General features: G+C 44.6%; 3 protein-coding genes and 1 further gene across 4 annotated transcripts; 3 read left to right on the plus strand and 1 right to left on the minus strand.

Annotated features, from left to right (window-relative positions):
- The first annotated feature begins 14,382 nt into the window (after positions 1-14,382).
- Positions 14,383-75,074, plus strand: LOC106612132 (ankyrin repeat and KH domain-containing protein 1). The gene is made up of 39 exons (XM_045724992.1): positions 14,383-14,853; positions 27,298-27,451; positions 40,034-40,190; positions 42,254-42,401; positions 42,593-42,740; positions 44,168-44,401; positions 44,630-44,724; positions 44,877-45,032; positions 45,629-45,710; positions 45,904-46,095; positions 46,646-46,755; positions 47,691-47,778; positions 48,224-48,351; positions 48,499-48,642; positions 48,762-48,867; positions 50,725-51,002; positions 51,510-51,788; positions 54,207-54,359; positions 54,392-54,641; positions 54,858-54,994; positions 55,136-55,247; positions 55,445-55,590; positions 55,756-55,898; positions 56,117-56,330; positions 56,512-56,687; positions 56,845-57,007; positions 57,185-57,280; positions 57,442-57,757; positions 57,968-58,167; positions 61,081-61,379; positions 62,031-62,183; positions 62,527-62,676; positions 65,152-66,676; positions 68,202-68,379; positions 71,919-72,044; positions 72,212-72,457; positions 73,201-73,376; positions 74,110-74,274; positions 74,374-75,074. The coding sequence occupies exons 1-39, from the start codon at positions 14,578-14,580 to the stop codon at positions 74,422-74,424; spliced, it is 7,950 nt and encodes a 2,649-aa protein (XP_045580948.1). The 5' UTR covers positions 14,383-14,577; the 3' UTR covers positions 74,425-75,074.
- A 6,274-nt stretch (positions 75,075-81,348) lies between these two features.
- LOC100194634 (eukaryotic translation initiation factor 4E binding protein 3-1) lies at positions 81,349-88,862 on the plus strand. Its single transcript, NM_001139719.1, is given in 3 exon segments — positions 81,349-81,761; positions 84,665-84,838; positions 88,249-88,862. Coding segments are annotated over 3 exon segments (336 nt in total). The 5' UTR covers positions 81,349-81,628; the 3' UTR covers positions 88,278-88,862.
- On the minus strand, positions 88,460-88,860 carry sax (Saxiphilin; the record flags this gene model as incomplete). Its single annotated transcript, NM_001146552.1, is given in 1 exon segment — positions 88,460-88,860. The product of NM_001146552.1 is annotated as a Saxiphilin (mRNA).
- Positions 88,863-101,115: 12,253 nt separating the features above from the next.
- Positions 101,116-124,519, plus strand: LOC106612131 (cysteine-rich and transmembrane domain-containing protein 1). The gene is made up of 3 exons (XM_014213020.2): positions 101,116-101,377; positions 114,990-115,319; positions 123,344-124,519. Exons 2-3 carry the CDS (start codon positions 115,010-115,012, stop codon positions 123,445-123,447), a joined length of 414 nt encoding a protein of 137 aa, XP_014068495.1. The 5' UTR covers positions 101,116-101,377; positions 114,990-115,009; the 3' UTR covers positions 123,448-124,519.
- The last annotated feature ends 19,660 nt before the right edge of the window (positions 124,520-144,179 follow it).

Raw genomic sequence — 144,179 nt, forward strand, 5'->3', positions numbered from 1 at the left:
AGGTACTTAATTGTTATACAGAAAATATTTTATATTGTTTTTGTTTTTTTACGGCTGCATTGGGCCTTCAACTAAATTACTTGAGTTAGATTTGTGTTCCTCTGTGAATCTGTGAACTCGGAAGGTGGAGATTTAAGGCATGTTCTAGTATAGGTTGTTTTCATGGCCAGGCACACTTCACAGATGATCAGATTGAATGTGCCCTTGAGCAAGGCACTTAACCCCATTGCTCCAGGGTCGCTGTTGATAATGGCTGACCCTGGCCGTGACCCCACTCTCCATGGGTGTCTCAAGGGGAGTAAAAAACACATTTCCAATTCACACATGTGATATAGGACAAATATAAGCACTTACCAAATTATTATTCAATTATACACTTCTACACATTATCTCTTACCTCCTCCATTACCAGATGGGTAATCTCGGCAACCCAGAAAAAAATATTGCGTAAATACCAGCTACATCTGTCTTAGACAGATTATCAAATGGGGAAGGGTTAGGCCGGGTTAAGGCAAATCTCTCCTGATCTAGGATCAGTTTACTCTATCTCAATCCTTACCATGCCCAGTGTTAAGGAGGGAACCTACCCCACATGGTTGCCATGTCCGCGGTTCTCCTGAAATTGGGCTACTTTGAAAACTATGTCGCGGGTGAAAATGTATTGGTCGCGGGTTGCAGGTTTTTGGGCTACTTTCCACTGCAGCCAACATGGAATTTCTATAAATAAATATTAAAACAATATTTCACTGTAACCTGCTGCTGCTAACCATTGGTGTAAAGTACTTAAGTAAAAATACTTTAAAGTACTACTTAAGTAGTTTTTTTGGGGTATCTGTACTTTACTGTACTATTTATATTTTTGACAACTTTTAGTTTTACTTCACTACATTCCTATAGAAAATAATGTACTTTTTACATTTTCCCTGACACCCAAAAGTACTCGTTACATTTAGCCGGACAGCTTAGCAGGACAGAAAATTGTCCAATTCACACACTTATCAATAGAACATCCCTGGTCATCCCTTCTACCTCTGATCTGGCGGACTCACAAAACACAAATGCTTAGTTTGTAAATGATGTCTGAGTGTTGGAGTGTAAATTATAAAAACAAGAAAATTGTGCAGTCTAGTTTGCTAATATAAGGAATTTTAAATGATTTATACTTTTACTTTTGATACTTAAGTATATTTAAAACCAAATACTTTTACACTTTACTCAAGTAGTACTTTATTGGGTGACTTTCACTTTATTTGTCATTTTCTATAAAGGTATCTTTCCTTTTACTCAAGTATGACAATTGGGTACTTTTTCCACCACTGCTACTAACTATCACCCGTGACTTCGTCCTCAGAGCATGCACAGACCAGCTGGCTGGAGTCTTTACGGACATATTCAATCTCTCCCTATCCCAATCTGCTGTCCCCACTTGCTTCAAGATGTCCACCATTGTTCTTGTGCCCAAGAATGCAAAGGTAACTGAACTAAATGACTATTGCCCCGTAGCACTCACTTCTGTCATCATGAAGTGCTTTGAGAGACTAGTTAAGGATCATATCACCTCTACCCTCCAAACTCATCATCAAGCTCAAGGCCCTGAACCCCGTCCTGTGCAACTGTGTCCTGGACTTCCTGACGGGCCGCCCCCAGGTGGTGAAGGTAGGAAACAACAACTTCACTTCGCTGATCCTCAACACAGGGGCCCCACAAGGGTGTGTGCTCAGCCCCATGACTGCGTAGCCACGCACACCTCCAACTCAATCATCAAGTTTGCAGATGACACAAGTGTAGTAGGCCTGATTACCAACAATGATGAGACAGCCTACAGGGAGGAGGTGAGGGCCCTGGCGGAGTGGTACCAGGAAAATAACCTCTCCCTCAACGTTAACAAAACGAAGGAGCTGATCGTGGACTTCAGGAAACAGCAGAGGGAGTATGCCCCTATCCACATCGATGGGACCGCAGTGGAGAAGGTGAAAAGCTTCAAGTTATTTGGTGTACACATCACTGACAGTATGAAATGGTCCACCCACACAGACAGTGTGATGAAGAAGGCTCATCAGTGCCTCTTCAACCTCAGGAGGCTGAAGAAATTCAACTTGGCCCCCAAGACCCTCACAAACCTTTACAGATGCACAATTGAGAGCATCCTGTCGGGCTGTATCACAACCTGGTACGGCAACTGCACCGCCTGAAACAGCAAGGCTCTCCAGAGGGTGGTGCGGTCTGCCCAACGCATCACCGGGGGCACACTGCCTGCCCTGTAGGATACCTACAGCACGCGATGTCACAGGAAGGCCAAAACGATCATCAAGGACATCAACCACACGAGCCACGGCCTGTTCACCCTGCTATCATCCAGATGGCGAGGTTAGTACAAGTGCATCAAAGCTGGAACCGAGAGACTGAAAAATAGCTTCTATCTCAAGGCCATCAGACTGTTAAATAGCCATCACTAGCCAGCTACCACCCGGCTACTCAACCCTGCACCTTAGAGGCTGCTGCCCTATATGCATAGACATGAAATCACTAGCCACTTTAATAATGGAACACTAGTCACTTTAATAATGTTTACATACTGCTTTACTCATTTCATATGTATATACTGTATTCTATTGTACTGTATTTTAGTCAATGCCACTCTGACATTGCTCATATATATTTCTTAATTCCATTCTTTTACTTTTAGATTTCAAATCAAATCAACAACAAAAAAATCACATGCCCAGAATACAACAGGTGTACACCTTACAGTGAAATGCTTACTTAAGCCCTTAACCAACAATGCAGTTTTAAGAAAAATAAGTGTTAAATAAAAAATAGATAAGTAAAAAAGAAAAAAGAAAAGTAACAAATAATTAAACAGCAGCAGTAAAATAACAATAGCGAGGCTATATGCAGGGGTACCAGTACAGAGTCAATGTGTGGGGGCACCGGTTTGTGTGTATTGTTGTGAATTGTTAGATACTACTGCACTGTTGGAGCTAGGAACACAAGCATTTCACTACACCCGCAATAACATCTGCCAAATATGTGTATGTGACCAATAAAATGTTATTTGATTTGATTTATCAGGCAAGCTGTTGCTGAGTGAGTGAGTGGTGGGGAGGGCCAGAGGTGTGTGTTTTTGTGTTGAGAGAGCACTGCAGCATGCAGCTTAGTCCTCTATTGGCTGAGTCATGTGAGTGAGAGGAGACAGCAGCACACACTCACATCATTACTTTTTACCAGTTGTAGGTAGGCTATTTAACTTGTCATTATGTGCGAGTGGAAATTTGAAATGGAAGTTATGGAACTCCCTTGGGTGCTTCTGTTTTGGGAAAAAAGTCCTCAGTGAAACTGACATTAAATGTGGAGAATGATACATTTGCATCTGTTGGCCATCAAGTAGCCTATTCATTTATATACCATTGTAGGGCACGAGGGTTCCCCCCACATTTTTTTTTTTTTTTCAAGGAACTCAGTCCGGCTAGTAGAAGTTGTAATAGTAGAATGCACAAGGTCCCATTTCTAAATTGGGTAGTGCATCATCAGTTCCTCTCGTCATGTTAGTCATTGCATACATTAGAGAGCTATTTATAACTTGTCAGAAATGTCCAGATCAACTAGCCCATGTCAGCTAAGGTTTTTTTTATTCAGCTTTATTAGCCCATAGATATTGTTGTAATTTTTTACTCACTCAAATATCAAATGAATACACATTAGACATGGCAAAATATATATAAGAAAACTAGCTTTAAAACGGCAACATTTTCTTTGCACCCATGGCAAAATGTGTAGAACTGCAGGAAATAAGCTTTAACCCTGCAAAACTCTCCACCAACAAGAGGGGTGTGAACATTTTGTGTCATGAACAGTGCTTGTACCCATAGAAATAGACGTGGCACGTGTGGGGGATGTTCCCCGATGCTGAGAGGGGGGCCCTAAGTGAAAACCTTTTGGAACCCCTGTTGTAGGCTACCATTTGATACAATACATATGTTGAAATTACAATATCACTGGAGTCATTGCAAATCAATTTGTGCCACTTGTGCGTCCTACCTGGATATGGCAAACAGATTTAATAAGTAGTCTATAACTTCAGTGTATTGTTGTTGTACACACAAAGCTCATCACTAAGCTAAGGACCCTGGGACTAAAGACCTCCCTCTGCAACTTGATCCTGGACTTCCTGAGGGGCCGCCCCCAGGTGGTAAGTAGGCAACAACACATCTGCTATGCTGATCCTCAACACTGGGGACCCTCAGGGATGCGTACTTAGTCCCCTCCTTTATTCCCTGTTCACCCACGACTGCGTGGCCAAGCACAACTCCAACACAATAATTAAGTTTGCTGACGACCGAACAGTGGTAGGCCGGATCACCGACAACGATGAGACAGCCAATAGGGAGGATGTCAGAGACCTGGAAGTGTGGTGCCAGGACAACCACCTCTCCCTCAATGTGAGCAAGACAAAGGAGATGATCGTGGACTATGGGAAAAGGAGGGCCGAATAGGCCCCCATTAACATAGACGGGGCTGAAGTGGAGTGGATCGAGAGTTTCAAGTTCCTTGGTGTCCACATTACAAACAAACTATCATGGTCCAAACACATCAAGACAGTTGTGAAGAGGGCACGACAACACCTTTTCCCACCCAGGGACTGAAAAGATTTGGCATGGGTCCCCAGATCCTCAAAAGGTTTTACAGCTGCACCATCGAGAGCATCCTGACTGGTTGCATCACCGCCTGGTATGGCAACTGCTGGGCATCTGACCGTAAGGCGCTACGGAGGGTAGGGCTTACAGCCCAGTACATCACTGGGGCCAAGCTTCCTGACATCCAGGACCTACAGTTGAAGTCGGAAGTTTACATACGCTTAGGTTGGAGTCATTAAAACTCTTTTTTTTTACCATGCCACAAATTGTTTTGTTAACAAACTATAGTTTTGGGAAGTTGGTTAGGACATCTACTTTGTGCATGACACAAGTCATTTTTCCAACAATTGTTTACAGACAGATTATTTCACTTATAATTCACTGTATCACAGTTCCAGTGGGTCAGAAGTTTACATATACTAAGCTGGCTGTGCCTTTTAAACAGCTTGGAAACTTCCAGAAAATGATGTCATGGCTTTAGAAGCTTCTGATAGGCTAATTGACATTATTTGAATCAATTGGAGGTGTACCTTTGCTTGACATCATGGGAAAATCAAAAGAAATCAGCTAAGACCTCAGAAAAAAATGTAGACCTCCTCAAGTCTGGTTCATCCTTGTGAGCAATTTCCAAACGCCTGAAGGTACCACGTTCATCTGTACAAACAATAGTATGCAAGTATAAACACCATGGGACCACGCAGCCGTCATACCGCTCAGGAAGGAAATGTGTTCTGTCTCCTAGGGATGAACGTACTTTGGTGCGAAAAGTGCAAACCAATCCCAGAACAACAGCAAAGGACCTTGTGAAGATGCTGGAGGAAACGGGTACAAAAGTATCTATATCCACAGTAAAACGAGTCCTATATCGACATAACCTGAAAGGCTGCTCAGCAAGGAAGAAGCCACTGCTCCAAAACCGCCATAAAAAAGCCAGACTACGGTTTGCATCTGCACGTGGGGACAAAGATCGTACTTTTTGGAAAGATCCTCTGGTCTGATGAAACAAAAATAGAACTGTTTGGCCATAATGACCATCGTTATGTTTGGCTTAAGGACAACAAAGTCAAGGTATTGGAGTGGCCATCACAAAGCCCTGACCTCAATCCTATAGAAAATTTGTGGGCAGAACTGAAAGTGGGTGCGAGTAAGGAGGCCTACAAACCTGACTCAGTTACACCAGCTCTGTCAGGAGGAATGGGCCACAATTCACCCAACTTATTCTGGGAAGCTTGTGGAAGGCTACCCGAAACGTTTGACCCAAGTTAAACAATTTTAAGGCAATGCTACTAAATAGTAATTGAGTGTATGTAAACTTGTGACCCATTGGGAACGTGATGAAAGAAATAAAAGCTGAAATAAATCATTCTCTCTGCTATTATTCTGACATTTCACATTCTTCAAATAAAGTGTTGATCCTAACTGACCTAAGACAGGGCATTTTTACTATAATTAAATGTCAGGAATTGTGAAAAACTGATGTGACGGTTTTCGTAAGGTGAAGGAGACCAAGGTGCAGCGTGGTAAGTGCTCATGTTCAGTATTTATTAAAACTCAGAACACTAAATCAAAATAACAAACAACAGAAAAACAAACGTCACGTTCTGCAGGCTATACTGAGCTGTACAAAAACAAGATCCCACACTGAAGGAGGGAAAAAGGGCTGCCTAAGTATGATTCCCAATCAGAGACAGCGATAGACAGCTGCCTCTGATTGGAAACCATACTCAGCCAAAACAAAGAAATACAACACATAGAATGCCCACCCCACACCGTGACCTAACAAAATAGAGAAATAAAACGTCTCTCTCAGGTCAGGGCGTGACAGTACCCCCCCCAAAGGTGCGGACTCACGGCCGCAAACCTGAACCTATAGGAGAGGGTCCGGGTGGGCATCTACCCATGGTGGCGGCTCCGGTTCGGGGTGTAGCCCCCGCTCCGCCCACTGATCCCTCCGCGTTTGTGCCACCGGACCGTGGATCATCGTGGGTGGAACCGGACCGTAGATCCTCGCCGGAGGCTCTGGGCTGCAGGCCGCTGCCGGAGGCTCCGGGCTGCAGGCCGCCGCCAGAGGCTCCGGGCTGCAGGCCGCCGCCAGAGGCTCCGGGCTGCAGGCCGCCGCCGGAGGCTCCGGGCTACATGCCGTCGCCGGAGACTCTGGACTGCAGACCGTCGCCGGAGGTTCCGGACTGGGGAACGTCGTTGGAGGTTCCAGACTGGGGAACGTTGTTGGAGGTTCCGGACTGTGGGCCGTCTCAGGAGGTTCCGGACGGTGGGCCGTCTCAGGAGGTTCCGGACTGTGGGCCGTCTCAGGAGGTTCCGGACTGTGGGCCGTCTCAGGAGGTTCCAGACTGGGGACCGTCGCTGCAGGCTCCATGCCATGGATCATCACTGCAGGCTCCGCGCCATGGATCATCACTGGAGGCTCCGGGCCTTGGATTATCACTGGAGGCATCGTGCCATGGGTCATCCCTACAAGCTCCGGACCATGGATCATCCCTACAGGCTTCTTGCCATGGATTATCACTGGAGGCTCCGGGCCATGGATTATCACTGGAGGCTTCGTGCCATGGATCATCACTACATGCTCCGGGCCATGGATCATCACTGGAGGCTTCGTGCCATGGATCATCACTCGAGGCTTCGGACCATGGATCATCACTGGAGGTTTCTTACATGGAGCCGGAACAGGTCTCACCGGACTGGGGAACGTCGCTGGAGGCTCCGGACTGGGGGACATCGCCGGAAGCTCTGGACTGGGAACTGTCGCCGGAAGCTCTGGACTGGGAAGGCGCACTGGAGGCCTGATGCGTGGGGCTGGCACAGGTGGTGCCAGACTGGTAACACGCACCTCAGGACGAGTGCGAGGAGCAGGAACAGGACACACCGGACTGGGCAGGCACACTAGAGACCTGATGCATGGGGCTGGCACAGGTGGCGCCAGACTGGTGACACGCACCTCAGGGCAAGTGCGAGGAGCAGGCACAGGGCGTACCAGACTGGAGAGACTCACTGGAGTCCGGGTGCGTGGAGCAGGCACAGGATATACTGGGCCGCGGAGGCGCACTGGAGGTCTTGAGCGTAGAGCTGGCACAACCCGTCCTGGCTGGATGCTTACTTTCACCCGGCAAATGCGGGGGGCTGGCACAGGACGCACTGGGCTGTGCGTCCTCTCCTCCCATGTTCAGGATCCCTTTCCGTCCAGGATGTCTTCCCAGGTCCATTGCTCTGGACCACGCCGCTTGGTCTTTTTGTGGTGGGATCTTCTGTAACGGTTTTCGTAAGGTGAAGGAGACCAAGGTGCAGCGTGGTAAGTGCTCATGTTCAGTATTTATTATAACTCAGAACAATAAATCAAAATAACAAACAGCGGAAAAACGAACGTCACGTTCTGCAGGCTATACTGAGCTGTACAAAAACAAGATCCCACACTGAAGGAGGGAAAAAGGGCTGCCTAAGTATGATTCCCAATCAGAGACAACGATAGACAGCTGCCTCTGATTGGAAACCATACTCAGCCAAAACAAAGAAATACAACACATAGAATGCCCACCCCACACCCTGACCTAACAAAATAGAGAAATAAAACGTCTCTCTCAGGTCAGGGCGTGACAACTGAGTTTAAATGTATTTGGCTAAGGTGTATGTAAACTTCCGACTTCAACTGTTTATACTAGGCAGTGTCAGAGGAAGGCCCAAAACATTGTCCTAGACTGTTACCGCACAGCACGCGGTACCGGAGCGCCAAGTCTAGGACCAAAAGTTCCTTAACAGCTTCTACCTCCAAGCCATAAGACTGCTGAACAATTAATCAGTCCCCCCCTTTGTTTTTACACTGCTGCTACTCGTTGTTTATTATCTATGCATAGTCACTTTACAAATTACCTCGACTAACCTGTACCCCCGCTGACTGACTCAGTACCAGTACCCCCTGTATTTAGCCTTGTTATTGTTATGTAATTTCTTGTGTTACTTTTTTGATTTTTTACTTTTGTTTTTTTAGTAAACATTTTCTTTACTCTATTTCTTGAACTGCATTGTTGGTTAAGGGCTTGTAAGTAAGCATTTCAAGGTAAGGTCTACACCTGTTGTCTTTGGCGCATGTGACAAATAAAATTGTATTTTATTTGTAGCCTTGTGTTATTATGCAATTATTAATGGCCATGTTTAATTAATTAAATTGGAAATGATCAAAGCTCTATCGCAGTTGCCGATCATTTGTTAAAACGCATTAGGTTGACGGTAACAGTCAGATTAGGCTACAGATAAAAACAATTACAGAAAATAAACACTGGCTGTTGTTGACAAACATATTCAGTTCATATACATATTATGAATATTTAATTTGGTGATTTAAAATTTGACCCCATCCTCAGTAGCTTATTCAGCATGCTATTGGGAAACACAAGCACTTCTTACCTCAAAATTGGCAAGATATTCATGTTGAATAAATTAGTCTGTTAATTTGAAGCAATCTGCTAAATCTTTCAGTTTACATCTTGCCTAGGCTACTGTAGACAAATCACAAATCAAATCAAATTTTATTGGTCACATACACATGGTTAGCAGTTATTGCGAGTGTTGCGAAATGCTTGTGCTTGTAGTTCCGACAGTGCAGCAGTATCTAACATGTAATCTAACAATTCCACAACAACTGCCTAATACACACAAATCTAAGTAAAGGAATAAGAATATATACACATATAAATATATGGAAAAGCAATGACAGAGCGGCATAGGCAAGATGCAATAGAAGGTAGATCTACATCTGAAACAAGATGTAGGCATATCAGGGGCTATTGGCTACCTGCATCTATCTAAGCAAACCATGGCAAAGCTGAATTACAATCATAAACCCAGATTTGAGTCTGTAGCCTATACCTATTGAAATGACAAGTCAATCTACTAAATTGGCCATTTATAACTGTTTGTAGTCTTAACATAATAATGTTATTTTAATCATCTTTTATTTTGTTCGTCCAAGTGTTTCTTGCTCAAAGATTTCCAGATCTTCTGTCGAACTTTCATCACTCAAACTCTCCTGTTGGATTTATTTATAGTTATGCACATGCACAAAAGGGATTTATTTACAATTATTAACCGGGTTCGAGCCCTGAATGCTGATTGGCTGAAAGCTGTGGTATATCAGACCTTATACCATGGGTATAACATAAAAATACTTTAACGTCTCCTAACGTTGTGCACTTGATCAAGGCACTTAATCCCTAAACCAGGGCACCGTTTTGTGGCGGACCCTGTTGTACTCCTTTCCAAACAGGTGTAATATGTTGGAGTATTGTGCATTGGAGAGGAACAGAAGGATTCTATTCTATTCAGAAGAATCATGTTTAGCAGCTAAGTTGCTCTTCTGGTTAACATACTGTATAGGTCTATATCCACTGAGTGTACAAAACATTAAGAACACCTTCCTAATATCGAGTTGTACCTTTGGCCCTCAGAACAGCCTCAATTTGTCGGGGCATGAACTCTACAATTCGTTGAAAGCGTTCCACAGGGATGCTGGCCCATGTTGACTCCAATGCTTCCCACAGTTGTGTCATGTTGGCTGGACCATTCTTGATACACACGGGAAACTTTTGAGCGTGAAAACCCCAGCAGCGTTGCAGTTCTTTACCCAAACCGGTGCGCCTGGCACCTACTACCATACCCTGTTCAAAGGCACTTAAATCTTTTGTCTCGCCCATTCACCCTCTGAATGGCACACATACACAATCCATGTCTCATTTGTCTCAAGGCTTAAAAATTATGCTTTAACCTGTCTTCTCCCCTTCATCTACACTGGTTGAAGTGGATTTAACAGGTGACATCAATAAGGGATCAGGATCATAGCTTTCACCTGGTCAGTCTATGTCATGGAAAGAGCAGGGGCTCTTAATGATTTGTACACTCAGTGTATATTGGCTAGTAGGCATAGCTTGACTTGGGCAGGAGCTCACCGGAACTGAGTACCGGCACCTCAAATGTTCTAATGCTTGAGTTCCTGCACCTCTTATATAATATTAGCTCAAAAGTATGGCAGAGTTCCTGCTCCTAAATATAAACAGTACCAGCATCCAAAATGAGTACCGGCACCTATTTCAGTCCAAATCACGAGTTGGCCTACTATACACTAAAAACTTTGCCTTCTCAGCATCAAATAAATAAGCTATGCAGAGCCGTGGTCTGGTCCGGTTGGGTCCATCCAGATCTATACAGTGAGGGGGGAAAGTATTTGATCCCCTGCTGATTTTGTACGTTTGCCCACTGACAAAGAAATGATCAGTCTATAATTTTAATGGTAGGTTTGGTAGGTTTATTTGAACAGTGAGAGACAGAATAACAACAAAAAAATCCAGAAAAACGCATGTCAAAAATGTTATAAATTGATTTGCATTTTAATGAGGTAAATAAGTATTTGACCCCCTCTCAATCAGAAAGATTTCTGGCTCCCAGGTGTCTTTTATGCAGGTAACGAGCTGAGATTAGGAGCACACTCTTAAAGGGAGTGCTCCTAATCTCAGTTTGTTACCTGTATAAAAGACACCTGTCCACAGAAGCAATCAATCAATCAGATTCCAAACTCTCTACCATGGCCAAGACGAAAGAGCTCTCCAAGGATGTCAGGGACAAGATTGTAGACCTACACAAGGCTGGAATGGGCTACAAGACCATCGCCAAGCAGCTTGGTGAGAAGGTGACAACAGCGATTATTCGCAAATGGAAGAAACACAAAATAACTGTCAATCTCCCTCGGCCTGGGGCTCCATGCAAGATCTCACCTCGTGGAGTTGCAATGATCATGAGAACGGTGAGGAATCAGCCCAGAACTACACGGGAGGATCTTGTCAATGATCTCAAGGCAGCTGGGACCATAGTCACCAAGAAAACAATTGGTAACACACTACGTTGTGAAGGACTGAAATCCTGCAGCGCCCGCAAGGTCCCCCTGCTCAAGAAAGCACATATACATGCCAGTCTGAAGTTTCACAATGAACATCTGAATGATTCAGAGGACAACTGGGTGAAAGTGTTGTGGTCAGATGAGACCAAAATGGAGCTCTTTCGCAACAACTCAACTCGCCATGTTTGGAGGAGGAGGAATGCACCCTATGACCCCAAGAACACTGTCAAACATGGAGGTGGAAACATTATGCTTTGGGGGTGTTTTTCTGCTAAGGGGACAGGACAACTTCACCGCATCAAAGGGACGATGGACAGGGCCATGTACCATCAAATCTTGGGTGAGAACCTCCTTCCCTCAGCCAGGGCATTGAAAATGGGTCGTGGATGGGTATTCCAGCATGACAATGACCCAAAACACACGGCCAAGGCAACAAAGGAGTGGCTCAAAAAGAAGCACATTAAGGTCCTGGAGTGGCCTAGCCAGTCTCCAGACCTTAATCCCATAGAAAATCTGTGGAGGGAGCTGAAGGTTCGAGTTGCCAAACGTCAGCCTCAAAACCTTAATGACTTGGAGAAGATCTGCAAAGAGGAGTGGGACAAAATCCCTCCTGAGATGTGTGCAAACCTGGTGGCCAACTACAAGAAACGCCTGACCTCTGTGATTGCCAACAAGGGTTTTGCCACCAAGTACTAAGTCATGTTTTGCAGAGGGGTCAAATACTTATTTCCCTCATTAAAATGCAAATCATTTTATAACATTTTTGACATGCGTTTTTCTGGATTTTTGTTGTTGTTATTCTGTCTCTCACTGTTCAAATAAACCTACCATTAAAATTATAGACTGATAATTTCTTTGTCAGTGGGCAAACGTACAAAATCAGCAGCAGATCAAATACTTTTTTCCCTCACTGTAAACTGTAGTAGTTACATAGATCCAAGACCTGTGACAATCAAACAGGACCAGACAAGTTTACATTTTGGACCTGAATACGAAAGGGACCTGTGAAGACCTCTGCTTTGAAGTACTCCATCCATCACCTCTCATTAATAGTCACATGGGATTACAGTCAGTACCACAGCCTAACAAGTAACCTAATTGCAGAATGGGTTTATGCTAATCACATAGAATACTGTACTCTACCGTACACTTTAGTTAGGGTCAATCTTTCTATTTTGTTGGTGTTATTAGATTATTAAACTTTAGATGATTATATGAGTTTATTAGTCACATGCACAGGGACACACATGTACTTGCAGGGTACAGTGAAATGATTAAGCTCCATCAGTGCAGGTCAAAAAGAGAAGTGAATGAAACAATCATAAATAAACATAATAATAATATATACATATTTACAACAGTAACAATGGTAAATGTCCATTGGGGAGTGGGGGCAGGGTAAATGTCCATTGGGGAGTGGGGGCAGGGTAAATGTCCATGGAGGGTGGGGGGGTAGGTGCCTTGTGGTGGCTATTGAGCAGCCTGATGGTCTGGGGTAGAAGCTATTGGCCACTGACAGTTTTTTTCCACGATGCTCCTATACTGCCTGAGTCTGAGTGATGGAAGCAGGGAGAACAGGCCATGGTTCGGGTGGGTGAGGTCATTTAGGAACTTCTTGGCCTTCCTGCGACACTGGTGCTGTAGGTGTCCTGGAGGGCAGGCAGTGTTCACCCAATGGTGCGTTCCACCCTCTGTAGAGCCTTGCGGTCAGTGGCGGTGGAGCTGCCGTACCAGGCTGTGATGCAGCTCGACAGTATGTTCTCAATGGTGTTCCTGTAGGAAACTGCGAGGGCCCTCGGGGAAAGGGCACATTTCGAGTCGCTGTCGTGCCTTCTTCACAACGGTGTCCGTGTAGTTTGACCATTTCAGCTTCTTGGAGATTTGTACGCGGAGGAACTTGAAGATTTTGACCATATCGAAGTCGGCCCCGTTGATGAGAATGGGGCGTGCTCAACCTGGTTCCTCCTGAAGTCCACAATCAGCTCCTTTGTTTTGCTGACGTTGAGAAAGACATTGTTTACCTGACACCACACTGTCAAAGGGTCTACCTCCTCTCTGTAGGCTGTCTCGTCGCTGTTGGTGATCAGGCCTACTACTATCGTGTCGTCAGAGAACTTGATGGTGGAGTTGTAACTGTGTGAGGCCACGCAGTTGTGGGTATACATTGAGTGCAGAAGGGTTGACGCACCCTTGTCGGGCTCCCGTGTCGGGCTCCCGTGTTGAGGATCAGTGTGGAGGAGGTAATGTTGCTGACCTTCACCATGGGGATAGCCTGTCAGGAAGTCCAGGACCCAGTTGCATAGGGAAGAGTTCAGTCCCAGGGTCGTGAGTTTTGTAGTGAGCTTAGAGGGCACTGTGGTATTGAAGGCCGAGCTGTAGTCAATGAACAGCATCCATTCTTGTCCAGGTGGGTGAGGGCAGTGCAATGGCGATTGCGTCGTCCATGGCACTGTCAGTGTGGTAGTCGAATTGGGGAGGAAGGGATGTGGTCTTTGACTAGCATCTCAAAGCACTTAATGATGATGGAAGTGAGTGCTACTGTTCGGTAGTCATTCAGTTCAGTTACTTTCCTTCTGATGACCCTGTTTATGACGTTCCAAATATCATGTTGACATGACAGTAAATGCCTGAAATATTCCAGTTTTAACCAATTTACTTTCAATACCAATACCAGTGAAGCCACTGCACGTTGTGACGTTCGTTTTCAGAGACTCGTGATATTGGTAAACCTAACTGACGTCGCGTGCTTCTGCTTGAGAAGCACCAAGGTAAACCAATCATTGTCAGTAATTTTTCGACGTCAACCAATGGCGAATTCAGTATTTTGTTTAGAGGCGGGGTTTCTGAGAAACATTGAGCAATGGGTTAGGTTGTTAGCTAGAAAGTTAGCTAATGGCTGGGGGAAAGAGATCCTCCTCAACCCTCGCTTCGGGAGAGTTTCAGGATTCCCTGAAGTAAAAACCCCCGAATATTCCACAAGCGATACCCCTGAAGGAAGTGAAGGTCAACAATAACAACGCTAATATACGTATTGTCAAGATAAGTATGCAGGATGCAGTAGCCGGGACGAGAATGCTGACGGACGCCTTCGAGGACGAGATCGACTCGGTGACTCCTCGCACCCCAGCGGTAGGGATGGGGGTAGGAGCAACACCAGGAGTTGGACTCCGGGGCATAGGGATTGGTGTGGGCGGAAAGAAAGTACGATTGTTTGGCGAGCCCGGTGGGCCTCCTACAGATAGACTGGATTTCAAACTGGCTGCGGCTGCAGTTCTTTCCTCTGGTCCCGGATCCAACAGCGACGAAGACGAGGTCTCAGAGGTAACGTTAGCTAGATATGCTAGTTAGCCAGCTAGCTAGCGCGAACGTTCATCTCACTGCCGAGCCAGCTAGTTAGCTGTGGGCAGCCACCCCCTCCTAGGCTGACGAAATAACATTATAAACAACTACGAATTTGCTCCAAACATGTCTCCAGATAAGTCAATTGCTCATGGGTTGTCAGACATAAGGAGAATAGTGCAAGACACCAACATAATTACACGATAACCGATGTAATGTTTTATTTATGCGGCGTAGGCTGTGACCACGGCCTAGTTCGGGTGGAAGCGATCATGCCATCGTCAATGCTAGCTATTAAGTTAGCAATCGTCTCGCAGCAGATACACATTCTCAACTTAGGACACTGTACACACTGGTGGGAGAGCACGTATTCACAGTGTCAAAACAAGCACGGGCTGTCAATCTTGCCAATATTAAAACTAGCTAAAATCCTAAAGTAATGGTGCAATTACGTCACCTTTTATAAATTATATCACATTTAAATCCGACGGTCTTTCAATTCCTCAACACACGTTTTAGACAGCTAACGTTAGTTGGCTACCTGTCCTAGCTAGTTGAGTGGTCGATCATCGGGCTGTCATAAATAAAGAATAGAGGGATCAGATGACAATGGTCTCAGCCTCACGAGGCAGTGCCAACTCTATATAACTGTCCTGCGTTGTAACAATTTGTAGCAGTCCCCTTTTTGACTTGTGCCCAACTTTACATGTGTTGGTAGGCTTACAGGGCACCACCGTTGAGGTTGATACCTGACAGTTGAGCAGACATCGCGAGCTACAACATAGTCACACACAAACCACGAGTTCCTGTTCTGTCATCTGTAATGATGATGACAACAAAACAGGTTCAACTCTAAAATCTTTCTTATGTGGATTAGTTCCCTGACACGTTTGCCCTCTGCTTGTTCACCACCAACCAATCAACATCCGCTTCCATGTCCAGTGAAGGTGTGACTTTTAAAGCCACACCTGTGGTTGCCCTGCCATACCATGCCCCACCATACCCAGCCCTAACCTAACCTGTCTGTGGACTTGTGGTGGCCATGAAACGATGAAGTTGTTGTCTGACTGACACATTGCTACCTGTCTGGCTATTCTGTCCACTTCCTACCCAGGCTACAAAGGCACCATGCCTGCCTTGTCATTATAACTGTTGAAATGTAATTAGGCTTGCATGGCATGGCATCATGTGACAGTCTATGGACTTCCATTATAGGAACACAGTCTAGGATCATGTTTGCCTGGGAACCCAATGTTGAAATGCATTGAATTCTATGTCAGGCAAAAATGAGTGTTTGGATCAGGAAATGATCTTCTCACGACCTGTACAAGCCAGCAAATCTATATTTAAACATTCTAGACCGGTTGTTACCGCTGTTGGTCCTTTTTATGGTAGGAATGTCAGACAATATATCTACAGAAAAGGATAGTTAAATCACTTTATCAAAGTGCCGGAAGTGCGTTGATTTCTGTCACCTGAACCATGCGCAGAACCATGTAAACACGAGCTCGGCAAGTATGCATGCTTCCGGTGACAGAGATCTGAACACACTAGCAGCGCTTTGGACAGTTGTCCTTTTACTTTCCTGTGGATACAATGTCTCATTCCTACCTGCAAAAGGACCAACCACACAGATGACTGGTAAAGTAAGTTAAAATATCATTTTATTCAACATTCTGACAGATTTGAGTTTGTGGAAATGTTCCTGATTCAAACATTAATTTCTGCCAACATATAATTCAATCCAATCGGGTTTCCAGGCAAGGGTCACATCTGTGTGTGACGCATGTTGGAACTGCCAGACCAGACTATAACCTGACAGTGGCTCAGGGCTAGGTAGCCAAATCATGATAATACTGGAAAATCAATCCACTAATAAGTTTCCCATACATTTCAACAAAGGGTTTTATTTATTCATGAGGCAGTGCCATTTTTTTCTGTCTTGTTTTAAGTCTGTCTGTCGTAACATGTGCACCTGCAGAGAGCACTTTTCCATGTCATGGTGTTGGATAGATGAAGGCTGTGGAGCCTGGCATGTTAACAGGGTGTAGACACTACCTGTTGAGCTACAACCTTCTGACCAAACCATAAGCCACAAGTAAATAGTGAACATTAAGTCTGGAATGGATTTTAAGTTCTCGTGTTTCATTTGGGAAATGAGATGGGAGACGAGAGCTGGCAGCTATCTTTCTTGCTCTACCATCTGTCTGTTGGGAATTAGTTGAGGCTGAATGTACAGTATATGTATGATACCTGTGTTAAGTTTTGTGGCCTTTCTAAAAGGCCTTGAGGATGTGGCTGAAAGGGAAGTATTGTTGTGAAATGTTAGCCTAGTGGAGAGCTCACTCCTGTGGGCTGCAGCTGAACTCTGAGCTCCAGGATTAAGCAGATGCCTTTCCAGGCCTTTCCAGCTCTCCGGATGCAACACAGTGCTGGGAACTGTAGTTCATTGATGGGCAGGAGTGATGTCCATTGTTGTTTTTTGAGAGCCCTCTTGGAACTACATCCCCCAAAAGTAATTGTTTTCTGCATTCCAAGTGTATAGCTACATTCCTCCACACAGACTGCTGCGAGTCTGTCTGTGGACTCCCAGTAGCTTTTCCTTACTGGTCCTCATCTCAGTAAAGGAATACAGCTAAAGGCAGACTATTGACTAAGTTAGCTCAGTCCTCTGTTTTTATTTTGAATGCTGTTTGACAGTTGCAGGTGACACATTGTTTTCATTACATATCTTTGCATACTGTAGTGCAAGGAATGTGACCAGTTTGTCTTATTTCATAGCTTTTTGTGAATTTGAAACAGTTTATTACCTGTTGTCTGAAGTTTAAACACTTCATTAATGTTGAATTCACAGGATCTATTCCCTCATTTTATCTGCACTCCCGTCACGTTCCTCAAATCTTTGCTAAGCAATTCTAGTAAACAGCACACTAGTTTTGGACTGGGACAGGTTAGTCTGCATGTTGTTGTGTACACAGACGGACACAAGCCCCTCTCTCCGGCGCTGACCTTGGGCAGCTGCAGTCCCAGCACGGAGCTGTGCCAGGGGCCTGTGCTGTATGTACTGAATTTGCTGCATGCTGTTTCCTCCATGCTGCTGTTCTGTGTTAAAGGTTCAGCTATGGGTTAACTGATCCAGGCACCAATACCGCACCCTCCTGGAGTACCTCTTTACAGCTACATACAGCCCCATAGCATACGGTGAAGACGGCCTTTCTAGCAGAGCTAGGAACTGATAGATATGGTTTTCAAATCAAGACCATGGCTCTCTCTGTTTACACTACACTAACTTCTCAGAGCCTGCTTGGCTTGATTGGCCCCACTCGAGAGAACCTTATGCCGGCTGGTGGTGTTGATATGGAACGGATGTCACTCCATGCATGTTTTTGAGATGTTTATTATGGAACACTTGTTTTGCTCCTTGACCCATATCAAAGTCTTGAGTCTTTTCAGTTATTACACACACAAAGCAACAAACTAATGTTTCTAGTCAAAAGACAGTTTTCGGTTGCAAATCCCCTTGAAGGGATCAGCATAATATGAACCACCATTCTGGAAAACATTGATTTGGGAAACATTTAAGGAGTTTGTACACCAAAAATGCTTGTTAGTTTGCGGACGAAGTTGTGAGGTAGAAAGCTGAGATGGGAATCTGTATCAGTCACAAGGCTCCTACATAAAGGCCCTGGATCTTAGATATTCTATAGCTAGGCTGGCCTTTTGCGCTCAGCTCAGGGTAACTCACTGTACTGTACAGAGCTAAGCCATTCATCAAACAATGGTTCCAGACTGGAGAAACAGCCTCTTCTCTCCCATCCACATCAAAAATAAAAACAGCCTCTACACATTATCTCCATTCATTTAAAAAAAAATCATAATTTAACCATCACCTAATCTATTTGATGACAACGTGTGTGTATACCATTTGGTTTTGAAGTATTGAAACCAAACCATTTGATTTGAATGATAAGTATTTTTATAATCAATATGAAAAGGTAAGAAGCGCTCATCGTTTCAAATAGGCTTGGCATTGAACAGCATATAACACTAAATAGCCGGACGAGTAGCCTATAAAAGGAACAAATTAATTATTTAGGCTATATTATAAGGCTAATTCAATTATTTGGCTGGCAGGAACATTCAGCGCTCAGCTTTTAAACTATTTTGTTGTATTAAATCATGATAGTCTATAAATTGCGCATATAGGCTATGTATGACTGACTTAGAATTAAATAAAAATGAAACCGTGCTTTTCAATTCACTTTTAGAAACAAGTTTGGCCAGACTCTCTTGTGGCTTCAGCCTCATGCGGGAGTTCCTGGAGAGCAGGCCAGCAGCGGAGAATACCCTCTCTGTGCTTGCAAAGCCACTGGTGATGCTAAACACCCTTTGGGCCACTCTTGCCAGACCGGGCAGGGATGCGAAGTTGTCTTTCCAAAAGGTGATAACATCTTCGTCTGCTTTTCTTCTCATGGCCTTTAGATGGGTCCGCCGCCTCCGTGTCTGACGCCGCCGCCGCCTCCGTGTCTGACGCCGCCGCCGCCTCCGTGTCTGACGCCGCCGCCGCCTCCGTGTCTGACGCCGCCTCCGTGTCTCGACGCCGCCGCCTGCGTGTTCGACGCCGCCGTGTCTGGCCCGACGCCGCCTCCGTGTCTCGACGCCGCCGCCTCCGTGTCTGCGACGCCGCCTCCGTGTCTCGACGCCGCCGCCCCGTGTCTGACGCCGCCGCCGCCTCCGTGTCTGACGCCGCCGCCGCCTCCGTGTCTGACGCCGCCGCCGCCTCCGTGTCTGACGCCGCCGCCGCCTCCGTGTCTGACGCCGCCTCCGTGTCTGCCGCCGCCTCCGTGTCTGCCGCCGCCTCCGTGTCTGACGCCGCCGCCGCCGCCTCCGTGTCTGACGCCGCCGCCGTGTCTGACGCCGCCGCCGCCTCCGTGTCTGACGCCGCCGCCGCCTCCGTGTCTGACGCCACCGCCGCCTCTTAGTCCGTCATTTGTCTCCCCAATACCAGTTGTGTTGAAGGCCTTGACCGTGTTGCTTGCGCTGTCAGTCACTACTTGTATCAGCTGTCGCTGCACGTTCTAGTTCTTCAGGACACTTTGACATTTCTGCTAAATGGCCTCTGCTGTGTGGTGTCCTTGTATGTGCTTGTAGCTCAGTAACACCATGTGGCCTTTATATTGACGGAAAATAATTAATTGACGGAAAATATAAAGGCCACATGGTGTTACTGAGCTACAAGCACATACAAGGACACCACACAGCAGAGGCCATTTAGCAGAAATGTCAGTGTCCTGAAGAACTAGAACGTGCAGCGACAGCTGATACAAGTAGTTGACGGAAAATATAAAGGCCTTATATATATATATATAATATTTTTACACCTGTCTCATTCACGCCCATCTCATTAACTAGTCCATTGCGGAGGACGAGGGATGGCACAGTCCATGAAGGGGAGTGTGGCTAATATGCACAATGCACGTCTCTCTCAGAATGTGTGCTCTCCCGTCAATGTGTTCACATCAATTAAGTTATGAAACAATTATATGAATTGTTTGCATTTGATTGTTTGTGTCTATCAATTTCTCATTTACATATATCACCAGTAGTACATTTACCATAAATACTTATTTCTCATCTACAATGTTTGTTTATGGTAATTTCTGTTAATGCATTCTTATTATTATTATTATTAGTCTTTTACCGTTCCTGGAACAAAATGTTTTTGTATAAGGTTTCTTTAGGTAGGCCTAAAGGTTTTTAGGTAAGGTAACTCTATCAAAACGGAAAGCTCCTTGGAAGAACTAATATGTCAGGCCTTTTGGTCCAAAATCAATGATAGTCTATTGTATAGATAATAGGACGAAAATGACCAGAACGTTTAAGAGATCTGATTTTTGGTCTATAAATACTTGGCTACAATGACATTTAGCTAGCTACCCACCTCGTTCCTTTCTGTTAGCATCTGCATGTAGTACACCACCATGCTTTTGGGATACGTGTCTTTTCAGATTCCACAATGATTCTTTATTTGTAGACACTCCCTCTCTTGGTCCTCCTCTTTGTAAGTCACCTTGATTTTGCACCTCTGTGTTTTATCAGCTTCTTGATGAAGTGTTTAGCAAACTCCATGACAGTAGCTAAAGCAAGGGGCTAAAGCAGCACGCAAGTAGCCTGCAAATGCATGCTGGGCCGGGTATGCCCTCAGCTTGTGAAGTGAGCGCTACTGGAGCGAAATTTGAACGGGCTAGAAGGCCGACCCTCCAGCCTTGGGGGAACATGCCCCGAGCTCCAGTCAAATTGGGCACTCCTCTACATTCTGCTCACATACTCTGGAGTGGTGTCACTTTTCCTCCAACTCTAGCAAACACTGCTGATTAAACTAACTGCATTCTAAACTGAAGATCATGGTTATTGGAGTCAGGTATGTTTGGTATTTTATTAGGATCCCCATTAGCTGTTGCAAAAGCAGCAGCTACTCTTCCTGAGGTCCACACAAAACATGAAACATAATACAGAATGACATAATACAGAACATCAATAGAGAAGAACAGCTCAAGGACAGAACTACATACATTTAGCTGGGGCTGGGGGGAAAGTGTGACACCAATCAGGCCCCTGAGGACTGGAGTTGTCCATCTTTGATCTAAAGCAACTCCCAGCACAGTGAATGCATACATTTTCAGTAGTGATGCACCGAAATGACATTTTTGACCGATATCTGATGTTTTCCTTGCCAAAAAAAACAATACCGGTAATCGATATAAAACATTTTTTAGTGGCCTTTTAGGCATTCTAGTACAGTTAAATAGTTTACACACATGCATGGACTCCAAGAGGCGTCACTACAGTCCCTGGTTCGAAACCAGGCTGTATCACTTCCAGCCCTGATTGGCAGTCCCATAGGGCAGCACACAATTGGCCCAGTATCGTCCGGGTTTGGCCGGGGTAGGTCGTCATTGTAAATAAGAATTTGTTCTTAACTGACTTGCCTAGTTAAAGGTTAAACACACCACTCTGACCAAAAAGTTATTTTGTTGGCATTTACGTATATTCCCATAATTTAATATTTTTTATTTAACTTTTATTTAACTAGGCAAGTCAATTAAGAACACATTCGTCCTTGTTTAGGGGCAGAATGACAGATTTTTACCTTGTCAGCTCGGGAATTCGATCTAGCAACCTTTCGGTTACTGGCCCGACGCTCTAACCACTAGGCTACCAGCCACCCCATTACCAGTAAAACGTCATCAAAACCTATTTCTTTCATTTACTTGCTGTGCGGTTTCGGTGTTCATTTGTTCAGTTTCATTCTCAACCAGGATTTCTCATACTATGGAATGCCGTTTGGGTCTTTGCGTGTCAAATAACACTATTTGACGTGTCAAATAAGCTTGTTGACCAATCAGAACCTGAATATGACTGTTCTTCCCCAAAAACATCTGTTTAGCTGTGATTTAATTAACCCTAATTTATAAGACAGTTATTTGATTAATGATGGCCGGACCTATCTATGTGAAGCTAGCAGCAATATTGATTAGCCACAATAATGGACTTTGCGGTTAGCCTTCAAAATAAAACTATAGCATAATTCTTCTATTTGTATTAATTTGCAATGTCAACTATTTTCAGGTCTCTCCAGAGATGTTTGATCGGGTTTTAAAGTCCGGCCTCTGGCTGGGCCACTCAAGGACATTCAGTCTGGTCCCGAAGCCACTCCTGCATTGTTTTGGCTGTGTGCTTAGGATCGTTGTCCTGTTGGAAGGTGAACCTTCGCCCCAGTCTGAGGTCCTGTGTGCTGGTGGAGTGTTACAGAGATGGTTGCCCTTTTGGAAAGTTCTCCCATTTCCACAGAGGAACTCTGGAGCTCTGTCAGAGTGACCATGGGGTTCTTTGTCACCACCCTGACCAAGGCCCTTCTCCTCCGATTGCTCAATTTGCTCTAGGAAGAGTCTTGGTGGTTCCAAATTTCTTCTATTTAAGAATGGAGGCCACTGTGTTCTTGGGGACCTTCAATGCTGCAGACATTTGTTGCTACCCATCCCCAGATATGTGCCTTGACACAATTCTGTCTCGGAGCTCTACGGACAATTCCTACGACCTCATGGCTTGGTTTTTGATCGGACATGCTCTGTCAACTGTGGGACCTTTATATAGACAGATGTGTGCCTTATCAAATCATGTCCAATCAATTGAATTTACCACAGGTGGACTCCAATCAAGTTGTAGAAACATCTCAAGGATGATCAATGGAAACAGGATGCACCTGAGCTCAATTTTGAGGCTCATAGCAAAGGGTCTGAATGCTAAATAAGTTACCTGTTTTTTAAAAATGTTAATAAATTTGCAAAAAATGTTTTCGCATTGTTGTTATGGGGTGTTGTGTGTAGATTGAGGATTTTTTAAAATGTAATCCACTTTAGAATACGGCTGTAACAAAATGTGGAAAGGTCAAAGGGTCTGAATACTTTCCGAATGCAGTGTATCTGAAGCCTTGGCTTGACGGAGTCTTCCTCAATGCCCAGACCGTGTCTGTAATAAGGCCTCTGTGCCAATTTGAACGTGTCAGGCAGTTGGAGGGATGGATTTCACATCAGACCTGAAGAGACACCTCAGTGTGTACAGAATATCTAGGTCAACAAGTAGAAAAACTAACACAGGCCAGAGGCCTACATATAGGACAGGAACTCCTTGAGAAATGACAGAGGGAGGTTTTTTCCCTGTCCCTGCCTGCCTTACAGCGGTCCCGCGGTTCATGCTAACCCTTACAGCGGTCCCGCGGTTCATGCTAACCCTTACAGCGGTCCCGCGGTTCATGCTAACCCTTACAGCGGTCCCGTAGTTGGTTGACCTGTAAAAAGTCAGAGCCTATTTAATAGGTCTCGAGCAGGGTACCGATTTTATTGGAGGACCAACAAAAAGCCGATACCGATTAATCGGACAATAAAAATATATATAAAAAAAATATATGTGTATGTATATATGTATATGTGTATATATATGTGTGTGTGTGTGTGTATATATATGCTCTCACCACTGGTGTCCCCCAGGGCTCTGTTCTAGGCCCTCTCCTATTCTCGCTATACACCAAGTCACTTGGCTCTGTCATATCCTCACATGGTCTCTCCTATCATTGCTATGCAGACGACACACAATTAATCTTCTCCTTTTCCCCTTCTGATAACCAGGCGGCGAATCGCATCTCTGCATGTCTGTCAGACATATCAATGTGGATGACGGATCACCACCTCAAGCTGAACCTCGGCAAGACGGAGCTGCTCTTCCTCCCGGGGAAGGACTGCCCGTTCCATGATCTCGCCATCACGGTTGACAACTCCCTTGTGTCCTCCTCCCAGAGTGCTAAGAACCTTGGTGTGATCCTGGACAACACCCTGTCGTTCTCCACTAACATCAAGGCGGTGACCCGATCCTGTAGGTTCATGCTCTACAACATTCGCAGAGTACGACCCTGCCTCACACAGGAAGCGGCGCAGGTCCTAATCCAGGCACTTGTCATCTCCCGTCTGGATTACTGCAACTCGCTGTTGGCTGGGCTCCCTGCCTGTGCCATTAAACCCCTACAACTCATCCAGAACGCCGCAGCCCGTCTGGTGTTCAACCTTCCCAAGTTCTCTCACGTCACCCCGCTCCTCCGCTCTCTCCACTGGCTTCCAGTTGAAGCTCGCATCCGCTACAAGACCATGGTGATTGCCTACGGAGCTGTGAAGGGAACGGCACCTCCATACCTTCAGGCTCTGATCAGGCCCTACACCCAAACAAGGGCGCTGCGTTCATCCACCTCTGGCCTGCTGGCCCCCCTACCTCTGAGGAAGCACAGTTCCCGCTCAGCCCAGTCAAAACTGTTGCTGCTCTGGCACCCCTATGGTGGAACAAGCTCCCTCACAACGCCAGGACAGCGGAGTCAATCACCACCTTCCGGAGACACCTGAAACCCCACCTCTTTAAGGAATACCTAGGATAGGATAAAGTAATCCTTCTAACCCCCCCCTTAAAAGATTTAGATGCACTATTGTAAAGTGGTTGTTCCACTGGATATCATAAGGTGAATGCACCAATTTGTAAGTCGCTCTGGATAAGAGCGTCTGCTAAATGACTTAAATGTAATGTAAATGTAATGTGTGTATATATATATATATATATATATATTATATGTATGTGTGTGTGTGTGTGTATATATATGTATGTGTGTGTAATAATGACAATTGCAACAATACTGAATGAACAATGAACACTTTTTTAATACAAAAATAAAATCAATTTAGTCTCAAATAAATAATGAAACCTGTTCAATTTGGTTTAAATAATGCAAAAACGGAGTGTTGGAGAAGAAAGTAAATGTGCATTATGTGCCATGTAAGAAAGCTAACATTTAAGTTCCTTGCTCAGAACATGAGAACATATGAAAGCTGGTGGTTCCTTTTAACATGAGTCTTCAATATTCCCAGTTAAGAAGTTTTATGTTGTAGCTTTTATAGGAATTATGGCGCGTTGACTATTTCTCTCTCTACCATTTGTATTATATATACCTTTGACTATTGGATGTTCTTGTAGGCACTATAGTATTGCCAGCCTAATCTCAGGAGTTGATAGGCTTGAAGTCATAAACAACGCTGCGCTTCAAGTATTGCGGAAAGCTGCTGGCAAATGGAGGAAAGTGCTGTTTAAATGAATGCTTACGAGCCTGCTGCTGCCTACCACCACTCAGTCAGACTGCTCTATCAAATCATAGACTTAATTATAATAAACACACAAATACAAGCCTTAGTTTCTGGATTTGACCATATTAATGACCTATCATTTCAAAAACAAAACGTTTATTTCAGTGAAATAAGTTCCATATTTTATCGAACAGGTGGCAACCCAAAGTCTAAATATTGCTGTTACATTGCACATCATTCAATGTTATGTCATAATTATGTACAATTCTGGCAAATTAATTACGGTCTTTTTTTAGAAAGAAATGGTCTTCACACAGTTCGCAACGAGCCAGGCGGCCCAAACTGCTGCATATACCCTGACTGCTTGCACTGAACGCAAGAGAAGTGACACAATTTCCCTACTTGATATTGCCTGCTAACATCAATTTCTTTTAACTAAATATGCAGGTTTAAAAAAATATTTACTTGTGTTTTGATTTTAAGAAAGGCATTGATGTTTATGGTTAGGTACATTTGTGCAACGATTGTGCTTTTTTGTGAATGCGCTTTTGTTAAATCATCACCCGTTTGGCGAAGTTGAAGTAGGCTGTGATTCAATGATAAATTAACAGGCACTGCATGAATTATATGCAACGCAGGACAAGCCAGTTAGTTAACCTATTAATATCATCAACCATGTGTAGTTAACTAGTGATTTTGTTAGGATTAATAGTTTTTTATAAGATAAGTTTAATGCTAGCTAGCAACTTACCTTGGCGCCTTGCAGCCACAAGGTTCTTTTGATGCTGCACTCGCATAACAGGTGGTCAGCCTGCCACGCAGTCTCCTCGTGGATTGCAATGTAATCGGCCATGCCAATATTAATCAGTCGTCCTCTAGCTTGGTGGGCCAAAATATAGTCTGTGGTGGGCCCCAAACCTCTGGGCTTGGTGGGCCAAAATATAGTCTGGTTGGTCGCGTAATAAACATGACCTTTTCCTGGTCAGGTCACGCATTCAGGAAAAACTTGAAGCTTGGCTAAAAGTCTTCTGCATGCTTGGTTTCGGTTGGCAGCTAACCGAATGAGTGTGCTCGCATACTCCCTTTAAAAGACCTTCGCTTGAAAAACCAGAAAAGGCTGCAATAGTCCTGTTTGTCCATCTCGAGATGTCGTAGCCAGTATACACTTCCTCAAAATAGTCAGAATTAATGTAAGAACTCAGGAAATCGTTTATGCCAAGGCAGTCTTACTTGCTCAATTTTACATCTAACAAGTGAAAAAATGTGCATGAAAATGATTAGTCTCTCGTTGAATGACAACAAACGCTTAATTGAAGAATCCCTACTGTTGACCAATTTCCGACGAAGGGGCGTATACTTCGGCTACCGACGTCAGCTTGCCTTGAGAAGATGTTTTGTGTACATGAACAGCCGAAAATAATAACATATAAAAAACCTTGCCGAAGACCAAAATGTCACAATGTGGTCATAAATATATCCAGTCATGCAAATAAGTCTGGGTTTGCGGAGGACACCAGTCAACCTGAAGAGCTGTGCTAGTTTACATTAGACTCCAGTCTTAGGTCTTATTTAACTCTGTTCATCAACAACTATGGATACAGATTTTTAAGCAATATAATATTAGACATTTTTGGGGTCGGTTGCAGATCAAGATGCAACATCAAGAGTGAGTTGTCCCTGTCTGCTGTTATGTGCTTTATATGTTGTGCTTTGCTTACACTTGTCTCTCTCCCCCTTCTCCTTACCCCAGGTGGAGTCATTTATCTTGGACCAGGAGGACTTGGAGAACCCAATCATGAAGACGGCCTCGGAGTTGCTTTTGTCCAGCGCCACAGACGGGGTGGACCTCCGCACCGTCGACCCAGAGACACAGGCCCGCCTCGAGGCCCTGCTAGAAGCTGCAGGTACGACCTCTAAACCCTGACCTAGACGCAGAGACCTAGGCCCCGCCTCAAGGCCCTGCTAGAGGCTGGAAGTACGACTCTGGGCCCTAACCCTGACCCATGTTGTTCAGAACCCAACTGGGCCCAATCCCACTATTCAGCCCTGTCCCAAAGTCAATTCAAACTCACTTCACCTTAAGATTTAGGCCTAGTACCCCATCCAAACCAATTCTATCTAACCCTACTTGACATGAAAGGACCCCTCCAGCAACCCCATTCCACCCTACCAGATCCCAGCTCGCCCCCTCTAGTACTTCCCACAAACCTGACACCTTGCCTTGCAGACTGTCACAGTTCTGTTTGATCCATTGAAGTGAATGTGTGGTTATCTGCATCTAACACAGCATAGCTGTCACCCACCATCCGACCACGTTAGATCACTGATTACTTCAGGGGAAGGACGAAGGCAGGAGGCGTTTCAAACAGGAGAAAAGCCAGAAAGAGAGAGGTCCATGTTTCTAATGTCAACATGTGGATGTCTGTGTTAGTGTGTGCTCGCATGTGCGTAGCCTACATGTGTCTGGCTCTTGACTGTTGTAGTGTAGTGGTAGAGCAGGTGCTTATGGGTAAACGTGTGTGTTATATGGACCAGGGTGTGTCTAGGTTTTACAGTAGGTAACAGTATTCAATTATCTTAAAAAGCTTTTTGTTAAATATCAACACGACACAAAATGCAAATTACCGTAATTTCCGGACTATTAAGCGCACCTGAATATAAGCCGCACCCACTGAATTAAAAAAAAATATTACTTTGAACATAAATAAGCCGCACATGTCTATAAGCCGCAGGTGCCTCCCGGTACATTGAAACAAATGAACTTTACACAGGCTTTAACGAAACACGGCTTGTAACCAAAAAAAATAGGCTTTAACCAAACAGGCTTGTAACAAAAAATAAAAAAATAGCAGTAAGCTTTAGTTGTCTTTTTGTCAATTCCTCACGCTGCGGTTTCCAACGTCTTATCATCGACTCATTAAGACCAAGCTCCCGTGCAGCAGCTCTATTTCCTTTTCCAACAGCCAGATCAATCGCCTTCAACTTGAAAGCTGCATCATATGCATTTCTCCGTGTCTTTGCCATGATGAGGGTGACAAAATGACTACTGTAATCAGAATGATGGGAAGTTTGAGAGCGCTCGATTTAATCTAAACAGTAAACAAAAAAGTTGTTTGACCTTAACCCGTTCGGCAATTTCATTGGTCTAATGAAAGCTTCATGCCGCCAAAAAACTTAGCACGTCACAGAATGTGTTTTTTTTAGAGAAAAAAAATTTAAAGCGGGAAAAATCCATATATTAGCCGCGTCATTGTTTAAGCCGCGAGGTTAAAAGCCTGGGAAAAAAGTTGCGGCTTATAGTCCGGAATTTACGGTACAGGAAAATGTCAATGTAGTTTTCTCTTCTCTCTCTCTGAGACACAGGCCATGTCCAAAATGGCACCCTATTCCCTATCCCACAGGTCTATGGTTCCTGATTTAAAAAGTAGTTCACTATATAGGGAATAGGCTGCAGTTTCTGTGCTGCATTAATGATTTATTCCATCAAGTCAATTGAGAACCAATTCTCATTTAGAATGACAACCTGGCCGAAATGCATAACATTACAGCAAAGAACAGGACAACACACAATACCACAAAGTGAACACACTATATACAGAGAGAAGGTACAAATGCATAAAATATACAACGTTTACAGTCTCAGGTCAGTTAGGATCACCACTTTATTTTAAGAATGTGAAATGTCAGAATAATACTAGTGATTTATTTCAGCTTTTATTTATTTCAAAATCAAATCAAATGTATTTTTATATAGCCCTTCGTACATCAGCTGATATTCTCAAAGTGCTGTACAGAAACCCAGCCTAAAACCCCAAACAGCAAGCAAAGCATGTGAAAGAAGCACGGTGGCTAGGAAAAACTCCCTAGGAAAAACTCCCTAGAAAGGCCAAAAACCTAGGAAGAAACCTAGAGAGGAACCAGGCTATGAGGGGTGGCCAGTCCTCTTCTGGCTGTGCAGGGTGGATATTATAACAGAACATGGTCAAAATGTTAAAATGTTCATAAATGACCAGCATGGTCAAATAATAATAATCATAGTAGTTGTCGAGGGTGCAACAAGCACGTCCGGTGAACAGGTCAGGGTTCCATAGCCGCAGGCAGAACAGTTGAAACTGGAGCAGCAGCACGGCCAGGTGGACTGGGGACAGCAAGGAGCCATCATACCAGGTAGTCCTGAGGCATGGTCCTAGGGCTCAGGTCCTCCGAGAGAAAGACAGAAAGAGAGAAAGAGAGAATTAGAGAGAGCATATTTAAATTCACACAGGACACTGGAAAAGACAAGAGAAATACTCCAGATGTAACAGACTGACCCTAGCCCCCCGACACATAAACTACTGCAGCATAAATACTGGAGGCTGAGACAGGAGGGATCAGAAGACACTGTGGCCCCATCCGATGATACCCCGGACAGGGCCAAACAGGCAGGATATAACCCCACCCACTTTGCCAAAGCACAGCCCCCACACCACTAGAGGGATGTCTCCAACCACCAACTTACCGTCCTAAGACAAGGCCGAGTATAGCCCACAACGATCTCCGCCATGGCACAACCCAAGGGGGGGGCGCCAACCCAGACAGGAAGACCACGTCAGTGACTCAACCCACTCAAGTGACGCACCCCTCCCATGGACGGCATGGAAGAACACCAGTAGGCCAGTGACTCAGCCCCTGTAAAAGGGTTAGAGGCAGAGAATCCCAGTGGAAAGAGGGGAACCGGCAAGGCAGAGACAGCAAGGGCGGTTCGTTGCTCCAGCCTTTCCGTTCACCTTCACACTCCTGGGCCAGACTATACTTAATCATAGGACCTACTGAAGAGATAAGTCTTCAGTAAAGACTTAAAGGTTGAGACTGAGTCTGCGTCTCTCACATTGGTAGGCAGACCATTCCATAAAAATTGAGCTCTATAGGAGAAAGCCCTACCTCCAGCCGTTTGCTTAGAAATTCTAGGGACAATTAGGAGGCCTGCGTCTTGTGACCGTAGCGTACGTGTAGGTATGTACGGCAGGACCAAATCGGAAAGATAGGTAGGAGCAAGCCCATGTAATGCTTTGTAGGTTAGCAGTAAAACCTTGAAATCAGCCCTTGCCTTAACAGGAAGCCAGTGTAGGGAGGCTAGCACTGGAGTAATATGATCAAATTTTTGGGTTCTAGTCAGGATTCTAGCAGCCGTATTTAGCACTAACTGAAGTTTATTTAGTGCTTTATCCGGGTAGCCGGAAAGTAGAGCATTGCAGTAGTCCAGCCTAGAAGTAACAAAAGCATGGATTAATTTTTCTGTGTTTTTTTGGACAGAAAATTTCTGATTTTTGCAATGTTACGTAGATGGAAAAAAGCTGTCCTTGAAACAGTCTTGATATGTTCTTCAAAAGAGAGATCAGGGTCCAGAGTAACGCTGAGGTCCTTCACAGTTTTATTTGAGACGACTGTACAACCATCCAGATTAATTGTCAGATTCAACAGAAGATCTCTTTGTTTCTTGGGACCTAGAACAAGCATCTCTGTTTTGTCCGAGTTTAAAAGTAGAAAGTTTGCAGCCATCCACTTCTTTATGTCTGAAACACAGGCTTCTAGCGAGGGCAATTTTGGGGCTTCACCATGTTTCATTGAAATGTACAGCTGTGTGTCGTCCGCATAGCAGTGAAATTTAACATTATGTTTTCGAATGACATCCCCAAGAGGTAAAATATATAGTGAAAACAATAGTGGTCCTAAAACGGAACCTTGAGGAACACCGAAATTTACAATTGATTTGTCAGAGGACAAACCATTCACAGAGACAAACTGATATCTTTCCGACAGATAAGATCTAAACCAGGCGAGAACTTGTCCATGTAGACCAATTTGGGTTTCCAATCTCTCCAAAAGAATGTGGTGATCGATGGTATCAAAAGCGGCACTAAGATCTAGGAGCACGAGGACAGATGCAGAGCCTCGGTCTGACGTCATTAAAAGGTCATTTACCACCTTCACAAGTGCAGTCTCAGTGCTATGATGGGGTCTAAAACCAGACTGAAGCGTTTCGTATACATTGTTTGTCTTCAGGAAGGCAGTGAGTTGCTGTGCAACAGCTTTTTCAAAAATTTTTGAGAGGAATGGAAGATTCGATATAGGCCGATAGTTTTTTATAATTTCTGGATCAAGATTCGGCTTTTTCAAGAGAGGCTTTATTACTGCCACTTTTAGTGAGCTTGGTACACATCCGGTGGATAGAGAGCCGTTTATTATGTTCAACATAGGAGGGCCAAGCACAGGAAGCAGCTCTTTCAGTAGTTTAGTTGGAATAGGGTCCAGTATGCAGCTTGAGGGTTTGGAGGCCATGATTATTTTCATCATTGCGTCAAGAGATATAGTACTAAAACACTTTAGTATCTCCCTTGATCCTAGGTCCTGGCAGAGTTGTGCAGACTCAGGACAATGGAGCTTTGGAGGAATACCCAGATTTAAAGAGGAGTCTGTAATTTGCTTTCTAATGATCATGATCTTTTCCTCAAAGAAGTTCATAAATGTATTACTGCTGAAGTGAAAGCCATCCTCCATTTGCGAATGCTGCTTTTTAGTTAGCTTTGCGACAGTATCAAAAAGAAATTTCGGATTGTTCTTATTTTCCTCAATTAAGTTGGAAAAATAGGATGATCGAGCAGCAGTAAGGGCTCTTCGATACTGCACGGTACTGTCTTTCCAAGCTAGTCGGAAGACTTCCAGTTTGGTGTGGCGCCATTTCCGTTCCAATTTTCTGGAAGCTTGCTTCAGAGCTCGTGTATTTTCTGTATACCAGGGAGCTAGTTTCTTATGACAGATGTTTTTAGTTTTTAGGGGTGCAACTGCATCTAGGGTATTGCGCAAGGTTAAATTGAGTTCCTCGGTTAGGTGGTTAACTGATTTTTGTCCTCTGACGTCCTTGGGTAGGCAGAGGCAGTCTGGAAGGGCATCAAGGAATCTTTGGGTTGTCTGAGAATTTATAGCACGACTTTTAATGCTCCTTGGTTGGGGTCTGAGCAGATTATTTGTTGCGATTGCAAACGTAATAAAATGGTGGTCCGATAGTCCAGGATTATGAGGAAAAACATTTAGATCCACAACATTTATTCCATGGGACAAAACTAGGTCCAGAGTATGACTGTGGCAGTGAGTAGGTCCAGAGACATGTTGGACAAAACCCACTGAGTCGATGATGGCTCCGAAAGCCTTTTGGAGTGGGTCTGTGGACTTTTCCATGTGAATGTTAAAGTCACCAAAAATTAGAATATTATCTGCTATGACTACAAGATCCGATAGGAATTCAGGGAACTCAGTGAGGAACACTGCATATGGCCCAGGAGGCCTATAAACAGTAGCTATAAAAAGTGAGTGAGTAGGCTGCATAGATTTCATGACTAGAAGCTCAAAAGACGAAAACGTCATTATTTTTTTTTTTTTTTGTAAATTGAAATTTGCTATCGTAAATGTTAGCAACACCTCCGCCTTCACCACATTCCCAGTGGCTCAGAAGTTTATACACTCAATTAGAATTTGGTAGCATTGCCTTTTAAATTGTTTAACTTGGGTCAAACGTTTCGTGTAGCCTTCCACAAGCTTCCCACAATAAGTTGGGTGAATTTTGGCCCATTCCTCCTGACAGAGCTGGTGTAACTGAGTCAGGTTTGTAGGCCTCCTTGCTCGCACACGCTTTTTCTGTTCTGCCCACAAATTTTCTATGGGATTGCGGTCAGGGCTTTGTGATGGCCATTCCAATACCTTGACTTTGTTGTCCTTAAGCGATTTTCTCACAACTTTGGAAGTATGCTTAGGGTCATTGTCCATTTGGAAGACCCATTTGCGACTAAGCTTTAACTTCCTGACTGATGTCTTGAGATATTGCTTCAATATATCCACATCATTTTCCATTCTCATGATGCCATCTATTTTGTGAAGTGCACCAGTCCCTCCTGCAGCAAAGCACCCCCACAACATGCTGTTATATATATATATATATATATATATATATATATATATTACACAGACAGACAGACGTGGACATGCCTTCAAATTAGAGGATTCGGGTATCAACCATACCCGTTGCTGACAGGTGTATAAAATAGATCACACAGCTACGCAATCTCCATAGACGAACATTGGCAGTAGAATAGCCTTAAGAGCTCAGTGACTTTCAATGTGGCACCGTCATAGGATGCCAACTTTCCAACAAGTCAGTTTGTCAAAATTCTGCCCTGCTAGAGCTGCCCCGGTCGACTAAGTGCTGTTATTGTGAAGTGAAAACTTCTAGGAGCAAGAACGTGAAGTGGTAGGCCACACAAGCTCACAGAATGGGACCGCCAAGTGCTGAAGCGCGTAAAAATTGTCTGTCCTCGGTTGCAACACTCACTACCGAGTTCCAAACTGCCTCTGGAAGCAACGTCAGCACAAGAACTGTTCGTCTGGAGCTTCATGAAATGGGTTTCTTTGGCCGAGCAGCCGCACACAAGCCTAAGATCAATACAACAGGTGTAGACTTTACAGTGAAATGCTTACTTACGAGCCCTTGACCAACAATGCAGTTTCAAAAAATAAGGACAAGAATAAGAGAAAGTAACAAGTAATTAAAGAGTAGCAGTAAAATAACAATAGCGAGACGATATACAGGGGGGTACCGGTACAGAGTCAATGTGCGGGGGCACCGGTTAGTTGAGGTAGTATGTACATGTAGGTAGAGTTATTAAAGTGACAATACATAGATGATAACAACAGAGAGTAGCAGCAGTGTAAAAGAGGGAGGGGGGGGGCAATGCAATTAGTCTGGGTAGCCATTTGATTAGATGTTCAGGAGTCTTATGGCTTGGGGTTAGAAGCTGTTTAGAAGCCTCTTGGACCTAGACTTGGAGCTCCGGTACCGCTTGCCGTGCGGTAGCAGAAAGAACAGTCTATGACTAGGGTGGCTGGAGTTTTTGACCATTTTTAGGGCCTTCCTCCACACCCCCTGGTATAGAGGTCCTGGATGGCAGGAAGCTTTGCCCCAGTGACGTACTGGGCTGTTCGCACTACCCTCTGTAGTGCCTTGTGGTTGGAGGCCGAGCAGTTGCCATACCAGGCAGTGATGCAACCAATCAGGATGTTCTTGATGGTGCAGCTGTAGAACCTTTTGAGGATCTGAGGACCCGTGCCAAATCTTTTCAGTCTCCTGAGGGAAAATAGATTTTGTCGTGCCCTCTTCACGACTGTCCTGGTGTGCTTGGACCATGTTAGTTTGTTGGTGATGTGGACTCCAAGGAACTTGAAGCTCTCAACCTGCTCTGCTGACTTTGGAGTAGTGGAAGCATTTTCTTGGAGTGGATAATCACACTTCACCATCTGGCTGTCTGACGAACGAATCTGGATTTGGCGGATGCCAGGAGAACGCTACCTGCCCTGATGCATAGCGCCAACTGTAAAGTTTGGAGGAGGAGGAATAATGGTCTGGGGCTGTTTTTTATGGTTTGGGCCCCTTGTTCCAGTGAAAGGAAATCTTAATGCTACAGCATACAAGAAATGGTTTGAGATCGGTGTGGAAGAATTTGACTGGCCTGCACAGAGCCCTGACCTCAACCCCATTGAATACCCTTGGGATGAATTGGAATGCTGACTGCGAGCCAGGCCTAATCACCCAACATCAGTGGCTGACCTCACTAATGCTTTTCTGGCTGAATGGAAGTAAGTCCCCGCAGCAATGTTCCAACATCTAGTGGAAAGCCTTCCCAGTCAAGGTTGTTATAGCAGCAAAGGGAGGACCAACTCTATATTGATGCCCATGATTTTGGAATGAGATGTTCGACGAGCAGGTGTCCACATACTTAAAAAAACTCTTCCTGGTGTTTATTACGGATCCCCATTAGCTGCCAAAGCAGCAGCTACTCTTCCTGGGGTCCAGCAAAGTTAAGGCAATTTATAACATTTTAAAAACATTACAATACTTTCACAGATTTCACAACACACTGTGTGCCCCCAGGCCCCTACTCCACCACTTCCACATATCTACAGTACTAAATCCATGTGTATGTATAGTGCGTATGTTATCGTGTGTGTGCATGCGTGTGTCTGTGCCAATATTTGTGTTTCTTCACAGTCCCCGCTGTTCCATAATGTGTTTTTTTTATCTGTTGTTTAAATCTAATTTTACTGCTTGCTTGTGGTCATCTATGTTGTTGTTCTTTAGGTGGAGTTATGGGTCAATTTGCATATTATTCCTCTACATGTGGAACGCATAAAAATCATTTTTTTTATTTTGGTTTAACACCATTTTGACACATTCACCCCATTTATTTCTAGAATACTATGTTTTGTCATACACCAGATAGGTACAGTGACGTGGTGGTTTACAGGGTCAGCCATAGTCGTTCGTGGTGGTTTACAGGGTCAGCCATAGTCGTACGTGGTGGTTTACAGGGTCAGCCATAGTCGTACGTGGTGGTTTACAGGGTCAGCCATAGTAGTACGTGGTGGTTTACAGGGTCAGCCATAGTCGTACGTGGTGGTTTACAGGGTCAGCCATAGTAGTACGTGGTGGTTTACAGGGTCAGCCATAGTCGTTCGTGGTGGTTTACAGGGTCAGCCATAGTCGTACGTGGTGGTTTACAGGGTCAGCCATAGTCGTACGTGGTGGTTTACAGGGTCAGCCATAGTAGTACGTGGTGGTTTACAGGGTCAGCCATAGTCGATCGTGGTGGTTTACAGGGTCAGCCATAGTAGTACGTGGTGGTTTACAGGGTCAGCCATAGTCGTACGTGGTGGTTTACAGGGTCAGCCGTAGTCGTACGTGGTGGTTTACAGGGTCAGCCGTAGTAGTACGTGGTGGTTTACAGGGTCAGCCGTGAGTCGATGCGTGGTGGTTTACAGGGTCAGCCGTGAGTCGATGCGTGGTGGTTTACAGGGTCAGCCGTGAGTCGTGCGTGGTGGTTTACAGGGTCAGCCGTAGTCGTACGTGGTGGTTTACAGGGTCAGCCGTAGTCGTACGTGGTGGTTTACAGGGTCAGCCGTAGTAGTACGTGGTGGTTTACAGGGTCAGCCGTAGTAGTACGTGGTGGTTTACAGGGTCAGCCGTAGTCGTACGTGGTGGTTTACAGGGTCAGCCGTAGTAGTACGTGGTGGTTTACAGGGTCAGCCGTAGTCGTACGTGGTGGTTTACAGGGTCAGCCATAGTAGTACGGCGCCCTTGGAGCAAATTGGGGTTAATAATTACTAAAGGACATATCGACAGATTTTTCACCTTGAATGCTGGGGTATTCGAACCAGCGACCTTTTTGTTACTAGCCCAATGATTTAACCGCAAGGGAAGCTGCCGCCCTAATGAGAAACATTCACACTGGGTTAGTGCAGAAATACCACAATAACACGAGGCAAAATTGGCAACACGGTAGACTGAATGATCAGCAGGCATATTGATCAGTCAGCAGATCAGGTAATGTTTTTAAAGGAGTGTGGTGGCTTGAAGGTCTTATGCAGCTCGTTCCAGTCGTTGGCGGCGGAAAACTGGAATGATTGATGGCCACAGGAAGTGCTGGGCTTGGAATGAGCAGGTTGCTATTGGTAGTGGAGATGTTGAGGTAGAGGGGGGACTTGCCAATGAGGGACTTGTAAATAAATTGGTACCAGTGGATCTGGTGTTGTGAATGTAACGAGGGCCAGTTGACCAGGGTGTAAAGGTCACAGTGACAAGTGTTTAAGAGGGCACTGGTAACAAAGCGGATGGCAGTGTGGTAAATTACAAGTTGTTTGAGGGAGGTTTTGGAGGCAAGCCTGTAAACTACATTGTCATAGTCCAGGATTGACAGTATGATCATTTTTACAAGGGTGTGCTTGGCAGAGTGGGTGAAGGATGTTCTGTTGCGGATTAGGAAACCAATTCTGGATGTAAATTTAGACTATAGGTGGGTGATGTGTGTATGGAATGAGGTTGAGAATGTTAGGAGAGTAGGCAGGTTGAGGTAAGTTCTGGTTGAAGAGCATGCATTTAATTTTTTGGGTTTTGGTAAGGTCAGAGAAGGTGTGTTGGATGTTAAAGGTATGTTGTAGGGTGGTTGCACGGTGTTCAGGGCGGGGCCAGTTGTGTACAGGATAGTGTCATAAAGGTGGATGAGGGTCACCAGAAGCATGCGCAACATTCTTAATATACACCGAGAATAGGATCGGCCCAAGAATCTATCCTTGTGGAACTCCCGTAGATACAGCCAGTGGGTTAGAAAGCAGGCCCCTCGGATTGTACACGGCCAGAGAAATAGTTTCCAAACTAAGCTAGACAATCCTCAGAACCCTAGGTCGTTGACTGTGTTGATCAGGATGTAGTGGTTAACAGAATCAAAGGCTTTGGCCAGATCAGTAAAAACAGCCGCACAATGCTGCTTGTTGTCAAAATCCGTGGTCATGTTGTTTAGACAGGACAATACAACGATCAACCACCCAGACCTCAGCCCTCCACTACTTGCCCTGCCTGCCCGCCTGGGGCAACATTGTAAAATCCTTCTGACAGCCAGGTGTCGGCTAAGTTTAGACTGACTCACACAGGCAGGGTAGTGGTGATATAAACACTGACTGGCAGGACCCACCCACCTCTAAACTTTTCTAGTGCAAAGATGGTGCCGTACTGTATGGCTGCTGTCTTGAGCTCTTTCTCTTGCTAGCTTACTCTCACTTTCTCCCTTGTCTCATGTCAATGGACACGCACACAGTATTTTGGCTTGGCTGGCCTCCCTGGATGGAAAGTGTGTCTTGCTCCTTGTGAAAGAGGTCCTTCAGTATGTTAACGGAACAAACAGTCTGATTTTTTCCTCCTGCCTGCTTCTCTCTTTCGCTCTCCTCCCTCCCCTGCATCTCGGTCCTCTCCCTCTCTTCTGCTGGCTTTCTCTTCCCTCCCTCTCTCCCACTCACACACACTCGTGTATGACATTCCTGCTTTTCACCCTGCTGTGCCTGTCTGTCCAACACTTTCTACACACAGTGCTAGTCCACCAGTCTAGGTCTCATCTATAATTCACAAGACAGAGCCCTGCTAGCCTAGGCCCCCAAGCCCCTCGCCCCTACCCTTCTGGCCCCTAGCTAGCCCCTACCCTTCTGGCCCCTAGCTAGCCCCTACCCTTCTGGCCCCTAGCTAGCCCCTACCCTTCTGGCCCCTAGCTAGCCCCTACCCTTCTGGCCCCTAGCTAGCCCCTACCCTTCTGGCCCCTAGCTAGCCCCTACCCTTCTGGCCCCTAGCTAGCCCCTACCCTTCTGGCCCCTAGCTAGCCCCTACCCTTCTGGCCCCTCGTTAGCCCCTGCCCCCTAGTCACTAGCTAGCCCCCTAGACACTAGACGCTCCCTACCCCCCCTAGCCACCCCCTACCCCCCTAGACACTAGCCACCCCACTAAACACTAGCCATCCTCCTAGACACTAGCCACCCCTAGACACTAGCCAGCCCCCTAGCCACCCCTAGACACTAGCCAGCCCCCTAGCCACCCCTAGACACTAGCCAGCCCCCTAGCCACCCCTAGACACTAGCCAGCCCCCTAGCCACCCCTAGACACTAGGCACCCCTAGACACTAGCCACCCCCCTAGACACTAGCCACCCCCCTAGACACTAGCCACCCCCCTAGACACTAGCCACCCCCCTAGACACGAGCCCCTAGACACGAGCCACCCCCCCAAGACACGAGCCACCCCTCAGCCCTTTAGGTAGCACCCTAACCCATAGCAACTCTAGTGTAGCCCCCAGGCACTTGGGGTTAGATCTGTGAGGACTGGGTCAGTCGGTGGAGGACGTATGTCTACATTTTCACCTAGCTTCTCAGGGGGAAAGGTGGAAATACTTTCACATTACTTCATGTGAAAATGCCTCTAGACCAAGACGTTTTAACATATAGACATACACAGAGTGTACAAAATATTAGGAACACCTTTTGCCCTCAGAACAGCCTCAATTCGTCGGGGCATGGACTCCACAAGGTGTCAAAAGCGTTCCACAGGGATGCTGACCCATGTCGACTCCAGTGCTTCCCAAAGTTGTCAAGTTGGCTGGATGTCCTTTGGGTGGTGGACCATTCTTGAGCGTGAACATCCAGCAGCGTTGCAGTTCTTGGCACACACACACACACACACACACACACACACAAATCGATGTCTCAAATGTGTCAAGGCTTAAACAAACCTTCTTTAACGTGTCTACTCCCGTTCATCTACACTGATTTTGAAGGGGATTTAACAAGTGACATCAATAAGGGATCATAGCTTTCACCTGTTCAGTCTATTTCATGGACAGAGCACTATGTGTCATGGTTTGTACACTCAGTGTATATACCCAAGACTGTTAAGCTTGTCAAATCTGTTTTCCTGATTTGGATCTAACCCATGCTTGTGTTTTTTTGTATTTTTTGTTATGAATGCCGCTACTAACATTGGATTGGATTGGCTGTGGCTGGACTTGCCTCTACGATCGCCTGCCTGGCTTCTTTGGTGTGGTTTTGCCCCCATGCCTGTGTTTCCTGTGATGACCTTTAATCCGGAAGGCATTGGTAAACTGTCAACTGCGGATGGTAAAGCGTTTGCAGATCCCGAGGTGCTGCGGAGACTGACGTCGTCAGTGAGCTGTGCCCTGGACGAGGCGGCTGCCGCCCTGACGCGCATGAGAGCAGAGAACACACTCAACGCTGGCCAGGCCGACAAGTATGTATCTACCCCAGTCCATCTATCATCAATACATCTATCAATACATGAGAAGAGAACACACTCAACGCTGGCCAGGCCGACAAGTACAGTTGAAGTCAGAAGTTTACATACATCTTAGCCAAATACTTTTAAACTGTTTTTCACAATTCCTGATATTTAATCCTAGTGAAAATTCCATGTCTTAGGTCAGTTAGGATCACCACTTTATTTTAAGAATGTGAAATGTCAGAATAATAGTAGAGTGATTTATTTCAGCTTTTATTTCTTTCATCACATTCCCAGTGGGTCAGAAGTTTACATACACTCCAATAGTATTTGGTAGCATTGCCTTTAAATTGTTTAACTTGGGTCAAACGTTTCGGGTAGCCTTCCACAAGTTTCCCATAATAAATTGGGTGAATTTTGGCCCATTCCTCCTGACAGAGGTGGTGTAACTGAGTCAGATTTGTAGGCCTCCTTGCTCGCACATGCTTTTTCAGTTCTGCCCACAAATGTTCTATAGGGTTGAGGTCAGGGCTTTGTCATGGCCACTCCAATACCTTGACTTTGTTGTCCTTAAGCCATTTTGCCATAACTTTGGAAGTATGCTTGGGGTCATTGTCCATTTGGAAGACCCATTTGCTTTAACTTCCTGACTGATGTCTTGAGATGTTGCTTCAATATATCCACATAATTTTCCTCCCTCACGATGTCATCTATTTTGTGAAGTGCACCAGTCCCTCCTGCAGCAAAGCACCCCCACAACATGATGCTGCCACCCCCGTGGTTCACAGTTGGGATGGTGTTCTTCGGCTTGCACGCCTCCCCTTTTTTCCTCCAAACATAACGATGGTTATTATGGTCAAACAGTTCTATTTTTGTTTCATCGGACCAGAGGACATTTCTCCAAAAAGTACTATCTTTGTCCCCATGTGCAGTTGCAAACCGTAGTCTGGCTTTTTCTATGTCGGTTTTGGAGCAGTGGCTTCTTCCTTGCTGAGTGGCCATTAAGGTTATGCCAATATAGGACTAGTATTACTGTGGATACAGATACTTTTGTACCTGTTTCCTCCAGCATCTTCACGAGGTCCTTTGCTGTTGTTCTGGGACTGATTTGCACTTTTCGCACCAAAGTACGTTAATCTCTAGGACACAGAACGCGTCTCCTTCCTGAGCGGTATGACGGCTGCGTGGTCCCATGGTGTTTATACTTGCCTACTATTGTTTGTACAGATGAACGTGGTACTTTTAGGCGTTTGGAAATTTCTCCCAAGGATGAGCCAGACTTGTGGAGGTCTACAGTTTCTTTTCTGAGGTCTTGACTGATTTCTTTTGACTTTCCCATGGTGTCAAGCAAAGAGGCACTGAGTTTGAAGGTAGGCCTTGAAATACATCCACAGGTACACCTCCAATTGACTCAAATGATGTCAATTAGCCTATCAGAAGCTTCTAAAGCCATCACATCATTTTCTGGAATTTTCCAAGCTGTTTAAAGGCACAGTCATTTTAGTTTATGTAAACTTCTGACCCACTGGAACTGTGATACTGTGAATTATAAGTGAAATAATCTGTCTGTAAACAATTGTTGGAAAAATTACTTGTGTCCTGCACAAAGTAGATGTCCTAACCAACTTGCCAAAAGTATAGTTTGTTAATAAGAAATTTGTGGAGTGGTTGAAAAACGAGTTTTAATGACTCCAACCTAAGTGTATGTAAACTTCTAACTTCAACTGTGTGTATCTACCCCAGTCCATCTATCAATACATCTATCAATACATCTATCAATACATCTATCAATACATGAGAAGAGAACACAGTGCCGACAAGTATGTCAGACCTACTGAATATAGCAGTCAATATCTGAATGTCAGTCAATGTATTACCTCCGTGATCAATATGTTACTCGATCAAACAGTTTAGTCAAGCATCATGTCTGGAAGTTTCAGTAATAGCAGAAGTGTGATTATGAGCTGTGTGTGTGTGTGTGTGCGGCATTAGTTGTGTAAGTGTGTGCGTTTATGTAAGGGGGGTGTGTTCTCCTGTCACAGGGGCAGTAATTGTAGCAGTCTGGTTATTTTCAGCCGCAGTCTAGCGGAGGCGTGTTCGGACGGAGACGTGAACGCCGTGAGGAAGCTGCTAGACGAGGGGCGGAGCGTCAACGAACACACTGAGGAAGGAGAGAGTCTTCTCTGCCTCGCCTGCTCTGCTGGATACTATGAACTCGCACAGGTGTGTGTCTGTGTGTCTGTGTGTCTGTCGCAAGTGTGTAATCGTCCTTTTTCAATCAGTCATTTTAGTAACTTCTGTGAAAGGTGTCCTCTTTTTGTGGGTTATGTCAGAATGCGGTTCAGTCCCCCACAATCTCTACAGCATACAATGTAAATGTATGAGCTCTGACCCCTGCTGTGATTGGTTGTTAGGTGCTGCTGGCCATGCATGCCAACGTGGAGGACCGGGGGATTAAAGGTGACATCACTCCCCTGATGGCGGCGGCGAGCGGTGGTTACGTCGACATCGTCAAGCTGCTCCTGGTCCACGGGGCCGACGCCAACGCACAGTCCTCCACCGGTACAAATACACGCATTTCTCTCTCGTTTTCCATCTGCCTTGCTCAATGTGCGTCTGGTTATTCCTTGTCATAATTTTTGGTCCAAACCGAAATGTTTAGATTTCTGCTTGGACAATATGTCCCTATGCACCATCTCGGCCCATTGAGTTGCATTAAATCTAAACATCACTAACACACGTAACACGGCCCTGACGCATGGTCTCTCTCCCTGTAGGTAACACGGCCCTGACGTATGGTCTCTCTCCCTCTGTAGGTAACACGGCCCTGACGTATGGTCTCTCTCCCTCTGTAGGTAACACGGCCCTGACGTATGGTCTCTCTCCCTGTAGGTAACACGGCCCTGACGCATGGTCTCTCTCCCTGTAGGTAACACGGCCCTGACGTATGGTCTCTCTCCCTCTGTAGGTAACACGGCCCTGACGTATGGTCTCTCTCCCTCTGTAGGTAACACGGCCCTGACGTATGGTCTCTCTCCCTCTGTAGGTAACACGGCCCTGACGTATGGTCTCTCTCCCTCTGTAGGTAACACGGCCCTGACGTATGGTCTCTCTCCCTCTGTAGGTAACACGGCCCTGACGTATGGTCTCTCTCCCTCTGTAGGTAACACGGCCCTGACGTATGGTCTCTCTCCCTCTGTAGGTAACACGGCCCTGACGTATGGTCTCTCTCTCCCCCTGTAGGTAACACGGCCCTGACGTATGGTCTCTCTCCCTGTAGGTAACACGGCCCTGACGTATGGTCTCTCTCCCTGTAGGTAACACGGCCCTGACGTATGGTCTCTCCCCCTGTAGGTAACACGGCCCTGACGTATGGTCTCTCTCCCTGTAGGTAACACGGCCCTGACGTATGGTCTCTCTCCCTGTAGGTAACACGGCCCTGACGTATGGTCTCTCTCCCTGTAGGTAACACGGCCCTGACGTATGGTCTCTCCCCTCTGTAGGTAACACGGCCCTGACGTATGGTCTCTCTCCCTGTAGGTAACACGGCCCTGACGTATGGTCTCTCTCCCTCTGTAGGTAACACGGCCCTGACGTATGGTCTCTCTCCCTCTGTAGGTAACACGGCCCTGACGTATGGTCTCTCTCCCTCTGTAGGTAACACGGCCCTGACGTATGGTCTCTCCCCCTGTAGGTAACACGGCCCTGACGTATGGTCTCTCTCCCTGTAGGTAACACGGCCCTGACGTATGGTCTCTCTCCCTGTAGGTAACACGGCCCTGACGTATGGTCTCTCTCCTGTAGGTAACACGGCCCTGACGTATGGTCTCTCTCCCTGTAGGTAACACGGCCCTGACGTATGGTCTCTCTCCCTGTAGGTAACACGGCCCTGACGTATGGTCTCTCTCCCTGTAGGTAACACGGCCCTGACGTATGGTCTCTCTCCCTGTAGGTAACACGGCCCTGACGTATGGTCTCTCTCCCTGTAGGTAACACGGCCCTGACGTATGCGTGTGCTGGGGGGTTTGTAGATGTGGTGAAGGTTCTCCTAAAGGAAGGGGCCAACATCGAGGACCACAACGAGAACGGTCACACCCCTTTAATGGAGGGGGCGAGCGCGGGCCACGTGGACGTGGCCAGGGTTCTGCTGGAGTACGGCGCCGGGATCAACACACACTCCAACGAGTTCAAGGAGAGCGCCCTCACACTCGCCTGCTACAAAGGTCTTCTTCACTTCTCGTCTGAGTATTCAAGTGTTCCCTTTGATTGTTTTAGATGTTTTCTTGTGGCGCTCGCTCACATCGCCCCCCTAATGCAACCTTCATAGTCTCAGACAACAAAATAACAGTCTCTGCTTCTCTCTCCTTCCCCCCCGCCGCCCGCCCTCTCTCTCTCTTATATATATATATATATATATATATATATATATATATATATATATATATATATAGGTCATCTGGACATGGTGAGGTTTCTGCTGGAAGCCGGGGCAGATCAGGAGCATAAGACAGATGAGATGCACACAGCGCTGATGGAAGCCTGCATGGTGAGCATATGACCCAATACACAGCCCCTCTCTTCTCTCTCCCTGCTTGTGTGTGTGTGTCTCCAGTGCTAGAATGTGTGTGTAACTCTGTGTCATAACCAACTCAGGTGCTTATGTTGTCCCTATGTGTGTGTGTGCTCTTCCTGTCCCAGGATGGGCATGTGGAGGTGGCACGGCTGCTGTTGGACAGCGGGGCGCAGGTCAACATGCCCGCTGACTCCTTCGAGTCACCCCTCACCCTGGCAGCCTGCGGCGGGCATGTAGATCTAGCAGCTCTGCTCATAGAGAGAGGAGCCAACCTAGAGGAGGTGAGTAGGAACACACAGTCCTTAAACACTGGATGTGTGTGTGGGTGAATGAGGGTTAGGGTCCAACCCGCTCTGAGGAACCTCCATTGTCACACTGAGGGTGACTTCCAGAGAGTGGCGAGGGGCTCAGGAAATCCTTCAGCTTCAGGACACACATCATGTAATTCATGTTCCACTTTTAAATAATAAAACAAGCATGAAGTTCAAATGAACAAACCCCCGCTGTCATTTTACAAGATTTAACCATCAGTAACAGTTAAATGTTTAATTTGGGGATATTTTTGAGCTTTTACGTGTGTCAAGTCTCGACATCAGACAAACTAATGCACATGTCATAATTAGGCACGCCTCTCCATTCTTTTGTGAAATTGCACAAATCAACGCAGTGCCTTGTGGGATTCCACATGACTATGGGAGCGGCAGCGTTGCAGGCTCAGTCTAAGTGGCTACTGGGGGGGTTAGTTCGCCCCTACGCCCTGGATCATTTTCACTCCTTCAGCTTTGGGACACTTGTTCAAATGGAGGGGCCAGGGGAAGTGGGGGTTTTGGGATTCAGCCACTGAGACCTGTAACAGTGCATGTTTTAATGTGTCCAGGTGAATGATGAAGGTTACACCCCTCTGATGGAGGCAGCCAGAGAAGGTCATGAAGAGATGGTGGCCCTGCTACTGGCTCAGGGTAATCAACTGGCAGATACATGGATATCTGCACACTGTTCAATGCTGTTGCATGTATACTATGTTATTGTGTGCAATAAAGTGCTTTGTCATGCCTGTTGGTGAGGGTCTCACTCCTAATATAGACACTTAGCTCTCTCTCTCCATCTCTCTCATTCTCTCTCCATCTCTCGCTCTCCTCCCTCCCCCTCCAGGTGCGAACATCAATGCCCAGACGGAGGAGACCCAGGAGACAGCCCTGACCCTGTCCTGCTGTGGAGGGTTCCTGGAGGTGGCTGACTTTCTCATCAAGGCTGGGGCCGACATCGAGCTGGGCTGCTCCACGCCTCTCATGGAGGCTGCACAGGAGGGTCACCTGGAGCTGGTCAAATACCTCCTGGCTGCAGGTACACACACACACACACACACACCTGGAGCTGGTCAAATACCTCCTGGCTGCAGGTACACACACACCTGGAGCTGGTCAAATACCTCCTGGCTGCAGGTACACACACACACACGCACACCTGGAGCTGGTCAAATACCTCCTGGCTGCAGGTACAAAACAAAAAAAAAAAAAAACACACACACACACACACACACACACACACACACACACACCTGGAGCTGGTCAAAAACCTCCTGGCTGCAGGTACACACACACCTGGAGCTGGTCAAATACCTCCTGGCTGCAGGTACACACACACACACACCTGGAGCTGGTCAAATACCTCCTGGCTGCAGGTACACACACACACACACACACACACCTGGAGCTGGTCAAATACTGAGGATTCTTAGTTTGATCTTTAGTATTTTGGTAGGGTACTTTTGTGAGAGTCCTGGCCTTTGGCCTAGAAACTAATAGCTGTTGTAAGTAAAGTTGACAAATTCTACCTTTTTAACAGGGCTTGTTAGTTTTTTTGGTCTGCATTGAACTCTGACCTCTCTCTATAGGGGCAAACGTGCACGCTACCACGGCGACAGGAGACACAGCGCTGACGTACGCGTGTGAGAACGGACACACAGACGTGGCCGACGTTCTACTGCAGACTGGAGCCGATCTGGTACACCAACACCTGTTATCTCTCACTCTGTCACCATCTCCCTCTCTGTTTTATCTTCCCTGTTATCTCTCACTCTGTCACCATCTCCCTCTCTGTTTTATCTTCCCTGTTATCTCTCACTCTGTCACCATCTCCCTCTCTGTTTTATCTTCCCTGTTATCTCTCACTCTGTCACCATCTCCCTCTCTGTTTTATCTTCCCTGTTATCTCTCACTCTGTCACCATCTCCCTCTCTGTTTTATCTTCCCTGTTATCTCTCACTCTGTCACCATCTCCCTCTCTGTTTTACCTTCCCTGTTATCTCTCACTCTGTCACCATCTCCCTCTCTGTTTTATCTTCCCTGTTATCTCTCACTCTGTCACCATCTCCCTCTCTGTTTTATCTTCCCTGTGTTTTATCTTCCCTGTGTTTACTGTCCTTGTTGGCACCAGAAGTCCTCAAGGATAGTAAAACTATAAGATTTGGACATTACTATTTTAGGCTTAGAGGTTACGTTTAGGGTTCGAATTAACTTAGGGTTAGAATTAAGGTTAGGGTTAGGTATAGTTATAGGGTTTAGGGTTAGAATTAAGGTTGGGGTTAGGTATAGTTATAGGGTTTAGGGTTAGAATTAAGGTTGGGGTTAGATATAGTTATAGGGTTTAGGGTTAGAATTAAGGTTAGGGTTAGGTATAGTTATAGGGTTTAGGGTTAGAATTAAGGTTAGGGTTAGATATAGTTATAGGGTTTAGGGTTAGAATTAAGGTTGGGGTTAGGTATAGTTATAGGGTTTAGGGTTAGAATTAAGGTTGGGGTTAGATTTAGGGGTTAGGAAAATAGAATTATGGATGGGAATCAATTCTTTGGTCCCCACAAGGCTAGCAATACATAACTGTGTGTGTGTGTGGACCCATGTCCTGTCCTAAAATCCACGTCCTGTTTGTCTGTTCTCCAGGAGCATGAGTCTGAGGGGGGGAGGACGCCCCTGATGAAGGCAGCCAGAGCAGGACACCTCTGTACCGTGCAGTTCCTCATCAGCAAGGGTGGGTTAGGTTAGACTGCATCTTTTTTTTTAAACCCTCTACAATGCCCTCGTTAAAACAATGTCCTACTATGGCAGCCACTGGCAGGAGTAGGCGAAGTCACAGAGTGAGTGCTCTGCATAGGTGCTTTGGTGGTGTTTTCTGTGGGACTGAAAAAAACAAAGCTTGGGAACATAAAATAACGTGTTTTACCAGGCCCCTGCTTTTAAAATAACAGTTCTGTTCCAGAATCTCCTTCTTTCCTCAATGTTGTTATTTTCCGGTTTTTGGTTCGGTTTCCTGAACTGGTTCCAACCCCTGGTTCTAATATTCTTTGGCTTAGACTGCATTAAAAAACACGTACAGGTCCCTTATTTAGGATCTACATTCATTTTGAACTATTGTTGTTATGAAACAATTCTTAGAAGTGAATTTAAAGTTGAAGTTTCTTGTGTTTTGTGTCCAGGTGCTAATGTGAACAGAGCGACGGCTAACAAGGACCACACGGTGGTGTCTCTGGCCTGCGCTGGAGGACACCTGGCTGTGGTAGAGCTGCTACTGACGCACGGAGCTGACCCCACACACAGACTGAAGGTAGAAAACGCACACCGTCATCAAACACCATCAAACTCATAAGGAAGCTGTTCAACTCAGCCATAGTAACAACAGTATCAGAATAGATAAAGTGAACTTTGAAGCCTCATGCAGACTTACACTCACTTCCTGTTTCTCCTCCAATAGGACGGCTCGACAATGCTGATTGAAGCTGCTAAGGGCGGCCACACCAACGTGGTGTCCTACCTGCTAGACTTCCCTAACAACATCCTGTCTGTCCCCGCGCCCGACCTCTGCCAACTCACACCTCCCTCACAAGACCCCTCTCAGGTTAAATGTTTTTCATGAAATAGTTTTGTGCTATTAAAACAGGAAATGGCCAGCATGGAAATTGTGTTAAACTAGTTGTCAAAGTAGTTGATGTTTTACGACCACTCATCTATCCCCAGGTTCCACGTGTCCCATTCCAGGCCCTGGCCATGGTGGTGCCCCCCCAGGAGCCAGACAGAGCCCCCTCCAACATCACCACGCCCCCGCCACCCGTCACCAGCAAAGGTAAAACGGGGAGCCTTGGCCTGGCCTGTTATGAACGGGGAGCCTTGGCCTGGCCTGTTATGAACGGGGAGCCTTGGCCTGGCCTGTTATGAACGGGGAGCCTTGGCCTGGCCTGTTATGAACGGGGAGCCTTGGCCTGGCCTGTTATGACGGGAGCCTTGGCCTGGCCTGTTATGAACGGGGAGCCTTGGCCTGGCCTGTTATGAACGGGGAGCCTTGGCCTGGCCTGTTATGAACGGAGCCTTGGCCTGGCCTGTTATGAACGGGGAGCCTTGGCCTGGCCTGTTATGAACGGGGAGCCTTGGCCTGGCCTGTTATGAACGGGGAGCCTTGGCCTGGCCTGTTACGAACGGGGAGCCTTGGCCTGGCCTGTTACGAACGGGGAGCCTTGGCCTGGCCTGTTACGAACGGGGAGCCTTGGCCTGGCCTGTTACGAACGGGGAGCCTTGGCCTGGCCTGTTACGAACGGGGAGCCTTGGCCTGGCCTGTTACGAACGGGGAGCCTTGGCCTGGCCTGTTACGAACGGGGAGCCTTGGCCTGGCCTGTTACGAACGGGGAGCCTTGGCCTGGCCTGTTACGAACGGGGGAGCCTTGGCCTGGCCTGTTACGAACGGGGAGCCTTGGCCTGGCCTGTTACGAACGGGGAGCCTTGGCCTGGCCTGTTACGAACGGGGAGCCTTGGCCTGGCCTGTTACGAACGGGGAGCCTTGGCCTGGCCTGTTATATAATGAACAAAAATATAAATGCAACATGCAACAATTTCACTGAGTTACAGTTCATATAAGGAAATCAGTCGCTTGAAACAAATTAATTAGGTCCTAATCTATGGATTTCACATGACTGGGAATACAGATATGCATCTGTTTAAAAAAGAAAAAGGTAGGATCAGAAAACCAGTCAGTATCTGGTGTGACCACCATTTGTCTCATGCAGCACAACACATCTTCACATAGAGTTGATCAGGCTGTTGATTGTGGAATGTTGTCCCACTCCTCTTAAATCAATGGCTCTGCGAAGTTTCTGGATATTGGCGGGAACTGGAACACACTGTCATACACGTCGATCCAGAGCATCCCAAACATGCTCAATGGGTGACATGTCTGTGAGTATGGTCATGGAAGAACTGGGACATTTTCAGCTTCCTGGAATTGTGTACAGATCCTTGTGACATGGGGCCGTACATTATCATGCTGAAACATTAGGTGATGGAGGCAGATGAATGGCACGACAATGGGCCTCAGGATCTCAAGGTGTCTCTGTGCATTCAAATTGCCATATACGTGGTCTGCGGTTGTGAGGCCGGTTGGATGTACTTCCAAGTCCTCTAAAATGACGCTGGAGTCGGCTTATGGTAGAGAAATGTACATTCAGTTCTCTGGCAACAGCTCTGGTGGGCATTCCTGCAGTCAGCATGCCAATTGCACGCTCCATCAAAACCTGAGACATCTGTGGCGTTGTGCTGTGACAAAACTGCACATTTTAGTGGCCTTTTATTGTCCCCAGCACAAGGTGCACCTGTGTAATGATCATGCTCTTTCTTCATATGCCACACCTGTCAGGTGGATGGATGATCTTGGCAAAGGAGAAATGCTCATTAACAGGGATGTAAACAAATTTGTGCACAGCATTTGAGAGAAATGAGCTTTTTGCGTGTTTGGAACATTTCTGGGATCATTTATTTCAGCTCATGAAACATGTTGCGTTTATATTTTGGTTCAGTATACATATCAAAAGTGTCTAACGATGACGTGACTTCAACTGATGAGTTATTTACTTTATTGTAGTGTGACCTAATCTTCCTCTCATCCCTTTCTCCCTCAATCCTTCTCATCCCTCTTCCTCCATCCCTCCTCTAGGTTTGTCCAAGCAGAGACACGCTGCCATCCCTCCCAGCCCCTCCAGTCCAGGGGGGGTACGTCCCGGCCCGGGTCCTGGAGATGCAGAGGCCTTGCCCCCCTTCCACTTGTGCCAGCCCCTGGAGTGTATTGTGGAGGAGACAGAGGGAAAGCTGAATGAGCTGGGCCAGAGGATCTCAGCCATAGAGAAAGCCCAGCTGCAGTCTCTGGAACTCATTCAGGGAGAGCCGCTCACCAAAGACAAGATTGAAGAGCTGAAGAAGAGCCGGGAGGAGCAGGTGAGAGCAGACGGATGATCATTCGTAGGTATAGGACCACAGAGATCCTATTGAATTATTGATGAGGTCATAGACCAGCGTTTCCCAAACTTGGTCCTGGGGACCCCAAGGGGTGCACGTTTTGGTTTTTGCCTGAGCAAAATGATTCAAATAATACATATTTTTTTTGAATCAGCTGTGTGGTGCTCGGGCAAAACCCAAAATGTGGACGCCTTGGGGTCCCGAGGACCGAGTTTGGGAAACGCTGTCATAGACCCTCAATACAGGTAGGTATAGGGCACACAATGGAAATTGTTGTAAAAGAAAATGTACAACCAAAAGCGAAAATGTGCATTTCTTATTCCAGGTAGTTTCGTCCCCGTTTTTTATTTATTTTATTTAGTGCCTAATGAACACCACCTAGGTCTGATAGGATCTCATGGGTCTATAAAATCTCTCAACCAATGGATGAGCGAGGTCTGAACACAAAACTATAGGTCTGATCCCCTGCCGTGGCGTGTCCTCTAGGTCCAGAAGAAGAAGAAGATTCTGAAGGAGCTGCAGAAGGTGGAGCGCCAGCTGCAGCTGAAGACCCAGCAGCAGTTCACCAAAGAGTACATGGAGGCCAAGGGCCTGAAGGAAGAGCAGGAGGCAGGCCAGGGCCCGGGACCAGGGCCGGGGGAAGGGGCCAACACTACCATGCCTGGGGCCCTCACAGCACCACCAGGGGTTAACACGCACACACAGCCCGGGTCGGACACAGGGTCTGACGAGGAGAACAGAGAGGAGGAGGAGGAAGATGATGAGGTTAGGAGTTGTTGGCGGTGGTCTGTTAGTTCTGAGTAGTCAAGAGTTTCTGCTTTTCTGCCATTTTCCCCCCATATCTAATAGAGACACAACTATCACCCCCTGGTATCTAATAGAGACACAACTATCTATTGCCCCCCGGTGTCTAATAGAGACACAACTATCTATCGCCCCCCGGTGTCTAATAGAGACACAACTATATATCGCCCCCTAGTATCTAATAGAGACACAACTATCTACCCCCTGGTGTCTAATAGACACAACTATCACCCCCTGGTATCTAATAGAGACACAACTATCGCCCCCCGGTGTCTAATAGACACATGACTATCTATCGCCCCCCCGGTGTCTAATAGAGACACGGCTCTCGTCCCCCCGGTGTCTAATAGAGACACGGCTATCGCCCCGGTGTCTAATAGAGACACGGCTCTCGCAACCCCCCGGTGTCTAATAGAGACACGACTCTTCGCCCCCGGTGTCTAATAGACACACGACTCTCGCCCCCCGGTGTCTAATAGAGACACGGCTCTCCCCCCGGTGTCTAATAGAGACACGGCTCTCGCCCCCGGTGTCTAATAGAGACACGGCTCTCAACCCCCGGTGTCTAATAGAGACACGGATCTCGCCCCCCGGTGTCTAATAGAGACACGGCTCTCGCCCCCCGGTGTCTAATAGAGACACGACTCTCGCCCTCCCCGGTGTCTAATAGAGACACGGCTCTCCCCCGGTGTCTAATAGAGACACGACTCTCCCCCCAGTGTCTAATAGAGACGTCTCGCCCACGGCTCTCGCCCCCCGGTGTCTAATAGAGACACGGCTCTCGCCCCGGTGTCTAATAGAGGCACGGCTCTCGCCCCCGGTGTCTAATAGAGACACAACTATCGCCCCCGGGTGTCTAATAGAGACACAACTATCGCCCCCGGTGTCTAATAGAGACACGGCTCTCGCCCCCGGTGTCTAATAGAGACACGACTCTCCCCCCAGTGTCTAATAGAGACATGACTCGCCACGGTCTCGCCCCCCGGTGTCTAATAGAGACACGACTCTCGCCCCGGTGTCTAATAGAGGCACGGCTCTCGCCCCCCGGTGTCTAATAGAGACACGACTATCGCCCCCTGGTATCTAATAGAGACACGACTATCGCCCCCGGTGTCTAATAGAGACACGACTCTCGCCCCCGGTGTCTAATAGAGGCACGGCTCTCCCCCCGGTGTCTAATAGAGACACGGCTCTCGCCCCCGGTGTCTAATAGAGACACGGCTATCGCCCCGGTGTCTAATAGAGGCACGGCTCTCCCCCGGTGTCTAATAGAGGCACGGCTCTCCCCCCCGGTGTCTAATAGAGACACGACTCTCGCCCCGGTGTCTAATAGAGGCACGGCTCTGCGCCCCCGGTGTCTAATAGAGACACGACTATCGCCCCCGGTGTCTAATAGAGGCACGACTCTCGCCCCGGTGTCTAATAGAGGCACGGCTCTCGTCCACCCCGGTTTTTAATAGAGACACGGCTCTCGTCCCCCGTCCCCCCGTGTCTAATAGAGACACGGCTCTCGCCCCCCCAGTGTCTAATAGAGACACAACTATCACCCCTGGTATCTAATAGAGACACAACTATCACCCCCTGGTATCTAATAGAGACACAACTATCGCCCCCTGGTGTCTAATAGAGACACAACTATCGCCCCGGTGTCTAATAGAGACACAACTATCTATCGCCCCCGGTGTCTAATAGAGACACAACTATCACCCCCCGGTATCTAATAGAGACACGACTATCGCCCCCGGTGTCTAATAGAGACACGGCTCTCCCCCCCCGTGTCTAATAGAGACATGACTCCCCCCATGTCTAATAGAGACACGGCTATCGCCCCCGGTGTCTAATAGAGACACGGCTCTCGCCCCCGGTGTCTAATAGAGACACAACTATCACCCCCCGGTATCTAATAGAGACACGACTATCGCCCCCGGTGTCTAATAGAGACACGGCTCTCCCCCCCCGTGTCTAATAGAGACATGACTCCCCCCCGTGTCTAATAGAGACATGACTCCCCCCGTGTCTAATAGAGACATGACTCTCGCCCCCGGTGTCTAATAGAGACACGGCTCTCCCCCCCGGTGTCTAATAGAGACACGGCTCCCCCCCCGTGTCTAATAGAGACATGACTCTCGCCCCCCGTGTCTAATAGAGACATGACTCTCGCCCCCGGTGTCTAATAGAGACACGGCTCTCCCCCCGGTGTCTAATAGAGACACGGCTCCCCCCCCGTGTCTAATAGAGACACGGCTCTCCCCCCGGTGTCTAATAGAGACACGACTCTCGCCCCCTGGTTTCTAATCATAATTTATCCTGTCTTAAGTTGTCCTGATCACATTCTTGCTGTGTTTTGTGAACTGTTTCTTTTAGATGCTTAATTTGTAGAAGTTTGCCTCATTCCTATTCCAGGATGACGAAGATGAGGATGATGATGATGATGACGACGACGAGGTGGAAGATTACGCTAAACTGCCCCAGGTGGACACCATCCTCTACAGGGATGGACAGCAGCCCCCCTGCCCCCCTCGCCCTCACCCCATCCCCTATGCTCCCCCCACTCCCATCTCCACCCCCCTCCTCCCCCCCTCCAGACTGCCTTCGTGCCCATTCAGCCCCTACCTGAGTACAGCCCGTGCCCAGCTGACTACCCCTGCCCTGGCAGTACCAGCCCTGAGCTGCAGAGGGTACTGGTGAGCCAGCAGATGCTGGGTCAAGGTCAGGGGTTAGGACCAGAGATGGTAGGGCAGCAGGCCCCAGACGGACTCATGGTGGCTACGCCCGCTCAGACGCTTACAGACACGCTGGATGACATCATGGCAGGTGAGTGGGTGCAGCGTAGCGTGGTCTTACAGCTGTTCTGCCTGCTGTGGGTGGGTGCATCTCAAGTCTTAACTCATTTCCTCCTTAGAATACTCCTTCCTTCAACTGCACTGATTTGAAAGAACAGTACTGATGAACAAATTCCCCAGAAGAAAGGCCTGAAAGTAACAGATACTTATCCCCCCCTTCTCTCCTTTTCTTTCTCTGTTTCAGCAGCGGTGGGCAGCAGAGTACCCATGTTGAACACTACGTCTCCAACCCCCCTGTCTGACCCCCTGTCACAGACCCCCTCCAATATGGGCTCACCCCCCTCCCCACTGCCCCTCTACCCCTCTGTGGACATCGACGCACACGTAAGTCACTGTTCACACACACGCTGTGGATATTGACGCTCATGTACTGTAAAGCCAATGGTCACACACACATTGAAGACTGAGAGAGACACACCTACACACAGCGTTGTTGTAAATGTGTGTGTGTCCCTCTCCTTTCAGACGGAGAGTAACCATGACACTGCGCTGACGCTGGCATGTGCTGGAGGACACGAGGAGCTGGTGTCTGTTCTCATCGCACGAGGAGCCAACATCGAGCATCGCGACAAGAAGGGTAACACACAAAGTTACTGTACATTCTAAATGTTAGTTGGGCCTGTATATCCGTCAGACACGTTTTATTTTCTGATTTAATCAGGAATATTTTTTTCATACATCCAAGACAGGATTTATACAGTGTTCAAAGTGCTCCACATCGTATTGGGTGAATCCGTATATCTGGTTGTGACCCTCTCCTCGTCCTCTCCCCAGGGTTCACCCCTCTGATCCTGGCTGCGACAGCGGGCCACGTAGGGGTGGTGGAGCTCCTTCTGGATAAAGGGGGTGACATAGAGGCCCAGTCAGAGAGAACCAAAGACACGCCCCTCTCCCTGGCCTGCTCAGGGGGACGACAAGAGGTACACCACAGAGATCTGATTTAAATGTGTTTCTAATATGTTACACGCTCACTTCCTTTCTATGAATCACCACATTGAAACGACTCTCTAAATCAACTCCCCTTTCACAGAAATAGCATATTGAGAAAACAATAAAGACTTACATTTCCTTGTCTCCTCTCCTAGGTGGTGGAGTTGTTGCTCTTGCGAGGAGCCAATAAGGAGCATCGTAACGTGTCAGACTACACCCCTTTGAGCCTGGCGGCGTCTGGAGGCTACGTCAACATCATCAAGATCCTCCTCAACGCCGGCTCAGAGATCAACTCCAGGTACGGGACCACATCTTGTTTTCTCTTTTAACTGATACCACTACTTTCCCAGGTCTTGACCAAATACATGTGTTTATGGAATAGCATTTCTTACATCAGAAACGTGCACTGGGTTGTTTAAATGAGTGATGACTGCATCTTTGTTAGTGATTGTCCCTCACCTCTCTCACTAATTGATCAAATCCTCCCTCGATCTCTTTCTCTCTCTCTGTTTCTAGGACTGGCAGTAAGCTGGGTATCTCTCCCCTGATGCTGGCAGCGATGAACGGTCACGTACCAGCGGTCAAGCTGCTGCTGGACATGGGCTCAGACATCAATGCTCAGATCGAGACTAACAGGAACACGGCTCTCACTCTGGCCTGCTTCCAGGGCCGCGCTGAGGTGGTCAGTCTGCTGCTGGACCGCAAGGCCAACGTAGAGCACAGAGCAAAGGTGAGGAGACAGGACCGTTAGCGGTCCATATTATAGTAGTATATCAAGTCCAGAGCCAAGTTCCATATAGGCTCTGGTGATAACTAGAGAATTGTCCCTCTGTCTCCCAGTGCCTGACTAAGTGTTTCAGGGATTTGCCCCATATTATACATGTGATGTTGACCTCCCCCTCCCCTGGTAGACTGGTCTGACCCCGCTGATGGAGGCAGCGTCGGGGGGCTATGCTGAAGTGGGCCGGGTGCTGCTGGATAAAGGGGCTGACGTCAACGCCCCTCCTGTCCCCTCGTCCCGAGACACAGCCCTCACCATCGCTGCAGACAAGGGCCACTACAAGTTCTGTGAGCTGCTCATCAACAGGTGGGCATTAAACCAACTAATCAATGATTTATTCAGAATGAAGGTCTGAGTATTCATTTTGAAGCCAGGAATTTCCCTAAAAGGTAACGTCTTGATTCTCTCGTTCGTCTTTTTATCCTGTGTTTATCTGCTGTCCCTGTTTTCCTCCGTTCTCCAGAGGGGCTCACATTGACGTGCGCAATAAGAAAGGGAACACACCTCTGTGGCTGGCGGCCAACGGCGGCCATTTTGACGTGGTTCAGCTGCTGGTGCAGGCTGGGGCCGACGTAGATGCTGCAGACAACCGCAAGATCACACCGCTCATGGCTGCCTTCCGCAAGGTAGGTCGTGTCGCAGGATGACCCTTCCCCTCTGCAACACCTGGCCCTCTCACTACCTAGTTCCAGTACTAGGTCCTACAGTCTTCCTCATACCTTTACTGCTCCCAGCCTGAAACAATATTGGCCTATTTTACAGTTACCTGTCATCTTCTCTCTCCCCTTGTCTGTGTTTCTCAGGGTCATGTAAAGGTTGTTCAGTACCTGGTAAAAGAGGTCAACCAGTTCCCCTCAGACATTGAGTGTATGAGATACATCGCCACCATTGCTGACAAGGTAACAGCTCCACCGGTTTGGAATGGTCAGTCTTTGAGCTTGTATGTTGGCTGGATATCATTGACTGTCAAATGCGCCATATCTTGTATAAGTCTGGCAGTGGGTTAGAAAGAGTTGTGTCCACTAACTCCACGAACTCTCTATCCCTCCCGCGCTCTCAGGAGTTGTTGAAGAAGTGCCATCAGTGCATGGAGACCATCGTCAAAGCCAAAGACCAGCAGGCTGCTGAAGCCAACAAGAACGCCAGCATTCTGCTCAAGGAGCTCGACCTGGAGAAGTCCAGAGAGGAGAGCAAGAAGCAGGCCCTGGCCGCCAAGAGAGAGAAACGCAAGGAGAAACGCAAGAAGAAGAAGGAGGAACAGAAGAAAAAGCAGGAAGAAGAGGAGGAAGAGGAGGAGGAAGAGGAGGAGCAGAAGACAACCAAGGAGGAGGGGGAGGAGGACTGTGAGATGCAGAAGCAGGATGACTCCACTGAGGGTAAATTATATCTTGATTTCAATGTCTAAACTTTTGTTCCCAAAATGCTGATTATTAACATTTGTTTGCTGTGGCTAGTTTAACAAAAGCTACGTGTAGATTGCAGTCAAACCTTGTCCGTAGACTGTTTTCAAAGTTCTGGAAACACATGTCTATGTAATATAGTGGAACTATCTCTTCAACTCTACGTTCATCCCTCCCGCTCTTCAGAAGTGGACCCCCCCATCGACCCCCCCAGTGCGACCACTACCACCACAATCGGTATTCCCGCCACCTCGCCCTCCTTCAGCTCTGTGTTCGGTAAGAAGAGGGCCAGTGTTGCCACGACGACCAGCACCAACCGCAAGAGCAAGAAAAACAAGACCAAGGACTCCTCCCCTAGCGAACCAATCATACGTCAGGACCCACAGGTAACTAACCAATCATACTGCAGGACCCACAGGCGGTTGGTGTATTTAAAGTATAGATTCACATTTAGATTTTGTACACACTCACATATATATAAAAATACACACACAGTACCAGTCAAAAGTTTGGACACACTTGCTCATTCAAGGGTTTTGCATTATTTTTACTATTTTCGACATCAGAACTATGAAATGACACACATGGAATAATGTAGTAACCAAGTGTTAAACAACTCAAAATATCTTTAGAGATTTTTCAAAGTAGCCACCCTTTGCCTTGATGACAGCTTTGCACACTCTTGGCATTCTCTCAACCAGGTAGTCACCTGGAATGCATTTCAATTAACAGGTGTGCCTTGTTAAAAGTTAATTTGTGGAATTTCTTTCCTGAATGCGTTTGAGCCAATCAGTTGTGTTGTGACTAGGGGGGTATGCAGAAGACAACCCTATTTGGTAAAAGACCAAGTCCATATTATGGCAACAACAGCACAAATAAGCAAAGAGAAACGACAGTCCATCATTACTTAAGACATGAAGGTCAGTCAATCTGGAAAATGTCAAGAACTTTTAAAGTTTATTTGAGTGCAGTCGCAAAAAACATCAAGCGCTATGATGAAACTGTCTCTCATTGGTACCGCCACAGGAAAGGAAGACCCAGAGTTACCTCTGCTGCAGAGGATAAGTTCTTTTGAGTTACCAGCCTCAGATATTGCAGCCCAAATAAATGCTTCAGAGTTCAAGTAACAGACACGTCTCAACATCAACTGTTCAGAGGAGACTGCGTGAATCAGGCCTTCATGGTTGAATTGCTGCTAAGAAACTACTATTAAAGGACACCAATAACAAGAAGAGACTTGCTTGGGCCAAGAAACATGACCAATGGACATGAGACCGGTGGAAATCTGTCCTTTGGTCTGATGAGTCCAAGTTTGAGATTTTTGGTTTAAACCGCCGTGTCTTTGTGAGACGCGGAGTAGGATGATCTCCATGTGTGATTCCCACCGTGAAGCATGGAGGAGGTTGTGTGCGGGTGCTTTGCTGGTGACACTGTTAGTGATTTATTTAGAATTCAAGGCACACTTAACCAGCATGGGTTACCACAGCATTCTGCAGCGATTCGCCGTCCCATCTGGTTTGCGCTTAGTGGGACTATCATTTGTTTTTCAACAGGACAATGACTCAACACACCTCCAGGCTGTGCAAGGGCTATTTGACCAAGAAGGAGAGTGATGAAGTGCTGCATCAGATGTCCTGGCCTCCAAAATCACCCGACCTCAACCCAGTTGAGATGGTTTGGGATTGGTTGGACCGCAGAGTGAAGGAAATGCAGCCAACAAGTGCTCAGCATATGTGGGAACTCCTTCAAGACTGTTGGAAAAGCATTCCAGGTGAAGCTGGTTGAGAGAATGCAAAGTGTGCAAAGCTGTCATCAAGGCAAAAGGTGGCTACTTTGAAGAATCTGAAATATAAAATATATATTGATTCGTATAACACTTTATTATTTTTTTTTATTTGGTTTCGTAGTTTTGATGTCTTCACTATTATACAATGTAAAAATAAAGAAAAACCCTTGCATGAGTAGATGTGTCCAAACTTATATATATATATATATATATATATATATATATATATATATATATATATATATACACACACACGTATGTGGACACCCCTTCAAATGACTGGATTTGGCTATTTCAGCCACACACATTGCTGACAAGTGTATAAAATCGAGCACACAGCAATGCAATCTCCATAGACAAACATTGGCAGTAGAATGACCTTACTGAATAGCTCAGTGACTTTCAACGTGGTACTGTCATAGGATGCCACCTTTCCAAAGAGTCAGTTTGTTAAATTTCTGCCCTGCTAGAGCTGCCCTGGTCAAATGTAAGTGATGTTATTGTGACGTGGAAACGTCTAGGAGAAACAATGGCTCAGCCGCGAAGTGGTAGGCCACACAAGCTCACAGAATGGGACCGCCGAGTGCTGAAGCGCATAGAAAGTTTGTCCTCGGTTTCAACACTCACTAGCGAGTTCCAAACTGCCTCTGGAAGCAACTTCAGCACAAGAACTGTTCATCAGGAGCTTTATGAAATGGGTTTTCATGGCCGAGCAGCCGCACACAGCATCAGGCAGTCCGACAGACGAATCTGGGTTTGGCGTATGCCAGAAGAACACTACCTGCCCCAATGCATAGTGCCAACTGTAAAGTTTGGAGGAGGAATAATGGTCTGGGGCTGTTTTTCATGGTTCAGGCTAGGCCCCATGTTCCAGTGAAGGGAAATCTTAACACTACAGCATACAATGACATTCTAGATGATTTTGTGCTTCCAACTTTGTGGCAACAGTTTGGGGAAGGCCCTTTCCTGTTTCAGCATGACAATGCCCCTGTGCATGAAGCGAGGTACATGCAGAAATGGTTTGTTGAGATCGGTGTTGAAGAATTTGACTGGCCTGCACAGAGCCCTGACCTCAACCCCATCTAACACCCTTGGGATGAATTGGAATGCCGACTGTGAGCCAGGCCTAATCGCCCAACATCAGTGGCTGACCTCACTAATGCTCTTGTGGCTGAATGGAAGCAAGTCCCCGCAGCAATGTTCCAACGTCTAGTGGAACGCCTTACCCAGAAGAGTGGAGGTTGTTATAGGAGCAGAGAGGGAACAACTCCATATTAATGCCCATGATTTTGGAATGAGCTGTTAGATGAGCAGGTGTCCACAAACTGCTGGTCATGACTGTAAAATATAATTTAGCTAAATTCAAGGACAAGAGAGTGAAGCCAGTGTTTTTTTTTTTTTTTCTGAGAGGCTGTAAATACATACACATTTCCTTTCAAAATTATACCGTCAAACAGTCAAAGCAAGTCAATCAAGGTGTCTAATCAGTGATCATTCCATCTCTGTCCAGCAGGTGGTGCTGGCACAGCACAAGGCAAACAAGATCCATGGGGAGCTGCGGGGCGGGGCTGGGGGTGCAGGGGGCACCAGCGACTCAGACCCCCTGGACAGCACCGACTGTGCCAGTGAGAGTAGCAGCAGTGGGGGCAAGAGCCAGGAGCTCAACTTCCTCCCTGATCTCTCCTCTTCCTCCTCTTCCTCTTCCTCCTCTTCCTCTTCGGGCCCCTCTCACAGCCTGCAGCCAGGCCCAGAGAAGAGACACTGTCCTCAGCTACACCCAGTCACCGTCTCCATCTCCAAACCTACACAGAAGTGAGTGACCTGCAGCACCTTTGGTTTGAGTTAGAACTGTAGTTTTCCTAAAGGAGCTGGTCAAGCACCGCCAATCACACAGAACTGTAGTTTTCCTAAAGGAGCTGGTCAAGCACCGCCAATCACACAGAACTGTAGTTTTCCTAAAGGAGCTGGTCAAGCACCGCCAATCACACAGAACTGTAGTTTTCCTAAAGGAGCTGGTCAAGCACCGCCAATCACACAGAACTGTAGTTTTCCTAAAGGAGCTGGTCAAGCACCGCCAATCATACAGAACTGTAGTTTTCCTAAAGGAGCTGGTCAAGCACCGCCAATCACACAGAACTGTAGTTTTCCTAAAGGAGCTGGTCAAGCACCGCCAATCACACAGAACTGTAGTTTTCCTAAAGGAGCTGGTCAAGCACCGCCAATCACACAGAACTGTAGTTTTCCTAAAGGAGCTGGTCAAGCACCGCCAATCACACAGAACTGTAGTTTTCCTAAAGGAGCTGGTCAAGCACCGCCAATCACACAGAACTATGCATTTCTAATACAAGTAGGTAGTTAAAAACAGTAACCTTATTAATTGTGAATCTGACCTTGTATCCCTTTCTCTCCTTCTCTCCCCCTCTCTCTCTCGCCTGCTCCCCCTCTGTCCCTCCCCCCTCTCAGAGCTCCAGACATGAGTGAGTTGACCCCCAGCAGCTCTGTACCGTCTCAGTTTAAGACCATGTCGCTACCCGTCACATCCTCCAACAGCAAGAGCCTCACCAGCCCCAAGAGGGGACAGAAGAGAGAGGAGGGTTGGAAGGAGGTGGTGAGGCGGTGGGTAGACACACACACCATCCATAAAATCCTTCTAGAAATGCTTCAAGTTAATCTATAGGTCATTTTAGGCCAGTGGTTCCTAACCTTTTTCGGTTACTGTACCACCAACTGAATTTTGCTCTGCCTGGAGTACCCCTGAAGTACCCCCTCGTGTATTTTACCAGTAGACCTATGGTCTCATGTGTCTTCTCAAGTGGATAGGCCAAGTACCCCTGGTTGGGAACCACTGTTTTTAGGCAATGAGGAAAAGTAATTTGTCAGGCCTGTGGCTCCCCATGGATCTTGTCCTTTGGCCCGGTTCTAAACCCCATATGAATCTCTCTCTCTCTCCGGGCTGCAGGTCCAAGAAGCTGTCGGTGCCGGCCTCGGTGGTGTCGAGGATCATGGGTAGAGGAGGCTGCAACATCACAGCTATACAGGACGTGACGGGAGCACACATCGATGTGGACAAACAGAAAGACAAGAACGGAGAGAGAATGATCACCATCAGGTAGGGACAGAGAGGGAGAGGGAGGGAGGGGACCTCTCTGGTGGCGGCGGCCTACTATTACACCAGTCAGCAGAGTAGAGAACTGAACAGGAGGAAATTAGAGAAAAGGGGAATAGCTATGCATTGATTTATCTGAGTCAGGTTTTCCCAAACTACCAGGGGAATGCGCAAGGTTGTCGGGGGTACACCAAATAAAAATGTGATTCACTTAAAAATAACAGTAGGTTTATATTTTCCAATGGGGCTATACATTTGGGTGAGGTTTTTTTTCCTCTCCTGAGTAGCCTCGTTTCACTGCCAAAAATAAAATGAAACCATCTAGTGTTCAGAGAAATAACAACACAATGTCAAATACAGGTAGCCTAGTCAAATAATTAACATCCAATCACATTAACCGTTATTCTCTCACGGGAAACCTTCACTCTTGCACAGACATTTAGAAACTAAACATGACAATTTGAAGAATAAGCCACGGAAGCGTCTTATATGGTGAGCTACCGAGTGGCTAGGACAGGCAAGCCCCATACTATTGTGGACGACTTAATTGTTCCTGCTGCTGCGGATATGGCTGGGACAATGCTGGGGGGAAAGGCCATAAAAACTATACAGACGATGCCTTCATCAAACAACACTGTTTCACGACGCATCAGTGACATGGCAGGAGATGTTTTGAAACAATTACTGCTTCGCATACAAGCCAGTAAATTCTATGCATTACAGCTGGATGAGTCAACAGACGTGGCGGGCCTGGCACAGCTCCTGGTATATGTCCTTTACGTTTATGGGGGGTCAATTTAGGAAAACATCCTCTTCTGCAAACCACTGGAAACCAGGACAACATGAGAGGATATTTTTGAAGTACTGGACAGCTTTGTGACATCAAATGGACTTTGGTGGTCAAGATGTGTTGGTATCTGTACTGATGGCGCAAAAGCCATGACAGGGAGACATAGTGGAGTGGTGACGCGCGTGCAAGTAGTTGCTCCTGACGCCACTTGGGTAGACTGCAGCATCCACCGAGAGGCTCTTGCTGCCAAGGGAATGCCTGACAGCTTGGACACTACAGTGAAAATGGGTAACTTTGTTAAAGCAAGGCCCCTGAACTCTTGTGTATTTTCTGCACTACACAATGTTATGGGCAGCGACCATGTAATGCTTTTACAACATACAGAAGTGCGCTGGTTATCAAGGGGCAAAGTATTGACAGAGGTTTTTTGAATTGAGAAACAAGCTTAAAGTTTTCTTTACTGACCATAATGTTCACTTGTCTGACCGCTTGCATGATGACGAGTTTCTCACACGACTGGCCTATCTGGGTGATGCTTTTTCTCACCTGAATGATCTGAATCTAGGATTACAGGGACTCAACTATATTCACAACTATATTCAATGTGCGGGACAGAATTGAGGTTATGATTAAGAAGTTGGAGCTCTTCTCTGTCTGCATTAACAAGGACAACACACAGGTCTTTCCATCATTGTATGATTTTTTGTGTGCAAATGAACTCAAGCTTACGGACAATGTCAAATGTGATGTAGCGAAGCACCTGAGTGAGTTGGGTGGGCAATTACGCAGGTACTTTCCCTAAACGGATGACACAAACAACTGGATTCGTTATCCCTTTCTTGCCCTGCCTCCAGTCCACTTACCGATATCTGAACAAGAGAGCCTCATCGAAATTGCAACAAGCGGTTCTGTGAAAATTGAATTTAATCAGAAGCCACGGCCAGATTTCTGGATTGGGCTGCGCTCCGAGTATCCTGCCTTGGCAAATCGAACTAAGACACTGATGCCCTTTGCAACCACGTACCTATGTGATAGTGGATTCTCGGCCCTCACTAGCATGAAAACTAAATACAGGCACAGACTGTGTGTGGAAAATGAGTTATGTGCATCCTTTCAAGCACACCCTTCTCATTAACCTGTGGTGAGTTATTCACAATTTTTGATGAACAAATAAGGTTTTATATGTAAGATGGTTAAATAAAGAGCAAAATGATTTATTATATTATTATTTATGCCCTGGTCCTATAAGAGCTCTTTGTCACTTCCCACGAGACGGGTTGTGACAAAAACTCACACCCATTCTTATGTTTAATAAATGTATCATATGGTGTGTGTGTGGCAGGCTTACAATGGTGGCTAAATGACGTAAATGTGGCAAAAAACAACATTTGAGAGTGCGCTGACCCTGGTGCTAGAGGGGGTACTCAGCTTGAGGTTGAATGTTTGAAGGGGTACGGGAACCACTGATCTGAGTGATTCTACGTATTTAAAAGGTTAATAGCTATTTGGTGATTTATGAGTGATTCTACATATTTAAAAGGAATGAAGTGTAGTGTCTAAACAATCCTCCTGCTGTATCTCCAGGAGATCAGTAAAGAGTTGAGATACTGTGATTGGTTGGAGTTATGTCCATGGAATGTGTACATTGTTGTGTGGCCCCTGACCCGTGTTGTGATGGTCCATTCCAGAGGTGGCACAGAGTCAACACGCCACGCAGTCCAGCTGATCAACTCTCTGATCCAGGACCCAGCCAAGGAACTAGAGGACCTGATCCCCAGGAACCACATCAGGGCCCCGGGCTCCAAGACCACATCAGCCCCCTTCCCCACCCCCACTGGGGGTAACCTTAACCTCACCATCGGGGCCAAGGCCCTGGGCTCCCTGGTCACGTCCTCTGGGGTCTCCTTCCAGTCCTCATCCTCTCAGACAGGGGGTAAGATGGGTAAGGGTCTGTCTGGGGTGAGGCAGCCCTTCCCCGTGTCTCTCCCCCTGGCCTACGCCCATCCCCAGCTGGCCCTCCTGGCAGCCCAGACCATGCATCAGATCAGGCTCCCCAGGCTGCCCATGGCCCAGTTCGGTGGGACCTTCTCCCCTGCCGCCAGCACCTGGGGCCCGTTCCCGGTGCGGCCGCTGAGTCCCGGTAGTGCCAACAGCTCCCCCAAACACAACGGTGGTAGTAGTGGGAACAACCAGGCCAGATCCAACATGTCTAGTCATAATGATCACATTAACACATCATCCACGGGCTCCTCTGTCTCCAGCCCTAGTGCCTCTAACAGTCAGACAGCTACGACTACAGGGTCACCCCACACCCCTAACCTCCCTCATGGGGCCCAGGCCCAACCCAGTGCCCCCACCCCTTCCTCAGTCAGGAAACAGCTGTTCACCTCTGACCCCAAGCACACAGGGGTCAACTCTGTCTCCATGGTTACTGCCACCACTGTCAGTAGTAGTAGTAGTAGTAGTAGTAGTAGTCACTCAGTGAGAGGTACAGGGTCTCCCGCCCACCAACACACAGGCTTAATGGCTACATACGCCCCTAACACTCCTCATCCCCAGGTCGCACCCATCTCACAGCCCCTCAAGTCACCCCCCAGCGCCCCCACTGCTCCCCCAGGCAAGGAGAAGCTGACCCCCTCCCTTTCTCAGGAGGCCCAGCTCGTCTCAGTCAACAATGTGGTTAGTTCAGGTGGTTTCACTGCCCCTGCCATGGCTGCCCCCTCCAAACCTGAGCCTCGCCAGCAGCAGCAGCAGCAGCACCAACCCCCTCCTTCCCTAACCTCCTCCACCTCATCAGACCCCCCTCCACCTCTCCTCCCTCTTCAGTCCAGCTCCCACCTCTCCCCATCCTCCTCCGCCCCCTCACACAAACACCCCAACAGCACCGTACCCCACTTCTCAGCTCTCGCTCCCCGCATCTCACACCGCATGCAGACCGCATACTACCAACACCCCAACCAGCAGCAGCAGCAACAACAACAACCGTTCCTACCCCACAACACACAGCAACATGAGCACCTCAAACAGAAGCAGCCCCAGGTGTCCCAGCCCACCTCCATGCCCCCTCAGCCCCAGTCCTCCATGGATCTGATGAACGGCTCTCAGATGCAGCAGCAGGTCCATGGTGGGGCCAAGCCCCAGCAGATGCCCCCTAACTTCGGCCCTGCAGCTCTCTTCAACCATTTCAGCAGCATGTTTGACAACAACAACCAGGTGGGTACCACTATTTTTATTATCCACAGAAAAACATTTTATTACAATAGAGCAGGGCTCTCCAACCCTGTTCCTATAGAGATACCGTCCTGTAGGTTTATACTCCAACCCTGTTCCTGTAGAGATACCGTCCTGTAGGTTTATACTCCAACCCTGTTCCTGTAGAGATACCGTCCTGTAGGTTTATACTCCAACCCTGTTCCTATAGAGATACCGTCCTGTAGGTTTATACTCCAACCCTGTTCCTGTAGAGATACCGTCCTGTAGGTTTATACTCCAACCCTGTTCCTATAGAGATACCGTCCTGTAGGTTTATACTCCAACCCTGTTCCTGTAGAGATACCGTCCTGTAGGTTTATACTCCAACCCTGTTCCTATAGAGATACCGTCCTGTAGGTTTAAACTCCAACCCTGTTCCTGTAGAGATACCGTCCTGTAGGTTTATACTCCAACCCTGTTCCTGTAGAGATACCGTCCTGTAGGTTTATACTCCAACCCTGTTCCTGTAGAGATACCGTCCTGTAGGTTTATACTCCAACCCTGTTCCTGTAGAGATACCGTCCTGTAGGTTTATACTCCAACCCTGTTCCTGTAGAGATACCGTCCTGTAGGTTTATACTCCAACCCTGTTCCTGTAGAGATACCGTCCTGTAGGTTTAAACTCCAACCCTGTTCCTGTAGAGATACCGTCCTGTAGGTTTATACTCCAACCCTGTTCCTGTAGAGATACCGTCCTGTAGGTTTATACTCCAACCCTGTTCCTGTAGAGATACCGTCCTGTAGGTTTATACTCCAACCCTGTTCCTGTAGAGATACCGTCCTGTAGGTTTATACTCCAACCCTGTTCCTGTAGAGATACCGTCCTGTAGGTTTATACTCCAACCCTGTTCCTGTAGAGATACCGTCCTGTAGGTTTATACTCCAACCCTGTTCCTGTAGAGATACCGTCCTGTAGGTTTATACTCCAACCCTGTTCCTGTAGAGATACCGTCCTGTAGGTTTATACTCCAACCCTGTTCCTGTAGAGATACCGTCCTGTAGGTTTATACTCCAACCCTGTTCCTGTAGAGATACCGTCCTGTAGGTTTATACTCCAACCCTGTTCCTATAGAGATACCGTCCTGTAGGTTTATACTCCAACCCTGTTCCTATAGAGATACCGTCCTGTAGGTTTAAACTCCAACCCTGTTCCTGTAGAGATACCGTCCTGTAGGTTTATACTCCAACCCTGTTCCTGTAGAGATACCGTCCTGTAGGTTTATACTCCAACCCTGTTCCTGTAGAGATACCGTCCTGTAGGTTTATACTCCAACCCTAATCTAGCGTACCTGATTCTAATAATTAGCTGGTTGATAAACTGAATCAGGTTAGTTACAACTGGGGTTGGAGGGAACACCTACAGAAGGGTATCTCTCCAGGAACGGGGTTGGAGAGCCCTGCCATAGAGTAACAACATGTTTAAAGGTTGTGACCTAAACTTCAGTGCCTGTGCCCCAGTTGCTCACTAACTACTTCTCTCTATTAGGTGGGTAACAACCAGGTGTGGGGTGCGTGCCACCTCCCTGCCCGCTCCCCTCCTGAGCAGCAGTATTCTGCCCCCCCCGCCTACATGGGCCAGATGGATGGCATGATGGCCCCTCCAGACAGCTCCAAGGCCCCTGGGTACCGCTCTGCCTCACAGAGGATGGTCAACAGTCCTATTGGTAAAAGGGCCATTTTAGATGTATTTATTTTACTTTGTTTGACCTTTTTTTTAATTTATTTTTTTATTTAACCAGGTAAAACCCTTTGAGGTTAAAAACCTCTTGCGAGGGCGACCTGGCAAGAAGGCAAAACAGGGAAATAGCAGTGTCCATAAAACATTACAGAAAAACACAGTATACACACAAAAGACAAAGTGTCACAAGTTACAGACACAATTGAATATTAGAAACAACTGCAGTTATCACAAACAGTGTTGTCGATCAGTGTTAAAAACAGGCAAGGACACTAACTCCCCTAACTTTACAATCTTCTGAAGCATGTTCCAGGATGAAAGGGTATTAAGAGAAAAAGATTGTTTCCCATCTCAGTTCTAGCCTTAGGAACAGACAAGGACAACAGCGACTGTGAATGAAGACTATTGAGTGAGTGAGTGATCTGGTCAGTAAGGAACAGAGATACAAAGGCAGTTGTCCATCAATGCTTTGTACATACAAGTGTAGCAGTGCTTTAGCCTCCTGGTGGAGGGAGAGGTCCATTGCACCATAGCACACAGATCACAGTGATGGGAAAGTGATCTAGCATTGGTAATACGTCTCAAAGCACCATGATAAACTCTGGACACAGTGTAAGGTACTTGCTGAGGCCTGCATATAGACAATATCACCATAATCCAGCACTGATTTCTTTGTTTGTAAGTGCTTTGAACAACATCCTTTCAGACTAACATTGAAAAGCAAGATTTGTTCCTGAAATAGAAACCCAATTTCAACTTCAGTTTATTGGTCAACCTTACGCCCCAAACTCTCTCCCTGTCTTACAGCTCTGAGTCTGACCAGCTATGCTACCAGTACAGTTGAAGTCAGAAGTTTACATACACCTTAGCCAAATACATTTACACTCTGTTCCTCACAATTCTTGACATTTAATCCTAGTGAAAATTCCATGTCTTAGGTCAGTTAGGATCACCACTTTATTTTAAGAATGTGAAATGTCAGAATAATAGTAGAGTGATTTATTTCAGCTTTTATTTCTTTCATCACATTCCCAGTGGCTCAGAAGTTTACATACACTCAATTAGTATTTGGTAGCATTGCCTTTAAATTGTTTAACTTGGGTCAAATGTTTTGGGTAGTCTTCCACAAGCTTCCCACAATAAGTTGGATGAATTTTGGCCCATTCCTCCTGACAGAGCTGGTGTAACTGAGCCAGGTTTGTAGGCCTCCCTTGCTCGCACACGCTTTTTCAGTTCTGCTCACAAATGTTCTATAGGATTGAGGTCAGGGCTTTGTGATGGCCACTCCAATACCTTGACTTTGTTGTCCTTAAGCCATTTTGCAACAACTTTGGAAGTATGGTTGGGGTCCTTGTCCATTTGGAAGACCCATTTGCGACCAAGCTTTAACTTCCTGACTGATGTCTTGAGATGTTGCGTCAATATATCCACATAATTTTCCATTCTCATGATGCCATCTATTTTTTGAAGTGCACTAGTCCCTCCTGCAGCAAAGCACCCCCACAACATGATGCTGTCACCCCCGTGGTTCACGGTTGGGATGGTGTTCTTCGGCTTGCAAGCCTCCCCTTTCTCCTCCAAACATAACGATGATCATTATGGCCAAACAGTTATATTTTTGTTCCATCAGACCAGAGGATATTTCTCCAAAAAGTACGATCTTTGTCCCCATGTGCAGTTGCAAACCGTAGTCTGGCTTTTTTATGGCTGTTTTGGAGCAGTGGCTTCTTCCTTGCTGAGCGGCCTTTCAGGTTATGTCGATATAGGACTTGTTTTACTGTGGATATAGATACTTTTGTACCTGCTTCCTCCAGCATCTTCACAATTTGCACTTTTCGCACAAAAGTACGTTAATCTCTAGGAGACAGAACACGTCTCCTTCCTGAGCGGTATGACGGCTGTGTGGTCCCATGGTGTTTATACTTGGGTACTATTGTTTGTACAGATGAATGTGGTACCTTCAGGCGTTTGGAAATTGCTCCCAAGGATGAACCAGACTTGTGGAGGTCTACAATTTATTTTCTGAGGTCTTGACTGATTTCTTTTGATTTTCCCATGATGTCAAGCAAAGAGGCACTGAGTTTGAAGGTAGGCCTTGAAATACATCCACGGGTACACCTCTAATTGACGTTAATTAGCCTATCAGAAGTTTCTAAAGCCATGACTTCTTATTCTGGAATTTTCCAAGCTGTTTAACTTGCGGATTAGTGGGATGCTACCGTCCCGTTTCGACAATTTCCGGTGAAATTGCAGAGCGTCAAATTAAATTACTATAAATATTAAACTTTCATGAAATCACAAGTGCAATACATCAAAATAAATCTTAACCTGTTGTTAATCCAGCCAAGGTGTCAGATTTCTAAAAGTCTTCACGGCGAAAGCAAACCATGCGATTATCTGAGGACAGCGCCCAGCACACAAATGCATAACAAATCATTTCCAACCAGGGAGTTGCGACACGAAAGTCAGAAATAGCGATGTAAAAAATTGCCTTACCTTTGAAGATCTTCTGTTGGCACTTCAAAAGGTCTGTTACATTACAAATGGTCCTTGTGTTCGATAATGTCCTTTTTATATCCATAAAAACTCAGTATAGCTGGCGCGCTTCAGTCAATAATCCACTTGGTTTCCCTCCTTCAAAATGCATACAAAATGAATCCCAAACGTTACCAATAAAATATCCAAACAAGTCAATCAACGTTTATAATCATTCCTTAGGTATCCTAATACGTAAATAAACTATAAAATTTAAGGAGAAGAATCATTATTGTCTTTACTGTAGAAAAATAGCAAAGAACGCGCTCTCATCCACACGCTTGGAAACACTACAGCCAAAATGGGAGCCACCTAGAAAAACTACAATTTGTGGCTCATTTTTCCAAAAACCAGCCTGAAACTCTTTGTAAAGACTGTTGACATCTAGTGGAAGGAACTGCAATCGGGCAGGATTTCGCCCTAATATAAAAGTGCCAGCCATTGAAATCAGTGATCGGATGAATTTTGTTTGGGTAGGATGGTTTGTCCTCAGGGTTTCGCCTGCCATTTCAGTTCTGTTATACTCACAGACATTATTTTAACAGTTTAAAAACTTTCGTGTTTTCTATCCAAATCTACCAATTGTATGCATATCCTAGCTTCTGGGCCTGAGTAGCAGGCAGTTTACTTTGGGCACGCTTATCATCCGGACGTCAAATTACCGCCCCCTATCCCAAAGAAGTTAAAGGCACAGTCAACTTAGTGTATGTAAACTTCTGACCCACTTGAATTGTGATACACTGAATTAAGTGAAATAATCTGTCTGTAAACAATTGTTGGAAAAATTACTTGTCATGCACAAAGTAGATGTCCTAACCAACTTGCCAAAACTATAGTTTGTTAACAAGAAATTTGTGGAGTGGTTGAAAAACGAGTTTTAATGACTCCAACCTAAGTGTTTGTAAACTTCCGACTTCAATTGTATGTCTTGTAGTCCAGTCTACCTGCAGTCTATCGTCCTCTAACTCTCTCTCCTCTCTCCGTATGTAGCTTTGACCAGCTATGCTACCAGTATGTCTGGTAGTCCAGTCTATCTCCACGGCCCAGCAGCTGTTGGCACCCCCTCCTTCAGCAGACAGCACTTTTCCCCTCACCCCTGGAGCGCTTCCACATCAGGTACTGACACAGATGTGTGAAAATTGATCTAATATGGCCATGAAGCTTATTTTCCAGGAATTCAACACACAGAACATACATTTATTTAACCAATACAATTTAAGAGATTTTTGCTTAACTGTGTTTTAGACTCAAAACACTTAACCCTTAACCTCTCATCTCCCCAGGCGAGTCCCAGGCGGTGCCCCCTCCTTCCACGGTGTCGTCGTCTGGCCCCGTGGCCCCCCCTCCCCACCAGGCCAAGCAGGGCCAGGGCAGCAGCCAGCAGGACAGGAAGGTGCCTCCTCCCATCGGTACAGAGAGGCTGGCGAGGATCAGACAGACCACCGTCAACCCTCCTCTCCTCCAGACCTCCTACACCGCTCCTGTAGGACAGGGAGGCATATGGTCCTTCGGAGTCGGTAGCGCCTCGGGTGAGTCGTCACACACATACCAGACACACAACCTTTAACCCACGCTGGTCTCTCCATCCCCAATGTCTTACCGCCCTGATATACAGCTGATGGCTATACACACACCTCTTCGCACAAACCCCATTTCTGTCTCTGTCCTCCCGTCTCCCTCGCACACACCCCGTTTCTCTCCTACCTCCCGTCTCCCTCGCACACACCCCGTTTCTCTGTGTCTTACCTCCCGTCTCCCTCACACACACCCCGTTTCTCTGTGTCTTACCTCCCGTCTCCCTCGCACACACCCCGTTTCTCTGTGTCTTACCTCCCGTCTCCCTCGCACACACCCCGTTTCTCTGTGTCTTACCTCCCGTCTCCCTCGCACACACCCCGTTTCTCTGTGTCTTACCTCCCGTCTCCCTCGCACACACCCCGTTTCTCTGTGTCTTACCTCCCGTCTCCCTCGCACACACCCCGTTTCTCTGTGTCTTACCTCCCGTCTCCCTCACACACACCCCGTTTCTCTGTGTCTTACCTCCCGTCTCCCTCACACACACCCCGTTTCTCTGTGTCTTACCTCCCGTCTCCCTCACACACACCCCGTTTCTCTGTGTCTTACCTCCCGTCTCCCTCACACACACCCCGTTTCTCTGTGTCTTACCTCCCGTCTCCCTCACACACACCCCGTTTCTCTGTGTCTTACCTCCCGTCTCCCTCGCACACACCCCGTTTCTCTGTGTCTTACCTCCCGTCTCCCTCACCTCTAGAAGCCATGTCAGGTTGGTCTCAGCCCCTGATGGGCAGTCACGTGATCCACCCTGGGCTGCAGGCGGACCACAACTTCTCCCAGTACCAGCCCATGGAGCAGGACGACACCGGCATCTCTAACCCCGCTAACAACTACCACCAGCAACACATCAACAACTACATGGACTTCCCCAAGGTAACATAGACATGAAAGTATATCATCACCTCAAATGGCCATTCCTTTTTTTGTCCGTCTCTCCAGGGTAGGACCATGTTAATATACTGTAGTTAGTGGACCTGGTTGTCTCCAGGGTAGGACCATGTTAATATACTGTAGTTAGTGGACCTGGTTGTCTCCAGGGTAGGACCATGTTAATATACTGTAGTTAGTGGACCTGGTTGTCTCCAGGGTAGGACCATGTTAATATACTGTAGCTAGTGGACCTGGTTGTCTCCAGGGTAGGACCATGTTAATATACTGTAGCTAGTGGACCTGGTTGTCTCCAGGGTAGGACCATGTTAATATACTGTAGTTAGTGGACCTGGTTGTCTCCATGGTAGGACCATGTTAATATACTGTAGTTAGTGGACCTGGTTGTCTCCAGGGTAGGACCATGTTAATATACTGTAGTTAGTGGACCTGGTTGTCTCCAGGGTAGGACCATGTTAATATACTGTAGCTAGTGGACCTGGTTGTCTCCAGGGTAGGACCATGTTAATATACTGTAGCTAGTGGACCTGGTTGTCTCCAGGGTAGGACCATGTTAATATACTGTAGTTAGTGGACCTGGTTGTCTCCAGGGTAGGACCATGTTAATATACTGTAGTTAGTGGACCTGGTTGTCTCCAGGGTAGGACCATGTTAATATACTGTAGTTAGTGGACCTGGTTGTGATGTGTATAATAACCTTGTTGTCATTATACACCAGGGTATGGCAATGTCGATGTATGGAGGGACCATGCTGCCCCCCAACCCCCCTATGGGAGAGGGTCCAGGGGGGGCCATGTTCAACGGGCTGCACGCTGCCGACCCTGCATGGAGCCCCATCATCAAGGTGGTCCCCAACAACGCAGATAACACCGACCCACAGCAGGTGAGACTTTATACACACACACACACACACACACACACACACACACACACACACACAGTTCTTTGATAATGAAATTTCCCCTCTCTTCCTCTCGTTCAGGTGTGGCCTGGGACCTGGCCTCCTCATGTGCACCTGAACCACGTCAACTAGCCGGCCGGCATCGACAGCAATCAAACACACACCCACATCACACACACCACAAACATGAATTTAATTTCCAACTGACAACAAAAACGAACAGACTTGTATAACATGTTAACTTTAGTAGAGAACGGAGAGCAAAGCAGAGTTTGAAGAATTGGAGAGAAATTATCTTGACACCGTTCTTTAATGTGCCTAACTCAAAATAAGAAATATACTACAATTTGAGCGAGGGCTGTTATGGTGGTGGGGTCGGCAGGGAAAATTCTGGGCCCTAATTCAAGTACTGTTGATGTCTGATGAACAACCAAATTGATGGTGACAGCCTGTCCAACAGGCTCCATGCTCTGTGTAGCATAGATGTAGGACTTTGACCCACGTGCAGAGTTGTCGCTCTCCTCGGGGAGACCTGATGAAGGTGATGACGACGGAGCTAATGATACTCAACCAACATCTAGAGGATGATGATTACCTAAACAGAGGCAGAGAGAGGGAAAGAAATCAGAATACCTTTTAGTGGTAAATACATGTATAATTGTTTACATACTAAAAAGGGTTAAATTGAGAGTACATTTCACGTCGTATAGTGGCTCTACTTTACGCAGCCTGTATTAATGTGAAATATTTACCTTAATATTCAATAAACATATTGATATGTACTTGTGGCCGTGTATCTTTTTGTTGGTGTAGGTAGGGCTTTGTTTTCATTTCACCAAAATGAATAGCATGTTTGACTAGTGACAACACAATGTATTTATATATTGTCATCTTAGAAAATAACATCTGCACACAACTCATGGCTCCGACGCGATAATATTTATTAAATCTAACATTGACAGCTAATCAAGTTCATAATCAAGTGGGAAGGTGGTATTTACCACATATGACAGGGGAAAATCCACTTGAACGCCCCTCCAACTGGTGATTACTAGTGGGAAACGCATCTTTCATACCTGAGCTCTGACTTCTCCCACATCGGTGTCCAAATCACTAAGGACTTAAAATGGTTCACAGACACAGTCCTGAAGAAGGCGTGATGGCGTCTCTTCCGCCCTCAGGAGGTTGAAAAGATTTGGCATTGGCCCACAAATCCCCCAAAAGTTATACAGATGCACCATTGAGCATCTTGACCTGCTGCATCACCGCTTGTTATGGCAACTGCACCACCCTCGATCACATGGCGCTACAGAGGGAGGTGCGTGCAGCCCAGTACGTCACTGTGGCCGAGCTCCCTGCCATCCAGGACCTCTATCAGGCAGTTTGAAAGGAAGGCCGGGAAAATTGTTAGACTCTGTATTGACTCTGTATTTTTGCACTGACTTTATGCACACTCACACTGACACAATTTGCTCAACACACACGTTCATACTGACTACACAATCATCATAAATGCTACTGATGTTCTGTTTATCATATATATCCTGATACCTACTCACCTTCCCCCTATACAGTGCATTTGGAAAGTATTCAGACCCCTTGACTTTTTCCACATTTTGTTACATTAGAGCCTTATTCTAAAATGGATTCAATTGTTTGTTTTCCTCAATCTACACACGCTACCACCATAATGACAAAGGAAAAACAGTTTTTTTAGAAATGGAGGCACATTTATTAAATTAAACTGATCACATTTACATAAGTATTCAGACCCTTTCCTCAGTACTTTGTTGAAGCACCTTTAGCAGCGATTACAGCCTTGAGTGTTCTTGGGTATGACGCTACAAGCTTGGCACACCTGTATTTGGGAAGTTTCTCCCACTCTTCTCTGCAGATCCTCTCAAGCTCTGTCATGTTCGATGGGGAGAGTTGCTACACATCTATTTTCAGGTCTCTCCAGAGATGTTCAGAGACAGGTTCAAGTCCAGGCTCTGGCTGGGCCACTCAAGGACATTCAGAGACTTGTCCCGAAGCCACTCCTGCGTTGTTTTGGCTGTGTGCTTAGGGTTGTTCTCCTGTTGGAAGGTGAATCTTCACCCCAGTCTGAGGTCCTGAGCACGCTGGAGCAGGTTTTCATCAAGGATCTCTGTACTTTGCTCCGTTCATCTGTCCTTCGATCCTCACTAGTCTCCCAGTCCCTGGCACTGAAAATCATCCCCACAGCTTGTTTCCTCCAGATGTGACGCTGGCATTCAGGCCACAGAGTTCAATCTTGGTTTCATCAGACTAGAGAATCTTGTTGCTGCAGAGATGGTTGTCCTTCTGGAAGGTTTTCCCATCTCCACAGAGGAACTCTGGAGCTCTGTCAGAGTGACCATCTGGTTCTTGGTTACCTCCCTGACCAAGGCCCTTTTCCCTTGATTGCTCAGTTTGGCTGGACGGCCAGCTCTAGGAAGAGTCTTGGTGGTTCCAAACTTCTCAATTTAAGAATGATGGAGGCCACTGTGTTCTTGGACTTTCAATGCTGCAGACAATTTTTTGGTACCCTTCCCCAGATCTGTGCCTCGACACAATCCTGTCTTGGAGCTCTACGGACAATTCCTTCGACCTCATGGCTTTGTTTTTGCTCTGACATGCACTGTCAACTGTGGGACCTTATATAGACAGGTGTGTGCCTTTCCAAATCATGTCCAATCAATTGAATTTACCACAGGTGGACTCCACAATCAATTTGAAGAAACCTCAAGAATGATAAATGGAAACAGGATGCACCTGAGCTCAATTTCGAGTCTCATAGCAAAGGGTCTGAATACTTATGTAAATAAGGTATTTGGTTTTTTTATTTGCAAAAATGTCTAAACCTGTTTTTGCTTTGTCATTATGGGGTAGTGTGTGTAGATTGAGGGGATACAAATAATTGTATCAATTTTAGAATGTGGCTAACGTAAAAATAATGTGGAAAAAAGGGAAGGGGTCTGAATACTTTCCAAATGCACTGTAGCTTACTTACTTACTTTCTCATGTTCTTATTTCTGGTGTGTTTTAGTTGTATAGTAGTACTGATATTGATTACTGCATTGTTGGGAGAGCTTGCAAGAAAGGCATTTCACTGTACTTGTGCACATTTTTTTGTACATTTTTAGTCATTTTAGCAGATGCTCTTATCCAGAGCGACTTACAGTAGTGAATGCATACATTTCATACATTTTTTTCCCCCCGTACCGGTCCCCCGTGGTAATCGAACCCACAACCCTGGCGTTGCAAACACCATGCTCTACCACACGGAACCACAAGACAAACTCACCTACTAAGGAAATTACTTAACAGCATTTTTGGCAGTTAAATGCAATTTTTTTTTAAAACAATAGCTATCTTAATATAGTTTTTGAACACTTTAATTTGTTTACGAGCATGATAGCTGTACTTTTTAGTTTATGGTTGAAGTAGCTTGTTAGGTGTTGCATTATGGGGTAAAAAAAGTGTCTGACCACATGACATTTACAATAATCATGTTATCAAATGTCATGAAGTTTTGTCTGCAGTCGACTGGAAGTTTCTGCAGAGACACTTTACCAACTTCATCCTGCAGCCATCACTGCATTGTGGGAAGCTGTCAACCAATCATTAGGGTGTTTTTGTTTGACCCACACGAACGTGACCAAAGACATGACTGAAACAGGAACCAACTTTGCCAGGTTCATGTATATGGTGGAGTAATACAGATGAATGTGATTGAGGCGCACTCACTACTGGAGTATATTATAGGATTTATGTGTGCGTGCAAGATATGGAGGTTTATTTTGACAAAGACAAGTTTTTGTCACATTCACAAGTACAGTGAAATTCCTTTCCCAACCACGCAGTAATCAATATCATCAGTACTATTAAAAAAAACAAGTCAAGTAGAACTATAACACATAACACGAGAAAGTAATTAAGCTATATGCAGGGTCAGTGCCAATACCATATTTACAATGCGCAGGGATACTGGAGTGGTACGGGTAGACATGTATAGGTGTAAAGTGACTAGGCATCAGGATAATTGATAAACAGCATAGCAGCAGTGTGTGTAGTGCAAAAATAAAATTGAAGGGTCAATGCAGATTTTAATAAACAATGGCAACATTGCGATTTTTCGGCTGTCGCAGATGTACCTGCCCCGAACTCACTCCTCGACTTTCGTCTACAGTCGGTTGCTTCCGCCTTACAGTATGTATCAATTGAAGACTATGTCTGCATTCCAAACACTTAAAATACACTCTATCCCCTCAGTCCTCAAATGAAGTGGACACTTCTGATGACGTTTCATGACGTGTGACGAGTATACACTTGCAGGGTGAGGGGGGAAGGAAAGGTTTTTAAATGGACCGCCCTTGCCTGGAAATGTGTCACTCGTTCAACCCGCGATGACTGTGTTTTCAGCCACAGTCAATTAGGAGTGCATGTCTACTTATATAACTATATAATTATTAATATACGCCTACTGTATGATAGCTAGCAAATTAATTAGCTAACGTTAGCATGCCTAGCGGGAACTTCTGAGGAAGGAAATGTTTTTATTTTTACAATTTCCAAAAGCTAACCAAACAAAAACATGACTGTTTTAAGTGTTTGGAATGCAACCACTGGCTGTTGATACCTAGCTTGCCTGCGAAGCGGAATACAGGTGCTAGTTAATGCTGCGTTCACGTTCTGGTCGGAAGAAGGAAACTGACATTTTTCCGACTTGCTTAATGGTAAGACGTGTATTATACGTTTTTATAACTAAGATAGACCACTGCCTGTGGGCAAAACAGGCAGAGCTAGCGAGATCCTATTGGCGCGTTCTCGATACATTTGCTTATTATTATTTCCGTTACAGAACTCCTTCTAAACAACTGCAATTTTAAACTTTGGCAAAGAGTAAAGTCTACAAAACTTTGTCCACTCTGTTCGGCACAGACTGTAATGTTTCATTGATGAGAAAAAGTGCAGAATGTCGGCCAACATCCATCTTCTCCCCCTGCCGGCCAATGGGCTTCCTCTCACTAGTGAGTGGAAACAGCAAGCAGATGCTTCACATTTTATAGAGCCAGTGAAATGTGTAATTACAACCAGTTAGCAAGTTAAACATTTTCGAGTTTCCTAGTTGCGACTAGCATTGGAAATGGCGGGTCCCACAGCAATGGCAGGCCACGTCATCGACTGACAAATTGCTATAACATATGTGGCTAGCTGATACTTAAAATAGCTATTCGGGTAATATAAGATGTCAGATCAGAGCATAGGAAGCCTCCCCTTCTGTCACCACCACCCATCGTCTTAAAGACAGGTCAGATCAGAGCATAGGAAGCCTCCCCTTCTGTCACCACCACCCATCGTTTTAAAGACAGGTCAGATCAGAGCATAGGAAGCCTCCCCATCTGTCACCACCACCCATCGTCTTAAAGACAGGTCAGATCAGAGCATAGGAAGCCTCCCCTTCTGTCACCACCACCCATCGTTTTAAAGACAGGTCAGATCAGAGCATAGGAAGCCTCCCCTTCTGTCACCACCACCCATCGTTTTAAAGACAGGTCAGATCAGAGCATAGGAAGCCTCCCCTTCTGTCACCACCACCCATCGTTTTAAAGACAGGTCAGATCAGAGCATAGGAAGCCTCCCCATCTGTCACCACCACCCATCGTCTTAAAGACAGGTCAGATCAGAGCATAGGAAGCCTCCCCTTCTGTCACCACCACCCATCGTCTTAAAGACAGGTCAGATCAGAGCATAGGAAGCCTCCCCTTCTGTCACCACCACCCATCGTTTTAAAGACAGGTCAGATCAGAGCATAGGAAGCCTCCCCTTCTGTCACCACCACCCATCGTCTTAAAGACAGGTCAGATCAGCTCGGAACATTCTAGCCAATGAGAGGGCAGATAGGTAGGTGTGAGTGCGTGAACAACAGACACAACTCCGGAAAAGTTGTCATATGCGTCCACTTATATCAATACATTTGTAACAACCTAAACATTACGAAACATCAGCAAATTAGCATTTAATCACATTTTTTGTTGACCAAATCCGATACTCATAGACCGCCATACAAAAAGTCCCTATTTAGTCCGTTTTTATCGCTGTATTCTCGAGTGGAGCCTCACGCTTTGCCTCTTCCTCTCTGGCATCGTGTAGTCACGTCCCACTAGAGAAACTAGCTACACACGTCTGGAGAAACGAACTACCTGGGGTTTCCTTCTCCGTGATGAACACATGATCTGATGCTCTGGGAGCCTGGGAGGATCTCGCCGCCAAATCACAGACAGATTGATGTATGCCTGAGGCAACAAGGAGGATGTGAGGCATGCCAGCTCGTGTGTTAGTTCACCGTTTCGGGAACCGTGTGCCCATCAGTTAACAGTTTGGGGTGAAACTTCGTCAGGCAGTGTTTCCTTGTCGGCGGACTGTGAGTTATGATGACCGTTCTGTTCAATGGGTCAGAATACCTCTGTCAAAAAGTAGCACATTTCCTGTTCCCATGACATGTATTGTAAAACAATCAATAAATACTGTATACCAATTAAATATCTTTATCTCGCTGGGGTGAGAAGTGTATTGTGCAGGCGTGAATGTACAATATACCCAGCCTGTGTACATATTGTTAATCAGATCACATGTACATGGGAATATGTTGTTCAGTGGCATCAATACACAGTGATGTGATATTCTGGTAGGCATATTATCAGTATGTGGTGAGTTGATGTAGGTCAGGTCATTCTTGGTGTTGTTTCTGCTGAATAATGTATTTTTGCTTTGCCATTGTTGTCAAGTAAAACAAATTGGGACTTGTCTACACCATCGCTTCAGATTAGATCCACTGGATTATCTGTGGATGAAAAGTATCATCTCACTCCGTGTTGGACAGCCCTACACTGTGATCCACCCTTCACAGGCGGAGCTACAATGTGATTGACGGGCTGGAGATCATGTGGAGATCATGTTCTTGCAATCACAACACGTCACATGACCAGAGTCACCCTGGTAGTTATTAAATACACGCGAACATGTTCAACATCTCCCAGTTCGTTCTCTCCAGCTGCGGTGGTTGCTGACCTGACAGCCATACTTCTCTGGCAACAAAACCGTTCGCCCTGAACTGCACTCGATTCCGTCTGTTTTATTTCAGCCCTGAACTGGACTCGATTCCGTCTGTTTTATTTTGTTAGCAAATGTTAGCTAAGTTTTAATTGTTGTGGATCTTGTTAGCAAATTACTTGGAGATTTTCTTTTTTGGTAAACAATTGAATTTGTAAGATCAGCCGATCTTCACACGAAGCATCTTTGTGCGGTTGATCAGAAGAACCCAAACAAAGTGAGGATGACAACCAACGCTCAGCAGGCGAAGAGTTGCCCAATCCCTACCCGGGTTCTCACCCTGAAAGACTGGTCTCAGCTCCCAGACTGCTACAGTCAGACTCCCGGGGGTACTCTCTTCTCCACAACGCCCGGGGGTAAGAGCACGGAACCGGATGCTTTGCTTGGTTATGATCAACCACGTACAACACGTTTTGTACCAGAGATAATTTAGCTAACTTTAGCCAGCAAAAAGAAATGACAGCTAGAAAACCAACGTTGTGTTGTGGGAAAAGGGGAACTAAACTAGCTAGCTACTTGTGGAAGGTTATGTATAGCTGTTTTGAAAGGTACATTTACTTACCCAAATCTTGTAACCACTCAACCCTGTCTCGTGACTGTTTATTTTGGTCGTGCAAAATGCGTGCCACGCGCTTGTTAGCTGGCTGAAACTAGTCTAGCCATCTTTCTGTTTGACTTGTAGCATACTGTACTGTGTTTGTTGGAAATTGTCTATGCATGCTATGTGATATTTTAAATGCAACTTTATTCATATTATTGCCTCCAGTCTTTTTAATACAGCGGTCACTCTTCCTTTACTGGAAAAACTTTATTGTTATTGACAGATGAAAATAAAAAATGCATTTTTCAGTGATATGGGGGGAAAAAACAAGGTTTACTTGTTCAAGCCCATTGGTTCAACCTCATGGCTGCTTACGTGCAGTCTGTGCATCGCAGTCTGGTGGTCGGATTCGGTACTGTCTGTTTATTACACACAGCTCAGACCTGTGCAAACTCGCTTACCAGAGAGCTGGCTGCTGCAATTCCCAATTAAATTTGACTGGGCCAAATGTAGCTTTAGCTTAGAGACAGATATGTTGCAGATCCCAACGAACAAAACATCAGAAAACCATGGCACATTATGTAAGCGAAGTAGCCATAGTGATGGGAGTTATGGTTGTCAAATTTGGCCGGTGCAAAGTTCTGAAGCGGAAAAATACGATGGACAACAAGCTCCTCTTAAACGATGACCTATGGGTGGGCTGGGCCAGATTCAGGGCTGAGGGGGGAGGAGAGGAGACATCCCCTCTGTGACCCGCAGCTGCCCTGGTGCATTTCAGGAATACTGTAGGGAACATTGTGTTCCAGCCAATTAGAGAGAGAGGGTGAGAGAGGTAGACTTGGAGCGAGGGAGGAAAAAGGGGGAGGGATTGGGAAGCATAAATGGTGAGCAAATAGGCCTTTCTAAGAATGGTTGAAGTTAGGACATGTGGGAGGGAACCTGGAGGGAGTGGTGGAATTGTGTGATTTAGCTGAGGAGAGCAGAAAGCAGTGTTTCAGGTCCTCTATGGATCCTTCATGACTCTTATGTGTTGTGGAAGGCATGGCCAGACCAGAACAACTTAGTTATGCACTTTAAGGAGTAGTTATAACATGGCTATAACAGCTGTTACTGTCATTACACTGCTTATTGGTGATTCTTCATTGATGCCTTACAACAGATGGTCTAGGACAGTTTGACATTATGCCTCTAAAACCAGAATTACATTTTATGCAACTAACTGCTGATGTGAGCACAACTAGCATGCACATGATATGGAGAGACTCTTCCGGTCCCTCGGCCAATCATGTAACATCTCCACTCCCTGTTGTAATGAGGGATGGTGTTGTCCCATTGCCACAAAACAGAATGAGGCGCATTACATGGGATGTGGTATGTTTCCTGTGGACAAAGAGATTGGCCACAGAGCTGGGCCTCTTCTGCATAACTCATGGCCAGGGCACTATAGTTTAGTTGCTGGCTGGCCTGCTCTCTCTGCATAATTCTGCCTGAATTCCTGCCCCAATGTACCCTCCGTGCATACACACACACTCCTTCCCCTCCCCTTTTGTTCATGACAGGGTGCTCAACTGGCAGAGGTTTCTATAGCGTGTGGGTGTGTGGAAATAGAACTGCTAAAGTGCAAAACAGTTTTAACACCAGCATGCCTGTACTAATTCTAAATACTGCACGGCACCTCTCTGTGTAACCCTTGTCCAGGGCAGACTTAACTAGTAGACACCAAAACATTGGATGATTCTCATCTAACGGCTGTTTATCAAATGTTCTGTCAGTCTGCTAATGAGTTGATCTAGTACACAGTGGTTCAGGTCAAACTTCAGTTCATCAGTATGATATAATATCTAACGGCTGTTTATCAATATTCCGTTGTAATTAAGGGATGACATCAGTCTGTCAGCAACCTGTCAGAGCCCAGTTGTTTACCAACCAGTCTCTACTGTAGACATGCCGACACTTTTTATGAAGTAGCAAGTCAAGTTTTCCTTTACATATGCCTACTAGTCTACGGGAGAAGATGACATTTGGTTCCAGAACAACCAAGGTGTTTGCCTCAACCTCCCCTCACCCAGGCAGCCTCAGGAATGGGGTATCACCACAGGATGCCTCGTCAGCCCACCTAAGCAAACAGAATGTAGAGGCAACTCTGCTGGTGACCACAGCACACATTTGAATTGTACTACACGGTGCCGGCTACACAGTGCTCCTGAAGTGTACTACACGGTGCAGGCAACAGAGTTATGCGTGTTTGGTTCTGGTCTGCCTTCTGTCACCACTTCCTGGTTCTAGGATAACATGTTGCTGTGCTACACTTTCTTAGAACTGACTCACTACTGCCAACCCACCGACCACCCCTTCGTATCCTCCCTCTCGTTGGGCTAAAAACAGGGTGTGTGTGTTTGGTATGCATCCAGCAGCCTTGACCCTGAAGCCAGGGAGGGGTGGACTCTCAGTTCCTTCCAGATACATCTCTCCCTCTGTCCTGTCAGGGACTTACTACTCTCTTGTATTTCTGTTGTTTTGACGTTAGACATTTCATGGCCGGTTTTCAAGGACCAGATTAGATAGACCACTTAATGTTGTTGTCTTCACAACTAGTCTCTCTAACAGATTTATGGTACATGAGTCCATTTACACGGGTTTTACCACAATGCTTTGGTCAACATGGTGCAGCTCCCTTCACTGGCAAGTCAACTGACCCCCCCCCCCCACCTCTGACAGGAACACGCATAATCTATGACAGGAAGTTCCTTCTGGACTGTCGGAACTCTCCCATCGCCCGTACCCCCCCCTGCTGCCTGCCACAGATCCCTGGGGTGACGGTGCCTGCTCTGCACCCTCTGGGGAAACTACAGGAACTCAAAGAGGAGCTGGAGGAGGAGAAGGACCTGGCAGGTAGGAGTATGCACACACTAGACATGCATACCTTTTATTTAACTAGGCAAGTCAGTTAAGAATACATCTTTTTTTATGCCTGCAGTAAGTTTAAGAGACATTGCCTTGTGCCTTGATATCCTGTTATCAAAAACCCAGATCGTCAAGATATTTTCTAACTTCCCTCATGAGGGTAAAGGTAGACCTATGAATTACTTATGGTGTTTTTACTGATATCAAATTTCTTTATGAATTATTAAGTGATTTAAAACTTCATTCTGTTACCAAATCGGTAACAGAATTTCTGCAACAGATTTGGTTATAATGCATAATTATAGTAGTCACAAAGAACAGTTGGGTTCACAAATTTGGACTGTACAGCAGTGTGGTGGAATTATTGTAATCAAAAGGAGAGACTTAGATTTCTTCAAAACAATCAAACTGTATTATTTAATTAGTACAGTAATGGAGCTGGTTGGTAACTACCCCTGGAGGTGATCACTGAGAACTCAACCAGCTGGTTGGTAACTACCTCTGGAGGTGATCACTGAGAACTCAACCAGCTGGTTGGTAACCACCCCTGGAGGTGATCACTGAGAACTCAACCAGCTGGTTGGTAACTACCCCTGGAGGTGATCACTGAGAGCTCAACCAGCTGGTTGGTAACTACCCCTGGAGGTGATCACTGAGAGCTCAACCAGCTGGTTGGTAACTACCCCTGGAGGTGATCACTGAGAGCTCAACCAGCTGGTTGGTAACTACCCCTGGAGGTGATCACTGAGAGCTCAACCAGCTGGTTGGCAACTACCCCTGGAGGTGATCACTGAGAACTCAACCAGCTGGTTGGTAACTACCCCTGGAGGTGATCACTGAGAACTCAACCAGCTGGTTGGTAACTACCCCTGGAGGTGATCACTGAGAACTCAACCAGCTGGTTGGTAACTACCCCTGGAGGTGATCACTGAGAGCTCAACCAGCTGGTTGGTAACTACCCCTGGAGGTGATCACTGAGAGCTCAACCAGCTGGTTGGTAACTACCCCTGGAGGTGATCACTGAGAACTCAACCAGCTGGTTGGTAACTACCCCTGGAGGTGATCACTGAGAGCTCAACCAGCTGGTTGGTAACTACCCCTGGAGGTGATCACTGAGAGCTCAACCAGCTGGTTGGTAACTACCCCTGGAGGTGATCACTGAGAGCTCAACCAGCTGGTTGGTAACTACCCCTGGAGGTGATCACTGAGAGCTCAACCAGCTGGTTGGCAACTACCCCTGGAGGTGATCACTGAGAACTCAACCAGCTGGTTGGTAACTACCCCTGGAGGTGATCACTGAGAACTCAACCAGCTGGTTGGTAACTACCCCTGGAGGTGATCACTGAGAACTCAACCAGCTGGTTGGTAACTACCCCTGGAGGTGATCACTGAGAGCTCAACCAGCTGGTTGGTAACTACCCCTGGAGGTGATCACTGAGAGCTCAACCAGCTGGTTGGTAACTACCCCTGGAGGTGATCACTGAGAGCTCAACCAGCTGGTTGGTAACTACCCCTGGAGGTGATCACTGAGAGCTCAACCAGCTGGTTGGTAACTACCCCTGGAGGTGATCACTGAGAGCTCAACCAGCTGGTTGGTAACTACCCCTGGAGGTGATCACTGAGAGCTCAACCAGCTGGTTGGTAACTACCCCTGGAGGTGATCACTGAGAGCTCAACCAGCTGGTTGGTAACTACCGCTGGAGGTGATCACTGAGAACTCAACCAGATGGTTTTAGCCACAGCATTTTATAGCAAAGTCCATCCTCTTTCAGTCTACATGACAAACAACAGGAGTATGGAATGGGTCACAAGGTTAAAATTTGTATGAAAGATACTTATAATTAAAAAGTGTCCTCATTGTGTAGAGAGGGGTCTGGCCCCCCATGGTCTGACCCCCAACTCATATTGGAGCCATCTTCCCCTGGTACCCCAGTACAGAAACATTAACTCATGCTCTGGAATGTGGTATCACCCAAAGACTTTCAGTTCACACAGACACAATAGAGTTATTAGAACCCTCTATTCTGTTGCATAAAACAACTATTTGATGCAATTACAGCATTATAACATCATTTTGCTCTCACAGCAGAGTACAGTAAAGTAGTGCATAGTTCTGTAGACTTCAGTAAAGAAAAGCAGTGTAGTTCAGTACAGATTTGGTCTTGTTAAGGGGCAGAGCTCAAGTAAAATAATAGTTAGTGTGTAGAGTAATACCCAAATATGCAAAAGTGGATATTGCATATTCCAACCTTTTTTGTGTACCTATTTAGGATACATCACCATGAAGAGAATGACCTTCATTTCCATAATTAGGCATTTCTGTGTAGAACAGATCAGGGACCCATGATGTGATTTTGGCACCGCAATTACGTTAGCGGGTGTAAATCCACTTCACTCACTGTAGTTCAATAAGACAAATATATATATTTCAAACTCTGTCTCTGATGTCATAGCTGACACCCTATTTTTTTCTGCAGACTTCGTTGAATCGTTGAGTTTTTGGAAAATGTGGACACAAACTGAGGGAGATTTTACTGTCATTCTGTTACCAAACTTTGCATCTGCACAGTTCTTCCAGTAAATGTGTTTTTGTAAAAGGTTCTGTTTTTAAATTGTTAAAAGTAGCATAAAGTTGTATGGTTTGTTAAACTTAAAATCAATGGATTTTGTTTGGCATACATTTTAAGTGAAAAATTCCGTTACCGTGGAATTGCCCATAGAATATTGTATAATGTTCTCCTATCCAAAACTGCAACTATCTCTGTGTATCTTATCTGTTACTTGGCTGTATATATCTCTACTATCAGCTGGCTATTGTTGTCATAGGGTACGGTTTTGTTTTGGCGGTTGAAGACACACACTGTACTATGATGGTGAGCTGTAGGCTAGTTGCAGACAGTGTCATTAAGTATCAGTTGGTTATCTGTGCTGAGATAGTTGAGGTCAGGCCAGCACAAGGACACTAGATAACCAGTTAAATAGAGCTGCTGTTTCAACAGCAGAGAGGGTGTGGTCAGAGGTTTGACTGCATCTGCTATTGGTTACGAGATGATTGTTGTGGAGAAGGCAGACCATGCTCTATTGCTTTCTTTCTCTCTGACCCCCCTCTTTCTGTCTATCTCTAGCTCTCTCCCCTTTCTCTGCTCTCTCCCTTGTCTCTGACCCCCCTCTTTCTGTCCCTCTCTCTCTACTTGCCCCCCAGACAGACAGAGGGTTTAAGAGGAGGGGAGGGGAAGGCGGGTGGATTGGGTTAGGGGATTGATAAGAAACATGAACACAACACTGTCCCCCCCCCAGTCAATCCGTTATTATGGGTGTGGTTAGGACTTAGTGTACAGATACAAGTAAGAGTGTTTCGTTAATGTCTCTCTCCCCTCTCTCCTTCTCTCTCCCTCTAGATGACAGCCAGTTTGAGATGGACATCTGAGCAGTAGCTCGTTGCCTCCTGTGGAGAGAGCTGTTGTATCTTCTGTTCAGTTCTGACGTCTGATTGGTCCTTTACGACCAGCAGGCGTCACATATTCACCTTCTTCAACATCCTTTTTTTTAAACCTTTTTTTTAGGAAACTCCCCAAAAGAGAAAGGAGATATGTTAATCCCTGAGTTAGAAAGACATGAAGCACCTGTGTATTAAGCGCATAATACTTCAGTGGTTGCAGGGTTGGAAGAAGCAATAAGTTTGTAACTTTGTTGGACAGTTTTTGATTTGTACATAAGTCTACGGTACTTTTTATTTTTTTTAAAGGAGGGAAATCTTCCAGATTTGACATTAAACGTACAGGGACGACGGGATTGGTTGTGACGGCAGAGTTGCTGCGTTGTTTTTTAAAAACAATAACACTCTATTTTGGAGTGGCTGCTGGGCCTATGAGGGGTCACCCTGTCTGAGCCTGGCAAAAGGTCAAAGGTTCGGGGTGACTGTTGGACAGGCTCCTACATGCGTCTGTCTGTGGAGGAGGAACTGAAATGTATCAAAGTTCAAAATAAATAAACAAAAAGGACAAAACCTCAACTTGAGTTCTGTCATGTTATTGTTGTTGCCTCATGCTTCCTCATGTGGTTCCTATTTTCAAACTATGCCAGAAAGCCATGTGTATGTACAGCAAGTTTACCATGTCATTGCTTATATATATATACATACACACACACACACACACACACACAAATCAAAGGATTTATGGCCAAACATGTCATTGAGATTGCTGTTCTGAAATGAAGAAATGCTCTACTTGCTACTGCTGCTTGGCTTTCATTTTCAGATGCAAATAGACGCCCATGACTGTGCTTCTAGTATGTAACGTATGCATGTTCTAATTACTAGTCTGTTGCCCCAGCATGTTCTGACCCAGTTAATGTATGTAGCCTATAGACATGTTTGTCTCTCCCCTATAGCGCCATCCCTCCAGCATTAGCCTAATCTAATCAGAAACTGCATAACCAACTATAACTATGTTTCCATCCAACGTTTTTATGCGAATAACGTAGGATAAAAAATGGCGTGATGGAAACAGCAAATTTGTCAGTACAATTTCCAATTGCAGACAAAATACGCTAGACAATGCAGAATCTTTTTGTGTCGGTAAAATGAATTATGCAAGAAATGGCAGTGAATCTTATGCGCAAATATTGATATAACATATTGGAGTCACGAGATTCTATTGTGTGGTCCTCCCACTACGACTCGGAGAAGAATGCAGTTTATAGGCTACAGATGAAATACGTTATGAACTTAACAAGGTGGTGAAAGAGCACAGTGGTGAGCTTGATGCTCCTCTAAAATAAATATCATGGGTCTTGTTCTGGTGACATGATAATAGATACTTGGCAGCCATTTGACAAATAAAAATAATATTGCTATTTTGTACATACCTGCACTGTATTTGCGAGTGCACGCTTTAGGCTAGATCGCACGTGCAACGACCAGGGTGGACACATTCGCAATACTATATGACAACATTTTTTGGTGACAAAACCATCAGTAGAGTTAAATGCGATGGAAACCCATTTAACTTTGTATTTGTTTTATTCGGTACAAGGGAATTTAACCGCAAAAGTTATTTTTATGTGCAGTATGTCACCAGGCACAGCCTTTTACCGGCAACAATTCGTTTTGATACAAACATCTCTGGTGGGGACCTGCGCATATTGTTTTTATGCAGATTTTAGAATATTCACATGAAAATAAGTCGCCAATTGGATGGAAACCTAGCTATTGAGAAAAGTACAACCTAGTTTGGATGGAAACCTAGCTAATACACACTAAACAAGTCCCAGCAGTAAAGCACGTGTTGACGCGTGTGCAGCTATGGGGCAAAGCAGATGTTGGCTTAGATAACATGTAAAATATATTTCATCTTCAGTGTTTATTTAAAACAAATTAGCTATTCAATCTGAACTAGGGTATTACATAATCGTATTAAGTTTTTTATTTGAAGTCCTGGCTGTAGGAAATGAACGCAGGAAACAACAAGGATTTCATACATGCTCTCTGGGTCTTTTTGTTGGTTCAATTTGTTGCATAATTTGGAACACTGCCATCCCTCTCACACACTGGTCCACGCCTCCCCTTAATTGTAGCTTCCTCAGAACAGAAGTTAACAGGTGAGCATGAAGCCCTGGGTGTCCTCTAGCTTACTGTAGAGTTATGGACTAACATTTAGGATGTGTTGCCCAACATATGGCTCCCATTAGTAGGTGAACCATGTTTTTCTCCCTAAAAAGGAAACTGCTCTCATTCTTTCCAAATGAAATTAAGTCAACGCTGATGACAGATCGGTTTTGGGTCTTAGTTAAATACATGTATGATAAGGATATTTGGTAGCTAACGCTTTGTTTGAACTGTACGTTATAACAGCATCATATTATCATATACAGTTAAGTCAACATTCATTCAGTACCATCAGTATTCATACGTGCCCCATGCAGAATGTGATCCCACCTGCAGCATCATGCTTCAATCTATACTGAACAAAAAAATATAAACGCAACATGTAAAGTGTTGGTCCCATGTTTCATGAGCTGAAATAAAAGATCCCAGAAATGTTCCATATACACAGAAAGCTTATTTCTCTCAAATGCTGTGCACAAATTTGTTTACAGTTTGTTAGTGAGCATTTCTCCTTTGCCAAGATAACCCATCCACCTGACAGGTGTAACATATCAAGAAGCTGATTAAACAGCATGATCATTACACAGGTGCAGCTTGTACCGGGGCTAATAAAATGACACTCTAAAGTCTGCAGTTTTGAAGGAGCGTGCATTTGGCATGCTGACTGCAGGAATGTCCACCAGAGCTCTTTCCAGAGAATTGAACATTAATTGCTCTACTATAAACTGCCTCCAATGTTGTTTTAGAGAATTTGGCAGTACGTCACAACCGCAGACCACGTGTAACCATGACCTCCGAATCCGGCTTCTTCACCTGCGGAATCGTCCGAGACCAGCCACCCGGACAGCTGATGAAATGGAGAAGTATTTCTGTCTCTAATAAAGCCCTTTCATAGGGAAAAACTCAGATTGGCCTATGTCTTCCCAGGCCCACCCATGGCTGAGCCCCTGCCGGTCATGTGAAATCCTTAGATTAGGGCCTAATGAATTTATTTCAATTGACTGATTTCCTTATATGAAGTGTAACTAAGTGTAATTGTTGCATGTTGAGTTTATATTTTTGTTCAGTATAGAACAGTTGTAAAGACGTCCAGGTGAACTGGAAGCACAGCCCAATAGAACATGTCCAGTACTGGGTCTGGATCAAGGTTACAGTGGATACAGGGATTATCTGGAGGGGAAACACGAGGCCAGCCAGACTCAACTAGCCTCCTATTACCAGACTGAAAAAAAGAAAAGATGCATTATAACACAAAAACAGAAATATACAGACAAACGTACATAAACTTAACGATCTTAAACAAATTAAAGAGGGGTTTGTTCTGAACCAAATTCATTCTATGAATAAAGAATCTTCCAAGAAAAATAAGCAAATTAACTATGAAAATTAAATCGGGGGCATATCAGTTGGGTCAAAATAAAACAGAATTTCAGTCTTCCAAATTAACATTAAAAGTGGTTTCCCTTAAAGTATTCTAAATCAATTAAAATCTTCTGACATGAGAGCAGTCAAGACTTTCTGGGTCACAACCATAACACACGTCATCAATAGCAATTTTAAATGTGTACAGTAAAGGTCTTTACTGGGTACACTCTGAATGAGTTTATGATACTTCTTTAACCTTATTAGATGTACAATATTTGTTCCAGTTCACTTGTCCCAGGGCTGCATTCCAGTATATTCTAGCAGAAGGAATAGTAACATCTTGACAGTTTTCTTAGATAATTGTTATTACATTTAGATTTGAAAACATTTCAATTCCTTCAAGCAGAATTGAGACAAAAAATGACTCAACAGTTGCACTTGGAGAATCGCTACACTGCATTCTCCTAGAAGAGGACAGTACCAACAGTTATTGGAAACTCCTCAGGAGTGATTGGAATGTTGTGTGTTCTCAAAAGTCTGGATAATGATATAGTCACTCAATAATTGTTGATAATTGTCAGGCGTGTCGTAGAAAGGGGACCAAGGCACAGTGGGTATCATGCTCATCTTCTTTTATTTATATAAGTGAACACTTTAAACAAAATAAATCGCCGCCAACCAACAGTTCCGTAAGGACACAAGGACTATACGAAAAACAACTACCCACAAAACCCATGAAGAAAAACCCCTACTTAAATGTGATCTCTAATCAGAGGCAACGAGATTCAGCTGCCTCCAATTAGAGATCAACCCAAAATACACAACATAGAAATATAACAACTAGATAAACACAGAAATAGATAACATAGAAGATAAACCAAAAACACCGAAACACACAAAACAAACACCCCCTGCCACGCCCTGACCAAACTACAATAACAAATAACCCCTTTTACTGGTCAGGACGTGACAATAATGCTGTTGTCAAACCAGTTCTGGAAGATATAAGATTTGTTTTTACATCTTGTCTTTGTTATTCAGAAAGTATTCACACCCCTTGAATTTAAGGATAGAATTTGGAATATTATTGAAAAGGTTGGTGGAATTGAATTTCTCATAAAATGTGACTTTGAACTAAATAAAATGTCTCTTAAATTAGCCAATATCCATAAGCAAGCGTTACTATCCTGGTAAATTGTATACTGTATAAACATACTTTTTCCCCTCATAGGTGTTTGATTTGGAATGACAAAGACATAAAATATAAGAATAAATCTTTATTTTTCCAAAGATGGTTTGAGAACGTTATTTTGTTAATGAGACAATTATTTCATGAAAATGGACAACTGTATAATTATGTTTTTGAATAAATGTGGAATTGCAGTTACGGTGAACACCTACAGGTTTTATAAGACTCTTATCAAGTCTGCTTTTACTCCTGCAAAAGTATACTGGAATTCTACATTTAATAACATTAATTGGAAAGCGGTATGGTTTTTAAATAGAAAGTGATGTCTTTTAAAATTATGAACTTAATTTATCCAGTTAATCAGGTGCTGTCAAGATTTAAAATGTACATTGATGGTGTTTTTTGAATTCTTTGTACTAAGATATTTGGGACAGATCTTGAGCATTTATTTTTTAGATCAACTGGGACTAGGGTACAGCTTGACGATATGGATGTTTTACTTTTATTTAATCCTCAGGATCAGAACAGTCTACACTATCTATTTTTTATGATTGATAAATGTTTCATACATGTAGGCTAAAGAAAAGCCAAGATTATAAATAAATAAAAAAAAATGTGTATACCCTTGTGTATAAAGTTAGTCTTTTTTTTGTACACTGTGTTGTAAAGTATGACTGTATATTTTGCTATTTGTTGTTAATAAAAACAATAATTAAAAAAATGATAGTGGAATCAGCAGTTCGCCTTCAAAATTAAAGTCTGAAATTGAAACTAATGCAAACGGATACAAATTGTGGAATCATGCCACAATTGGACTAGATCATGTTTGAAATGTTGTTATATAAATTAAACAAAAACAATTATTATTTAATTTCACCCCCCCCCCCCCCCCCCCCAAAAAAAAAGAAAATTTATGTATTTGAATTCAGAATGCATTGGTGGTGTAATTATATGCACTGTACAGCCTGACCTATGGATTGTAATCCCATGAAATGGTGAATCAGCCTACTCAGTGACACTCACAGAACACAACTGTGTGTAGTTACACAAATCTAAACTCTTATTGTGGGACTCAGACACCACTGAAATGAGCAACATTAAGCTCACCAGTCAACCTAAAGTGCGCTCCAAATGTATTGGGACTTTGAAATATTTTGTTATTGTTTTGGCTCTGTACCCCAGAACATTGTATAATTTGAAATTATACAATGACTATGATTAAAGTGTAGTCAGCTGTAATTTGAGAGTATTTTCATCCATATCGGGTGAACCCTTTAGAAATTACACCACTTTTTGTACTTAGTCCTCACATGTTAGGGGACCAAAAGTATTGGGACAAATTCACTTATGTGTATTAAAGTAAAAAAAGTGAAGTATTTGGTCCCATATTCATAGCACTCAATGACTACATCAAGCTTGTGACTTTACACATTTCTTGGATGCATTTGCTGTTTGTTTTGTTTCAGATTATTTTGTGCCCAATATAAATTAATGGTAAATAATGTATTGTATCATTTTGGAGTCACTTCTATTGTAAATAAGAATAGAATATGTTTCTAAACACTTCTACATTATTGTGGACGCTACCATGATTACGGACACCCCCCCCAAAAAAGAGGAGAGGTAGCATGTCCTGGGCGGGTCAGGAGTACAAACCTGGATAGGATAAAGTAATCCTTCTAACCCCCCCCAAAAGATAGATGCACTATTGTAAAGTGGTTGCACTGATATTATAGGTGAATGCACCAATTAAGTCGCTCTGGATAAGAGCGTCTGCTAAATGACTAAAATGTAAATGTAAATATAAAATGCTAACCTCCCCTGTTATTGTAATGGTGAGAGGTTAGCATGTCCTGGGGGTATAATATTTGTGCTTCTAACTTTCTCACTCATCATTATTCACGAAACAGGTCTAGACCAGGCTAGCCTCCACATATAGTATGATACAGGTCTAGATCAGGCTAGCCTCCACATACAATATGATACAGATCTAGACCAGGCTAGCCTCCACATATAGTATGATACAGGTCTAGACCAGGCTAACCTCCACATACAGTATAATACAGGTCTAGATCAGGCTAGCCTCCACATACAATATGATACAGGTCTAGACCAGGCTAGCCTCCACACACAGTATGATACAGGTCTAGACCAGGCTAGCCTCCACACACAGTACGATACAGGTCTAGACCAGGCTAGACTTCACACATAGTATGATATAGGTCTAGCCCAGGCTAGCCTCCACACACAGTATGATACAGGTCTAGCCCAGGCTAGCCTCCACATACAGTATGATACAGGTCTAGACCAGGCTCCACATACAGTATGATACAGGTCTAGACCAGGCTAGCCTCCACATACAGTACGATACAGGTCTAGACCAGGCTAGCCTCCACATACAGTACGATACAGGTCTAGACCAGGCTAGCCTCCACATACAGTATGATACAGGTCTAGACCAGGCTAGCCTCCACATACAGTATGATACAGGTCTAGACCAGGCTAGCCTCCACACACAGTATGATACAGGTCTAGACCAGGCTCCACATACAGTATGATACAGGTCTAGACCAGGCTAGCCTCCACATACAGTACGATACAGGTCTAGACCAGGCTAGCCTCCACATACAGTATGATACAGGTCTAGACCAGGCTAGCCTCCACATACAGTATGATACAGGTCTAGACCAGGCTAGCCTCCACATACAGTATGATACAGGTCTAGACCAGGCTAGCCTCCACATACAGTATGATACAGGTCTAGACCAGGCTAGCCTCCACACACAGTATGATACAGGTCTAGACCAGGCTAGCCTCCACACACAGTACGATACAGGTCTAGACCAGGCTAGACTTCACACACAGTATGATACAGGTCTAGACCAGGCTAGACTTCACACACAGTATGATACAGGTCTAGACCAGGCTAGCCTCCACACACAGTACGATACAGGTCTAGACCAGGCTAGCCTCCACATACAGTACGATACAGGTCTAGACCAGGCTAGACTTCACACACAGTACGATACAGGTCTAGACCAGGCTAGACTTCACACACAGTTTGATACCATGGTAGTAGACACAGATCCCTGCAAGACTGTGGAGTGATATTAGTTGGAATATGTGTGTGTATGTGTGTGCCAGTGTGTGCCAGTGTCAGTGTCAGTCAGGTCCTCATGGGTCAGGTTGGAGTGGACAGCTGTTTCTTTCTCATGGACCCACTGACCTGTCCTGAGACAACACACACTAACTAACCAACCAAGCAAAATGATGAACTGTGTAGTACGTGATCAATCACTAAAATGTTGCAGTGTTTTGATGTTGATGAGAATGATCCAGCTAGACAGCAGTGCAGACTAAATGAGGTATGGTAGTAAGATTATGTGTGTAACTGTGTCTGATTGGTTGAGACGGGGATTCAATCCATGTGGTGCTGTAGAGAAGCACATTACACTGTTGACAATGCTCCTATTAAAGGCAATGTTTCCAACGTTCGCAGAGATCCTATTCACGGTTCACGCTGTGGATGTATGCTGAATTTTAATATACAGTGCATTCGGAAAGTATTCAGACCCCTTGTCTTTTTCAACATTTTGTTATGTTACGGCCTTATTCTAAAATGTATTCAACAATACCTCATAATGACAAAGCAAAAACAGCTGTGTGCTTAGGGTCGGTAAATATCTCACACACACACACACACACACACACACACACACACACACACACACACACACACACACACACACACACACACACACACACACACACACACACACACACACACACACACACACACACTCTCAAACAGACAGGATATCTGAACCTTCACAGTGACTGCATGTATGACTCAGTCAAGGTAACTCTGACATTCACTCTATATCTATTTATGTAGCTAGCTCACGACACGCACATACTCTAAACCCAAAATGTAACCACATCCATCCACACATCCACAACGTACAGGAGGACATGCACAACACACACACACGACACACACACACTCACACGACGCTCAGAAAACAGCTCAGAAAACAGCTCACGTGAAAAGGTACATTACAGTATGATACACTCATATCAGTGGTCTTCAAAGTTTATGTACTGTCTATTTACATGGGATGACAAGATGAGACCGATGGGAGAGAGCTGAACTAGTGGAATGGTCATCTTGTTTTGTCAACACTATGAGCTCATTGATAAGGCTAACTTTACCAGAGGGCATGCAGACAGAGATAAACAAACAGGGTGTCTCTAACCAACTGCCAACATGATCGTGTTTGTATTTTGACAAAACAAGTGTTCTACAGTACAACTGTTAATAGTGGAATAGTTGTTGTGGACAATATCAAAAATAGATACATATTTACACACACACACTCACACACACACCAAATATGTTCTGAGCGAAAGTAAATGTGTCCCATTGACCTTTTCCATAGCCCCTTCACCTCCCTGACCCCCTCACACCCTTACCCTGCTCCGGTTGCCTGTAGGGTTGGATGGGGTGGGTGAGGTGCTATTTTCGTACATCTTCCCGGTACACACAGACATGCACACACTCACTGTTGATGCCACTGAGTCGCCATGGAGAAAGGAGAAACAGCTGCTCAAATAGCACACACACAACACACACACACACACACACACACACACACACACACACACACCAGCATGTTCCCTTGTAAGAGTATCTAATACTTTACTTCTATGACTCTGCTGTCCCACATTCTCTTTTGGACCAATAGATCACTAGGGTTTGTTCCAAAGAGCACCCTATTCTCTACATAGGGCACTACCTTTGACCAGAGCCCTATGGGCCCTCAGAAGTAGTACACTACAGGCAATAGGCTGCCATTTGGGATGCAAACTGGGTCTGCCTGGGTAGAAATAGACAGGCTTGGGTGTTATTAGTGCTGCTTGCCCATTCTCATACAGCGGCTTTGGGAAGAAACTAGGTTTTAACAGACAGTATTGAGACAGACACCAAGCTAACTAAATATGGATATTTCACATCAAATGGATCCTATCTCCAGACAAAGCAATAACTTAGGTCTGTTGCGATTGCATCATGCAATAAACTAGAGGAACACAAATATCCAAAGCAAAATGGGTCAAAAACCTTGAGACTTATTAAGAAATGCAGATTATTTTGTAAACTATGTAGAACATTGAGAAATAATGTAGGCCGATGTTGTTTGACTCTCATGAAAGAACAGATGGCCCTCGCAGAAGAGCTTTCTAACCTTCTGTAAAAAGGCATTTCCTGGTTAAATAAGTTAAATAAGAACAAAGTAAACAGCAAGACAAAGGGTGGATTGCTACAGTAATGTTGTGAAGTTCTATAATGCTCTTATACAGTTTGTCATGTGGGTTGATCTGGTGAGCAGCATGGTGTTTCATATAATACAATGTCACTTTTATCATAAACTATTACAGTACGTGTTCACCTCCAGTGCAGATGAATCCACCTGTTATCTAGTGAATGTGCTACTTATGGCTTTGGATTAGAACACTTGTGTATCTATGGACCACTGACAACAGTGCTGCTGAGTAGAGTTGGTGCTAGGAGTTAGGAGCTAGAGTAGAGATAGGGCTAGGAGCTAGGAGCTAGAGTAGAGATAGGGCTAGGGGCTAGGAGCTAGAGTAGAGATAGGGCTAGGGCTAGGAGCTAGAGTAGAGATAGGGCTAGGGCTAGGAGCTAGAGTAGAGATAGGGCTAGGGGCTAGGAGCTAGAGTAGAGATAGGGCTAGGGCTAGGAGCTAGAGTAGAGATAGGGCTAGGGCTCGGAGCTAGGAGCTAGAGTAGAGATAGGGCTAGGAGCTAGGAGCTAGAGTAGAGATAGGGCTAGGGCTAGGAGCTAGAGTAGAGATAGGGCTAGGGCTAGGAGCTAGAGTAGAGATAGGGCTAGGGCTAGGAGCTAGAGTAGAGATAGGGCTAGGGCTAGGAGCTAGAGTAGAGATAGGGCTAGGAGCTAGAGTAGAGATAGGGCTAGGGCTAGGAGCTAGAGTAGAGATAGGGCTAGGGCTAGGAGCTAGAGTAGAGATAGGGCTAGGGGCTAGGAGCTAGAGTAGAGATAGGGCTAGGGCTAGGAGCTAGGAGCTAGAGTAAAGATAGGGCTAGGGGCTAGGAGCTAGAGTAGAGATAGGGCTAGGGCTAGGAGCTAGAGTAGAGATAGGGCTAGGGCTAGGAGCTAGAGTAGAGATAGGGCTAGGGGCTAGGAGCTAGAGTAGAGATAGGGCTAGGGCTAGGAGCTAGGAGCTAGAGTAGAGATAGGGCTAGGAGCTAGGAGCTAGAGTAGAGATAGGGCTAGGGGCTAGGAGCTAGAGTAGAGATAGGGCTAGGGGCTAGGAGCTAGAGTAGAGATAGGGCTAGGAGCTAGGAGCTAGAGTAGAGATAGGGCTAGGGGCTAGGAGCTAGAGTAGAGATAGGGCTAGGGCTAGGAGCTAGAGTAGAGATAGGGCTAGGAGCTAGAGTAGAGATAGGGCTAGGGCTAGGAGCTAGAGTAGAGATAGGGCTAGGGCTAGGAGCTAGAGTAGAGATAGGGCTAGGGGCTAGGAGCTAGAGTAGAGATAGGGCTAGGGCTAGGAGCTAGGAGCTAGAGTAAAGATAGGGCTAGGGGCTAGGAGCTAGAGTAGAGATAGGGCTAGGGCTAGGAGCTAGAGTAGAGATAGGGCTAGGGCTAGGAGCTAGAGTAGAGATAGGGCTAGGGGCTAGGAGCTAGAGTAGAGATAGGGCTAGGGCTAGGAGCTAGGAGCTAGAGTAGAGATAGGGCTAGGAGCTAGGAGCTAGAGTAGAGATAGGGCTAGGGGCTAGGAGCTAGAGTAGAGATAGGGCTAGGAGCTAGGAGCTAGAGTAGAGATAGGGCTAGGGGCTAGGAGCTAGAGTAGAGATAGGGCTAGGGCTAGGAGCTAGAGTAGAGATAGGGCTAGGAGCTAGGAGCTAGAGTAGAGATAGGGCTAGGAGCTAGAGTAGAGATAGGGCTAGGAGCTAGGAGCTAGAGTAGAGATAGGGCTAGGGGCTAGGAGCTAGAGTAGAGATAGGGCTAGGGCTAGGAGCTAGGAGCTAGAGTAGAGATAGGGCTAGGGGCTAGGAGCTAGAGTAGAGATAGGGCTAGGGCTAGGAGCTAGGAGCTAGAGTAGAGATAGGGCTAGGAGCTAGGAGCTAGAGTAGAGATAGGGCTAGGGGCTAGGAGCTAGAGTAGAGATAGTGTTAGGAGCTAGAGTAGAGATAGTGCTAGGGGCTAGAATAGAGATAGTGCTAGGGGTTAGGAGCTAGAGTAGAGATAGTGCTAGGGGCTAGAATAGAGATAGTGCTCGGGGTTAGGGGCTAGAGTAGAGATAGTGCTAGGAGCTAGAGTAGAGATAGTGCTAGGGGTTAGGAGATAGAGTAGAGATACTGTAGTGCTAGGTCCTAGGGGCTAGAGTAGAGATTGTGCTAGGGGCTAGATTAGAGAATGTGTTAGGAGCTAGAGTAGAGATAGTGCTAGGGGCTAGGAGCTAGAGTAGAGATACTGTAGTGCTAGGGCCTAGGGGCTAGAGTAGAGATTGTGCTAGGGAGCTAGGTACTAGAGAAAATACTGGTACAGGAGCTGAGGAGAGTAAGTGAGTGAAGACTGACCTCTGCTGGTGGAAAGAAGACGTTGCATCTGTCATGGAACTGTTCTGTAGCCCACACTAGGGAATAAGGCTACTCTGTTGTTCATTATATCAAACCTATTCACAAAATCATGAAATCATGTGATTAGTGGATACAGTATTATGTGTGTGAGGGGCCATGTCAGGACCTATGACGTGGTAGCCTAAAAAGCACTAGTTTTATCATCAGTCTATTTATGCTGTATAAATATAAACACAATTTCACGTCTGTGTTTGTTGTGTTGACTTTTATAAGCAAGTAAAGTAGACTCTGTATTAGTTAAATTGTAATTTTTATACAGTTACAAATATATAAATATTAATCAATCTAATCTAAGAAGCTAGATAAGGATAAGTATAGCTTGCTCAATTTATAAGACACATTCAGTGTCCTATTTCTGTGTATTTCGTAACATCTTTCTGTGATGTATAATGAATGACCAAGCAAGTCAGATGATCAGTGGTCACCACTGAATCCCGTCTCACCGCTCTTCGCCCTGATTGGTCCGTGAAAACAACGTGTTTTCCCTATGCAAACCCCTCGCACCACCATCGGGATGACGTCACGGCTCCCACACAACCGAGAGATACGCACTGAGTTTTAAGACGAGGTGGTCGTTCAGTGCGGTAAAAAAAAAGACAAGAAATTAGCAATATAGATCACGCCGAGGAGGTTTTTTTTTGAAGAGGAGCTGGACTGTCTATTGATAAGGGATATCATTTCTCTTAAGGTAGGTGATAATATTATATTGAGCTCCATATGTCTGTGAATATTGCCTAACTCGAAGTTGCGGACTGTTGGACAATTGCAACTCGACATCGTTGTTCTTGGGCTGTGGCCCTGTGCAGGTATTGTATGATTCTTGTTGTAGCGAGCACGCAGTGGTCTGTTTCTCCGGAACCATTGTATCCAACAATACTTTTTTACATAAATTGCCGCTATTGAATGAAAGGGAGAAAGTCGTGTTGGACATATCATTAGTTATGATAGAATTCGTGATACAATGACTTCTTTTTATTTTAATTTTATTTTTTTAGGCCACTTTCAAAATATTAAGCAATCATAGAAAATCAACAATAGGCCTATATACGACGCTGTAGAAAAAAATGGTATCAAGCAGTTAGTTGTTGATAAAGCCGAAGATGCAAGTAAAGTGTTTTGTACCATTAATATGTCATCAATGCAACAACACTGTAGGCTAACATGAGACCCTCCAACAACACTGCAGAGACGCCTGATAATAGACTATTACACAGCAAAGCCCCCCTTATAAATTTAGCCTATGAAGGACGTGGCAGGAAAAATAAACCTAATTGAGAGCGTGTTTTAGACTATCAATCGCACAATGTTGAAATATCATCCCAGTTCTTTCCATTCCAACAGTCATCTCTTGATGAGTGTGATCTATGGCCCAGCTGGCTGTGGTTCTAATAGGCCTAGGTCACTATTATAACCCTGGACAGTTACTCATTTAGGAATGGGATCTTATTGTGTTAGAGAAGTATGTTCCATTCTCTCACCATATACTGGAACCATACACTCACTCTCAGTGTAATCCTCGAACTATACGTTAGGGTTGGGCGGTGTCCAGTATGTCATCATACCGCCCTTTGGTCATACCAAGATAGGTGGTATTACCGGTTTAGTACACAAGGGGGTGCTAAAAGACGCAAAAAAATCCCATTGGGCGTCTATCAGAATGCTAATAAAATTTGTATAAGTAATAGCGCATTTCAATGGAGGCTGCTAACTACATATGCTAATGAGCACAAAAAAAAATATACAAATTGCAAAAACAGGCAGTCTAACTCATAAAGTTATAAACTCAGCAAAAAAAGAAACGTCCCTTTTTCAGGACCCTGTCTTTCAAAGATAATTTGTAAAAATCAAAATAACTTCACAGATCTTCATTGTAAAGGGTTTAAACACTGTTTCCCATGCTTGTTCAATGAACCATAAACAGTTAATGAACATGCACCTGTGGAACGGTCGTTAAGACACTAACAGCTTGCAGACGGTAGGCAATTAAGGTCACAGTTATGAAAACTTAGGACACTAAAGAGGCCTTTCTACTGACTCTGAAAAACACCAAAGAAAGATGTCCAGGGTCCCTGCTCATCTGTGTGAACGTGCCTTCGGCAGGCTGCAAGGAGGCATGAGGACTGCAGATGTGGCCAGGGCAATAAATTGCAATGTTTGTACTGTGAGACGCCTAAGACAGCGCTACAGGGAGACAGGATGGACAGCTGATCGTCCTCACAGTGGCAGACCACGTGTAACAACACCTGCACAGGATCGGTACATCCGAACATCACACCTGCGCGACAGGTACAGGATGGCAACAACAACTGCCCGAGTTACACCAGGAACGCACAATCCCTCCACAGTGCTCAGACTGTCCGCAATAGGCTGAGAGAGGCTGGACTGAGGGCTTGTAGGCCTGTTGTAAGGCAGGTCCTCACCAGACATCACCAGCAACAATGTCGCCTATGAGCACAAATTCACCATTGCTGGACCAGACAGGACTGGCAAAAAGTGCTCTTCACTGACGAGTTGCGGTTTTGTCTCACCAGGGGTGATGGTCGGATTTGCGTTTATCGTTGAAGGAATGAGCATTACACCTAGGTCTGTACTCTGGACCGGGATCGATTTGGAGGTGGAGGGTCCGTCATGTTGTGTCACAGCATCATTGGACTGAGCTTGTTGTCATTGCAGGCAATCTCAACGCTGTGCGTTACTGGGAAGACATCCTCCTCCCTCATGTGGTACCCTTCCTGCAGGCTCATCCTGACATGACCCTCCAGCATGACAATGCCACCAGCCATACTGCTCGTTCTGTGCGTGATTTCCTGCCAGACAGGAATGTCAGTGTTCTGCCATGACCAGCGAAGAGCCCGGATCTCAGTCCCATTGAGCACATCTGAGATCTGTTGGATCGGAGTGTGAGGGCTAGGGACATTCCCCCCAGAAATGTCTGGGAACTGGCAGGTGCCTTGGTGGAAGAGTGGGGTAACATCTCACAGCAAGAACTGGCAAATCTGGTGCAGTCCATGAGGAGCAGATGCACTGCAGTACTTAATGCAGCTGGTGGCCACACCAGATACTAACTGTTCCTTTTGATTTTGACCCCCCCTTTGTTCAGGGACACATTATTCAATTTCTGTTAGTCACATGTCTGTGGAACCTGTTCAGTTTATGTCTCAGTTGTTGAATCTTATGTTCATACAAATATTTACACATGTTAAGTTTGCTGAAAATAAACGCAGTTGACAGTGAGATTACGTTTCTTTTTTTGCTGAGTTTACATGTATAGGTAGGAGCTACTAAATGTCATTTTTGGTGCATTTGGACATTTACAAGCGAATGTGAATGAGAGACATTGTGCAAATGAACAAAGTTTTGATGCATGCTTGTCTGAAGGAATAACAGTACTGGTTCTGGAGCAGCATGTGTAGGCTACACACTGTCTGTGTGTAGTCGCTAGGGCAACGGGCCTGTACTCTGCTCGGAGATGAGGGGAGAGGAGAAAAAATGCAAGGAAATCAAGATGGTGGCAGCTGTACAAATAACTAATCTAAAGAGCTTTGACTTCGTCAACACGGCTGAAAGTTAACACAATATGATGCCCGTCACCATATTAATTCAGGCACTTACTTAGATTAACTAGCAAGTTAAACTTAAGGGTCTCATTAATGCAGGGAAAAAAAGATTAACGCATAAGAAATATGTTGCTGTGTTTTGTAAACGCATGTAAAATGCTTCTTATTGTAATTACTGCTTGGCATCAGACTCATTTTGTGCTTCAGTTCCACTTCTCCACTCGGATGAGAATTCAGGAACTGACATTCTGTCAGCAGACAGTGCTCCGACTGATGTGTAGCTTATTTTCTCTGGTACTTTCTCTGCGTAACCAGCCTCCTTTCCTCTGGTATATTGCAAGATGAACTTTAAACAAAACATTAGGAAATGTAGCTAGCTACATTCTTTCTGTGATAAACATTATAAATATGATGGCCATGTATCGTTTTTGCAAAGAATACATGGCTTTCTTCATTGTAAGCTCATTTACTTGTGTCTGCCAGCCAAATAGAGTTGCACTTCTGTTGTCATCTGATGAAAATGAAGCTGTTTTCTGCTGAACGTGTTGCATTATTTTCTGTGAAGGAAAACTAGACGTCCCTACAGAAGAGTATTTTTTACAGAGAACTCAAGAGGTATGTTTAGATATTCAGAGTATTCTTACAGCGGGCTCAAGAGGTATGTTTAGATATTCAGAGTATTCTTACAGAGAGCTCAAGAGGTATGTTTAGATATTCAGAGTATTCTTACAGAGAGCTCAAGAGGTATGTTGAGATGTTTATTTTTCTGAATATCTTTATTTTTTTTTATTTTTTTTTACATAGAACTAAGTATAATGACTATGGCTCTAGATTACAGGAAAAGGCTGTTTCAAGTGTTTGAAAAATTCAAAATTCTACCATTTCGAGACTGGGCATAACCCCCTCCGGAGCACCTACCAGCCATTCTCATGTACTTTGTGCCCCCTCAGATTTTTGGGGTGCATGACGCCCCTGTGTGTAGGCCTAATTTGTTGAATAGAAACAAAGAACAGCACTGCATATATAATGTAATTGTGTTTTTGTTCTTAACCACACATTTTGAACAAAAATCATTCTATTGTAGCCTACCTTGAGAATCTTCTGGAAGAGTATTAGGGCCAAGTGATGAACAAAAACTAAAAAGCCATGGGTGGTGGTACTTGGATATATTTTTTTGCATGGATAGTACTTTAAAAAAGAGGCAATATTTTGAGCATAAAGTCAATTTAAAAAAAATTAAGTCACAGGTATATTTCAAGATTAAAGTATGGGATAACTGCATGTCTCCCTGTCCCTTTCTGAATCACACAGACTGGATGAGGTATTTCCTCCAAGTACATGTGGCTACATACATAGGTAGAGATGTGTGTTGTGGGGGAGGGGGGCAGTTATTAGTTAATCCCCTGCGTATGCCAACACCTTGCATAGTATTTTAGAGAGAACAGCGAGGCCAGCAGCCTACATGTCAAAATGAAAGGTTAACTCTGTGTGTGTGATGGCATGGTGTTTTATGTACAATTCCAGTGCAGTAACCTCATAGGCCTATGTGTTGTATCTTGTGAATGTAAGCTATGGATTGTGTGGAGAAGAATATCGCTTCCCTGTCGGGTTCAGGGGCTGCCCCCAAACCCCTGTCATTTACCTTACATAGCCATGGGACAGGGGTTTGGCTAAAGCCCCGTCTGAAACCGTCATTTTACGGTCCATTAATCTAACCTAACAGGTCTAGCCACTAGCCGCTATAAGGTCAACCAGCGGTAGCCTAAATTAACGTCATAACTGAGATGATGCCCCTGTTTTGGGATAACCTATGCGTCCTTCGTTCCTCCCATCCTTGAAGACATCGGCGATAGATGGATAGTGAAAGGAGATATTATGCTAGGCTACCAACCAAGTCATGTTAAATCAGTGATTATTTATTTATAGCCGATGTAATAGAGGTCTTCATGGGTCCAAAAAGTTGGACCCGATCTGAAATGGACCTGGGGCTTTCGAGCCCAGTCCCGATATGCATAAAACATTTTTTAAATATAGAGACCCGTTCCGAACGGACACGAGGACCACTAGATACGTTGTGAATAAACCTGGTCGGATCCAGACCCGATCCGATCCCAGTGAGGGAAGCAGCAGAAAATTATTTTTTTAAACTACTTTATTAACCGCAGCTGATAAAGCGTGAGAGAAGGGAGAGAGGTGCCACTCTAGCAAGCGGGGGAGGGATCGTACTGTGAGCGAGTGACATAGGGAGGGAGGAGGGAGGGAGAGGCACCAGGCCGACTCACGCTATAGTAGACTAATAACTGCCATAGCGAAGTTATTTGTCATCAAATATCATTATGTTGTACCTGTCTTGACGGCATCAAACCGGAGCGAGAAGCTAGTCAAGCTAGCTAATGTTAGCTAGCTAGGCTAATTGAGGCTGCAATGCATGTGCTTTCACATCCTACAGTTACAAATAACAACAACTCCATTCAGAATATTAAGTAGTAGCCTACCTGTTGGCTCTTGGGCATTGTAGCCTATCCTTCTCCTTTTAACTTTTAATACCATCATTTTAATTCCTTCTTCCATTGATTAGATATCTCCTAACTCTTGCAACACAAGGAGCAAGGCTCTATGTCTGTAGCCTATTGCCACTTTGATGACTTGTGATTGGCCAGCAGCAAGCTACACGTCCTACGCTCCTCTCCAAAGCAAGAGCAGCAGCAGCAGCACTATAAATTATTCTCTCTCTACTGCAGCAGTGACGTTCGGAAATGCACAGGCCATTCCGGACAAGTCAGTTAAAATTACACATACCTGAGACCTGTGACGATCAGATCCAACGCAGATCAGTGACATGGGACAACAGCTTGACATGGGACACACAGCCCCCGGTCCCCAGGATCCCACGTTCATTTGTTTTATTTAGTGTGCTCACATAGCCTGCTAGCCTGTAGTCGTTAGGAGGCCATAAGGGGGAAATACTACTCTTAGTAAAGCACCATGGGTAAAATCATTAATAGTTGCCATTATGCACCGATTTCGCCTAGGCAACTCAGCAGAATGTTGTAGCAAATTCACAGGGCAGCCTGACAGGGACTCAACCCCGGGTCTCTTCTCATTCAGTGACTGACAGGGACTCAACTCCGGGTCTCTTCTCATTTAGTCAATCAATCAAATGTATTTATAAAGCCCTTCTTACATCCGCTGATGTCACAAAGTGCTGTACAGAAACCCAGCCGGTGTAGAAGCACGGTGGGTAGGAAGAACTCCCTAGAAAGGCAGGAACCTAGGAAGAAACCTAGAGAAGAACCAGGCTATGAGGGGTGGCCAGTCCTCTTCTGGCTGTGCCGGGTGGAAATTATAACAGAACATGGCCAAGATGTTCAAATGTTCATAGATGACCAGCAGGGTCAAATAATAATAATCACAGTGGTTGTAGAGGGTGCAACAGGTTAGCACCTCAGGAGTAAACGTTAGTTGGCTTTTCATAGCCGATCATTCACAGTATCTCTACCGCTCCTGTTGTCTCTAGAGAGTTGAAAACAGCAGGTCTGGGACAGGTAGCACATCCGGTGAACAGGTCAGTGTTCCATAGCCGCAGGCAGAACAGTTGAAACTGGAGCTGCAGCACAACCAGGTGAACTGGGGACAGCAATGAGTCCTGGAGGGAGAGGGGGAGTGAGCAAGAGAACGTACATACTTAAATTCACACAGGACACCGGATAAGACAGGAGAAATACTCCAGATATAACACACTGACCCTAGTCCCCCAACACATAAACTATTGCAGCATAAATACTGGAGGCTGAGACAGGAGGGGTCAGGAGACACTGTGGCCTGTCCGACAATACCCCCGGACAGGGCCAAACAGGCAGGATATAACCCCACACACTTTGCCAAAGCACAGCCCCCACATCACTAGAGGGATATCTTCAATCACCAACTTACTATCCTGAGACCGAGTATAGTCCACGAAGATCTCTCCCACGGCACGAACCCGTGGGGGGGCGCCAACCCGGACAGGAAGATCACATCAGTGACTCAACCCACTCAAGTGGCGCACCCCTCCTAGGGACGGCATGGAAGAGCACCAGTAAGCCAGTGACTCAGCCCCTGTAATAGGGTTTGAGGCAGAGAATCCCAGTGGAGAGAGTGGAAACGGCCAGGCAGAGACAGCAAGGGCGGTTCGTTGCTCCAGTGCCTTTCCGTTCACCTTCACACTCCTGGGCCAAACTACACTCAATCATAGGACCTACTGAAGAGATGAGTCTTCAATAAAGACTTAAAGGCTGAGACCGAGTCTGCGTCTCTCACATGGATAGGCAGACCATTCCATAAAAATGGAGCTCTATAGGAGAAAGCCCAGCCTCCAGCTGTTTGCTTAGAAATTCTAGGAACAATAAGGAGGCCTGCGTCTTGTGACCGTAGCGTACGTGTAGGTATGTACGGCACGACCAAATCGGCAAGATGGGTAGGCGCAAGCCCATGTAATGCTTTGTAGGTTAGCAATAAAACTTTGAAATCAGCCCTAGCCTTAACAGGAAGCCAGTGTAGAGAGGCTAGCACTGGAGTAATATGATCACATTTTTTGGTTTTAGTCAAGATTCTAGCAGCCGTGTTTAGCCCTAATTGAAGTTTTATGTAGTGCTTTATCTGGGTAGCGGGAAAGTAGAGCATTGCAGTAGTCTAATCTAGAAGTGACAAAAGCATGGATACATTTTTCTGCATCATTTTTGGACATAAAGTTTCTGATTTTGCAATGTTACGTAGATGGAAAAAAGCTGTCCTTGAAAGTCTTGAAATGTTCGTCAAAAGAGAGCTCAGGTTCCAGAGTAACACCAAGGTCCTTCACAGTTTTATTTGAGACGACTGTACAACCATCAAGATTATTTGTCAGATCCAACAGAAGATCTCTTTGTTTCTTGGGACCTAGAACTAGCATCTCTGTTTTGTCCGAGTTTAACCCCTGTGCGGCCTCGGAACGGACATCCAGCGAAAAATCATATCGCCATTAGCATAACAAAATGTTATAATTTTTTTTTTCACTTTTTTTTTCAAATTATATCGTTTTATAGATACACCTCTCCTGAATCGAACCACGTTGTCCGATTTCAAATAGGCTTTACAGCAAAAGCAAAACATTAGATTATGTTAGAGGAGTATATCGTAAAAGTAGCCACATAGCCATTTTCCGACCAACCACATGCATCACAAATAACCAAAAAACAGCTAAATGCAGCACTAACCTTTTACAAACTTCATCAGATGACACTCCTAGGACATCATGTTACACAATACATGCATTCTTTTGTTCGATAAAGTTCATATTTATATATAAAAACAGCATTTTACATCGGTGCGTAACGTTGACTAACTATTTTCCCTCAAATGCATCCGATGAAACAGAGCTACAATTTACTAAATTACTATTCGAAAACATTTTTAAAATGTAATATTGTCATTCTAAGATTTATAGATGAATATCTCTTGAAAGCACCTGTAATGCCAGATTTAAAAATAACTTTACTGGGTAATCACACTTTGCGATAAAAGGGGATGCGATACTCAGAACAATAGGCTAGCAATTGCAATAGGCTAGCCATCTTGGAACAATCGCATATCACATCTAGTCTTGTATACTATTGTCAATAATCCCTTACCTTTGATTATCTTCATCCTTAGGCACTTCCAGGAATCCCAGGTCCACAACAAATGTATTTTCGTTCGAAAAAGTTAATCCTTTACGTCCCAATAGCTTGTTCTTGTTAGCGCATTCTGAAGGCTTCACCAAAAGTTCCGACGTGCGCGGGGCTACTCTTTCAACAAAATGCATTTTTTTCTTATTTAGGTTCGTTCAAACATGTCAAACGTTGTATAACATAAATCTGTAGGGCCTTTTTCAACGAGAGCTCCAATAAGATTCGAGGGGGACGATTGCATTGTGTTTCAAAACCTTTCGAAAGGGGAGGGTAACCAGGGGCGCCGGCGTCATAATGGTGATGGCCCTCTCCGTGTGACCGCGTTCCACAGCGTGTCATTCTGTCAGTTTTCACAGTAGGAGACTCAAATCACTTTGTAAAGACTGGGGACATCTAGTGGAAGCAATAGGAAGTGCTCAATGAACCATAGCTCACGGTGTGATTAATAGGCAACGTGATGAATTTGAGTTCGCAATTCAGAATTCCACTTCCTGTTTCGATCTGTCTCGGGGTTTTGACTGCCATATGAGTTCTGTTATACTCACAGACACCATTCAAACAGTTTTAGAAACTTTAGGGTGTTTTCTATCCACAAGTATTAATTATATGCATATCCTAGCTTCTGAGTTTGAGTAGTAGGCCGTTTAAAATGGGCACACTTTTTTTTCAAAATGCGCTGTGGCGCCCCCTATCCTAGGCGACCGTCAAGAGGTTAAAAGTAGAACATTTGCCGCCATCCACTCCCTTATGTCTGAAACACAGGTTTTTCAGTGACAAGAACGTTGTTTGTTTGCTCATAAAGCACCATGGCCGTTAGTGTTTGCCTATAGTCTGAAATTGCCAGGGGAAACTTGGTGTGTGCGAGTTATTAGATTGATAAGCGTGAGTGAGTAGTGACGCCTGTTTGAATTAGTTAATAGATTGTTAAATTGATAAGCATTAGTGCACAGTGACGCCTGTTTGAATGAGTGTATTAGATTAATGGCCATTTGCTGGTTTTGCCCCTACTTTTAACCACCCACACACACACCTGTATACATGCAACCTGAATACACACACACACGCTTGCATAGGCACAACTTGAATGCATACACACACCTGCATACACAAACAACCCGCCGGTCTCTACCAATATATGTAAACATGGTTTCTCCTTCTGAAAATAATCTGTGGCACAACCTCTTCCAGGTCCTATTGATTATAATAATGTGGTTATTATGTGCTAAAACAGCAAGGATTTCCTTCTTATAAAGGCAATTCTAAAGTATAGTTTCACCAGTCTTCTAACTCAGGCATTTCAGCGGTGGCGAGCACACAGAAAGGGACAGGGAGACATGCAGTTATCCCATACTTTAATCTTGAAATATACCTGTGACCTAATTCAAAAAATGTAAACTTTATTCTACAAATTTTGACTTTATTCTCGAAATATTGCCACTTTTTAAAGTAGGATCGTGCAACTTTTAAAATCCAAGTACCACCACCCGTTGCGGTTTATTTCTTTTCCCGTTTGACTTGGCCTCAATACTCTTCTTTACGTCCCTGATCAATCTATTGAAGCAAAAAAAACCTGCTGACTTACAATAGAAAACGTGACTCCTGTCAACACACAGCTGGACGCACCTGCTCCCGCTTAATCCTGTTGGGCTATTTACAAACAAACACATGACTGGCTCAACTGTTCTGGGTGATCTTCATAATGTGACAGGTGAAATTAAGGTGATCTGCTTTATCTCTTAATGTATTGTACAAGTTGACTGCAGGTATTTACTTAAGTAGCTACGAATATTAAAATGTGTTGAAAAACTTCCAAGAAATAGATTCAACGATATTGAAAAAGGGTCTTCAGTTGTACAGTCAGGAGTCTCTCTCCCACAGTTGGGTCTTTGTTTTTCAGATTTCAGTTTTATACTGAGATCACTCTCTATAGAACTGTATGGTAGGCTTGGGCGGTATACTGGGGTATTTGGAAATGTTTTCAATATAGTTGAAACAATTTTTTTGTCTGTTCAGCTGTTCAATCCTTTGGGTGAATGAACTTGGTTTGAGCTTTACTAATCGTCCGTGAGTTTTACTTGGTTCATTTAGAACCTAACACTGTACAACTGAAGACCTAGCTGTTTGTACCACTACCAAGTCATTCAATTATATTTATGTAAAGGGTGGGTTAAATGGAGAGATAAGAGAGGCAAACTCAAGCTTTTCACTGGGGCAAATGAGTCAGTGTGGTGCAGGGTTTGCCAGGTGACCGGTACAGCCAGGAACAGGTGAGGTCCGTTTTGCCTGATGACTATAATACGGATCAGGGAGAAGGAGGTTAGAGGGGTCATGTGGTGTTGTTTTAGATGCTAGTTTCTGTGAGTATACACTACCGTTCAAAAGTTTGGGGTCACTTGAAATGTCCTTGTTTTTGAAAGAAAAGCTAATTTTCTGTCCATTAAAATAACATCAAATTGATCAGAAATACAGTGTAGGCATTGTTAATTTTGTAAATGACTATTGTAGCTGGAAACGGCTGATTTTTATGGAATATCTACATAGGCGTACAGAGGCCCATTTATCAGCAACCATCACTCCTGTGTTCCAATGGTACGTTGTGTTAGCTAATCCAAGTTTATTATTTTAAAAGGCTAATTGATCATTAGAAAACCCTTTTGATATTATGTAAGCACAGCTGAAAACTGTTATGCTGATTAAAGATGCAAAAAAACTGGCCTTCTTTAGACTAGTTGAGTATCTGGAGCATCAGCATTTGTGGGTTTGATTATAGGCTCAAAATGGCCAGAAACAAAGAACTTTCTTCTGAAACTCAATAGTCTATTCTTGTTTTGAGAAATGAAGGCTATTCCATGCGAGAAATTGCCAAGAAACTGAAGATCTCGTACAAGGCTGTGTACTACTCCCTTCACAGAACAGCTCAAACTGGCTCTAACCAGAATAGAAAGAGGAGTGAGAGGCCCCGGTGCACAACTGAGCAAGAGGACAAGTACATTAGTGTCTACTTTGAGAAATAGACGCCTCACAAGTCCTCAACTGGCAGCTTCATTAAATAGTACCCGCAAAACACCAGTCTCAACCTCAACAGTGAAGAGGTGACTCCGGGATGCTGGCCTTCTAGGCAGAGTTGCAAAGAAAAGGCCATATCTCAGACTGGCCAATAAAAATAACAGATGGGCTAAAGAACACAGACACTGGACAGAGGAACTATGCCTAGAAGGCCAGCATCCCAGAGTCGCCTCTTCACTGTTGACATTTCTAAGTGACCCCAAACTTTTTGAACGGTAATGTATATGCGTGTCTGTGTTGTGTTAGCTAATGAGCTCAAATGGGGAATAGTCAGGTATATAATACAATACATCTACCTACAGTTCAGCTGTAGTTTTAGTGATGCTACCTGACTTTATCACGGTGCTACGTCATACCGGATGGATTTCTACCTGCTTGAACGCCAATAAGTCAGATACACGTGAAAACATGAAATGACCCAGAGATGATCTGGTCAGGTGATGTTCTCCAGAGTGTGAGAGGGAGGGACTGACGGACACTCGGCTTCAGGTATTTACAGTAAACACTGTGTGTGTGTGAAAATAGCCCAGCGAGGGATGGAGAGACAGCACTGGTCCGTTTCCTTTCTGTCCTGCAGTTTGTTGTGCTGTGGCATTCACCTCTGATGGGGGAGAGGCAGTGTTTCACTACTAAACAGACCCAACGTAGGGCTTAATGGTCTTCTAGGCCTAGAATCTAAACCAGCAGAATGTTTTACATGTACATCTACCTTGTTACATAGACTTTATTTCTTGAGTCCGCTCGCTCACACACAGCTAGTAGTCACAGCCAGTAGCCACTTCATTGTTTTACAGCGTGTATTATTTACTCTGTTTACTGTGTTTTAGTCTCTCCTTACTCTGTGTGTGTATTGTTAGCTGGGTAGAGGGCAGAGAGGCTAGGCCACTCCATTTCAGGTTCAGGGGTGTGAGTCACGATGCACTCAGGCTTTGTATGATTCCATGAGAAAGATATGCAATACTAGTCTCTTTGCACTTTACTACTTCTTTTAGGGTGTTAGCAAATGTATCAGTTGGAAGATCATGTGTGTGTAAATACTTCCTCATAGAAGGGTTAAAACCGCTAGCTAGCAGATTTCTCTGGTATGACGGCTCTGTTTGTACTAGCTGTGAACAGAGCTTTGTGTTTCTAGAAATACAACTAGAAGGATGTGGCCATGCGCAGGGGCGCAACTTTGGTTTTAGAAGTTGGGGGGCCATTATTATTATTATTATACATTTTTTTTATCCAATTAGATAAACACTCCAAACAGCCTACCCGACCGGTCGGAGGCGTCCGCATGGTCCTAAAGCACACCATTGCCTCGTTTTGTATCACATTCCAATAATAAAACTTGGAGGGACAAAAAACATTTTCAGAATGTGAGGTGGGGGCGGCATGCCCCGTCCCCCCGTCCCCAGTGAAAGTTGCGCCCCTGGCCATGCGTATGACTTACACAGGGAAACCGGTGATACACCAGTGATACTAAGGTTATTAACCTGGACATGTACTCAACCTCTACTACTGGAGAGCTTTGCTCCAGACCTTCTGTAACGAAAGCCTGCACTGCCTGTAGCTGTCCAGCAGTAGGGTTGACCACCCCTGACCTAGTTCATAGCTCTCTAGGGGGGAAACCTTTATGTTCTAGAAACGTGTGTTGTCATGACAACAGTTAAATCATCAAGGGCCTCTTTTCAGAATGTCTTTAACTATGGACTCCTGGCCAACCGCTGGCTAATGGGACTCCTAAGGCCTCTGTGCCATGACAACCACTGGCTAATGGGACTTCTAGGGACTCCTGGCCATGACAACCACTGACTAATGGGACTCTTATCTCCGTCCTGTGTTGATTTTGCAGGGCTGTGAAACTGCAACAATACTTTTGTTTGTCCCTCCTCCTCCAATCTCGCTCCTTTCTTTTCCATTTACTTTCATAAATGGTCCTTCCTCGTTCTTTCTCAGTTCAGTTACATTCAAATTAGCTCTCCCCCTCCTTTCCCCTCTCTTTCTCCAGGTGTCTCTGTTGTCTAGCAGATGAATTTTGAGCAGCCTCCTCCGTACCAGGGCCCAGGCCCCACGGCACCCAGTTACCCTGCGCAGGGCTATCCTCAGCAGGGATACCCTCCCCAGGGCTACCCCGTCAACATGGAGCAGCCTGGTGGATTCCCTCCTCAAAACCCGGCCTACCCCAACTACCCTGCTGGCCCCGGAGGCCCTCCTGGACCCTACCCTGGCCAGGGACAAGCAGGCCCCTACCAGGGGGCGTACCCAGGACAGCCCCAGTTTGGATGGCAGGGAGGACCACCCCCAGGACCCATGTATGGAGAGGCACCCAAAAACACAGGTGAGAGAGAGGGGGGAGGGAGAATGAGAGGAGGGGAGGAAGAGAAGAAAGGGGAGAAGAGGGGTGAGGAAGGGCGGGGAGGAAGATAAGCACGAGAAGGTGAGGGGAGGAAGAGGAGAGGGAGAATGGGAGGGGTGTAGAGGGTAGGATACGATATTGTTTGCCTTGACTACCTGGTATGCAAAGAGACTGGATGTGCTTTGGGAACAATGTTGTTTATACCAGTGGTTCTCAAACCTCTCCTCTGTGACCCGCAGCTGTTCCAGGTATTTGATATTTTCTCGAGCTAGCACACCTGATTCAACTTGTCAACTAATCATCAGGCCCTTGACTAGATGAGCTACTTCAGGCCCTTGACTAGGTGAATCAGATGAGCTACTTCAGGCCCTTGACTAGGTGAATCAGATGAGTTACTTCAGGCCCTTGACTAGGTGAATCAGATGAGCTACTTCAGGCCCTTGACTAGATGAATCAGATGAGCTACTTCAGGCCCTTGACTAGATGAATCAGATGAGCTACTTCAGGCCCTTGACTAGATGAATCAGATGAGCTACTTCAGGCCCTTGACTAGATGAATCATACGAGTTACTTCAGGCCCTTGACTAGATGAATCAGATGAGCTACTTCAGGCCCTTGACTAGATGAATCAGATGAGTTACTTCAGGCCCTTGACTAGGTGAATCAGATGAGCTACTTCAGGACCTTGACTAGATGAATCAGATGAGGTACTTCAGGACCTTGACTAGATGAATCAGATGAGCTACTTCAGGCCCTTGACTAGGTGAATCAGATGAGCTACTTCAAATGAAATGTATTTGTCACATACACATGGTTAGCAGGTGTTAATGCAAGTGTAGCGAAATGCTTGTGCTTCTAGTTCCGACCATGCAGTAATATCTAACAAGTAATATAACCTAACAATTTCACAACAACTACCTTATACACACAAGTGTAAAGGAATGAATACGAATATGTACATAAAAATATATAAATGAGTGATGGCCGAACGGCATAGGCAAGATGCAGTAGATGGTAAAGGGTACAGTATATACATATGAGATGAGTAATGTAGGGCATGAAAACATTATATGAAGTGACATTGTTTAAAGTGGCTAGTGATACATTTAATTACATCAAGATGGCAAGATGCAGTAGATGGTATAGAGTACAGTATATACATATGAGATGAGTAATGTAGGGTATGTATACATTAAATAAAGTGGCATTGTTTAAAGTGGCTAGTGATACATTTAATTACATCAAGTAGGAAAGATGCAGTAGATGGTATAGAGTACAGTATATACATATGAGATGAGTAATGTAGGGTAAGTAAACATTATATATATAAAGTGGCTAGTGATAAATTGATTACATACATTTTTCCATTATTAAAGTGGCTGTTGTTGAGTCAGTATGTTGGCTGCAGCCACTCAATGTTAGTGATGGCTGTTTAACAATCTGATGGCCTTGAGATAGAAGCTGTTTTTCAGTCTCTCGGTCCCAGCTTTGATGCACCTGTACTGACATTTACATTTACGTAATTTAGCAGACGCTCTTATCCAGAGCGACTTACAAATGAATTGGTGGATTCACCTTATGATATCCAGTGGAACAACCACTTACAATAGTAAGTGGTTAGAAGGATTACTATATCCTATCCCAGGTATTCCTTAAAGAGGTGGGGTTTCAGGTGTCTACAGAAGGTGGTGATTGACTTCGCTGTCCTGGCGTCGTGAGGGAGCTTGTTCCACCATTGGGGTGCCAGAGCAGCGAACAGTTTTGACTGGGCTGAGCGGGAACTATGCTTCCGCAGAGGTAGGGGTGCCAGCAGGCCAGAGGTGGATGAACGCAGTGCCCTTGTTTGGGTGTAGGGCCTGATCAGAGCCTGAAGGTACGGAGGTGCCGTTCCCCTCACAGCTCCGTAGGCAAGCACCATGGTCTTGTAGCAGATGCGAGCTTCAACTGGAAGCCAGTGGAGTGTGCGGAGGAGCGGGGTGACGTGAGAGAACTTGGGAAGGTTGAACACCAGACAGGCTGCGGCGTTCTGGATGAGTTGTAGGGGTTTAATGGCACAGGCAGGGAGCCCCGCCAACAGGGAGTTGCAGTAATCCAGACGGGAGATGACAAGTGCCTGGATTAGGCACTTGACTGACCTCGCCTTCTGGATGATAGCGGGGTGAACAGGCAGTGGCTCGGTTGGTTGTTGTCCTTGATGATCTTTTTGGCCTTCCTGTGACATCGGGTGGTGTAGGTGTCCTGGAGGGCAGGTAGTTTACACCCGGTGATGTGTTGTGCAGACCTCACTACCCTCTGGAGAGCCTTCCGGTTATGGGCGGAGCAGCTGCCGTACCAGGCGGTGATACAGCCCGACAGGATGCTCTCGATTGTGCATCTGTAAAAGTTTGTGAGTGTTTTTGGTGACAAGCCGAATTTCTTCAGCCTCCTGAGGTTGAAGAGGCGCTGCTGTGCTTCTTCACCACGCTGAACTTTCAGGCCCTTGACTAGGTGAATCAGATGAGTTACTTCAGGCCCTTGACTAGGTGAATCAGATGAGCTACTTCAGGCCCTTGACTAGGTGAATCAGATGAGCTACTTCAGGCCCTTGACTAGGTGAATCAGATGAGTTACTTCAGGGCCTTGACTAGGTGAATCCAGTACATTATGAAACGTCTGGGAACCAGTGGTTCAGACAGTTCTGACTAGGGCTACAAAGCTACCAGTAATTTACCAGAATCTTAAGTAATTTAGGTAATTAACAGAACATCTATGGCAATCTATCATCAATTTGGTCATTTATACTTGAATATGTTTTTTAAAAATGTATTCATATAGTGCCTTCGGAAAGTATTCAGACCCCTTGACTTTTTCCACATTTTGTTACTTTACAGCCTTATTCTAAAATGTATTAAATATTTTTGTTCCCCTCAATCTACACACAATACCCCATAATGACAAAGCAAAAACAGGTTTTTATACATTTTTGCTAATTTATTGCAAGTCTGAAATAACACATTTACATAAGAATTCAGACCCTTTACTCAGTACTTTGTTGAAGCACATTGGACAGCATCGAGTCTTCTTGGGTATGACACTACAACCTTGGCACACCTGTATTTGGGGAGTTTCTCCCATTCTTCTCTGCAGATCCTCTCAAGCTCTGTCAGGTTGGATGGGGAGCGTTTCTGCACAGCTATTTTCAGGTCTCTCCAGAGCTGTTCGATTGTGTTCAAGTCCGGGCTCTGGCTGGGCCACTCAAGGACATTCAGAGACTTGTCCCGAAGCCACTCCTGCGTTGTCTTGGCTGTGTGCTTAGGGTCGTTGTCCTGTTGGGGGGTGAACTTTCACCCCAGTCTGAGAACCTGCTCCAGAGCGCTCAGGACTTCATCAAGGATCTTTCTGAACTTTGCTCCATTCATCTTTCCTTTGATCCTGACTAGTCACCCAGTTCCTGCCGCTGAAAAACATTCCTACAGCATGATGCTGCCACCACCATGCTTCACCGTAATGATGGTGCCAGGTTTCCTCCAGGCGTGATGCTTGGCATTCAGGCCAAAGAGTTACATCTTGGTTTCATGGTCTGAGAGTCTTTAGGTGCCTTTTGGCAAACTCCAAGCAGGCTGTCATGTGCCTTTTACTGAGGATTGGCTTCTGTCTGGCCACTCTACCATATAGTCCTGATTGGTGGAGTGCTGCAGAGATGGTTGTCCTTCTGGAAGATTCTCCCATCACCCCAGAGAAACTCTAGAGCTCTGTCAGAGTGACCACCTCCCTGACCAAGCCCCTTCTCCCCCGATTGATCAGTTTGGCTGGGCGGCCAACTCTAGGAAGAGTCTTGGTGGTTCCAAACTTCTACCATTTAAGAATGATGGAGGCCACTGTGTTCTTGGGGACCTTCAGTACTGCAGAATTTTTTTTTGACACAATCCTGTCTCGGAGCTCTACGGATAATTCCTTTGACCTCATGCTTGGTTTTTGCTCTGACATGCACTGTCAACTGTGGGTCCTTATATAGACAGGTGTGTGCCTTTCCAAATCATGTCCAATCAATTGATTTTACCACAGGTGGACTCCAATCAATTTGTAGAAACATCTCAAGGATGATCAAATGGAAACAGGATGCACCTGACCTCAATTTTGAGTCTCATAGCAAAGGGTCTGAATACTCATGTAAATATGGTATTTCTGTTTTTTTTTTACTTTTAATACATTGCAAAAATTTCAAAAAACCTGTTTTTGCTTTGTCATTGTGGGGTATGGCGTGTAGATTGCTTAGAATTCTTATTTTTAATCCATTTTAGAATAAGGCTGTAACGTGGAAAAAGTCAAGGGGTCTGAATACTTTCTGAAGGCACTGTGTGTGTATGTGTGTGTGTGTGTGTGTGTGTGTGTGTGTGTGTGTGTATACACACACACACACACACACACACACATAGTGCCTTCAGAAAGTATTCAGACCCCTTGACTTTTATTTATATATATATTTTTGTTTCCATATTGTCCATGAGTTTCTGGTAGATAGATCATATGGTTAAAGAGAAAATTGACTAATTAATGAAAAAAGCATCTAATCAACAATGGCATTATTTTCAATTGATTTGTTTTTCCCACTGCCACCAGTTTGACGCCAAAGCATTGACGACAAAGACATACTGACATAGTCAAATCAATAGGTGTGTAAAAAGTTAAAGGATATTTCATGCTGAAATCCTCATATTAAACACATATGGTATTCACTAAGTTGATAGTTAATATTTGCGACTCATTTCAGGAAACCAGGCGTTTTAAACATAAACCATTTTTTAAAATCAAAATGCTTATTTTCGGCAGAAATGGCTTATGGAACATGTGAACTTTCATGTGTCTTAATTACAAACGTGTATGTCATCTGTAAATACGAATACAATTGTTAAATTACGAGCCTAGTTTTAGCTAAGGAAAAAGTCAGGGACCTTCCTGCTAGCCATGATTTGCTGAGATAATGGATGGGCTGGAAATGCCTAGAGATGACTTTGGATTGGTCTGCCATGTAGCATGCTTCTGTCTATAACATGAGTTGGTCAGTATGTGTAGGTAATCCTTTCTAACGAGACTTTTTGAAAGATATCATGTAGTAGAACTGCAAACATGTTGGTCTCCACTTTCTGGAGGACCGGGTTTTCAAATCAGTGGAATACCTGGTGGAATTAGAGTATGATAGCTAAGGAGATGGAGAACATTTTGGCATTTGATTGCAAATATGCAGACAGAGTCGAAAAGAGAACACACAGAAGGCTGTTGTGTAAAACACCTGTCTCCTGATTTACATCTTCAAACTAAGGCAACCGTGACAGAGTGGGAGAAGCGTCCATAGTCTAGCTAGCTACATTTTCAGATATTACACGTTTCTAATTTTGTCAGTCGTTTTCATTTCAGTTAAAGCGTACTGTTATCTAGTTAGCTAAAGTTACCTGGCTGGCTCGCTAGCTAACGTTACGTGTATGGTCTGTGTAGTAATATTATTTGTGTCTCAGAGCCATTTGCATTGCTAGATTCATGCAGGGTAGTAATGTTATGAGATGGCATTATGGTTCATAGCTACATGTCTAAACAAAAGACTCCACTATGCAATAACAATTTCAATAGAATGTTAATGATGTCGCTGTGACAACTGTCGCTAGACGTAGCTGGTGAATTCGCTCTGGCTATGTACTCCGATTCCAGAGCGCAGAATAACTGACGAATTTACGAACGCTTAACACCAGTTGAATATGGCTGGTGTCAGTAAAAAAAGCATGATTAAATTGTTGCCAGCAGCACAGTTGCAGTCACAAACACTCTGGATAACATAAAAACAGCCTAACCAGCTCCGCTAGGGCGAGTAAAATGTCAGTGAGCTGTTCCTTCATTTGTGTCTGGCAGTAGCTAGCCAACATTAGCTTGGGGGCTTGACTGTTGTTGTTAGGTCAGAACGCTCGGATCAACCCTACTCCTTGGCCAGAGCGTCCAGTGTGCATTCTGAATGCTCCGAGAGCAAAACGCTCTGAGTTTACGAATGCCCGGAGCGCACTCTGAGCAAACTTTGGCGCTCCAGATTGAATTTACGAACACACCCCTAGTATAAACCAGCCTTTAGTCTTGAAATCTTTGGTTGTTTAGTACATGGCCTCACATGTGAATCCTTAAAGAGCTGGGTGGGGATAAAGCTTAAGAAGGTGTGAACGATGCTGAATGGGTGTAGACAAAGAAGAGCTCTCCAGTAGGTGCACCAAAATATTCAAGGTCCATTTTCTCAAAAGTGAGGTTACAAGTTTATCAACTTTCAAAGCAGAATTACTTTCCCAATGTTCCTCAACTGTAGTGTATGATATACCATTTTCTAGCTATTTATTTGATGTGGAAAAACACAATTTCACATTTTGCTACATACGCCCGAATCGAGCCACGTTGTTTAAATTTAGGGTAATGTTTTACAGCTTTTGTCATTCAATTTATTTTAAAATCATCATATTTAATGATTTAATATATTTTACGTGTGGTAAACCCACACAGAGGGCCAGAGATAATTACAGACACCTGTGATAAGTACCCAAAAGGGTCACTAGATAGATGTCTTGTGATTACATAACATCTTTGAAAGATACCAAAATTCTGGTAGTTTGCTGGTAAAATTGTAATGTTTCCAGTAATACACCCTCCCTTTGCAACCCTAATTCTAACACAATCGTCTTTCATTCAATACGTTTCCATTACCTGTGCTATTAGGATTGGCAAGTATTAGGATTGGCAAGTATTAGGTTATTCAAAGGTCAATTTCCCTACATCAAAATAATTTGATTTGATAGAACACTATCAGCGTCCAAAGTAAAAGACTAACGAGGCTGTTTTATATTGTCCTTTTTATATCAGTATCCTGGTGTGTGTTCTTAAAGTGGAAGGTTTCTATGTTGAAGCTAATCACATGATAGCCAGATCATTTTCTGCTTGAATTAACTATTTTGTCCTGGTCATACCATGATTAAAGGGGCATTGTTTAAAGGTGTTGTCTAAAGCAGGAAGTGAACTTTCCAGACTGCCCTTTGTTTGTTTATCTGTATAAGACCCTCTCAGTGGTGAATAGTGGACTGCCCCTTTAAGAAACCAGGCAATGGGAGGTTAATGCTGCATTCATAACCAAGTGGGAGTTGGGAATTTACCAGTTGTGAAGTCGTAAATACTAGTTGGACGCATTTATGTGCTTTGAACTTGAGAAACACTGATTGGCTAATGGCCAACAATTTGCCTAAACCATAAACTAAAGTACAGCTATCATGCTTGTAAACAAATGATAGTGTTAAAAACATATTAATAGATTGCTTTTTATGAATAATTTTTTGTTGCACTAAACTGCCGAAAAATGCTGTTTATCGAGGTAATTTCAGAGGTCAGCAGGTGGAAGAAGTGGGATCTCAGGATGATAGATGAGTTTCACACTAGTAATTACCAGTTGGAGGGCCATTCAAATAGATGTTTTCCAGTTGTACTTGGTAAATACTACCTTCCCACTTGGTTATGAAGGCAGCGTAACTTACTGCCTGGCAACTGTTGCTAGAGAACAGTCCCTTTGTACTGCGGCAGTACCTTGTCACTCAGGTAACACACAGCTTACCTCACTCAAGATGGCAGCCTTCAGAAGTTGTGTGTGTGCACATTAATGACTAACAGCAAATGTACCAAAGATAACAAGAAGAGTAGGTTGTTAGGCCAACGTGTGCGTCACGTGTGTATTGCAATTGTGGCAGGTAGCCTAGCGGTTAGAGTTGGGCCAGTAACTGAAAGGTCGTCGGTCTGAATACCCAAGCCGACAAGGTGAAAAAAATCTGTCTGTACCCTTGAGCAGATCTATTAACCATAATTTGCTCCAGGGGCGCAGTACTATATGGCTGACCTTGTAAAATAACACATTTTACTGCACTTATCCGGTGTATGTGACAATAAAACATGTTTTACTGGCAGTTGTAAAGGTTTAACTTTAAATGAATGTCTACCTCTCTTTCTCCTCTCTCTAGTGTACGTGGTGGAGGAGAGGAGACGAGATGATTCAGGCGACACGTGTCTGACTGCCTGTTGGACGGCTCTCTGCTGCTGCTGCTTGTGGGACATGCTCACATAACCTCTGACATTTACCTTTGACCCTTACCTGCTCTGACCCTTACCCTTTGCCTCCCAACCCTTAACGCAAAGTCCCTCTCATCTTAACCTAACCTTTGACCTCTGAGTGTAAACCCCTGATCCAGTCTCACTTAACACACTATCCCTCCATCTGACCTTACCACCTTAATCCTTCTCTCTCTCCTTAACCTTTGTACTCCTGCTGTCCAGCCCCAACCCCTGTACCTCCTGACCCATGGTAGCATTATATGATAACCTCTATCTTCTTGTGCTCCCGCACCTGACCGAGCCCCTCCCAGGGCTGTGCTCTGCTCTGTAGCAGTGTAGCCGGTGTATGTTCCCTAAATCTCAGGCGCTGTACTGTAGATAATGCTTCTTGTGGAACACAAACTCCTGCTCAAAGACGACACACAGAATATGCACTCAGATCTCAGGCGTTCTGCTGTAGATGACACGCATGCACGAACGAACACACACACACACATGCGTACACACTTTCTCTCCTGGGCACTTTAACCTCTTACCTCTGCAAGGTACTTCTCCTGCCTCCCTCCATCCCTCCTCCCAAACAAAGCTCTAGTCAAACCACCCCTTATTCCCTACACCATAAAACACCATATCAAATGACTGTCTATCTATGCCCTATCCATCATGGCTACCTAGACCAATGGAAGCCAGTAAGCTACAGTGACCCCACCCCCTGCCAACCCCCTACTGTACGATGCTGAAGTTTGAACTATCCTCTCTGTTATGTTTGCACAACAGCTACTGTGGTTGCCTGTTTTTCTTAAGATGAATCCTATGACAACAAATTGAATGCATTTTGAAAGACAATGACAATGAAGATTTCATGTTTGATTTCATGTAATATTGTTCCTATGCTTGCAACATTTTTGCCTGTTTGAATTTTTTAATCCTGAATGAATATGATTTGATTGCTATTTTCTTTTTAATACCCTCATTCCTTGAAGGAGAGAACATGAAAACATTTTTAAATGGTGAATGTTTATGTAGATGACTTTGCCTTACATGAGAATCTTGCGTTAAGAATAAATTATTCCCAAAACAGTCAACATTGTCTGGTGTCTTTCACTCTCTGGTGGTCTTAGTCAGTAGAGGTAGTATCTGGTGTGTGTTTTACTGGAGAGGTAGTATCTGGTGTGTGTTTTACTGGAGAGGTAGTATCTGGTGTGTGTTTTACTGGAGAGGTAGTATCTGGTGTGTCTTTTACAGTAGAGGTAGTATCTGGTGTGCGTGTGTGTTTTACAGTAGGTGTAGTATCTGGTGTGTGTTTTACTGGAGAGGTAGTATCTGGTGTGTGTGTGTGTGTGTGTGTGTGTTTTACAGTAGGTGTAGTATCTGGTGTGTGTTTTACAGTAGGTGTAGTATCTGGTGTGTGTTTTACAGTAGAGGTAGTATCTGGTGTGTTTGTGTTTTACAGTAGAGGTAGTATCTGGTGTGTTTGTGTTTTACAGTAGAGGTAGTGTCTGGTGTGTGTGTGTGTGTTTTACAGTAGAGGTAGTGTCTGGTGTGTGTTTTACACTAGAGGTAGTGTCTGGTGTGTGTTTTACTGTAGGTGTAGTATCTGGTGTGTGTTTTACTGTAGGTGTAGTATCTGGTGTGTGTTTTACAGTAGAGGTAGTATCTGGTGTGTGTTTTACAGTGGAGGTAGTATTTGGTGTGTGTGTGTTTTACTGGAGAGGTAGTATCTGGGTGTGTGTGTGTGTGTTTTACTGTATGTGTAGTGTCTGGTGTGTGTTTTACTGTAGAGGGAGTATCTGGTGTGTGTTTTACAGTAGAGGTAGTATCTGGTGTGTGTTTTACTGGAGAGGTAGTATCTGGTGTGTGTTTTACTGGAGAGGTAGTATCTGGTGTGTGTTTTACTGGAGAGGTAGTATATGGTGTGTGTTTTACAGTGGAGGTAGTATTTGGTGTGTGTGTTTTACAGTGGAGGTAGTATCTGGTGTGTGTTTTACTGGAGAGGTAGTATCTGGAATGTGTTTTACTGTAGTAGAGGTTGTGAGTGTGTTTATAGATTTCTATGGTTAGTAATTAATTGGTTTCAGGATAGATCCGAGTCTTTTTATACTGCTGAACTGCCATGACCTTGGCTGGGGAGTCAAGTTGGACTGCCGTGACCTTGGCTGGCGAGTCACGTTGGACTGCCGTGACCTTGGCTGGGGAGTGGAGAGGTGGACACGGGGGTTGAACCCGTGGGGAGGCAGACAGGAGGTGGACACAGGGATTGAACCCCAGTGGGGAGGCAGACAGGAGGTGGATTTGACGAGTGATTGCAGGGATTGAACCCCAGTGGGGAGGCACACAAGAGGTGGACACAGGGATGAACCCCAGTGGGGAGGCAGACAGGCGGTAGACACAGGGGTTGAACCCCAGTGGGGAGGCAGACAGGAGGTGGACACGGGGATGAACCCCAGTGGGGAGGCAGACAGGCGGTAGACACAGGGGTTGAACCCCAGTGGGGAGGCAGACAGGAGGTGGACACGGGGGTTGAACCCCAGTGGGGAGGCAGACAGGCGGTAGACACAGGGGTTGAACCCCAGTGGGGAGGCAGACAGGAGGTGGACACGGGGGTTGAACCCCAGTGGGGAGGCAGACAGGAGGTGGATTTGACGGGTGATTGCAGGGATTGAACCCCAGTGGGGAAGCAGACAGGTGATAGCAGGGATTGAATCCCAGTGGGGAAGCAGACAGGTGATTGCAGGGATTGAACCCCAGCGGGGAGGCAGACAGGTGATAGCAGGAATTGAATCCCAGTGGGGAGGCAGACAGGTGATATCAGGGATTGAACTCCAGTGGGGAGGCAGACAGGGATTGAACCCCAGCGGGGAGGCAGACAGGTGATAGCAGGGATTGAATCCCAGTGGGGAGGCAGACAGGTGATAGCAGGGATTGAACTCCAGTGGGGAGGCAGACAGGTGATATCAGGGATTGAACTCCAGTGGGGAGGCAGACAGGTGATATCAGGGATTGAACTCCAGTGGGGAGGCAGACAGGTGATAGCAGGGATTGAATCCCAGTGGGGAGGCAGACAGGTGATATCAGGGATTGAACTCCAGTGGGGAGGCAGACAGGGATTGAACCCCAGCGGGGAGGCAGACAGGTGATAGCAGGGATTGAACTCCAGTGGGGAGGCAGACAGGGATTGAACCCCAGCGGGGAGGCAGACAGGTGATAGCAGGGATTGAATCCCAGTGGGGAGGCAGACAGGTGATATCAGGGATTGAACTCCAGTGGGGAGGCAGACAGGGATTGAACCCCAGCGGGGAGGCAGACAGGTGATAGCAGGGATTGAATCCCAGTGGGGAGGCAGACAGGTGATAGCAGGGATTGAACTCCAGTGGGGAGGCAGACAGGTGATATCAGGGATTGAACTCCAGTGGGGAGGCAGACAGGTGATATCAGGGATTGAACTCCAGTGGGGAGGCAGACAGGTGATAGCAGGGATTGAATCCCAGTGGGGAGGCAGACAGGTGATATCAGGGATTGAACTCCAGTGGGGAGGCAGACAGGGATTGAACCCCAGCGGGGAGGCAGACAGGTGATATCAGGGATTGAACTCCAGTGGGGAGGCAGACAGGGATTGAACCCCAGCGGGGAGGCAGACAGGTGATAGCAGGGATTGAATCCCAGTGGGGAGGCAGACAGGTGATATCAGGGATTGAACTCCAGTGGGGAGGCAGACAGGTGATAGCAGGGATTGAATCCCAGTGGGGAGGCAGACAGGTGATATCAGGGATTGAACTCCAGTGGGGAGGCAGACAGGGATTGAACCCCAGTGGGGAGGCAGACAGGTGATAGCAGGGTTTGAATCCCAGTGGGGAGGCAGACAGGTGATATCAGGGTTTGAATCCCAGTGGGGAGGCAGACAGGTGATATCAGGGATTGAACTCCAGTGGGGAGGCAGACAGGTGATATCAGGGATTGAACCCCAGTGGGGAGGCAGACAGGTGATATCAGGGTTTGAATCCCAGTGGGGAGGCAGACAGGTGATATCAGGGATTGAACTCCAGTGGGGAGGCAGACAGGTGATATCAGGGATTGAACTCCAGTGGGGAGGCAGACCGATCTTGGTCTTGAAATATGTATCAGCCAAATAACATTGTCGTAGATGCACGCGATCAAACGCTGTATAGCGTCCAGACTTAGGAATGTTAAGCCTTTCATACTCACTTCTCAGCTGAAAACCCTCCCACTGAAAACCCTCCCGCTGGCAACAGATTTTCTGGTGGAGTTTTCATTCAATAGTGTTTTCAGTACATTTATCTAAAGCCATCCCTTTAAATACGCTGTACCTTTTCATTCGAATTTTCTCGACAGAGAGAAAGGTTCAGAATATTAGAGATCAATGTATGAAAGCCATGTAAATATACACAAAGGCCAATTCGTCAGCTTTTCAGCACCAATTGGTCGATTTAAAAATACTCTAATCTTTTATATTATTTAAGGTTAGCTAAATATTTTATTTATAATAATTAAAGGTTGGAGAGCCTTTATGCACAAAATATATTGGTGACATAATAGTACAGTGGTTTGATTCATCCTGAAAGTTTCCATATTCAATTGTTCAACCTATGAAATATTGGAAGGTGAGAAAAGAGTACAGTAGGGGTTGGACAGTAGTCTATAGAGTAGTCTAAATCTACCCTAATAATCCTAACTGGTTATACAATTAAAACATTCTAGAAATCTTCAATCTACTCGGTAGGTTTGACTCCACATTGTCATGTGCACATGGCTATAGAAGTATTTCATAAACTTCACTGTGGAAAAGGTGATATTTCGATGTGCTTCAGTTTTATGCCATGTGACTGGCTTCACATTTGTCTCCAACGATCGCAAGGTAAAATAGATCTAAAGCAATTGTCAGTTATATTTACAATCCCCTTATCCAAACAGCTTAATCATTTACCTGGCACTTATCAATAGCTCTTATCAAGTTGTAAATTACAGTGTATGGAGAAGGGTGTTATTTCTATTCCAAAAATGAAGGTAGATGTTTTTCCACTTGGAACCAACAGGTTGCTCAACCTTATTCATTATTTTATTGTGTGTAAAAGTGTTGGAATTATGAGGGAATTAAGTCAAGGTCAGAATACAGCGTATCTGTAGACAGACACCTTCATTTATTTCATCGCCACACCCAATGTATAGCGGGTGAATATCATGCTTTAATTCAAGGTCAGAATACGCATAGAGAGAAAGGTGCATAAAAAGAGAATTACATTCTATTTACACGCTCTTAACTGGTGTTGGAATTTTCCCCTATGTTAGCTGTTCCCATCAGATAATCTGGCAGACATACAGTGGGGGAAAAAAAGTATTTGATCCCGTGCTGATTTTGTACGTTTGCCCACTGACAAAGAAATGATCAGTCTATCATTTTAATGGTAGGTTTATTTGAACAGTGAGAGACAGAATAACAACAACAACAAAAATCCAGAAAAACGCATGTCAAAAATGTTATAAAATGATTTGCATTTTAATGAGGGAAATAAGTATTTGACCCCTCTGCAAAACATGACTTAGTACTTGGTGGCAAAACCCTTGTTGGCAATCACAGAGGTCAGACGTTTCTTGTAGTTGGCCACCAGATTTGCACACATCTCAGGAGGGATTTTGTCCCACTCCTCTTTGCAGATCTTCTCCAAGTCATTAAGGTTTTGAGGCTGACGTTTGGCAACTCGAACCTTCAGCTCCCTCCACAGATTTTCTATGGGATTAAGGTCTGGAGACTGGCTAGGCCACTCCAGGACCTTAATGTGCTTCTTCTTGAGCCACTCCTTTGTTGCCTTGGCCGTGTGTTTTGGGTCATTGTCATGCTGGAATACCCATCCACGACCCATTTTCAATGCCCTGGCTGAGGGAAGGATGTTCTCACCCAAGATTTGACGGTACATGGCCCCGTCCATCGTCCCTTTGATGCGGTGAAGTTGTCCTGTCCCCTTAGCAGAAAAACACCCCCAAAGCATAATGTTTCCACCTCCATGTTTGACGGTGGAGATGGTGTTTTTGGGGTCATAGGCAGCATTCCTCCTCCAAACACGGCGAGTTGAGTTGATGCCAAAGAGCTCCATTTTGGTCTCATCTGACCACAACACTTTCACCCAGTTGTCCTCTGAATCATTCAGATGTTCATTGGAAAACTTCAGACGGGCATGTATATGTATTCTTGAGCAGGGGGACCTTGCGGGCGCTGCAGTATTTCAGTCCTTCACGGCTTAGTGTGTTACCAATTGTTTTCTTGGTGACTATGGTCCCAGCTGCCTTGAGATCATTGACAAGATCCTCCCGTGTAGTTCTGGGCTGATTCCTCACCGTTCTCATGATCATTGCAACCCCACGAGTTGAGATCTTGCATGGAGCCCCAGGCCGAGGGATATTGACAGTTCTTTTGTGTTTCTTCCATTTGCGAATAATCACACCAAATGTTGTCACCTTCTCACCAAGCTGCTTGGCGATGGTTTTGTAGCCCATTCCAGCCTTGTGTAGGTCTACAATCTTGTCCCTGACATCCTTGGAGAGCTCTTTCGTCTTGGCCATGGTGGAGAGTTTGGAATCTGATTGATTGATTGCTTTTGTGGACAGGTGTCTTTTTTACATGTAACAAGCTGCGATTAGGAGCACTCCCTTTAAGAGTGTGCTCCTAATCTCAACTCGTTACCTGTATAAAAGACACCTGGGAGCCAGAAATCTTTCTGATTGAGAGGGGGTCAAATACTTATTTCCCTCATTAAAATGCAAATCAATTTATAACATTTTTAACATGCGTTTTTCTGGATATTTTTGTTGTTATTCTGTCTCTCACTGTTCAAATAAACCTACCATTAAAATTATAGACTGATCCTTTCTTGCCATGGTTAAATGTGGTGGTTCGCACTTTGAGTTTTGTGCGAATTCTGCCATCTATCCATGGTATCTGGTTTGGATAGGTTTTTTTAGTCATCGTGGGAACAACATCCCCTATACACTTCCTTGATGAACTCAGTCACCGTGTCCGTGTATATGTCAATGTTATTCTCAGAGGCTACCTGGAACATATCCCAGTCTGCGTGATCATTCGTCAGACCAGCGTTGAATAGACCTTAGCACGGGTACTTCCTGTTTGAGTTTCTGCCTATAGGAAGGGAGGAGCAAAATGGAGTTGTGATCTGATTTGCTGAAGGGAGGATGGGGGAGGGCCTTATAGGTATCTTGAAAGGGCGAGTAGCAGTGGTCTAGTGTTTTTTCCAGAGCGAGTACTACAATCAATGTGTTGATACAACTTTGGTAGCGTTTTCTTCAAATTTGCTTTGTTAAAATCCTCGGCTACAATAAATGTGGCCTCAGGATATGTCGTTTACAGTCTAGTTCCTTGAGGGCTTTCGTGTTATCGGCTTGGGGGAATATACGTAGCTGTGACTAAAACCCGAAGAGAATTCTCTTGGGAGTTAATACGGTTAAGATTTGATTGTGAGGTAGTCTAAGTCGGGTGAACAAAAGGACTTGAGTTTCTGTATGTTATGACAATCACACCATGAGTAGTTAAACATGAAATATACACCACCGCCTTTCTTCTTCCCGGAGAGTTCTTTATTCCTGTCTGCTTGAAGAACTGAGAACCCAGCTGGCTGTATGGATGGGGACACTATATACCGAGAGAGCCATGATTCTGTGAAATAGAGTATGTTACAGTCCCTGATGTCTCTCTAGAAGGAGATCCTCGCCCTGAGCTCGTCTACTTTATTGTCCAGAGACTGAACATTACGTAAGTAAGATGACGCAGACAAACATGGCAGCTCTGCCTCTAGCTCCTAAGCAACTTTGCAGTATTTTTTTTCTGTGGATATTTCTTACATTATTAGCCCAGAACATTTTATGTGTTATTACATATAGCCGGAAATACATTTTGGATATAAGCGCATCAGTATTGCGACCAGGAATACGACTTTCCCGAATTGGATACTTTGTTCGTACCCCCCAGGGCAATTGAACTCATCCCAGAGGTTTCTCCAAGACGCCGCCGGCGGAGAAGAGATATTCGGAGTGGACTTCTAGTCCGACTCAGGAGGCGTGCACACCATCCACCGCTTCCGAGTATATTACTCGCTAATCTCCAACCCCACATTCTGATAATCTAAGCAACTGTTTGACCGTCTAGTCAAATAGTTTTTTGTGTAGTGTGTCGAACTCCACATAATTGTCGCAGATTGTGGCAACGGTTCAAATCTCACAAGTTTTAACCTCCCTTTGAAATGTAGAATTACGTTTATTGTGTTAGTGTTTTGAGAAGAGAAGTGCAGGCAAAACCTTGTAAATGAAGATTACGAATACATAATGAGGAGCTTCTTGTTGGGAGTCCCTCTTGCAAACAACACATAGGCTACTGGCACTGTTACATAAATAATTGTCATTATTTTAGGCTATATTATACTGAACAAAAATATAAATACAACATGTAAAGTGTTGGTCCCACGATTCATGAGCTGAAATAAAAGATCACAGAAAATGTTCCAAAAGCACAAAAAGCTTATTTCTCTCAAATGTTGTGCACAAATTTGTTTACATCCCTGTTAGTGAGCATTTCTCCATTGCTAAGATAATCCACCCACCTGACAGGTGTGGCATACCAAGAAGGTGATTAAACGGCGTGATCATTACACAGGTGCACCTTGTGCTGGGGACAATAAAATGCCACTCTAAAATGTGCAGTTTTGTCCACAACATAATGCCACAGATGTCTCAAGTTTTGAGGGAGCTTGCAATTGGCATTCTGACTGCAGGAATGTCCACCAGAGCTGCTGCCAGATAATGTAATGTTAATTTCTCTACCATAAGCCGCCTCCAACGTTGTTTTAGAGAATTGAAAGTACGGCCTCACAACCGCACACCACGTGTAACCAGGACCTCCATATCTGGCTTCTTCACCTGCGGAATCATCTGAGACCAGCCACTAAGACAGCTGATGAAACTGTGGGTTTGCACAACCGAAGAACTTCTGCACAAACTGTCAGAAACCGTCTCAGGGAAGCTCATCTGCATGCTCATTGTCCTCACCAGAGTCTTGACCTGACTGGAGTTCGGCATCATAACCGTCTTCAGTGGGCAAACGCTCAGCTTCAATAGCCACTGGCATGCTGGAAAAGTGTGCTCTTCACAGATGAATCCTAGTTTCAACTGTGCAGGGCAGATGGCAGACAGCGTGTATGGCGTTGTGTGGATGAGTGGTTTGCTGATGTCAATGTTGTGAGCAGAGTGCCCCATGGTGGCGGTGGGGTTATGGTATCGGCAGGCATAAGCTACAGACAACGAACACAATTTCATTTTATCGATGGCAATTTGAATGCACAGAGATACCGTGATGATACCGCACCTTACCTTTGAGACCGACCAAGAGGAACGAAAGGAAACCTTGAATTTGGAGGTTTCAAATATCCCTCTGCTTGGTGGATATAACGTTTAAGATCTTTGATAGGCTGATGCGGAATTTGTTACAGGAAATAATCACTGCCAGCCGGATCAGGTTAAAATAGCATGTGGCAGGTTATTTGACGAGAAAAGCTATTATGCAGCGTTTGATCCAATGCAACTACGTCAACAATTTTAATTGGCTGAGAGACGGAGAAAAATGTTAACTTATTCTAATGTTTGCAAGTATGAGCCCCCAGTGAAGACGAAAATAAAACTTGACGCCAATGAATGAAGTAAACAATTACTTTTTATTGATAAGGTTCTCAGAAGAGTCTCTTTTCAGTGTATAAGAATCGTTGTCATTCCTTCCTTACTATTATTATTATTAATCAATAATACTGATTTGGTACATTATGACATCCAGTACTGAACGAGCGTCTTCACAGTGACATGAATCAATCCGCTTCTACGCTTTTTGGGATCTAGAACTGGGGATTGATATTGTAGATATTGGGATAATAGATATGATTAGAGTCACACAACTCTAGAGTAGGTAATACCAGCTAAAGGTTAGCACGTTACAAGCCACTTCCTCAATAGAAATATAAAACTGGATATTCTGAACAATATTCTACTGTGCAGCTGCTGCATAAAGGTAAGTCTATACACTGTACATCAAGATATATTTAAAAAAAACAGGTTTCACAGTTGAATGACTTTATTTAAAGAATAAACCATTTTTAAACCATTTTATTACATAAACTATTATTTTGGAGAGTGACTATTTGCTCTGGGAGCAAATGTTTTAATTAATACAACAACAAAAAACATATTGAACAAATAAAATAAATGTAATGTCCTCTTCGATAAAACTAGTGACTCCCTTCATGATTGTCATTTAGTACTACAAATAATAAATACATGTAAAAATAATCAAATAAAATAAATAGGGATTGATAATACTAGTTCTGTATGTATTCTGGACTTGTGTGTATGGTAGGTGTTTTTAGATTGTTTCTGTACAGAAGTGCCTTGGTGAAAGGTTCACGATTCTATAGCGACTGAAACATACACAACTACTGCTTCTACCGCTACTATACGTAACACCCTGAACTGTAGTATAGTAGTCTGAACTGTAGTGTTGTAGTCTGAACAGTAGTATTGTAGTCTGAACTGTAGTATTGTAGTCTGAACTGTAGTATAGTAGTCTGAACAGTAGTCTCGTAGTCTGAGCTGTAGTATAGTAGTCTGAACTGTAGTATAGCAGTCTGAACTGTACTGTAATAGTCTGAACTGTAGTATAGTAGTCTGAACTGTAGTATAGTAGTCTTAACTGTAGTATAGTAGTCTTAACTGTAGTGTAGTAGTCTGAACTGTAGTGTAGTAGTCTGAACTGTAGTGTGGTAGTCTGAATTGTAGTATAGTAGTCTGATCTGTACTGTAATAGTCTGAACTGTACTATAGTAGTCTGAACTGTAGTGTTGTAGTCTGAACTGTAGTATAGTAGTCTGAACTGTAATGTTGTAGTCTGAACTGTAGTGCAGGAGTCTGAACAGTAGTATAGTAGTCTGAACTGTAGTATAGTAGTCTGAACTGTAGTGTAGGAGTCTGAACTGTAGTGTAGGAGTCTGAACTGTAGTATAGTAGTCTGAACTGTAATGTTGTAGTCTGAACTGTAGTGTAGTAGTCTGAACTGTGGTACAGTAGTCTGAACTGTAGTGTAGTAGTCTGAACTGTAGTGTAGTAGTCTGAACTGTAATGTAGTAGTCTGAACTGTAGTGTAGTATAGTCTGAACTATAGTATAGTAGTCTGAACTGTAGAATACGCTGAACTGTAGTATAGTAGTCTAAACTGTAGTATAGTAGTCTGAACTGTCATGTAGTAGTCTGAACTGTAGCATAGTAGTCTGAACTGTATTGTAGTAGTCTGAAATGGGGAATAGTAGTCTGAACTGTAGTATAGCAGTCTGAACTGTAGTATAGTCTGAACTGTAGTGCGGGAGTCTGAACTGTAGAATACGCTGAACTGTAGTATAGTAGTCTAAACTGTAGTATAGTAGTCTGAACTGTCATGTAGTAGTCTGAACTGTAGCATAGTAGTCTGAACTGTATTGTAGTAGTCTGAAATGGGGAATAGTAGTCTGAACTGTAGTATAGTAGTCTGAACTATAGTATAGTAGTCTGAACTGTCATGTAGTAGTCTGAACTGTAGCATAGTAGTCTGAACTGTATTGTAGTAGTCTGAAATGGGGAATAGTAGTCTGAACTGTAGTATAGTAGTCTGAACTGTAGTATAGTAGTCTGAACTGTAGTATAGTCTGAACTGTAGTGCGGGAGTCTGAACTGTAGTGTAGGAGTCTGAACTGTAGTGTAGTAGTCTGAACTGTAGCATAGTAGTCTGAACTGTAGTATAGTAGTCTGAACTGTAGTGTAGTAGTCTGAACTGTAGAATACTCTGAACTGTAGTATAGTAGTCTAAACTGTAGTATAGTAGTCTGAACTTTATAGTAGTCTGAAATGTAGTATAGTAGTCTGAAATGTAGCATAGTAGTCTGAACTGTAGCATAGTAGTCTGAACTGTAGTGTAGTAGTCTGAACTGTAGTGCAGGAGTCTGAACTGTAGTGTAGTAGTCTGAACTGTAGTGTAGTAGTCTGAACTGTAGTGTAGTAGTCTGAAATGTAGCATAGTAGTCTGAACTGTAGTGTAGTATAGTCTGAACTATAGTATAGTAGTCTGAACTGTAGAATACGCTGAACTGTAGTATAGTAGTCTAAACTGTAGTATAGTAGTCTGAACTGTCATGTAGTAGTCTGAACTGTAGCATAGTAGTCTGAACTGTATTGTAGTAGTCTGAAATGGGGAATAGTAGTCTGAACTGTAGTATAGTAGTCTGAACTGTAGTATAGTCTGAACTGTAGTGCGGGAGTCTGAACTGTAGAATACGCTGAACTGTATTAAAGTAGTCTAAACTGTAGTATAGTAGTCTGAACTGTCATGTAGTAGTCTGAACTGTAGCATAGTAGTCTGAACTGTATTGTAGTAGTCTGAAATGGGGAATAGTAGTCTGAACTGTAGTATAGTAGTCTGAACTGTAGTATAGTAGTCTGAACTGTCATGTAGTAGTCTGAACTATAGCATAGTAGTCTGAACTGTATTGTAGTAGTCTGAACTGTAGTGTAGTAGTCTGAACTGTAGCATAGTAGTCTGAACTGTAGTATAGTAGTCTGAGCTGTAGTGTAGTAGTCTGAACTGTAGAATACTCTGAACTGTAGTATAGTAGTCTAAACTGTAGTATAGTAGTCTGAACTGTATTATAGTAGTCTGAAATGTAGCATAGTAGTCTGAACTGTAGCATAGTAGTCTGAACTGTAGTGTAGTAGTCTGAACTGTAGTGCAGGAGTCTGAACTGTAGTGTAGTAGTCTGAACTGTAGTGTAGTAGTCTGAACTGTAGTGTAGTCTGAACTTTAGTGCAGGAGTCTGAACTGTAGTATAGTAGTCTGAACTGTAGTATAGTTTGAACTGTGGGATAGTAGTCTGAACTGTAGTATAGCAGTTTGAACTGTTGTATAGTGGTCTGCACTGTAGTCTAGTAGTCTGACTTGTGGTGTAGCAGTCTGAACTGTTGTATAGTAATCTAAACTGTAGTATAGTAGTCTCACATGTACTGTAGTAGTCTGAACTGCAGTATCATCTGAACTGTAGTATAGTAGTCTCACATGTACTGTAGTAGTCTGAACTGCAGTATCGTCTGAACTGTAGTATAGTAGTCTGAACTGTAGTAGTAGTCTGAACTGTAGTGTAGTAGTCTGTATGTAGTATAGTAGTCTGAACTGTAATGTAGTAGTCTGGACTGTGGTATAGTAGTCTGAACTGTAGAGTAGTCTGAACTGTATAGTAGTCTGAACTGTAGTGTAGTAGTCTGAACTGTAAGGTAGTAGTCTGAACTGTAGTATTGTAGTCTGAACTGTAGTGCATGTAGTCTGAACTGTAGTATAGAGGACTGAAATGTAGTAAAGTAGTCTGAACTGTAGTATAGTAGACCGAACTGTAGTATAGTAGTCTGAACTGTAGTAGAGTAGTCTGAACTGTAGTGTAGTAGTCTTAACTGTAGTGTAGTAGTCTGAACTGTAGTGTAGTAGTCTGAACTGTAGTGTAGTAGTCTGAACTGTAGTATAGTAGTCTGATCTGTAGTATAGTCTGAACTGTAGTGTAGTAGTCTGAAATGTAGTGTTGTTGTCTGAACTGTAGTGTAGTAGTCTGAACTGCAGTGTTGTAGTCTGAACTGTTGTAGCGGTCTGAACAGTAGTATAGTAGTCTGAATTGTGGTGTAGTAGTCTGAACTGTTGTATAGTAGTCTGAACTGTAGTGTAGGAGTCTGACACTGTAGTGTAGTAGTCTGAACTGTAATGGTACGTCTGAACTGTAGTATAGTAGTCTGAACTGTAGTAGTCTGAACTGTAGTATAGTAGTCTGAACTATAGTATAGTCTGAACTGTAGTGTAGGAGTCTGAACTGTAATGTAGTAGTCTGAACTGTAGTGTAGTATAGTCTGAACTATAGTATAGTAGTCTGAACTGTAGAATACGCTGAACTGTAGTATAGTAGTCTAAACTGTAGTATAGTAGTCTGAACTGTCATGTAGTAGTCTGAACTGTAGCATAGTAGTCTGAACTGTATTGTAGTAGTCTGAAATGGGGAATAGTAGTCTGAACTGTAGTATAGTAGTCTGAACTGTAGTATAGTCTGAACTGTAGTGCGGGAGTCTGAACTGTAGAATACGCTGAACTGTATTAAAGTAGTCTAAACTGTAGTATAGTAGTCTGAACTGTCATGTAGTAGTCTGAACTGTAGCATAGTAGTCTGAACTGTATTGTAGTAGTCTGAAATGGGGAATAGTAGTCTGAACTGTAGTATAGTAGTCTGAACTGTATTATAGTAGTCTGAACTGTCATGTAGTAGTCTGAACTATAGCATAGTAGTCTGAACTGTATTGTAGTAGTCTGAACTGTAGCATAGTAGTCTGAACTGTAGTATAGTAGTCTGAGCTGTAGTGTAGTAGTCTGAACTGTAGAATACTCTGAACTGTAGTATAGTAGTCTAAACTGTAGTATAGTAGTCTGAACTGTATTATAGTAGTCTGAAATGTAGCATAGTAGTCTGAACTGTAGCATAGTAGTCTGAACTGTAGTGTAGTAGTCTGAACTGTAGTGCAGGAGTCTGAACTGTAGTGTAGTAGTCTGAACTGTAGTGTAGTAGTCTGAACTGTAGTGTAGTAGTCTGAAATGTAGCATAGTAGTCTGAACTGTAGTGTAGTAGTCTGAACTGTAGTATAGTCTGAACTTTACTGCAGGAGTCTGAACTGTAGTATAGTAGTCTGAACTGTAGTATAGCAGTTTGAACTTTTGTATAGTGGTCTGCACTGTAGTCTAGTAGTCTGACTTGTGGTGTAGCAGTCTGAACTGTTGTATAGTAATCTGAACTGTAGTATAGTAGTCTCACATGTACTGTAGTAGTCTGAACTGCAGTATCATCTGAACTGTAGTATAGTAGTCTGAACTGTAGTATAGTAGTCTGAACTGTAGTAGTCTGAACTGTAGTATAGTAGTCTGAACTATAGTATAGTCTGAACTGTAGTGTAGGAGTCTGTATGTAGTATAGTAGTCTGAACTGTAATGTAGTAGTCTGGACTGTGGTACAGTAGTCTGATCTGTAGAGTAGTCTGAACTGTAGAATAGTCTTAACTGTAGTGTAGTTGTCTGAACTGTAATGTAGTAGCCTGAACTGTAGTTTAGTCTGAACTGTAGTGCATTAGTCTGAACTGTTGTATAGAGGACTGAAATGTAGTAAAGTAGTCTGAACTGTAGTATAGTAGACCGAACTGTATTATAGTAGTCTGAACTGTAGTAGAGTAGTCTGAACTGTAGCGTAGTAGTCTGAACTGTAGTGTAGTAGTCTGAACTGTAGTGTAGCAGTCTGAACTGTAGTATAGTAGTCTGAACTGTAGTATAGTAGTCTGAACTATAGTATAGTCTGAACTGTAGCGTAGTAGTCTGAACTGTAGCGTAGTAGTCTGAACTGTAGCGTAGTAGTCTGAACTGCAGTGTAGCAGTTTGAACTGTTGTATAGCGGTCTGCACAGTAGTCTAGTAGTCTGAATTGTGGTGTAGCAGTCTGAACTGTTGTATAGTAATCTGAACTGTAGTATAGTAGTCTCACATGTACTGTAGTAGTCTGAACTGCAGTATCGTCTGAACTGTAGTATAGTAGTCTGAACTGTAGTATAGTAGTCTGAACTGTAGTAGTCTGAACTGTAGTATAGTAGTCTGAACTATAGTATAGTCTGAACTGTAGTGTAGGAGTCTGTATGTAGTATAGTAGTCTGAACTGTAAGGTAGTAGTCTGGACTGTGGTACAGTAGTCTGAACTGTATTGTAGTAGTCTGAAATGGGGAATAGTAGTCTGAACTGTAGTATAGTAGTCTGAACTATAGTATAGTAGTCTGAACTGTCATGTAGTAGTCTGAACTGTAGCATAGTAGTCTGAACTGTATTGTAGTAGTCTGAAATGGGGAATAGTAGTCTGAACTGTAGTATAGTAGTCTGAACTGTAGTATAGTAGTCTGAACTATAGTATAGTCTGAATTGTAGTTTAGGAGTCTGTATGAAGTATAGAAGTCTGAACTGTAAAGTAGTAGTCTGGATTGTGGTACAGTAGTCTGAACTGCAGAATAGTCTGAACTGTAGAATAGTCTGAACTGTAGTATAGTAGTCTGAACTGTAGTATAGTAGTCTGAACTGTAGTATAGTAGTCTGAACTGTAGTGTAGTGGTCTGAACTGTAGTGTAGTAGTCTGAACTGTAGTATAGTAGTCTGAACTGAAGTATAGTTTGAACTGTAGAATAGTAGTCTGAACTCTAGTGCAGTAGTCTAAACTGTAGTAGTCTAAACTGAAGTATATTATTCTGAACTGGGGTATAGTAGTTTGAATTGTAGTATAGTAGTATGAAATGTAGTAAAGTAGTCTGAACTGTAGTATGGTAGTCTGAACTGTACTGTAGTAGTCTGAACTGTGGTATAGTAGTCTAAAATGTAGTATAATAGTCTGAACTCAATTAAAGTAATCTGAACTGTAGTGTAGTAGTCTGAACTGAAGTATAGTCTGAATTGTAGAATAGTAGTCTGAACTGTAGTATAGTAGTCTGAACTGTAGTATAGTAGTCTGAAATGTTGTATAGTTGTCTAAAATGTAGTATAGTAGTCTGAGGTGTATTTTAGTAATCTGAACTGTAGGATAGTAGTCTGAACTGTTGTGTAGTAGTCTGATCTGGAGTGTAGTAGTCTGAACTGTAGTATAGTAGTCTGAACTGTAATGTAGTAGTCTGAACTGTAGTATAGTAGTCTGAACTGTTGTATAGTAGTCTGAACTGTAGTATAGTCGTCTGAAATGTAGTAAAGTAGTCTGAACTGTATTATAGTAGTCTGAACTGTAAAGTTGTAGTCTAAAATGTAGTATAGTAGTCTGAACTGTATTATAGTACTCTGAACTGTAGAATGGTAGTCTGAGCTGTAGTATAGTCTGGACTGTAGTATAGTAGTCTGAACTGTAGTGTAGTAGTCTGACCTGTAGTGTAGCAGTCTGAACTGTAGCATAGTTTGAACTGTGGTGTAGTAGTCTGAACTGTAGTGTAGTAGTCTGAGCTGTAGTAAAGTAGTTTAAACTGTAGTATAGTAGTCTGAAATGTAGTAAAGTAGTCTGAACAGTACTGTAGTAGTCTGAACTGTGGTATAGTAGTCTGAAATGTAGCATAGTAGTCTGAACTGTATTATAGTAATCTGAACTGTAGTGTAGTCGTCTGAACTATAGTGTAGACTGAACTGTAGAATATTAGTCTGAACTCTAGTGTAGTAGTCTGAACTGTAGTATAGTAGTCTGAACTGTAGTGTAGTAGTCTGAACAATAGTATAGTCTGAAATGTATAATAGTAGTCTGAACTGTAGTGTAGTAGTCTGAATTGTAGTATAGTCTGAACTGTAGTAGTCTGAACTGTTGTGCAGTAGTCTGATCTGTTGTGTAGTACTCTGAACTGTAGTGTAGTATTCTTAACAGTACCACAATAGTCTGAACTGTAGTACTCTGAACTGTTGTGTATTAATTTGATCTGTAGTATAGTAGTCTGAAATGTAGTAAAGTAGTCTGACCTGTAGCGTAGTAGTCTGAACTGTAGTATAGTAGTCTGAACTGTAGTGTAGCAGTCTGAACTGTAGTGTTGTAGTCTGAACGGTAGTATAGTAGTCTGAACTGTAGTGTAGTAGTCTGAACTGTAGTATAGTAGTCTGAACTGTAGTGTAGTAGTCTGAACTGTAGCATAGTAGTCTGAACTGTATTGTAGTAGTCTGAAATGGGGAATAGTAGTCTGAACTGTAGTATAGTAGTCTGAACTGTAGCATAGTAGTCTGAACTGTATTGTAGTAGTCTGAAATGGGGAATAGTAGTCTGAACTGTAGTATAGTAGTCTTAACTGTAGCATAGTAGTCTGAACTGTAGTATAGTAGTCTGAACTGTAGTATAGTCTGAACTGTAGTATAGTCTGAACTGTAGTGTAGTAGTCTGAACTGTATCATAGTAGTCTGAACTGTAGTATAGTAGTCTGAACTGTAGTGTAGTAGTCTGAACTGCAGTATCATCTGAACTGTAGTATAGTAGTCTGAACTGTAGTATAGTAGTCTGAACTGTAGTAGTCTGAACTGTAGTATAGTAGTCTGAACTATAGTATAGTCTGAACTGTAGTGTAGGAGTCTGTATGTAGTATAGTAGTCTGAACTGTAATGTAGTAGTCTGGACTGTGGTACAGTAGTCTGAACTGTAGAGAGGTCTGAACTGTAGAATAGTCTTAACTGTAGTGTAGTTGTCTGAACTGTAATGTAGTAGCCTGAACTGTAGTTTAGTCTGAACTGTAGTGCATTAGTCTGAACTGTTGTATAGAGGTCTGAAATGTAGTAAAGTAGTCTGAACTGTAGTATAGTAGACCGAACTGTATTATAGTAGTCTGAACTGTAGTAGAGTAGTCTGAACTGTAGCGTAGTAGTCTGAACTGTGGTGTAGTAGTCTGAACTGTAGTGTAGCAGTCTGAACTGTAGTATAGTAGTCTGATCTGTAGTAAAGTTGTCTGAACTGTAGTAGTTTGAACTGAGGCATGGTAGTCTGAACTGTAGTGTAGTAGTCTGAACTGTCATGTAGTCTGTACTGTAGTATAGTAGTCTGAGCTGTAGTATAGTAGTTTGAATTGAAGTATAGTAGTCTGATATGTGGTAAAGTAGTCTGAACTGTAGTATAGTAGACCGAACTGTATTATAGTAGTCTGAACTGTGGTATAGTAGTCTGAACTGTAGAATAGTAGTCTGAACTGTAGTATAGTCTGAACTGTAGCGCAGGAGTCTGAACTGTAGTATAGAGGTCTGAAATGTAGTAAAGTAGTCTGAACTGTAGCGTAGTAGTCTGAACTGTAGCGTAGTAGTCTGAACTGTAGCGTAGTAGTCTGAACTGCAGTGTAGTAGTCTGAACTGTCATGTAGTAGTCTGAAGTGTAGTATAGTAGTCTGAACTGTATAATAGTAATCTGAACTGTAGTATAGTAGTTTGACCTGTCATGTAGTAGTCTGAACTGTAGTATACTAGTCTGAACTGTAGAATAGTGGTCTGAACTTTAGTATAGTAGCCTGAACTGTAGAATAGAAGTCTGAACTGTAGTATAGTAGTCTGAACTGTAGTGTAGTTGTCTGAACTGTAGTATAGTAGTCTGAACTGAAGTATAGTTTGAACTGTATAATAGCAGTCTGAACTGTAGTGCAGTAGTCTAAACTTTTGTAGTCTAAACTCTTGTATATTATTCTGAACTGTAGTATAGTAGTTTGAACTGTAGTATCGTAGTATGAAATGGAGTAAAGTAGTCTGAACTGTAGTATAGTAGTCTGAACTGTACTGTAGTAGTCTGAACTGTGGTATAGTAGTCTAAAATGTAGTATAATAGTCTGAACTCAATTAAAGTAATCTGAACTGTAGTGTAGTAGTCTGAACTGAAGTATAGTCTGAATTGTAGAATAGTAGTCTGAACTGTAGTATAGTAGTCTGAACTGTAGTATAGTAGTCTGAAATGTTGTATAGTTGTCTAAAATGTAGTATAGTAGTCTGAGGTGTATTTTAGTAATCTGAACTGTAGGATAGTAGTCTGAACTGTTGTGTAGTAGTCTGAACTGGAGTGTAGTAGTCTGAACTGTAGTATAGTAGTCTGAACTGTAATGTAGTAGTCTGAACTGTAGTATAGTAGTCTGAACTGTTGTATAGTAGTCTGAACTGTAGTATAGTCGTCTGAAATGTAGTAAAGTAGTCTGAACTGTATTATAGTAGTCTGAACTGTAAAGATGTAGTCTAAAATGTAGTATAGTAGTCTGAACTGTATTATAGTAATCTGAACTGTAGAATGGTAGTCTGAGCTGTAGTATAGTCTGGACTGTAGTATAGTAGTCTGAACTGTAGTGTAGTAGTCTGAGCTGTAGTAAAGTAGTTTAAACTGTAGTATAGTAGTCTGAAATGTAGTAAAGTAGTCTGAACTGTACTGTAGTAGTCTGAACTGTGCTATAGTAGTCTGAAATGTAGCATAGTAGTCAGAAATGTATTATAGTAATCTGAACTGTAGTGTAGTAGTATGAACTGTAGTATAGTAGTCTGAACTGTAGTGTAGTAGTCTGAACAATAGTATAGTCTGAAATGTATAATAGTAGTCTGAACTGTAGTGTAGTAGTCTGAACTGTAGTATAGTCTGAACTGTAGTATAGTAGTCTGAACTGTTGTGTAGTAGTCTGAACTGTAGTGTAGTATTCTGAACAGTACTATAATAGTCTGAACTGTAGTAGTCTGAACTGTAGTGTAGTAGTCTGATCTGTAGTGTAGTACTATGAACTGTAGTTTAGTAGTCTGATCTGTAGTGTAATACTCTGAACTGTAATACTCTGAACTGTTATGTAGTAGACTGAGCTGTGGTGTACCAGTCTGAACTGTAGTATAATAGTCTGACATGTAGTAGTCTGAACTGTTGTGTAGTCGTCTGAAATGTTGTAAAGTCGTCTGAACTGTATTATAGTAGTCTGAACTGTAAAGTTGTAGTCTAAAATGTAGTATAGTAGTCTGAACTGTAGTGTAGTAGTCTGACCTGTAGTGTAGCAGTCTGAACTGTAGCATAGTTTGAACTGTGGTGTAGTACTCTGAACTGTAGTGTAGTAGTCTGAGCTGTAGTAAAGTAGTTTAAACTGTAGTATAGTAGTCTGAAAT

The sequence above is a fragment of the Salmo salar genome, chromosome ssa09 (genome assembly GCF_905237065.1).
Source record: "Salmo salar chromosome ssa09, Ssal_v3.1, whole genome shotgun sequence".
NCBI lineage: Eukaryota > Metazoa > Chordata > Actinopteri > Salmoniformes > Salmonidae > Salmo > Salmo salar.

Bases quoted from the DNA above. Each gene is read 5' to 3' on its own strand.
- LOC106612132 (XM_045724992.1), top strand. From the start codon at position 14,578: ATGCAGGATGCAGTAGCCGGGACGAGAATGCTGACGGACGCCTTCGAG. The intron at 58,168-61,080 runs GTAACTAACCAA...TCTGTCCAGCAG, and splicing joins TCATACGTCAGGACCCACAG to GTGGTGCTGGCACAGCACAA. The intron at 72,045-72,211 runs GTACTGACACAG...TCATCTCCCCAG, and splicing joins CTGGAGCGCTTCCACATCAG to GCGAGTCCCAGGCGGTGCCC.
- LOC106612131 (XM_014213020.2), top strand. From the start codon at position 115,010: ATGAATTTTGAGCAGCCTCCTCCGTACCAGGGCCCAGGCCCCACGGCA. The intron at 115,320-123,343 runs GTGAGAGAGAGG...TCCTCTCTCTAG, and splicing joins AGAGGCACCCAAAAACACAG to TGTACGTGGTGGAGGAGAGG.